Source organism: Arvicola amphibius, chromosome 5 (assembly GCF_903992535.2).
Source record: "Arvicola amphibius chromosome 5, mArvAmp1.2, whole genome shotgun sequence".
Classification (NCBI taxonomy): domain Eukaryota; kingdom Metazoa; phylum Chordata; class Mammalia; order Rodentia; family Cricetidae; genus Arvicola; species Arvicola amphibius.
The window spans coordinates 51,014,201-51,158,379 of record NC_052051.1 but is presented as its reverse complement, the minus strand read 5'-3'; the positions used below and the strand labels follow the sequence as shown (position 1 = coordinate 51,158,379).

Here is a 144,179-nt window from a genome sequence, read left to right as displayed (position 1 = left end):
GGGACGCTTCCGGTGAAAGTCTGAGCACTCTGTAATTTGTACGTGATGGCAGTCCCCAAGATCCCAGAGCCACGTCAGACAACGCCTGGCGAGGCTGCTTCTCTTCCCAGGCATGGGTTCTTTGCAGAGTTTTTTTTTCATTTAAAAAGGGTGTCCATTCCATACGGGTTTTCTCAAACCAGTAAAATGGTCTTTTGAATTGCTTTGAAACATGATTACTACAGTAGTATAGTCACCAGGCATCTCTTTATCTCAGTACTGAACCCCGCTGACTTTATGTCCCCTTTCATGTACCCTGTGGCCTGAGCAAATGGTGAAAGCAGCGGTCTAAACTACCGCATGGCACTAACTGCTTTCGGATAACTTCCGTCAGCCTGTACTTTGCTGTACTATGAGAAGAGCCAATGGGTAAAACAGTGGAAAATATTAAGATGTACAAATGTCTGACCTATTCCCACCTGGACTTGCCAACTAATTTCCACTGGGCTGTTTATAATGTAGGCAGGATTGCGACACCTTGAGTATAAAGAGCTGGGTAATGTATGGGCTCTATTCTGCTCCTTGCTGCCTGCCCTGGCTTCCTATACTTCTGAGATTACAAAATCAATAAGATAAAAGCCTCATGCCATCCTGCCCTTTCTGTGTTCTGCTTAAGGCCCAAGAGGCTGGAGGGTCCCTTTAGTCCTCTGGAGATGAGATGCTCTGCTACTTGGGAAGTGTCTCTTCTTATCCAGTCACAAGTTCAGGGAGCGAGACTGTTTCTGCTTTCTTCCAAGTCAGGAGTGTTTGACACAGTGCCTAGCGTAGAATACACTAGGACACATGCTGGTAAGCCATCCCTAGACATGAGGAGAGGCCCTCTTTGTTTTCTCGTCCCAGATCCCCCAGGCCTCTCACACCAGCTGCCAAGTCTGCCTTGACAATAAGTCGACCTCCACTGTCATCTTTCATGGCTTCCTGTCAGGCCTCTTCGCATGGGTTCCCTCAGCTCCCGCCCATTTCCCTTCTCAGGATAATCCCGCCTGTCTCTTCATGCACATAGGTAAACTCCTCTATCAGATTCCTTCCCTTCTGCATCTGCGTCTGTCCTGTCTTCTCAGTTCTTCTCAAGAAAGACATGTGCATGTTCTCTGCTGACCTGAATGGGAGCTTTTCTCCAGCAGCTTCCAGACACATGCCTTTCAGACGATCGGGATTATATTGCTTTTGGAAACTAAATTTTTTATCAGTTCTGTAAAATAGCCCCCAGTAGACAATAGCCAGTTAGTTTACCCAAGCCCCCTTCTTGTTCAATCCACATAAATTTCAATTCCTCTCCACTTTGGGGTATATTATTTCCTGGACAGTCCCCTGCCGCTGAAATTTGTGTGTCCTTCAAGAGCTTGCTCATACGTCCATTGACTAGGAAGGCCCTGTAAATCCTTCCCTTTTGACCACCTCCAGAAGAGAAAAATTAGTACAGCCCTTCCTTGCTTATGCCTCCTTAACCTTCCATAAGCAACACTTTAAAATATCTGCTCTGTTACGCTGTGAACTTCTGCACAGAACCGCACCATGTTTTCTTCATTTGATCTTATTCACACACGGGCAGGTCCGTGACGGGGAACATGGTACAAGCTCTGAGGAACAATTAATTACCCTTTAAAACATGTCTTGAGGGCCAGTAAGATCACTCAGCGCATACATGGACTTATTGCCAAGCCTGATGACCTGAGTTTGATACCTAAGCCTGTATGGCAGAAGGAAAGAGCTGGCTTTCACATTCATCTTCTGACCTCTGCACACACGATAGTACACGCAAGCCTACAAACACGCACAACACACATGCCACACACACATACCAGACACAGACACACACACATACACACACAACATACAACACAGACACCACACATACATACTACACACAGACATATACACAGACACACAAATACCACACACAGACACACACACATACACACACATACCATACACACACACCACACATACATACCATACACAGACATACACACACAGACACACATACATACCACACACACATAGACACACACACATACCACATAGACACACACACACATAGAAACACACACATACCACACATACATACCATACACACATACTACACACACACACACACACACATGTCTGGAGTTCTAGCTCATGGTTGTAGAGTGTCTATCCTCACCTATTGAGTGTATGTCTAATGGTAGAACTGAGGTGAAGGCTCATGAAACTCCTCGTCCGTGCACAGCAGAAAAGGGAAGGTGTTAAAGGAGAGCGCATGGATCCCTTGGTTTCTTCCTATAATCTTAGGCTTCCTTGAAATGAAGCTTAGCAAGTTTTGAAGGCCCATGATGATGTATTGACCTTCTCCTGGTTAAGGAATAGAAGAACCAAGGGACTCTCGGGCCTCTGTGCATGCTATCATCAGAGTTTTTGAAGCCTGCTCCCTCCATCCAAGCCCACCTCCAGTTTTAAAGAGCTGCTATTCAGTTCCCAAGTCTGGAGAATTTGTGAAAGATGTCTGCATTTTCCATCCATTCTGTTAGCTGCTCAGCATTAGCCAATGCTATTTATGGTTGCAAGAAATATTATGCAGTAGTGTATAAAGATTTTTATTTCCATTTAATTACTTTTGATAAATACATTTTCCAAACCAAATTCACAATCTTGAGGAAACAATGCCATTGTTGGCAGGATAGCTTTGAATTTAGATTATATTTTGATAATAGAATATAGGGGAAATATCTTTGTGTTTTTATTCCATTTTCAAAGAAATTGATGGTGGGGCTTCTCTTTCTAATTTAAACATTCCCCTGCAGTGTTGATAACTCAAAGCAAATCTCATTATACACAGTGCATAAGAACCAGAAAATGATGCTGAATTGAGTTGAAAAATGAAACAGTCGTTCCAGCCAGACAGGAGAGTTACACTAAGAATATGTGAAGTATTATCTATTTCGCTTATCTCTAGGCAACATGACAAAGGGCAGTTTGACATACTCAACAGAACTGTCCAAGGTAGCCTTTGTTCCGAAGGTATGTACAAAACATAGACACAAATTAAATTATACTATAATGCGTTAAGTATTTGTTCCCAGTGCCAAATATAGAAGGTGTGCGTGAACCCAGAAGCATAACTGGAAATGTCCAAGAGCTGAAAACAGAAGCAGAAAGGAAGGCATGCAGTATTTGAATAACCAGGTGGAGGACCCACAAATAAATGTGACTACGGCCACAGCTTTTAGGGAACATAGGAAATAAAGCAGTGACTGGAATACTGGATAATTCAACATGTTTGGGGTTTATATGAGGGAAACTTGGGTTGACAAGGCAAGGAACCAGGAAAGTAGAGTCCTAGAGGATATAAGCAGGCCTTTGACACCACAAGATTGCATTAGCAAGAGGAGAGGCTACAAGGGGAAGAGTGGGTTTGTTGTTGTTATTTTGGGTGTTGTTTGGTTGGTTGGTTTGGGTTTTTCAAGAAAGGGCTTCACTGTGTAGCCCTGGCTGACCTGGAACTTACTTTGTAGACCTGGTTGGCCTGGAACTCACACAGATCCTACTGCCTCTGCCTCCAGGGTGCTGGGATTAAAGGTGTGCGCCACCACTGCCAGGCAGGGGAATAGCGGTTTTGAGGCCACGGTGCTTTTAAGTTTCCAAACCTAACAGTGGGGACAGTAAACTAGAACAGAAGAGGTGTGAGAGAAGCATCTAGTAGGCCTGCAAACAGGCTGTACATGAAGGCTAGGCGTCAGAATGAACATGAATGGCAGAAGAATAAGGAACCCACTCCTCAGTAGACTAGGAAGTAAGGACATTCTGCTTCGTGGAGACCCAAGGGAGTGTAAAAATAACTGCTACTCTTCCTTGAGAGTTTGCTCTGTGCCAAACAGCATGAGGACACTAACAGCAGCAACCCCATCATGAGGACCGTGTGCCAAACACTGCTAGACACACTACCACTGGGAAGGCATAGAAGACGTCGACCGCCCTTTTGTGATATCACATACAAGGCTTCATGCAACCGTGCAGGATACATACACACGCACGCACACAGGCACATATGTGCACACACACAAGAGAATCAATGCACAGAGAGGTTAAACAAACTTGCTGACAGTTACTAGAAAGCCATGGTTTGAAACCAGGGAGCCTGGCTTTGAAGGGTGAGCTCAAAGCCAGCATCCTTACTAGTGGACATTGTATATGCCTAGCTATCTTGCCACGGGTGAGTCCAGCACCATAGAGCAGTGGGTTCCTTGGGCATCCCATTGTCTACCAGATTTTGAGTCTTAGTGATGGTGTGGTGGAGATCTCTAAGACTCTCCTGATGGCTGGCCACAGAAACTTCTAAAAGGAGGCAGTACCCACACTGTTTACTGAGGTCACTCGCAGGGAGTCTGGAGCCTGAAGGTGAAGAAAACAGTGAGGAGCATGGGGTGCTGCCTTCTGCACTGCATATCATAATAATATTTTAATTAACTTGAAATAATTATATTATGCATGCAATTTATTCTATCACCAGGTTGCACTGAAATGTTTATTGGCGATCCTGAGTACATGTATTAAGGATGCTAATAAAAACGTTTCAACTGTGTTTTATTTTCCTAATTGCTTCGGTTTTCTTTTTTTTCTGGCTCAATAAGGATAATGATGTAATATCAATAGGAAAATTTCACTTAGTTTGAGGTTCTGCTTTGTATTTTCCACTCTAGGCAGTGTGTCAATAAAGAACATACTAATTCAGCACAGCATAATAAATAGAACTGAATAATATTTGAACACATTAATAATGTAAATGGCAAAAATTAAATGACATTCAGAAATATCCCTAAATTTTTAAAGCTTCCTTAGCAGAAAGACAGGGGACCTTTTCAAATATGATTTTTATCACAAACTAAACCCCGTTAACTTCTGGTGCCAGAGGCTGGAGGCAGAGAAATCCATCATTTCCCAGGCTGCCGCCTGAAACACAGGAGGGCCACTTTTGTGTGTCATCGGGTCCTAAATGATATATGCTCCCTTAGCCTGGCAACTCTTCCTCTATACTCTGAAAATATCCCCAGTGGCTGGCTCCCACGTGAGCCACATCCCTACAATTACGCCTTGCAAAGGAGGTGAAAAAGGAACAAAGTTATTTGTGAGAGTAAAATCTGTCCCCTATCATAAGAACCCTGAGGCTAAAAATCTGCTGCATCTTTTCCTCTCTCTGAAATAATATTAAGCTCGGGCGTGTATAATTATACAGGAACCACCAGGCTGTGAAGGATGAGATTGCAATCATCTCTTCACGAACCTCAGCTGAAGTCTGACAGAAATCAACACGAGTTGAGAACACCCTCCTCCCCTTTCCCGCTCCAACATAACCCCTGTCTTCAAATGGCTGCCTACCAGCTTTCGTGCTGAGGATGCTGCCTACTTGCCTGTCACTGGACACCCGGAGTGACCTGGCAAGCTTTCCGTGGAGGAAGTCCCCTTCTACGGAGGAGGGAAGATGAAGGTAGCTTTTGCTTGTTTTCATGCACCAGGAACATCGATCTCAAAATCAGTTGAGAATCAGCCCAGGCTATGAGGCAAAGCCATCTGTGCTCTGGTTTTTGTTGTTGTTGTTTTTACAAAATAATATACATGCATTTTATGCTATGTCTTAGGATTTGATGTTATGTGTATAGACCATGATGACAAACCTGACAATATTATGATGTTCAAGTTTTAATTTTTCATGAAAAATCTTTCTGAACAATAACTTTAATAAATTGCATGAACAAAGCTAAATCTGTACTTAATTTCTGCAGAAGTTAGCTTCAGTTGACAGCTGTTCTTTTTTTAAATTTTTATTTATTTATTTATTAAAAATTTCCACCTCCTCCCATTTCCCTCCACCGTCCTCCCTCCCCCTCCCCCATCCCTCTCCAGTCCTAAGAGAAGTCAGGGTTCCCTGCCCTATGGGAAGCCCAAGGCCCTCCCCACTCCATCCAGGCCTAGGAAGGTGTGCATCCAAACACCCAAAAAGCCAGTACATGCAGTAGAATCAAAACCCAGTGCCATTATCATGGGCTTCTCAGTCAGCCTTCATTGTCAACCACATTCAGAGAATCTGGTCTGATCACATGCTCATTCAGACCCAGTCCAGCTGGCCTTGGTGAGCTCCCATTAGATCAGGCACACTGTCTCAGTGGGTGAATCAACCCCTCGTGGTCATGTTAACCCTCATAACCCAGTGTGGATAAAGCATGTTCTTCAGAAAACTTGATCCAGGTTAAAAAAAAAAAACCACTGTTAACAGAGGTTTCAAGATGGCTGAACAGAAGTGCCCAGCACTCTCCTGCTCTTCCACTAAAAAGAAAGAAAAAGGCACCAAGTGTAGAACCGCATTGTTCATTAGGGAAAAACCGAAAGCATGTAAGACCCAGCGACCTGGGACAATGCACAGTGGCTTAAACAGGCTACCCCCCCCCCCCCCGCCAGCTACTCCAATTCCAAGGCAGTAAGGAGTCTCCTTTCTGTAGGGTCTGAGTGACAGAGAGGCTGGTCACACCGCCATCCATGTGGCTTACTGCAATCCTGGCTAGTAGAAGGTCTCAGCGGCTCTCACAGGTTGGCAGCTCTACAAAAAGCCTGGGCTTTGCATGGCTGCCTGACTATGGGAAGAGACTGACATCATTGCTTCCTTCCATGGGCACTAGTCATAGCTACCAGCTGCTCTGACCTCTAAGTTTTCCTGTCACCGAGTCTGGCTTCTCAAGCAATTGTCAGTGTCTACGTAGCCAGTTCCCTGCTTTAAGTTCAATCGCTGTTAAGCACAAAACATGTTTTCCTTTTTCCTGGTTAGAGCAGGAAAACTTCGGATGCAACTTCTACCCTCAATATCCCCTTATTTTCCAAGCTACTGGCTGTGACTCTCCCCGTCACACCCTGATCAACTCTAGAAGATGAAGTGGGGTATAAAGGTTTTATATCTTGGCTAATTCTGCAACTTCGGACAGGCTTTTGGACAATCATACACATTTCTGCTCACACCTACTCATAATTCATAAGTCCACATTTAAACATCGCAACCATCAACGAAAGACACATGTTTTCTGAGCCAGCGAAAGATGAGAAGTTACAGTTTGTGAGAGTTGAGCAATTCTGACGTTAAGTTGTTCTTCCACGTAAACTCAAATTAATAGCTGTCATTTTCATATCTGCCCAATTACTGAAATGCATATGCTAATTAAATTAGCTCATCAAACCCAAGAAGGGGGGGGGGATGTGATACTCAGGAAACCAGTCTAGCACAGTCTCTTGAAATGCCTATTTAGCGTGGTAGGGCTCAATACGAGTTCTCTCCCGAGGTGTTTGTGTGGTCATATATAATAAATGGGGCTTGGGTCTTCTGAAGGAGCCACTGAACAGGACAACCATGAAATTCCTTCTCTGGACCAGGACTAGGTGTTGGCTAGGGGACAGAAGCTTGCTAGAGACATGTGGCTTCATTTCCTCAGCAGCCTCTCCACGTGGTTTGGGCTTCTCACAGCTTACAGCATTGGAGCTGACTCTAAGACAATGCCTCAAGAGACCCAAGCAGAAACTTTAAGTCCCTCATAGCTTAGACTTGACATTTTCCAATGCTACTCTCTTAGTCAAGCAGATACGAGAGTAGAGGAGACAGTTCCATCTCCCAAGGGTGAGATGAAAGGTGTGAGACACAGGCTTGAAAACTTCAGGGGTCATAGTCCATTCCTATGTAACCCTGCCTCTGACACTTTGCCTCTATAAGCCCAGCATCTCCAACTGTTACATGAGAGAATTAAACAAGATTGCTTTGACATCTCGCACCTGCTGAAAGTACTCTGTGTTTGGCTCACTGTGAACAGTGATGTCTGTATCTAGCTAGCTATAGGTCTCGAAGCCAAATCTAATGAAAGGAAAAGCTTAAATTTCTAGCAAATTTTTAACATTTTTATTATTTATTTGTTTGTTTGTTTGTTTATACTTTTTGGTTTTGCAAGACAAGATTTCTCTGTGTAGCTTTGCTGCCTATCCTGGAACTTACTCTGTAGACCAGGCTGGCCTTGAACTCACAGAGATCTACCTTCCTCTGCCTCTTGAGCGCTCGGATTAAAGGTATGCACCACCACCATCTGACTTACATTCATTTATTTTTTTAATTCACTTTACATTCCAACCAAGGTTCTCCCTCCCAGCCCACCCCCCCACCCACTCCTCCCAATACCTAAGGGCTCCCATGGGGAGTTGACATAACTTGGCACATTGATTTGGGGTCGGACCAAGCCCCTCCCCTCTGCATTAAGTCTGAGTATGGCATCCCCTCATAGGAAATGGGCTCTAACAAGCTAGCTTCTGCACCAGGGATCAATCCTAATGCCAGGGTCCCTCAGATAACTCTGGGAATCCAGTCAAAGAGAGGGAGGAGGGAAAACATGAACAGTGAGATCAAGATCATGATGGAAAAATCTATAGGCAGTTGAACCAAGCTGGGGGCAACTCATGAACTCTGGACAAAAAGCTGTGAAGCCTCCATGGGTCTGAACTAGGCCCTCTGTATGCGGGAATCAGTTGTAAAATTTCTAGCAATTCTTATGAGGTTGCTTTTAGACAGGGGTTGTAGGAAAATAGATGATTAAAGAATTTTCAAAAAGTTCATCCATGTTTGACAGCTGTTGAGCAGCAAAAAAAAGCAATATAATTCGACTAAATTAAAAGCCTCTGTAGAAGAAGTGTGAAAATGGGGAGTCTCCTTTCCCAACACGCATAGCCCGTGAACATTAATTTTCTACTGCAAATCTCAGAGCATGTGACGCATTCTCTAGCCTGGGGTTTTGCTATTTTCTTTTTATTGCAGAGGCATCACCAGCACACAGAACATAATTTTATCATAGAAAATTAGAGCTGAAGGGGACCTCAAGGTCATCTCACCCAGAGCAGTGAGAGGGGACAGAAGGGTACAGACTATATACACCCACAGTAACTATCATCCCAGATTAAATGATTTCCCGGCATCAAACAATGAGCCAGTGAGTGAGCTGTGGCAGCATAGAGAAGGACCCGACTTTCAGCACAGCCTAGCAGAGGTTCCCCAGGCTTTGACACTCAAAATGTCCTTTGTAAACATCTCTGGCTGCCATCCCCTTCTTCCACCCCTACCTAGCTCCTTCCCTCTCTCCACCTCTCCTCCCTGCTTCCCCCTTTCCTTTCCTCCTTTCTTCTGGATATTTTCTTTTTTTTTTTTTTTTTTTGGTTTTTCGAGACAGGGTTTCTCTGCAGCTCTTTTAGAGCCTGTCCTGGACCTAGCTCTTGTAGACCAGGCTGGCCTCGAACTCACAGAGATCCGCCTGCCTTTGCCTCCCGAGTGCTGGGATTAAAGGCGTGCGCCACCACCGCCCGGCCTTCTGGATATTTTCTTACTGGGTCTCAGAACTCTCCACATGGCTTCAGTTGATCTTCTCATCGATCGTATGCTCCTTCTGAGTCCAGCTGTGCACATGCTACCACTGAGGAAAATGAAGGCTTGCAAGTTAAAGATGTGACAAAACCATGGTATAGCTGGTCAACAACAAAGTGTCACAAATGCCAGTGGCAAAGGGGCTGCTAATGGTCACCTTTTTCTCTACAACCATTCTTTCATCTTTAGTTGTTGTTGGTCTTATAACAACTAAAATTTGTTCTGTATTTTCTCTGCAGGGTTTGGGCCCTTTATTTGCCTTATTTTGCACACACACACACACACACACACACACACACACACACACACTTTTGTGTGAGTGCATTATTGGTGTGTGTGTGGTACAAACATGTGTATGTATGCAGATAGAAAGCCAGAGGATAATACCCAGTGCCCTGCTCCTTCTCTCCCTGTCTTATTCCTCTGAGGTGGGTTCTCTCATTGAGTCTAGAACTAAGCAGACAGCCAGCAAGCCCTATAGATCTGGTCTCCACCTCCCACGGCACTAGGATTAGAGGTGTCGTGCCTCTAATTTTAACCCAATCATGCCCTACATTTTTAAATATTAGGTGTTTGGACTTGAACTCAGATACTAAGGCTTATATGGGAAATTATTTCCCCCCTGAGTCGTCTCTCTAGCCCTTGTGTATATATTGTTCAATATTTATACACCATATGGATAACTTAGGATACCTTTCTTAACCCATACAAGTGAGTATCGGGGCTGCTCATTCGTGTGGTCTATTTCAGATGAGTCCAGTGAGGTTGAAAGAGGTACATTTAAGGTTCTGGGGTCATGAAGTCAGTTAGTGTTAGGAAACAGAAAACACTCAAGGTATCTGACTCAATATCCCAACTGGTCATTTTTTTAAAATAACACTTATGAACTCTGGTCACCTGAAAAGGTCATCGTACCCTGTATTTGCATTTCCTGTCTCCTGAAAATTGGAGAATTTGATGCTAAAAATGTGAGTATGTCCTAGACCATATATTCACCCTCAGAGCTGGCAGACAGTTGCTGCTGCTGCTGCTGCTACTGCAAACCCCGCTGTGCCACCTTCTCTGCTGCCTTCGTGGGGGGTTGCTTAATTTGACTGACAGGAAATGAAGGCATTGGCTTGATAAATAGAAGACCCAGACCTGAGGCTGAGCTCTGCCACTTAGGGCTGAGTGACTGTGAAGGGACTAATTGTCATCTTTGGGCAATTGGGCAATGTTGTGTGTGAGTGTACATATCTACATTATATGACTGAATTAAATAATGACAAACATCATTCTGAAAAGGAGAAATAGGATAATATTTTCTGTTCGTATTTTCTGGCTAGGAAAATTCTCCTTTTGGCTTGGATTCTTTTCTTCTTCGCAGGAGGCCCTCAATTGTCCCTGGGAGAAGAGAAGAAAAGGCCTGGTTTCCCAGGATCTCCTTGGGCTGCTTGGCAGCCTTGGCCTCTTCTCCTGTTGATTCTTGGCCCCAGCAAAGAAGCAACATCTGCCACTCTGTTTGAGTTTCACAACTCCCTTGTCCGTGTCCAAACTACTTCACAACACGTATCTTTTAAAACGGTAAAACTTTAAATAAGTTTCCCCATTAGAAATTTCCCAATGTTGAGATAGCAGAAGAAAAATCGTTAGGATAACTACAGATAGTGGGTCCATAACATGCCTCAGACAGGAGATGCTTGTCCCAGTCTCGGCCTTTTGGGCCATGTGGTTATCTTGGTTTCCATAAAGGAAAAGGCGGGGTTCATGTGTCGTAAAGGATTTGCTGGCAAGGTTGTCTATATTGCCTCCTTTCTCCAAGCCATTGAGTGGCAACAGGAGCTATGAAGTAGCACAGAAACCAACCTGGCATTTTCATGACAAGGATCAGAGATCTGGGAGGCACCACGTATTTCCAGTTCACGAAACAGTCCAATCACTTGCTCATGGACCCCAATGGCATAGTTGCATCATGGCTGGATGCATATATAATCTCCATATACTACCTATGCTGCCCAGGTGTGATTACTGGGACCAGCTTCTTTCCCTAAACACATTAATAGGATCAGGTGTCATTACTGGGACCAGCTTCATTCCCTAAACACATTAATAGGATCTTACCTTTGGTGCCCTTTCCATCACCTGACACAGAAGCTTTCCATCCCATTCCTTCACATTGTTCTTCCTATTATTTAGCATGACCCCACCCCCTGGAGTGCATCACTACCCACAAATCCTGTCTCAGAAGCTATGCCTCATGTTCTCACCTGGCAACCCTCTGGTCAGTGGATCCTGTCTCTGGTGTCACGTTATACTCATTTCTTGCTGTGAACCAAAGGATGTGATAGCAATTAAATTGACAAAAACATGAGTACTTTGGGATCAATTTTTGGCTTTTCTGATAAGATATGTATACTTAAAATAGCATTGCCCTCAAAGAAGTGAGGCTAATGCCATAAATTAGAATCAGAGAGTCTGATCTTTATTGACAAGGAAAAGCCTTGCCCAAAAAGATTCCATGTAAATGGCACGTGGCATAACAGAAACTGAAAATTCTCACAAAAAGAGTTAACACTGCAAAGAACTCATATCAACTCAAAAGCAAAAGCAGAAGTTGCCTAATTTAGAAAGAGCCAAAGGACTTGAGTAGACATTTCTTCAAAGAGCACATACAAATCAAATGAGAGATGATTGACATTTCTAATCTTCAGAAAAATGCTAAGGAGAATGCACAGAGGCCTCCCCTCACCCCTGCGAGGACTGCCGCTATCACAACAGCTAATGGAAAGTGTTCTTACGTCTTGGACAAACGAAAGCCCTCCTGCACCCTTGGGAGAGTCAAGTGGAGCCACTGCTGTAAACAGTCTCAAAACTTTGAATTGGCATGCGCTGAGGAATACTGCTATTGGATGAACGGAACTCCATCCCAAGGAACTGAATTTAATATGCCAGAAACATACTTAATTCCCATGTTTATTACATCATGACTCGCAACAGCCAAGAGACGGAAGCACCTTAAATACGGCAAGTATATGGGTGAGAATGTATACACACACATTAGAATGCTATTCTGTCTTGAGAGAAGTCATTCTGTCATCTACTACCATGGAGAGGAATGCTGAGGATGCGCCTTGACATAAACGGAAGAAGCTTGAGTACAGTGATCGCGCTTCCGAGAGCTATCTAAAGGAGCCAAGCTGAGCAGGGAACTGTAGCACGGTAGCAGTGTGCTTGCATACTGCATGCAAGGTTCTGGTTTGGAGAGAATAAACAAACAGATAAATCAAACTCATAGCAGCAGAAAGTAGAATGTCAGTTGCTGGGGAGGGGATGATTGAAGAGTTGCTATCAATGGCAACAGAGTTTCAGCCATGCAAGAAGAAAGAGTTCTGGGAAACTAATTTTTTAAAAAATGCATTAAGCCGGGCGGTGGTGGCGCACGCCTTTAATCCCAGCACTTGGGAGGCAGAGGCAGGCGGATCTCTGTGAGTTCGAGGCCAGCCTGGTCTACAAGAGCTAGTTCCAGGACAGGCTCTAAAGCTACAGAGAAACCCTGTCTCGAAAAACCAAAAAAAAAAAAAAAAAAATGCATTAAAAAGGAAAATTAAATTTGCAAGCTCAGGGATGCAAGGTCAGGAGTCATTGCAAAAGAAGGGGCACAAAGATTGTTAAGAGCCAGGAGGAGTAAATATCCACAGTGACATGACATGGCATGACATGACATGACAATATAGCTGCACACATGCACAAGCTCTGAACAAGATCAAGCCAGCCAAAACCCTAGCATGAGAGGGGGAGGAGCTCATGAAGTCCCACTACTGGCTGAGAAGCTATAGGCAGCTGATGGCTGCTGAGGAAGGAAGAGTCAGCTTTCTTCCGAGATACAGGCCATGTGGGGCCTACCCGTGTTTTAGGAGATGTTTCTACATCCATGTAGACACAGGCAGCTCTAAGTGGATTCAGTGAATATTTAACTTAAGTGGGGGGGGAGAAAAAGAATATGAAATTGGGAGAGGAAGGCATTGGGAGAAATAGGGAAGAAATTGAAGTGAATTGGGTGGATTTGATCAAAATATATACATCTACGAACACTAAATCAAAATATTTTAAAAATATTGAGAGGTTGAAGAGATGGTTCATCAGTTAAGTTACTGCTCTTGTAGAAGACCCAGGTTCGACTCCTGCACCCACATGGCAGCTCACAACAATCTGCAACTCCAGTTGCAGGGGATTCAGTGCCATCTTCTAGACTCCATGGGCACCAGACACACAAGTGATAGACAGACATATACGTAGGCAAAACTCTCATATGTATAAAATGAAAGTAAATAAAGCCTTTTTGAAATGTGTGAAGAGGGTAGATCTACTGAACAAGCAGCTAAAAATAAAACAAGAAAAGGACTTAACTGAATAAATAAGTGGAGAAGCGGGTATCTCCTTCTGCCCAGTAGGTACCACTCAGCACTACATGACACCAGCCTCACCAGCTTCAGGTACTCATCCCTCCCATCCTCCTGTAGAGTGATGGGACCCAATAGGTACCACTCAGCATTACATGACATCAGCATCACCAGCTTCATATGCTCATCCCTCTCTTCCCTCCTGTAGGGTGATGGGACCCAATAGGTACCACTCATCACTATAAGACATCAGCCTCACCAGCTTCAGATGCTCATCTCTCTCTTCCCTCCTGTAGAGTGATGGGATCTCTGGGCAAGGAGCTAAAAATTAATTGTGAACATTTCTAGATGATGAGTAGTTTATTACCACAAATTATACTAGTGTTTCTCCATCCAAAGGGAATGGCATATTACGTGGTGTAGCTGATAACAAGTTTCTCAAATGTAATCAGAAATAAAAGTAATTGATCATAACAATTACTCTCAAAGAAAAACTTTTAGGCCTGGCCATTTCAAATAATACTCAGATTTCCTAAGAAGCCAAGTTTCAGCATCCATCCTACTGAATGTCACTGAAGAGGCATGATGGATGGGACACACATAGAGCCGTAAAGGATAACTCTGACTGTTTTATCCATTTAGCCACTTAATATGCCAAGAAAGACACCCTGACTCCATGAGATAATTTTGTGCTAGTTGTATTTGCCACGCACTCAACAGTCTAAGTCACAGCTTCAAAAGACAAAATTAAACACCCTAATGGTCAGGTTTCCAAGCTGTAGTTTACTCATTCTGAGCATCAGCAAGCCCCGGATGTTTCTTCTTTACCAGGGTGGCTTTGCCACAGTACACAGTAGGGCGGTAATTAGACTATAAGTCTCTCAGGCTACAAGAACAATGTGGCCCTGCGGAATGTCTTAGCTGAACTGAGAACTTGCTCATCTTTTGATGTGACTTCATTTGACCTGAGCAATACCTAGGACTCTGCCAGCCCAAGACTGCTAACGGATCCTCCACAATGCATAGGCACTGTTTATAAGGAGGAAGATAGATTTTCTTCAGCAAAAAGCAATTCGATGAATTTTGCTAATTTCCTTGTTATGAGAACACTACCAGAAACATAATAGACATATGTGTGTCTTTCTGTAACATCAGAATTTACTGAATAATAATAAATTCATAAGCTCTATCAGATTTTAGGGCAGCCATTTGCCAAGTAGTCCCAGTCTCCCACAGGAACCAACCAAGGCAAGCACAGGTTCTCTTGCTCCAAGCCTACCTACCAACACTAACACTCAGGGGTTCAAGAGTTTCCAAAGAGGACTTCCTTGGAGACAGAAATCAGAAACTGGGTGATTGGATGGCATGCCCCTGAGGCCTTTGCTGTGGCATTGTTAGATGTCCTTTTTTATGGGGTCCTGGTGAAGGAATTATACCTTGATTGACAAGCTCTCTGACCTGGTTTTCCTGCCATGATAATAATACAACCATGTACTCACATGGTTCAGATTTACTTTATATACATAGAAATAAGTTGTTTATCAGTCTGTGCCTCCTATGAGCTTCTGGACAGAAGGTGATGCTCATGTATCTAGCTCAGGGGAGGGAGTCATCCTCTGTCCTCAGAGTGAAGTCTAATGGCATTTTTAAAATGGGGTCTTTGAGGACAAAGTTTAGCCTGAAAACAAAAGCTTTATGCCCTGTGAAAGCAACTTAGGGCAAGGTACAGCCTGATCTCAATGCCCCTGAATGCAGTGAGCATGCTCTGACCTAATTCCCATGGCAGTCTGGAGAAGCAAAGAACAGGCTATGAAGCGGGATGATTAGTCTATGTTCATATTTTTGTCCTAAGACTGGCATCTAGAAGTGGTAATTTCCAGGCTACGGAGACAGAAAATAGTAATAGTCCATAAAATTCCATAATCTTTAGATTTGTACCTATTATGAAGTCCGCATGTGGAAAACATGACCCTCATCTTGAATCAACTATTTTACATGAATACAAATCGAAGTTTAGTTTTGTGTCTTGTAAATATTCTTTAAAGAAAAAAATCAGCTTTATACATTTATTTAATGTACATTGATATGGGTTATTTTTATAAACAAGCATTGTGTATCATATACACAAAACAGTTGTTTAATTATGTCCAGGCTCATTAACGATCCCTCTTCCATGGGAGTTCAGGTGGTGGGGCCATGGATGAGTGAGCTATCGGCTGTACAAAGGAAATGCACTGTGTCTTTACCCTGCTCTGACCTTGTAATCTGTAACTAATGCTTTTTTTCTTTCTATTAACATGTACTTATTGGCCTTCCAAAGTCCAATACCTAATAATAGCAAAGCCCAAGAGCTACTAAGGACCGGCAACAAAAAGGCAGAGCTCTACTGGGGAGTGGAGGTTGGTTTTTATCTTTATGTAGAGTCAACATCAGAATGGGAGACTCAAAGGTCCTCATACCTGAGCAGTTTGCGAGCAAGGAAAGCAACATGCTCCATTCCTCTCTTCCCAAAAGATGCTGATGTCCCCTAAGACCACAGCAATACTGCCTGCAGGGTGGTCTTGTGGTCATGCTCGCCTTATCTTCATGGGAACTATGGTATTTCAGGTAGTATTCCCCAGCCTGCTTTGCCATTGATAACAAAAATTTTAAAGTCAATAATGATAGTAATAACTGCTAATGTTCATTGAATACAGACTACATACTAGGTACTATTTTTAAGACTATGACAACTTTACATGTGTGGTGTGTGTTTATTTGGCATCATATTTGTCTTAGTTTCTTGTCCTGTCTGTGGTAAAATATCCTGACAGAAGCAATGGGGGGGGGGTTATTCTGACTAGTAGTGAAGGGGGTCCAACCTATCATGGCAAGGAAGCCATAATGTCGGAAATCTGAAGCAGCTGGCCACATCACATCCCAAACCAAGGAGCAGCGAGCAGTGAACACAAGTGTGTTCAGCTCCAGAATGCCTGGGGAATGGTGCCAACCACAGTGGGTCTTCGGAGCCTCATCCCTTCACCTAATTAAGATAATCCTCCTCAGTCATGCCCAGCGGCTCTTTCTCCAGGTAATTCTAGATCTCTTCTAGTGGACAGTAGAGATTAACCATCACAATATATAATCGTTTGTTCTAAAACCTGGGTTATGGTCAGCACTAAAATTCAGAGGCATGACATAGATTGCAGTTCCCTGAAAGCAGGAAGGGTTGACTGTCATGGGTTCTCTGCCATGTTCCTGTTAGGGCTCTAAGGTTAGTCACGTTCCAGGAGCTTAGTAATAATTTGTTAAATGCATAAAGGAACATTGCTTGCCTAAGCTTTCTATTTTGGCAGTTATACAATAATAATTGAAAGTTAAATATTTAGCAAATTATAAGACATGGAATTTCCCTTTAAAATTGCACACGACTTGGCAGGTTTATCACAACCATTCTCACTTTTAATTATTCAAAATCTATTAATTTTGATTAAAAAAATGAGAGGCACGCCATTCATTCATTTGCTCGCTCATGAATTGAGGTAACTCACTGTGTGACTTCTCCCGTCTAGACTCAATCAGAGGCAGGAGTCGGAGGGCAGAAACTGAGCAAAGACTGATCTGATAAACTGTTGATACACTTCCTCCACGGAAGCGGAGGGGGAGGAAGAAGAAAGCATGCGCTGACATTCAGGAGTAAATGTGGTGCTGAGAAACACGTTGCTTCAGGGTTTCGACTTCCGCGGAGGAATCCCTAAGTATGGAAGAGAATGGCTTTTCACTTTCCGGGTTCAGCTTGTGCATCTCGAAGAGGCCATTCGGTAGCATTCGGCACTCTTGAGAAGTGATGCTTTATGTAACCTTGGCGGCAACTGTCTGTGAGTTTGTAGGAATCAGAACCGGAGGCCAATGCTCTCGTGCTAACAGATCACCGAGTGGTGTAAATCAGAGGAGCGTGAGGGACAGCAAAGTAGAATGGGCCTCTCAGGAAAGGCTGCGCACGCGCACACGAGAGGCATCGCAGAATCAGGCTAGATTTTGCCTTCGGAGCTTGTTGCTTAGTTGATTGAGCAGGAAGCCTTTTAAAAGGCCGTGTAGGGATGGTTACATTGCTGAGCAGCCCACTGAACCAGTGAATGGGGGGTGGGAAGGGATTTATCTTATGGTATCCTCCACAGTTATCAAAATTGCTCCACCTGGAAATGCCTCTTCCACATTCTGGGGTGTGGGAGGGGGGCGGGTATACCATGGAAGCCGCGAGGCAAACCATGAAAGGAGAGGTAGGACTTTCTCCATCTAGACTGGTGGAAGGACCTTGAGACGGTGAGACCGGCAAAGAGTCTGGGAACAGATGCCACTCAGAGGCTCTTCGGCCGGGCACACATGGTTTCTAATAAAACCTGACAGGAAAACTGTCCCCACTAAGATGTCTCATGTCCCCACAATGGCTCTGCACTTCAAGCAGACGCCGCTCAGTACCTCTGCGAGATCTCAAGACCAGAAGGAAACTTGACTTGATTAGAAGAAGCGTATTTGAGAGACCCTGGGGGTGAGGGGAACTCCTGAAGAGGTTCCGCTGGAGGGCAGTGGGTCTGGATTTGTGGCACAGATGAGAGATAAAAATGTAACCGATACTAACTCTTAACCTGCGAGCAAATGGGAAACGGATGGCGCGCTCCTGCGGGGTGCTAAGTCATGTGATTAGGAGGACTGTAGGTCATGTGTTCAATTATTTATATTCTACCCTGCTGTCACTGGGGGTTATTTTATAAAATTATTTGCAATAGTTCACAAGTAAAATTGTGTCAGCGACTGAATTCAAAAAATGAGAAAATGCATTAAATATTTAGATATTTTAGAAGGGTCACTTAATTATGTTCAAAACTTCTGAATGTCTTTTTTTTTTTTTTTCAGTCGCTTCGTTGGTGGTTTCAATCCTAGCTGGGAAGTGTCAGGCATCTAATCATGGTTAGACCAACTTCAAATACTTCAGTAAAAGGAAAAAAAATATACTACACAGAATGAAATTCTGCAGGAAAACCCACCTTACATGTACACACACACACACACACACACAAACACACACTCACACTTTAGGACATATTCAATGCTAGTACATTTCCTCAAGTCACTAATGTCATGTGGCATCACGCAGAGTCACTGTGGAGGCATCTGGCGAGGCTCGGAGGCGGTTCCCCGGGTTATTCTCTCTTTCCCCATGCCTCCAGTTCTCCAGTCACAGGCAATACCTTTCAGGACATGACCTTATCATCCCCTCAACACGTGTGTGCATTCCTTTATGAGCAGCCAAAAGATAATCTCATCAAAATTGTTGGTGAACCAGACAAGTGACACATAAACAAGTGATTTCAAATTGAAATACTGCTAATAGTAAGAATGAAAATACCCAAAAAAGAAAGAATTAGGCACTGAGCACAGCTAGAAACGTGCCTCTTTACAGCAGCACTTTGTTCGCTTCTTGGGAAAATTTTAACCACCTGATTGGCTCGCCATCATACTTGGTACTGTGTCTATGGAGTGGCCTGTCTGTGCTACAGTACATGGACCCACTAGGGGAAGCAGTCCAATAAAGTAGCAGAATATAACTGTAAAGCCAGGTGTTGTGATAGGAGAAACTTTGCCGGTGCTGAATTGTCAGGGGATGGTTTCCCCACCCCTAAGCAGTGACATTTACATTTTGCTCTTAAAAGAGAAAATGTCTTGGAAGTAGCCAAGAGGGATACATACAGTGGAATGTTCCAGATAGAGCAGTATAGAGCACAACTTACTGAAGGAACAGAACTGTACTGTAAGCCGCATGTGGGAGGTCTCTCAAGCACTGCTAAGTGATGGAATTTTATTGTAAAAACAACGGGAATTTACTGAACAGTTTGAAGCAGGGAAGTAATAGGATGAGATAAGAGTCCCACAAAGAGGAACCTGGATACGCATGGAAACATAGAGGAGAAACCTAGGCAACACAGACCGACGCCCAGCTACAGAGCCCAAAGGGGAAGTCAGAGTTTCTGAGGCAGACATAACTGAATGTTATAAGCTATGTGGGGACAGGGAAGACTCACAGATGAAGACCAGTGTTTCTCATTTGAGTCTCTTGTCATCTGATCATAATAGTCAAGATCAGATCATTTAGGGGACAGAAGGTTAAGGGAAGCAAGCACTGATGAAAATTTAAGATGTGCAGAATTTGATATCCCTCTGGTTTGTTCAAGTATAGGTAGCCAAAATAAGACTGGGTATAAGAATCTTGAGGGCACTTGAAGGAAATCAAAACTCACTGGAAGACCTAGGTATTTAAATATATGTATGTATGCTTATGTATGTGCATATGTGTGTATACATATGTGTGTGTGGTGCAGTCAAAGTAAGGAGTGTAAATGAAGCTGAAGAATAGGGTTTGAAGATATAACGAATTTAATAGAGTCAACAATTTAATGTTGCTATTGAAGAAGTAAAGTCCAGGTGAAATAATATTGTTAGGTCTTGAATTGTCCTCCTTAGAGCTGATAGGAACAAGCATAATATCACACACTGTGTTAGATAGTACTGTATAGGTGGAGACTGCTCTTTAGTTTCCCTGCTGCCCAGACCCGAATAAGCATACAAAAATGATATCAATTACAACACTGCTTAACCAATGGCTTAGGCGTATTCCTAGTTAGCTCTTATATCTTAAATTAGCCCATTTCTATTAATCTGTGTATCGCCACAAGGCTGTTCCTTACTGGAAAGGTTCAGCATGTTTCTCTTCTTCAGCAGCTACATGGTGTCTCTCTGACTCTGTCTACTTCATATATCTCTGTTTGGATTTACCACCTGGCTTTACTCTGTTAAGTCATGGGCCAAAATAACTTTATTCATCAACCAATAAAGCAACACATATACAGAAGGACATCCCACATGAACACTGTAGAATCAGCTTTACAAAAGGGTCCAGGCAATGAAGAACCTAAAGACCAAAGTGAATCAAAGAGCTATTGAAGCAAATGCCAGTGTTCAAATATTAGAAAACCAATACCATAAAACTCAATTTATACTATTAAGTACTTATATATTCAACACACATTTCTAAGGCCATGGAAGCAAAACTTCTCTCATCATACAGATGTTTCACTGGGGTTGAGGAAGACCTGGGAAATTTGGTAGAGACAAGGACATGTTCAGACAGACAGAAAAGGGAAAAAAATCTTTAAGGTACTTTCCAACTATAGACCTATGATTCAGGGTTACATGTGTGAAAAACATCAAGAAGGCAAAATACTTCTGAGGACTTCCTGACCTATGTCACTTCTGAGTTCTCAGTGTACCATTTCGAGATGTAGCTGGCAACCCACCCAACTGTACCGAGTTTCCTGACTGAACTATCAGGGCATGGCACAATATTTGCTAAGGTCCCTAAAGCTAACAGCCCATACACTTTAGTAAGTATTCGTGAGTAGGGTTTCTGACCACAAATTACCCATATACCACAGCTCAGCAAACATATCATGTGCATATTTGGTGGGCTGATAGGACTTTCCAAAAGAGAAATAAGAGCTTTGAAGGAAGACAAAGAAAATGAATCCTGCCTGGCTATGGATCTTGGCAAAGACAGGGCAATCCAACTCTGAGTCACCATGGACAAGCCATATTGAATCATTGCGAGCATAATGCACTTTCTATTCCTTAAATGCTCACACAGGATAAGGAGAGTCCAGGAAGAAGGGGCGTGGACACAATGCCCTTCCCATGGCTCAAAGCAGAAATTAAGTTGGTTTGACATTGCTGAACTTGTCAGTGCTATCTGCTCACATTTATCTTGCTCAACAATGCTTTTGTGTCAGGAATTTTAAGACAGGTTTTAGATGTGATCATTCCTTTGAATTTCATTTTCATAGGGACAATTTGAGTCACCTTGCTTTTTAGGGACCTGCTCAGGGAAGGCTGAAATCCTGGATGCCGAAAGCATTCTTGGTCATCACATAACTGAATTCTTTTGTCAGTTGGTTTGGTCCCTTTGTGATTGAATACTGATAAAATTATGCCAACCAGGTGATGTGTCCTGAGGAAGTTTGCCATACTTGCTTAGCTGGCTGTCTTCTAAGGTAAAAGCCTTAATCTAATTTGTAGGTCTTTAGTCTTTTTTTCTTTTTTGTTTTGCTTTTCTTTTCTTTTCTTTTTTATTGATTTTTAGGTCTTTAGTCTTGAACAAACCATTAGCTTTCTCTTCAGCAAACACCGTTAATAGCATCTACCTTGAAAGATGGTTTTAAGTCTTAGATTATACATATAAGTCTTAGATTATACTAAGCTCATAGTAGGTGCTAATGGAAGCATATCAACCATCCCAGGTAGGACATGGAATCGATGAGTTTATTTAATGTAACACTGGTCAGCTGCATGGGCCCGTGCCCCCTTCTTTAGTATGCCCAGATTATTCATTTTAAAAAGTCTAAACTGTGTGCTTACCATGTACAAAGTGTTGAATATATAGGTATTTCTTTCATAGAAACTCTATCATAAAGAAAAGGAAAGCCAAGAAACAAAAGAAAACACACACACACACACACACACACACACACACACACACACTGTGCACTGTCTTTTTAAAAGAAAAACCAGAAAGGGAACTATGCATATGGAACAACAGAAGAAAACCATCATAGGCAACATTGTATATGAACTTCAGGCTAGCAAGACTGCTCTAGACCAGTATTGCTAGCAGATGGGACAAGTAAAGGCAGAAACTCTAAGACCTGAAAGAGCCTGGGTTGCTGTAGAAATACAAGGTGATTCTACCCAACTGCACATGCCTTCTGTCCCAGCTACTCTGGAAGGATCACTTGAGTTCATGAGTTTGATCCCAGACTGGGCAGTAGAGTGAGAGCCTGTCTTTAAAAAGAGGAGAAAGGAGAGGAGGTGGTGGTGAGACATAGCAAGAGTGGCTGAAACACAGAAAAGCTCTTCTACATAACTGTCAAAACAATTCAGAAGGTTCATTTTTCCCTTAGTCTGGGCTTTTGCTCAACTTTGCATATTTTTCTAAGTTATTGGTGGAGTAGCAGAAGCAGGCATGCACACACGCGTGCACTCTCATACACACCTGCCTTTGCCTTCATTCCCCTCATGGGTGGAAACATGTATTTCAGTTTTCCTTCTCCTCTGTGGACTTATCAGGATACTATACTAACTGTGATCTGACAACAAGGAAATAATCATGCTAAGACCTGATTAGATAATTTTTCTCTGCCTAAAAGTAATCGCCAAGTGCTACTTCAGCATCAAGAATTAAGTTGTGAAAATCAGGTTGTCCTGCAGCTTAAATGTTGTCACATTACTTTAAAATACATTATACTTAGAAAAACCAAAACTACATTAGGTCTGTTTCTTCGGAGCTCAGAGCATGGCAAATCCATGTAAACACAGAGAGTTCTTTGTCATCTACACTGGAAAGATGTGCAGGTTTGCTTGGGGTCCGTAGGTGTCCCTTGATGGGCTCCTGGCAACGTGTGACTGGTTTATGGTTGAACAGCAATGACCTGGGTGCTCATTCTGTTGTACCACTTCTTTGCCTCAGAATCACTGTGAAAAGCTGAGAGCCTGTGCCATTGGTTAAAAGGGACTGTTACAAAAGGCTGGTTTTCTATGATTAAACTGTGGTTTGAAACGGGAATCAAGCAGAGCCTACCCACCTTCCACCCTCCGACAGTCTCAATAATAGAAGGAACACCTGGGTTAGAGGTTGATATTCCTCTGCTCTCCTCCCACAATCAAAACAAAATTCACTTATTGAAGTCCTGTCTCCAATTCCTCAGAATATGACTTTATCTGGAGATAAAAAATTTCCCCAATGAAATATTTTTAATTATTTAAGAACCGTGTACAATGTACCCCAATCACACTCACTTCCCATTCTTCCCAGGTTCACTCTTCCATCCCAGTGGCCCCCCCACACACAAAATGGCATAATCAAGCTAATCTGAGAACATCAGCCACAGCTAAATCTGATATGGCTCTTATGTGTATCAAAGAAAGAAATCTAAACACAGAAACCCCACCCACCTGTCTAAATTAGGGTTTCTGTTGCTGTGAAAAAAACACCATGACCATAGCAACTTTTATAAGGAAAACATTTTATTGGGGGGCTCACTTACAGTTTCAGAAGTTTAGTCAATTACCATCATCATGGGGAGCACGGCTATGTGAAGGCAGACATGGTGCTGAAGCTGTAACTAAGAATCCTACATCTTGCAAGCAACAGGAAGGAGACTATGAGACCAATATGAAGCTTAAACAAAAGACGTCAAAGGCCATTTCCACAGTGACACACTTCCTCCAAAGCCACACTTACTCCAACAAAGCCACACCCCCTAATTGTGCCAGTCCACTCCCTGTGAGATTATGGGCACCAATTGCATTCAAACTACCACACCAACCCCCATACAGAGGAGACTGTGGGGTGGGGGTGGGGGAGTAGAGAGATCAGCGTCCACAAGCCAAGAAGGAAGGCGTGAAGTAGACTCCTCCCTGAGGGGCACCAGAAGGAAGCCACCTTCCAGATATTTCGTTTCTGGACTGCTGGCCTCTGTCATTGTGAAACGTAATTGTTGCTGTAAAAAGACACCTACTCTCTGCTATGTCAGCCCTACCAAATAATTACAATATGTATGACTTGAAATAGAAGGAAATATTCGCCATCTACACAATTAAAAGGGAAAGGAGTCACCTGACCCAATTCAACCCCTCCCTCCCTTACACTCACCATTAAAACCTGTAACCTCTAAAGTGGTGGTTCTCATTTCTACTTATTCATCCTTAGAATCACCTGGAATTAAAAACAAAATAAAAGTAATTAAAAACATGGACATGGTATGTGGCATTTTCCAGAGCTTTCCAAAGAACTCTGAGGCGTAGAGGGGTTTGGAATCTCTTACAACAATTTACTGCTATGATCCTTGATCCAGGGCCCCAAAATTAGCTGGGGGAGTCCTGCAACCTTGTCAAAAAGACACGTTCTCGGGCTCCATGGAAAAAGTGCTAATCAGACAATCTTAAAGAGGAATACAAGAACTAATGTCCAAACAAGTAAGTGATGTGTGCCACCCTTGAGGAAAGTTCATGGAAGGCACTGATTTTTATGCACTTTAGCCGCAATGGAACCAAGAAAGCTGTAATCCCTTTCCACCAGAAAGTATACTCTACAAAGCGGTGAATGTAACATTAGAAAGTTTACAGTCTACCCCAGTCTGATCCAGGGTAATAAGGAACTTTGGAACTCAATAGCCAAATAAGTAAATTGGAAGCAAAAACAGACCAAGAAAATCCCCACAAATATGAACAAGTGTCTACTCAGGTAGACATTTCTCAAGAGAAGATGTCCAACTGGCCACCAGAAATAAAGAAGACTGTTCTTTATCTTTAATCATCAGTGAAGTGAGACTGGAAACCCAAGTGCAAATGGCTGTTTCAAAGGCAAAAGACAACAGGTGCCAGCAGAGAGACGAGGAGAAAGGAGCCTCAGCACACAGCTGGCGGGAATATAAGCCCATGTAGGAAACAGCATGGAAATCCCACAAAAGTTAAAAATAAAACTCCCGTATGAGCTGGCAGTCTTTCTACCAAGGGCGTGTCCAAAGGAAATGAAATTAGTATGTGGAGCACACATCTGCACTTCCATATTGCTGTAGCACTGTTCACTGTGGCCAAGCTACGGCAGCGCCCATGCATTCACCAGCTGAGCAGATAAAGGCCAGGGGAATGGGTACAGTACAGAATGATGCCCCCGACTCCACCAAAAGGGATGAAGTCCTGTCGTTCATGGCACTGAGCCTGGACCTGGAGATCATTATACTTTGTGAACTAGGTCAGGCACAGAAAGACACGAATCACATGATCTCACTTCTGTCTAGAATATTGAAAAGTCAGTCTTGTGGAATAGAATAGGGGTTTCCAGAGTCTGGGAGAGCAATGTGGAGGGCAGAGGCTGATCAAAGGCTATTGAGTTACGTTCAGACATGACTAAGCAGTCTTATCTGGAGTGCTACAGATAATGACAATGTGGGTTTCAAGTGCTAAAAGAAAGGATATTGAATATTTTCATCATATAGAAATGACGGATATTTGAAGATACAGATGTGTTTATACTGTTTTGAACGTTACACCACCTGCACGCACACATGCACACACACATTCAAGTATAGAATACCTATATAAACATAGGCTTTATTCATTACTAAAAACATATTTTTAAATTTTAAAAAGAACTTGAAGGCCGGGTGTGCTGGATCATTCCTGTCACCCTAACCACAGGGGAGGCTGAAGCTGGAGAATCACAAGTTCAGGGTCAGCCTGGAGTACCAGTGAGTTCCAGATTCCAGGGTGCAAAGTGAGATAATGCCTAGAAAGTACAAAGCAAAAACAAAAGAAACCTTTACTAGTCCACATTCAAATTCCCAAGCTTTATTTAAAAAAGGAAGGAAGGAAGGAAGGAAGGAAGGAAGGAAGGAAGGAAGGAAGGAAGGAAGGAAGGCAGGCAGGCAGAGAGAGAGAGTGGGAGGGAGGGAGGGAGGGAGGGAGGAAGGAAGGAAGGAAGGAAGGAAGGAAGGAAGGAAGGAAGGAAGGAAGGCAGGCAGGCAGGCAGGCAGAGAGAGAGAGTGGGAGGGAGGGAGGGAGGGAGGGAGGGAGGGAGGGAGGGAGGGAGGGAGGGAGGAAGAGAGGGAGGATGGGAGGGAGGGAGGCAGGGAGGGAGAAGAATTCTTACCTTTCCTTCACTATGTAAGAAACTTCCCTATGACTCATTCCTGCCTTCCTAGCTAGTGCAGGACAGTCTGAGTAATACTCATACCTTCTGCCTATAGCTATCAGGCTCACAGGCCTGCAGTTGAACCCTGTGCTCACTCACCTGATACAAATGGCAGTATTTTTCTAGGCTCAAAAAGTCCAGCTCAAAAAGATCAACATGTGTCTGGCAGCGCAAGTTGTTTTTTTTTTCATCAGTCAGGTGCATGAAGAACACAGCAGCTTTTCTCCATTCAGAAACATCTTGATATACAAGCGACAAGAGAGAGAAGAGTGGCAGGGAAGGTTTGTAACATGTCTGTGTTAATTAGAGCACCTCGTGTCCTTATTAAGACAGAAATGATATAGACTGATACTGGGGTCAGAATCCTGAGCCCCAAACATGGCTGACTTTGAATAGGCATTGCTGTAGGCAAATCTAAAGGAAATATTGATAAAGATGATTTATTCATCGACTGACAGACAGCCTCGTATTTGGCATGTGCCTGCTGGGCTTAAGACCTAAGGAAGACAGACAGTCAGCTTGCCGAGCACTGGGAGGTCGGTGTTTGTTTGGTGGGCACCCTCAATTAAGTTCCTAGGCTGTGTCCAGTGAAGATCAAAGTCCTGTGGACTTAGCATGGTTTGGAATATCAATGCCAAGGCTGAAGTTGGCATTTTCAAATACAGACAGGAAAAAAAAAAGAAAGGGTAGTATGTTTTTATTTGCCTTTAAGATTCTTGCTAGAATAATAATATACAGTCTTTCTAGTTAAGCTGCATCTCAGGCTCTAACAGGCTATGGGCTAAACTGTGTAGCCAGAGTCTGGGCATCTTCAAATCCCTCACAATGTCCCAACAATGGCTTAGCTAAAACCAGCTGGGAGAGGGTTGTTGTTCTTGATTGAGCTATGCTTTGTCAACTTACTCAAGCCTCTGATGGCTTTTATCTACAAAGGAGGTGGATGTTGTACACAGGCATGAATGTGTACATACACAGAGAAATATGTATGTTTTATAAAAATCTCAAGACCTAACATCACCTGATACTTTTCCTTTTGTCAAAACTTCCAAATGATATGAAAGCAAAAGGCTATTTCTTTTTAAAAGAAAACACAAAATATATCTCAATCACCAGAGCTTGTCTAGGAAAGAAAAATGGGGAGTCACATGACTGAAAGTCCATATTGGTGTGAGATTTGAATACTTAGATGTGACAGCAAGCTGATTTATATTGGATTTTTGTATATTCTGGGCATGTAATGAGTTATTGATCTATGATAAACTTGGCCTACATTGGTAACTAATAAAACACCAGTGTATCCAGTCAGAACAGGTTCTGGTGATGTCCTATGTCAATAGGCCATGGGTAACTCTTGTGCACATTTGCAAACATCTGTTGCAAAGTGTACACACACACACACACACACACACACACACACACACACCTACAAGCATGCACCTTTGTTCACACTGCTGAATATGCACAAAAGATGTTTCCTCATCTATCTCAATACCACTAGACTTGACATTTTCAAACTCCTCTCTCCCTGGGTTTCTTGGGGAAGGCTGTTCATTTGTTCCCAGCCAACTAGACTCGAAATAACCACACAAAAATCTGTATTAATTTCAATACTGTTTGGCCAATAACTTAAGCCTATTTCTGGCTAACTCTTATATCTTAAATTAAACCATTTATGTTAATCTGTGAATTGCCACATGGCTGTGGCATACCAGCAAGGTTCCAGTGCATCTGTCTCCTGTGGGTGGCTACATGGCTTCTCTCTGACTCTGCCATCTTTCTTGCAGCATTCAGATTAGTTTTTCCCGTCTAGCTCTAGTCTGCCTTGCACAGGCTCAAAGCAGCTTCTTTATTAACCAATGATAATAAAACATAGTCACAGCATACAGAGGGGAATTCCACATTATGGATTTTTTTATTTTATTTAGGTATTACAAACCTTGCTTTAAATCCTCCCTTTCTTTAGGTATTTGGGACTTCAAATACATAAAATTACATTATTCTGTGCAAGCAATGGTTTGAAATTCTGCAACCTCTGCCCATTCCAAAGCTTGTCCAAATTCTGCAAGACTCCTGAGCAGGATGTCTTGCTCAGCTTCTCTAGGATGTCAAACCTCAGGGTTTCCTTAGGTGTAATATGCCTGAGCATCAAGCTATAGGATTTACTCCCTATGACTGCTGATCTCACAAACATTTTCACAAATAAACATGATAACAATTTGGGGGGCAGTTCTCTGTCATGGTGTCTCTACTTGGCAAAAGCATCAAGTGATGGCTCTTGAAACCACAGATAAAGAGAAAGAATTGAGAATGTAGGGAGGACCTGACATCTGCCGTGAACTTCTTAGAAGTCAAGCGCTGTGAAGAAGGACCCTTCTTCAATGGCACTGTTCTGTGGATCATTTCCATTTTGTAGAAAAGAACCTGAGGTTGCTTTGCTGAAGTTCAGGTTTCTCTCATTGCATTACATGATAGTGACAGAGCTGGTGTTCGAGCCTCTGTTCTGTGGACAGGGTGCATATCACAGATGCGGTACTTGTGACAGCATCCACCTCAGAGGTTTATTAACTGCCAAACTTAGGGTTAGAATCCGTGGGAGAATAACACATGGGAACGGCTGGGTTCATAGCCATTGTTTGCATCCTCGTTGTGACCATCACCACCACCCTTCATGTTCTACCCACGTGATGGAATTCTTGCCATCTTTTAGTAAGCTGCTATAGAATGACTAAGTAGGGACATGATATATAGTTCCTGTCCTTCTTACTGTCCCTCTTGGCAAATGCCGGGCTTTAAAGACCATTCTAGACGGTGTCAGCTGCATTTCTCTTGTCCAGAAAGTGCAAACGCAATGCAGATCTTTAAACTTATAAGTACCAAGGAACCAGGACACAAAGACCTGAGGGTTTTTTTCCACATTGCCAGAGTAGAGAGCTACAAGAAAACCACTTCTATAACCAGAGTGGTCTGACATGAACTGTGCTCGGCCATCGTCTAACTCTTCTGAAACCCCTAAGTCCTGCCTTTATCCCTCGCTGAGCTCCCACAGAAACTCCTGGGGACCCCTGGAAGACCTCGATCAGTGGCCATGGCTCTTACTTGCTTGTTACCTCATTTATTCTTCCACTATCAAAGACTGTGGCAATATTTTCCCCATTGACTTATTATTCATTGAATTCCATGCTTTAACTTATTTTAGTTTATCTCTAATTATTTTCATACAGCTATCCAATGAACTATATTTGAGAGAATTTATATCCCTGAACCCCCTTAATCTCAACAAATACAACCAAACTACACACACACACACACACACACACACACACACACATCTCTGTGTGGAAGCTGCAGTGTGATACAGTGAGTCACACACACTATACCCTTCAGTCTATACATCTTTATTTTAAGTATCCATTGCAGCGGGTCATTGGTCTGGTTTGAGGCATCTGGCGTCTGCTACACCATCAATACTGGCCCCTCCCTGGGACTCCTCGTGGATATCCAATTGTTGTCTTATGTCATGAAGATCCTGCGGCTTTGGATCTCCAGGTCCAGCCCTTTCACATGTTCTAGCAGTTCATAGATGAGGTGAATGTTGGGGTGGGCCAACTCATAGCACTGGCTCTGGGCTTGGGCTGTAGCTGGGTTGGTCAGTCTGCTAGCTTTTCCTCATCCACACCAACAGAGTAAGTGTCTCCAGCGTTGCCCTGGATAGCTCACCCACTGCCTCAGGCAGTAAGGAGTAGGGCCAGTTTTCCTGCTCTCATACCCTCAGGGCAGGCTCACCTTCACTCACCACCAAGGCCAGCTCTACTGTTTGGCCCAGTCATGGTGCAGCGCTGGTTCTCCCACCTGCTACAGGTGGCAAGGGTGGGGGAGGCATCTTTCCCTCACTCTTGCCTCCACATAGAAGATAAGGGGGGGGTCAACTTTCCTGCCCTCACTCCCTTAGAGCCAGTTCACCTGCACTCCCTGCTACCAACAGTCAGCAAAGAAGGGAAGGGTGTAGGGGACATCTCTCCTTCACCCACTCCACCATATAGCAGTTGAGGGCTTGGACCAGATCTCTCATGCATATTTGTAGGGCTACATGACCCTGTCAGCAAGGTTGGCTCTGTTGTGCTATCCAGATGAGGTATAAGACCACTCTCTTGAGTGTCATAGCAGGAGAGGGACAGGGAGAGCTTTCTCACTCTTGTGAACCTAAGACCAGCTTTCTCTGGGGAATATTCTTATGCCAAAAGTCTTAGATCCAATTCTCATAAAGTGTTTGCCTAATTCACTAAGCCCAGAGGATCATTAACTCTCTGAGTCTCAGTGGTTACATCAATAAAACAGAAGATCTGTCCGTAGATGATCCTTCGAATCCTTCAATATTGTCTGTTCTCTCAGAAGTCATTGGGTATTTAGCACACGCTTGCTGGAAACCATCCATGTTTTCATTTTTCCTCAAGATGACTATTTCCCTTTATTAAAATTGTGATGTATTGAGATCCCGTTAGGATTATATTTTTATAGTCTGTAAAATTTAATATTTGAACAGTGGTCCTGATGAAGGGGGAGTGGTCAGAAAACAGTGAAAAGCAAGCAGTTTTAGAAATTCTTCTGCTCTGGAAGAAGTCAAAAAGTGAGAGGCAGACGGTGTGAGTTTAGCTGTCTGTAAGGGATACAGTGAACAAATTCTCTAACACAGGAACCAAATCCTTTTAATGCTCTTTCCTCGTGCTGCAAAACCCTTAACAATAGAAACAAAATTCCCTTAAGACTTCTTCAAGGCATGGCTACCCAAACCTCCTAACTAGGGAAACTCTTGGGAGGGAAACAAAATTTTCTTATTATAAATGGTCCCTAAAAAAAAATGTGAGTCCACTAAGTTATAAACCTGTATTAACTTGGGACCTCATTCTAGTCTGGATTTCACCTGCCACTTTTTTCCTCATTCCACTTACTTTCCTTTGGCATGACTAACGCACAAAGAAAGGCGTAGTGTACAGGTATCTCTCTCTTGCTGTACCCGTAGCTGTTATAAAGAGTCAAGTATCTACGTTTCCCACATAAGCCTTCCTGTGGCCACAGCCATTCTGTCAATGCAACATCTCACATACCTAGTGTCAGAGTTTGCATAATATATGTCTATTTATCCCATGAGCTAGAGAGAGACCAGATCCCTAGATGGTGTGGTTTTCCTGACACTTTCAAAACTAACTACCACCCTCCGAACAGTAGCTGCGGCATTCCCTTTGTATCAGTCAGTAAACTTCCGTTTCAAATGGCTGAGAGGAAGTGGCCAAGCATAGAAGAGATAGAACATGAAGTACGGCAATCACTAAATTTCATTTGTTGTCCTAATTATCTATCCAAATTATTGAGCACTGTGTGCCTGGCCCAGTGACGATGCGAGGAAGATGCCTTTATTGGTTTTTCCAAGTATTTTTATTCAACCTTCTCTTTCATTCATCATTACTCAACGGGCACCAATATTTTATCTCAGAAACCAACCCTCTTTAAATAGTAGGACTTAGGGGAAAGACTCATAGTTATGACTGTCCTACTATGTGCCAAATACTGTGCCAAGTGTTTGCTTATACCATCTCCATTCAATACGTGAAGAAATCAAACTCATCAAATTAAATTCCCCAATCATCTATGACAGGATCAGGGTTTGAATATTGAATTTGCTGACTCCATTTCTGTCTGGACATTGTCTGTTCCTGCCTTCTCTGCTGTGGTCTTTTCTAGTTGATGGAGCAGGACCACCAAATGAAACAGAGACGCATAACACACGGACGCACCTGCCGATGCCTGTGTCTGGTGTCCTTTCCAGTAAACCGCTTCCCAAGTGACTCTAGGCTGTCAAGTGCACAAGAAAACCGAATCATTAGTGCTGGTTTTAGAAAACTAACCATGCTCTTACCGTACTGTCCTGCACTTAAACTCCTCGGCATTCATCCAAAGGTGAAAACTCACATATAGACAAAAGCTGGACGTGGAGAATTTGGCAGCTTTGTTCCCAATTGCCAGTGCTGGGAACCAACTAACATGTCCTTTAGTAAGTGAATGGCAAAATACAGAAAGAAACTTAAACGTATGAAGTTAGTGACTTGGCCAAGTCTGCGAGGCCACACACTGGATGATTCCGTCTATAAACATTCTGCAAAAGGAAAATTATGAAGACTGTGGAAAATTCCTGTTTTTTCAGTGCCTAAACTGGAGTATGAATAGATAGCATTGCTGCATGAAACACTGAGTTGTTTAAAGCTTTAGAACTGTTCTGTATGATACTCTAATGGTAGATACATTTCACCACAAATTTGTCCAAACCTATAGAATGTAGAGTACCAGCGGCCACATCCGTGTAAGTGCGATGGTGTGCCTGTTTAAAGAACAGAATAAACAGAGGGAGTTTAAGCATGGTTTCGATGTGAGTTCATTTATTACAAAGAGCAGAGTATTTTTAAATATAAACAGATTTAATTTATAATTGAAATGAAGTCATCAGCATTAATAACAATAAGAGCAAAATAGTGTTTCAAAGTTTTCGTGTATTTTAAAAGCACACATCCTATTGCAGTACTCGAAAAGAATTTTTTTGAAGTTATATGTGCATGTGTATGTGCTTGTGTGTTAGTGTATGTGAGTGTGCAATAGTGTTGAATGCATCTCTGCGCGCGTTATAATGTGAATATGTGAATGTGTTGTATTGTGTGTGAGTGTGTATGTAGTATATCTAATTACAATGTGTATATGTGTATTGTTGCATTGACTACGCTATAATATTTGTACATATAGTGTATGTGACGATAGTGTAACGTGGGTATGCGTGAGCATGCTGTAGTATTTGTGCTGTCGTGTGAATGTGACGTAGTGGTGACTGTGCTGTAGTGGATGTGTGGTGTATGGTAGTGTGGTGTGTGTGTGTATGTGTGCTGTAGTGTGTATGTGACTGTGCACCCATGGGAGGCCAGAGGAGGACATAGGCTATCTGTTCTATTGCTCTCCACCTTTACTCCTTTGAATCACAATCTCTCACTGACCCTGGCTCTAGATCAGTGGCCGCCGACCTCCAGTGACCCTTCTGTTTTCCTGCCTCCCCATTGCACTGGGTTACAGGCGTGCAAGTGACATCACTTGGCTGTTTACATGAATGCTGAGCATTTGAACTCAGGTTGCCATGCCCATGCAGGATGCTCTTACCAAATGAGTCATCTCCCGAGCTCAAGTATTCTACGTTCTAAGGCAAAATTTTAATCCAGTGTTTAAGTTTACTGTAGCCAACTCATTAACTCCAGATAACTGTAATTTATGATATGGTAGAATTTAATCCTTATGGGCTATGCATTCACTTTATAGTACTTTGGAGGTATTCTGTATAATCAATAAAAATATTTGTCAGACAGTAAATGCAATTTTGCTATTTAAATACAAAAGATTGCATTTATTTATTTGACTTTATGGCAGACGATAACTGTTATGTATATCATATATCAGCAACAGAACACATTTTGGTCAGACATACGAACTTCTGTGCATGTCAGTATTCTGGGAGGAAATGAGAAAAGATACCATTATGCTGTGATCCATTTTGTGACAGTTTCCAGACAGTCGTGCAGAGAAAAATAGTGCATGTGAAAGATGGTTTCTTCCCTTTGAATTTGCACTGACATAGAGAAAAGTGGGAAATCAATAGAATTACCTAGATAATTCCTACCAAAGAATCCACCGATGAATCCTGACATACACAAGCATGCACAACCACACTACACTCAGCTCCCTAAAATAGCCAAATCTTTAATAGAGACTAAAATAATATTTTAAATATGGTCTGTTTCTTTATCTTTTCAAGGCAAGGAGAAGTAGAAAATTTTATGTGTATGCATATATATAGTGCATATATATGCATGTCTGTGTATATATGTATTTGAATCAAATATGGGGATTATTTTAGAAAACTTTAGTAAGTTTAATAAGTTTTCCTGAAAAAAAAAATTAAGTACTGTTCAATGAAAGATAAAGAAAATCACAGTACATGAGGGAGCACAGAAAAAAAGACTTACCTCCTTATATATCATACACACACACATGAATGCACATGTACACATACACACATGAATACACACATGCATATACATGCACGCACACATTTACATGATATGCATGCATATGCGTGCATGTAAATATGTACATACATGCATGCACATATATGAATATACATGTACATACATTGATGCACATGTACATGTGCACAAACCTCATACATATATACACATATACATGCACATATATACACAAACTTCATGCACACATGAAAACACATGTACACACATTGTATACACACATGTACAGGCATATACAAACATACAACATACACATGCATTTTTGCACACGTCGTATACATACATATATGCATGTATGCACACATGAACACAACATATACACACATGCATCCTTTTTTGACATTGATTTTTAAAAATGGTTATGTATTTATATAATAATACCATCTCTTTATAGCTTATTTTTATTTCAGTATAAAGTATACTTTTTTCCATACACACAGAATTAACATACAACATTACTCTAAAAGTCTAAAAATGTATATTATCACTGTAAGTGGTGAAATTTTCTACTAACTTCATTGAATGTAAATGATAATTCATTATTTTAATTTGCATTTTGATTATTACTATAGTTAATATCTCTTTACAGGTCAGTTAGCTGAAATTGCCTATTCAACACCATTTGTCCATTTTATTATTGGCATGCTGTACTTTTCTTATTAAAGTGCTCTGACTATATTAAAAATATCAATCCTTTCACATACAAGACGATAAACTCAAGCCACTGCCTCATATAAGATTTAACAAAAAATTGATTACAGACCAACATGTAAGAGCATGTGCTCATACTGGAAACGCAGGTGTAAGGTTTCATGACCTGTGTCAGGCAATGGCTTCTTAGGTATGACATCAAAAGTGCTGCCATTGAGCCAGGTATGGTGCTGCACCCCTGTAATCTCAGCATTTTGGGGTGGAGGCAGGAGGGTCTGGAATTTAATACTAGCCTCAGCATTACAGCAAGTCTGAGGCCAACATAGTGTATATGAAATCCTGTCTAAAAAATACAGTAACAAGAAAGTGCAGATAATAACCTACAAGCTAGACAGGCAACTTCAAATGAAGAGTTTGGAGCTTCAAAGGCAGAATCAAGAAAGTACAAAGAATTGCTTCCATTGTATGGAGATCTGGACTGAGATCAAATAGAGGATGGACTTCAGATCCTGGCTTGCCCGCATCCCGGCCATTGTGCTGCAGGGCAGGTCTGCACCCTTTCCTAGTAATGATGCAAAGGCTTGTTAAGGCTGTGAGGAATCAGACAGAACAACTGAAGCAGGTAAACAGCTTGGTTTTGCTTATACAAGAAAAATCATTTTATTTATATAAATTTAAATGTTTAAATCATATGACACATAACTTTTAATTCATGAATAATTTTGAAAGGTAGTTGATGACTCAAAAACTCAAGATATTGCAACGAAAGACACACTAAAATATATGACTCCCATCTCCTGCCATACCTCCCTCAAGTTAGTCATTTAAATGGTTCTTTGTACCCATCCAACATCTCTTAATACTTTCACAAATAATTATAAATACATATTTTTATTCTTGTCTCCCTTAATTATGTAAAACAATGAACACAAGTTATGAAATGTTCTGTGTATTTGGTTTCTGAAGAAGGCAAAAAGAAAATACATAAAAAGGAAAGGAAAGGAAAAAGGAAACGAGGGAGAAAAGGAGAACAAGATGGAGTAAAGAAGCAGAAGAGGAAAGAAAAGGGGAACGTGGTAGAAAGAAACCCAGGTAATTGGAGAAGACCGTTGCAAATCTTGCAAAGATGAGGAAATGAATTCATAATATATAAAGAGCTCCAAGACTCAACAACAAAATACAAATACCCTTATCGTAAAATAGGCATTTTCAAAGAAGATATCCAAAATGTCAATAGGCACATTAAAGATGGAAAAACGCAATATCATTTTACACACAGTGTGATGATCTAATTAGACAGAGAAAGTGTTGGTACGGTTATGGCACAATTAGGGTGTCATGTATTTGAGGGTTCTTTAAAAGCCTAAGCACAAATATTATCATAGGATTCCACAGTGTGGGCTGTGGAGATGGTGAGGTGCTTGCTTACCAAGCCTGAGGTCCTGAGTTCTGTTCCCAGCATGCACATTAATAGCCAGGCATGGAAGCCCATGCCTGTAACTCCAGTGCTGGGGGCGGGACGAGACAAACAATCCTGAGAGCTTGCTGTCCAGTCAGCCTCGCCAAAACATCAAGCTCTAATTCTATGAGAGATCTTGTCTCCAAAACTAAGGTGGAGAGAAATAGGGGAAGATCACCTACTACAGTCTACACACACACACACATACCACACACATACACACATACCACACACACACATACACACATACACACATACCACACACACATACACACCACACACATATACACACACATACCACACACATACACACACACCACACATACAGACACACACATACACACACACATCACACACACACACACCACACACACACACACACACCACACACATACACACACACACACCACACACACACACACACTCCACTCATAAGTATATATCCAAGAAAACGTAAAAACATCTATCCATGCAAAAAAAAAACTTGCATACAAACATTTATAGAAACATTAATTCTAATAGACAATAAAGTAGAAATTACCCAATTGCCCAACCCTTTGTGAATGGCAATGCAAATTAAACATGGTATGTCCACTCAAAGCAATTTTATTTAAACATTAAAAAGCAAAGTATTGGCACATGCTACAATAGAAACAAACTTTGAAAGCTCTACGCAAAGTGAGAGGGGTCAGCCATAGAGAGACCACAGATTATATAGGCCAGTAGCCTTGAAATAGCCCAAGACAAAGCTGTCGAGACAGAGAGTGGGCTGGTTGCTGCCGGTAGCAAAGGGGAAGACGAGGGAGAACTGGTGGCTCTGCACACTGACTTTCTGTTTGTGATGATGAGAGCAGACTGTAGGTGGGTCGACGGCAGACACCCAGCTCTAATATACAAAACGGCACAGACTTGTCAGGTTGAAAAGTGTGAAATGGCGCTGGAGGTAGCGTTCCTTCATAGGACGCTGGCCCTGCCTGGGTGAGGCCCTGAGTCCATTCCCAGCACTGGCAAACAGCGAAGCAGGAAGTCTTTGGGAAGTGAATTGTTGCTCAGGACAGCCACTGTCGTAACCAGGGCACTGGCGCGCTAGTGCTTCCTGGGAATTGTTTCTGATTGCCACGGTAACATCTGTTTTGTGCTGTGCCTACATTTCTATTCTCTGGTGGGGGTTCAAGGTAGGATTTCTCTGTGTAGTTCTGCTTATCCTGGAACTGTCTCTGTCGATCAGGCTGACGGCAGACTCAGAAATCTGCCTGATTGCTTCCCCTGTGCTAAAGGCTAAAGACTAAAGAAGTGTACTGACTAAATTTTTATATTTTTTATAGTAAATGAAATACCTTTTTCTCTGTGATGTTTGGTATTATGTCATATTTAGAAGAACCGTTGTTACTCCAAGCCTGTAGAAACACTCACTTTCATTTTCTCATAGTATTTTTTTAAACTTTAACTAGTTGAGTCATTAGAATTTTTTTGAATGATGAAGTGTGAAATAGGATATTAGTATTTGCAAGCACACACCCCAAGCAGATAAACTGTTTATCAAACTGGTTATTCAATAATTAATTTTGCTTGTTGCTTGAATTCTAAGATAATCATAGTTTTAATTCATATCATATGCTGTTTAATAGCATCCATGCATCTATCTATCTGTGCGTTCTCTTCTCTCACCTGCTTTGAGGCTCCTCCCTCCATTGCTGTCATGCTGTTTTGATTGCGGTAGTTGTAAAGCATTTGTAATTACGGGAAGAGCCAAGAATTACTGTCTCCCCCAGAATTTTTGAAACTAGAGCTGTGGTACAGTCTGAACTTTTTCAAAGCAGCCTTTTATGTCTTCACAGAAGGGCCTCGTAGTGTAATTACAGGGACACTGAACTCTGAGACCCGGAGGTGATGGAAGGTTCTATTGAACGGATGCCTTACACAGAGAAAACATCAGGGCCTCCATGGAGTCAAGCCTTCTTTTTGTTCCTCTGAGGAAACACCACCATAGTCCTCACATTTAGATCCAAGTTTTTCCTCACGTACTGTATGCTCAAGTTTTTCCTCGCATACTGTATGCTTGATTTACTCTTTAAAAGGGGTTATTTTGTCTACTATGCATTACTACGATACTTATGTGTCTATTAGATATATAGAGAAGACAGCAGTTCCAGGGCTGGAGAGGTGGCTTAGTGGTTAAGAGCACTGACTGCTCTTGCAGAGCTCAGTCCCCAGTACCCACATCAGGCAGCTCACTACCAGTAACTCCAGCTCCAGATGGGACTTCCTCTTCTGGCGTCCCTGGGCACTTGTACTCACTCACATGTACACACACACATACACACACACACACACACACACAGTGAGAGAGAGAGAGTTAATTAAAAATAAGTTTGAAAGAAAATCAAAATTTATGAACTTTTAACAATGCTAGACCCACTTAAACCTTTCAAAACATTACAATGTTTGCTAATTTCCATAATTATATTTTGCTTTCTTTTCTTATTACATTAGCCAGCACCTCAAAAATCACATTAGATATTAGTAGCAACTGATTTCTAATAGCTGCGGTTCTGTTTCCTATTTAAAAGGAGCTGCTCTGTTTAATTTTGGAGTGAAAAAGTTATATGTGGCAAATTATCCTCCTGCTCTAGCTTTGTTTCACAGAGAGAGCCAAGATGCGTTTAAAGGTACCGTGTTAGCAGCGGTACAACTGCCTGCTTGGTACTCTGTGTTCACATTCAAGCCAGCCACTCGGTAGGCGTGTACGTGGACAAGGTTCTGAGGCCCAGTGGTAAGAACCAGGCCATGTTGACCAGAACTCACTTCTGAAAACTGGGAGGAACCTATGGGAGACAACATTAGGAGTGAATAACGAAGCGGTCAGTAGTAGTCAAGGATCACAGCAGAAGATTGGGCTGTAAGTGCTTAGCATATGGGCAGAAGGGTGGCTAGCATGGTGTATACAGTCTAACAAAAAAACCCCAAGACCTCTGACATGGCCACAGATTGAACACTGGTCTTTACGAATCTGCCGGCTTCATATAGAGTTTTATAGTTTCCATTCTCAAAACTTAGATGTTTCCACAAACTTTGTTTACATTGTTCCTAATCACAATGACCAAGGGAAGTAGCCCTGACAAGCTGGAACATGGCACGGTGAGATCTTAAAGATGTAACAAATGAATATCCAAAGCCTCTACTTTTGATGCTTACCGTAATTTAAAAAAAAAAAAAAAAAAAAAAAACAGAATTAAATAACATACGAGTGATTTTTTTAAGGCATCATGACTTACTTGACAGACAGGGTCTAAAATTCACATCTTCCTGAGTATGCTACCTAATGCTTCCCATTTCCCCCCCACACCAGGCAGTCCAGTTAATTACAGCACCTTCCCGTCTGTACTCCCTCTACAGTCCAGCCTCACCTCGGACCAGCCTGGAAGGCCTGGTACTCCTTCCTATAAGACTCTGACCAAGAGAGACATGACCAAGGACCAGAGTCTGTGCTGCTGTCACAAAAATGGCTCTGCACCCAGTTTTCCCAGCAGCTTGTAAGGGCCACTGGGTCTCAGAAGCCATCGCAGAATAGGTACACTCTGAGAATGAGGACCAAAGGCAGCTGCTCCTCCACAGTTGGGAGCAGTGGAGTCTAGGGGTCCTCTCCCTAATCTTCCATTCCTGAGCACCAGGAGGTGGGGTAGGGGTAGGGAGTGGGGGGACTTTCTGAGTAAAGGTTGCTGTGGGAGTTCTGCCTGCAGCTTAAGGAATATCAAAGGAAGAAAGGGGGAGAAGGAACTCAGGAGGCCAGATGCCAGTTTGGTCCCTGCTGCAATCAGCCAGATCCCACTGCTAACGTTGAGTCCTGAGAGCTTCCCAACATATTAAATATTCATTAAAAGCCAAACGCTGCTTTCCCAACATTTGACTAAATAATGAAAGTGTAGATTTGTCCTATCTCTGCTTTTGAGTCGCTCGGTTATACACGGCACTAAATTATAGTTCTAATGGAAGGCATTTAAGGCACAAGGAAAGGACCTCTGTAGTTTATCCCTGCCTCTCAGTTCCTCTTAATGCAACCATAAACTAAACGGATTCATAAAATGTTTACGGGAGGGCAATAAAGTGAGATTTCTAATGCAAAGGTTGCTTATATAATTAAGCATACATTCTATGATATTCTGTGTAATTTGAAGCGGTTTCTATGAAATTAACAAGTACTTATATCTATTTTATTTCTCCTCTCATTAATACCAAATAGTCAGGCAAAAAGGGGAAAAGCACAAGTTCCTGGCAATGCCAGCATTTACAAGTCAGAAATTGAAACTACAGATGTTAGTCAAGACTTACCTTTTATTTTTTTTTCCTTGGGAATGTGCCATTAAATTTAATTAGATTTCTCATTTGCTGTCCTTTCTACCCTGCTTTTCTACCCCCACACCCCACGTTAGGAGAACACTATATTAGTGGTTTGGAAGTGACCCATAGGATGCTGAAGCAGAGGAAACTCCGGTGACGTACCTGGAGTCTCAGCCACTCAGAATACCTGAAAATAAGCCTAGACAATATCACATGGCCCTGTCTCAGAAAACAAAAATAAATTAGATGGCTGTTCTTATGATTCTCTTAACTACGGTATCATAAGTTGCCTTTAAAAAGATGCTTCCAAGTTCACCTTGGCCAAGAAGTACTCATTGTATCTGTCCCCCTTTTTATCATCCAGAAGTGAGCCATTCTTTACTGTTCCATCCTAAGCTTTCAATCAAGTAAAACAGAGATCTGCATATTGCCCGAGAAAAGTCAGAGAAGCCATTGAGCCGTATTTTTTTTTTTCAGATTCCCTGAGGTCTTCGAAGCAAGTGCTAATGATCGCGGCCGAAGGTTTCTTAATTCTACATGAGCGATAATGGTTAAGCAAATTAATTGTAGCCACATATTCCTCAATTATACCATATTAGGGGACCAGAGTCCCTGAAGCCTTTCTAGACTAATGGATTTGGACAGTTTCAAAGAAAGTTTCAGAAGTTTCCAACAGCATCCTCTGTGTCGAGCGGAAAGCATGTCACGGAACTGTCGCTCAGAGACAGCAGAGAAATGCAGTGAGCAGGGGGCCACCAGGCCCGCTTTTCCGCATAGAAGCTGCGAGAAAGAGTGGGAAGGAGCCGTAGCTCTTCTCAGAGGGTGTCCGTGTGGGTGACAGAGTCCAGGTGTGTGGAGGACAACAAGCTGTGTGTCCAGGCCCTCTGAGCATTCTAAGCACCCAAGGCATAGACGTCAGATTAGTATTCCCCTGGAAGGTAGAAGTTTCCCTGATCTACTAGCTGTAATAACAATGATAATGATAATTATAGTAGTTTTTATTATCAATATCATCATCACCAGCGTTATTTCCAGTGTCTTGCTGGCTGTCTACTCACGGAGGCTACGCTAGCACTTTAAGGTCTACATCAAACAAAAGTCAGTTTCCTTCCTCTGCAAATGCATTCTACTTTCTGTGGCTAACTCGCTCATACTAATTCAACTTGTGTTATATCAGCTAGGACTAGGAGCCTTATGGGAAAGCACCTGGGCCCCCTCCCTGATGTCCAACCAAGCATTTGATGACTTCGTGTGCTGCTATTGGTCATGGCTGTGCTCCTTAGGCTCGGCGTCCACAGGGGCAGCCCATTTATGGTGGTTCTCCAGTTGTTCCTATCCTGGGTAGTCCTACATGCTTGTGTTAATTGCCATACCCAAGGTTCCACAGTCTTCCTTTATGCTGTCTACCCAGCATTTTTAGGTCTTCCTCTTTGACTTATCCCATCTACTCCTCCAAGCAGTGCTGTCTTCGGGTATCTGCCGTCATTCATTCTCATAACATTGTCGAAGTATCTCAAGTGCCGTTGCCATACCCTGTAGTTTACTTTCTTCTGTAGATGAAGATGTTTCTTATTGTCATCATTGTGCAGCCTATCTCTTCGTGTGACACCTAGAATCCTCCTGGGACATGCCATCTCAAATACATTCAGCCGCTGTTCTGAGGAGCATCTCATTGTCCAGGTTTTAGAGATGTAAAGAAGGCAGCTCAAGACAAGTGTCTCATAGACTTGTAATTTTGTTGTTGTTGTGTCTCTTGCTGATCCAACCTTTCCTAGTGCCTGGAATGCAGCCCTCGCTATCCCTATCTGGCTCGTGATGTCTGAAAACGTTCCTTTGTTTGTACTGAGGTGTCCTCTCAGACAAAGTTGACTCTTTGCTTGAGGTTCTGATTCTTTATTACAATGTTAAAATCCTTGTGTGCCCTTCCCATGTGTTGTATCTCAGTCTTCTCCATGTTTACCTTCATAACAAGGTTTTCACTGACTTCCACCACTCTATGTACCATGGCCTGCAGCTCATTTGGACTTTCAGCAAGTAGTGTTGTATCTTCAGTGAAACGCAATTATTTATTCACACACTACCTATCTGCACACCTATCTCCTCATCCTCCAGGGCTATTGCTATTATTAATTCCAGAACTATATTAAAGAATAGTGGTGAGAGAACGCATCCCTGTAACAATCCTATGATTGTCTTAACCTGATCACTTAGTTCTCCACAGACTTTGATTGATGCAAAGATATCTTTATAGACATTTTCTAATACTCTATTTTTTTTTTTTTTGGTTTTTCGAGACAGGGTTTCCCTGTAGTTTCTAGAGCCTGTCCTGGAACTAGCTCTTGTAGACCAGGCTGGCCTCGAACTCAGAGATCCGTCTGGCTCTGCCTCCCGAGTGCTGGGATTAAAGGCGTGCGCCACCACCGCCTGGCTCATTTTCTAATATTCTTACAATTTTTTTCTGGGTACCTATAGAACCTCATTGCTTCCCAAAGTCCTTTCCTCCAAATGCTATTGGATGCCTTCCTGAAGTCGATGTAACAGACATGTATGTCTTTTGAAAATTCTTCATATTTTTCTTCCAGTTGCCTCAACGTGAAGATCTGGTCAATTGTGCTCCTGTTAGCTCTGAATGCACACTGGGCCTCTGCTAGGATTTCCTCTGTTCTGCCCTTGATCCTTTGCAGGATAATGGAGGAGATCTTGTTGCTATGGCCCAACAAACTGACGCCCCTGTAACTTGAGCAGTCCAGCTTGTCCTTCTTCTGGTGTATGGGAATTATGACTGAGTGCTTCCATTCCAGGGAATCACTTCATATTCCCATCTCTCTCTGAAGAGTCTGAGAAGCGCCCAGCCCCTGAGCCTATTGTAGCCACCTCTAGCTCCTCCACCATGACGTCATCCACTCCTGGACCCTTCCAGCAAGTCGCTCTCTTGATAGCTTCCTCTATCTTGCTCCTGCCAATATTTAATATTTCCTCCTTGTCTCTTATTTTCGAGTGGCTGCTGAAGAGCATTCCAATCATTTATACCCTCAAAAGTATGTGTCTTTTAAACACCCAGGAAAACCTTCAAGGCTCAAGGGCAGTTCTTGTGTCCCCCACATGTGTTCTAGCTTTCTCAGTCACATCTCATACTACTGGCCTCCGGGATCATGCACAAGCCCCAAGTCTGCCATACCCTTCCACTTTCCCCTCCCCCACGTCCCCTATAGTAATTCCTTTGCTGAGACATGCATCCCTGATGCCTGTCTTCCGTGGACTTCACTCACTCACTCCTAGGAGCCCTCCCTGCAGTGAAGCCTTTAATGACCTTTACCATGACTCATTGTTCCCTGTATCCATCCACTGCCTTTATCCTGTACCACTGGGCTGACTGTCCACAGCCTCATGCCATGTGATCCATTTCCTGCCCAGCTAGGGTGCTCACTCTTTCACTCATTATCCCATCTCTCAAAAGTTCCAGGGTCCCTGTCCCAGCCAGCATTCTAGACTGAAATAACAACAACAACAAAAAGACTTAGTCCCCTCACCCACGAAGGTTGGTGATAAAATGTATTAATAAGGTTGTGCGGTGATATAAGTATAATAAGGAAGATCAAAGGGCAGGGAGTAGAGGAGCCCTGATAAGCTCAGAACTACATTCAGCAGTTCCGGTTTCCAGATGTGGCTCTACTCAGCTACCTGCTTCCGGGAAGCAATCCCCCAGCTAAGGCGTCCTTCGCCAAGTTTTCTATAAGACCAAAATAAAATGACTTTCTATTTGCTCCGCCAGACCTACTCAAAGTCTTTCCCTTGACTCTGCTTCTCACAGGAGGAGGAGATTGAGTCTAAGGAAGGTATCAGTGACTTCCTTGCCTTCTGGCTCCCAGTGAGGTTGAAGCAATGAAAAGCACAGTGGGGGACCAGAGAGGGTGACCCTCGATACTTCCTTCCTTCCCCTCAGCACAGGTTACCTCAGGCTGCAGAGTCCTTCTGCTGAAGGTCAGTGCTTCTTGCAGGGGCTCTGTTTGCCTCCCTGACCGCAGGTTCTGCTCATCGCTTCCCCCTCTAGTTCCTTAGATGCTGAGGGTAGAACAGCCCCCAGGGTAACTGGCCCCTGTGTTCTCCCCGCACCCCACTCTCACCTTCACAAACAGCTCCTCCTCGAATTACCCAAGTCAAGTATGCCATCTGTTCCCTGCCGGGATTCTGAATGATAAAACTGCTTTTCAAATTTTCAGTTGCTGTCTGAATGTGAGCTATTTCTCATTTATCTCGGCACAGGGCTTTACACAAAGCAGACTGCTGCTATTAATAACGAACGGCGAAATGAATGCATGCAAGAATGAATGAGTGATCCTCTTTCCTTCTAGTCATTCTGGAACCTTTAGATTTTGCGAAGACTGTGATTTTTGTCTGGGAGGGTCCCTGTTCCCCGAGTGTTGTGTAACAGTGTCTTACAAGGTTGAAATATTCCATCTTTGAATAATCATTCCTAAAAGATTCAAATATACCATTGAAGTATTCCAAGCTATTTAAACAGGAAGGTGAACAACTCAAAATAACTTCTGGAGGTCCATGAAACCAACCAGATTCTCTAGCCGCCCCCCCCCCCCCAGTACCAGAGTAAGCAATGAAAACTGCACAAAAAAGGGGGGGGGGGACTCTAAGCGCAGATCAGCTGCCTGGAAGGAGCAGAAAGCAGCAGAACTGAGCTGACAAGAGGAGGGTTAGACCTTCTGAGGCACCTGAGGACCCTCTCCAAGCTGTTGAGCTGCCTGCAGGCTGTGCAGTGTATCCCAGGTCTCCGGGTTTATGAACTGTTGCTCATGCAGGGGTGAGCCTTGGTGATACAGCTGTCTTTGAGCCATTGCTGCTCCTGTATGGAACCCCTCGCCCATGTCCTTGTACGTCACCCTAATAAAACTCATTGGCTCACCAAGTTGGACTTCGGTTATATCTGCACTTTGGTCTATCGTGGCCTCCTTATCTGAAGTGAGTAGATGGGTGTTGTGTTCCCCATTTTCTCACACAATGCCTAGAACTCACTGACTCTGGGCATTTCTGTGTTCCTGGTGGTTTCCTGTGAAAGGGTTAAGTCTAGCTGTAGTTTCTAAAGAGACCACATCCTTTCTTCCACAGGCTGCGCATTCACCTGCTATCAAAAATAGATTACTTTTTTATTTATATTTTTTACTCTTCAGCATAAAAGCTGGCAAATAAATCAAAACCAAACTGTTTCCTCACTAGGTTGGAAGGCAGAAAGATATCTTTAAGGATTAGAAGCCGAGACGGAGGCCATGCTTTCAAACAAGCTACTCTGTGGGTCCCTTGTATACCTAAAGGCCCAGCTAATACTCGAAAGGATAGCCTAGGCAAATGGTCTAACCACAACTAAAACATAGACTTCATCAGTCGGATAGTCACAGCAAGCTGAAATCATGGCTGATTAACAGTTCCCGTCAAATTAATTTATTTCCAGCAATCATAAGTTACCCTTACGTCCCAAATCTCCCACCTATATTGATGCAGAAAACAAGGCTTGTCTTTTATTCTAATATGACAGCTACCAAGGTTGATGGCTTACAAATGAGAAACAGATCCACAGGAACTGTCTTTAGAAAATACGCTTTTGAGTCAACACACTTAATAGTGTGCCTGGGTACTGAGTGGGTATTATTCATTAGAAAATAATCATGTAACTAGAGTTCTTAATTAAAACTTGTGATGAGAAATGAATCTGTTTATTTGGTAATTATGACCCAGAAATTCAGAGCGTATTGGAGTAGTTTATAAGCATAATTCCAAAGATTTTAATATAGTAAAAGCAGTCGTAAAGCTCTTAAAAGGGAATACCGAGGAAAATACGCAAATGTACACACACTTGTCGGAGACACATCCTTATGGGACAAGACCTGAAGAGTGAGCTGCTGGAGCACCTGTACCAGGTCAGCAGTCAAGCTGGGGCTTGTATGAGTCTGTTAGGAACTTTCCAGAAATCTTTCAGCCAGCTTGTTTGTTTTGCTTTGCTTTGTAACAGAAGCAGAATGTCCATGGGGTTTTCTGTAAGTCCCCCTCCCCTCCTTAGGCTTTTCTTAAAGATGTAAATTCAGACAGCTGCCGCAGAGCTAGAGAAATGAATCACTAATGTTTAAATGGAGGCTTGATTGCTGTGATCAACCTGGTGAGAAAGTTTGTCATGAAAATTTACAGGTCCGCTGCGATTTTGTTTGTTGACGAGTACCCAACGGCAGGTTCAAAGGCCATAGGTATCTGGGAGTCAAGGAAACTGTGGACAGATTACTTTATGGCACCAAAGGTTAGACATACTGTGTTTCTTCTGAGATTCTTTACAGCAGTGTCCAAAGATCCTTGTAACTGACCGGTGCAGAGAGTGCTAGTGGCCCCTCATTTGCATCACTTTGGACTCAGTGACACAAGCATCCAAGGCACAGGTTTAAATGCCTGGTGGCAAATGATCTGATCGACCTTGCCGCTGCTTCAGCATTTAACTGGACTTTGGGAATTCTGAACAAGCCTATTATTACAGCTGAACACTAATAAGGCTCACTATTGATTTTTATAGCACAGTATCAATTTCTTCCTGTTCCCCAAATGGAATGTCTTCCCTTCTTCACATTTTAGCAGTATAATTTGTAATGACTCCATATATTTGCTGTTAGTAAACTATCTATTGTACACCCTAACTGAAAAGCAAAACAGAAGAGGCAAAGCATGCATTTGGAGAGTCTTTATTTGGAAAGATATAAATTACCCAGAATCCTATTCTGTTTTGTTTATTTGTTTTGGTTTGTTTTGTGTTTTCAGCCAGTAGGTGGCTCTAGTGGCTTCTGGCAACGAATCACTTTTTGTACCTCTAAGGGCAGCCACTTTTTTCTATATAGAGAGAATCTGTTGATGTTGAAGAGCTCTGGGGAAACAATCTTGTAACCCTCACCATTAATGCAGACACTTGTAGCTTAAACGGTGAGGTTTGTTTTATTATAGATATTCATGGGTTTAAATAAGTGTTTTTCCTCATAACTCACAAATGGCTCAGAGCAGTTGTATGGGTGATAGCATGTACACACACACACACACACACACACGTATATGTGTATATATACATATATATATATATAAATTAGATAGAATGACGCATGTGCTCATCTTTCATCTGTCCCCAGAGAACCTAAATAGCATTCAAAGTTGAAGGCTGTGCATATGTCTGGTGGATAAACCATGATTTTGGAAAACCTGCATCTTTTCTTATGCTCAAACACACCAATGCCCAACAGTGGTTCCTCTGAAGGCATTAGTAAAAGTTGAGAAGTCACTGATGATTATTTCGACAAAATGCATGGTGCATTTTCTTTACCCAGAGAGAATGGCAGAAAATATTTATGCTAAGATAGAGTAGGAATCAAAATAAGTTTAAAAAGCACATTTTCTTATTCCAAATATGGGTATGGCTATGTGCTACTCTAGCATAGAACACAGCAATAGAAATGAATTATGCCAGAAAAATCTTGAAGCTTAAGATTTACCATGATAAATATTTTTCATTAAAATGAAATATCTTGGCAGAGCCACTTTCATATGCAAACTCTTGACACAGGAGGCCAGCTGTGTCTATGCAGATGCAGAGATGTGAGTCTATATTATTAATGATTTATCATGTCATGGAGAGCTTAGTTTTGAAAGCAATCCCTTGCCACAAAAGCACTTTCTATAATGTGTGAATGCAAGGAACACTGCCAGTGCATTTCAAACTGAAGTCATCGGAGAAAACGTCTCTCCCTTTGACATTTCAATACAATACCTTCATCTATGGGATTCTACATTCTACACGATGCTATTCATGAAAATCCATGCAAAACATTGTTCCTATCGATTGGATAATAGTTTGTACACTCGAATTAAAAGACATATCACATGGATAGAGGAATGGAGGTAGAAGTGAACAAAAATTTATTAACACACCCATTGGGTCCTGAGTCTCACATTTACTGTAAGTTTGGATTATGTTTCTAATCCAGTTCTGTAGTATCCCAAGATTGCACTGCCTTCATGGCATCTAGAAAGCGCTGCCTAGCGTTTACTCAGTGCCTGCTGTGCTCCTGGCAAGGGGGTTCACAAGTCACGTGTGTTATAATGTCCAGTCTACTATGGAAGCCATTTAAAGTTTTATTATCATCCTTGTTTTTCAAATAAGGAAAATAAAGCCCACTATGGTTAAATAAATTATCCAAATCACCAATTGGGAAGTAGTTGGATTGGAATCAAACTTTATAAACTCCAAAACTTCATTCTTAGCGGAGGCTGTTTAGACCTCTTTAAATAAGAGGGAGCATAGAAATCCCAGTTACAGGTATGACATTAACCAAATCACTAAAATGTCTCTCTTTCAGTTTCCTCACCTTAAAAATGGTGTTAATAATAGTACTTGCTTCGTAGAATTGCTGCATGCTACTACTTTTAAGAGCTTAGAACAGCTTGGCATATGTTAAGCATGGTATTTGTTTAATAGCAGTAATGGTTAAGGAACCGCACTATCTGATGATTGATACATTTTACTGAGACTCATACACAAAGATTTTTCTGTAGATTCTAGATAGCTATTATTCTTCAAATTCAATTGGAAATGAGTTGTTACATACCATTGAGGGGGAAAACCACACACAAAAAAGAAAATAGAAAAGCGTATTTGCTATCCCGGTAGAATCTAGCCTTCAGAGTTTGTGGGGGAGTGAAAAGAGCCAAGGGCCACTGTTCGCTCATTGACAAACATCTAACAAATACCCTCAGTGGCGCTGTGAGATCTTGGAGCACAAAGTATGGGGGGGTTATATAATTTAGTGATGGCAAGAGGACAGTTCTTTCTTATCTGGTCCAGAAGAGAGTACGAGAAGTTCGCGGGCTCCAGCGTCATACTTGCTCAACCAGTATTTACAGAGAGCGCATCCTGTGTAAGGCACCAGGCCTGCACAAGGAAGGAAGGCGAGAACCCGGCTCCATTAAGTCATGTCCAGTTGGGAAATAACCTAAACAGAACAAAAATGGACAACAGAAGACAGTCACTTAGATCCAGACAAAGGGTTTGTGGGATGCGGGAAATTTGCCACCTAAACAAGAGCTGTTCAGTGAGAAACCAGAAACAAAGCAGCATGATAGGGTACCACAGAGAACAGAAACGTCATGAGAGTTGGCTTTCTGGGGCACCATGAGTACCAGCCAATACTAGTGCTTAGAGCGTAGGGTGGGTGGGGAGAATGGGGAATTGGCAGAAGTCAACAGGGTTAAAGAGTTGAATGGTGTAGAGTCAGCAGGAAGGACGGGAATCGGATGAGCCACAGCACTGGCAGCTGCCTGAGTGGCTGGTTTGGATCTCTTTCCACTAGAGACCAAATAAAGAGTGTCGGTTTCCTCTCTGCACTCCCCAGCGGGGACAGGACAAACCCTCGAGAGTTCCCATGCCATCCTCTGGCTTCCTGGCCTCCAGCACAGCAAATCCAAGCATGACCCCGAGGTCCAGACTGATACTTAGAGTGAAAACATGTAATTCACGGTTCCCAAGGGACCATCAGTTTATTCTCCAGCACCCAGCCGACCATTATTTCTTGTTATTCCTGGATTTAAGGACTCAGTCTGGGGTAAAACTGTCACCTCTGGGTCTTTGTCCTTCTAAACCTGCCCACATGTACAGGAACTCAATCTAAGCCAGGTATAACTCACGCTTAGTAATCTCAACACTCCAGAGGCTGAAGCAGGAGGATTGCCTTAAGTTTGAGGCCAAGCTGCTCTAAACAAGGAGTTGCAGGCCAGCCTGACCCACACGGTGAGATGGGGGAGGTGGGCAGGAATCTGGAGGAATGAACGTCTGCTGCTGACATGGGACAACTCCCAAACCTGTGCCGAGGTGGCTGGTGACTCCTTCCATCACCACCCAAGTAGCCCGCTCCTCTCCCAGCTCTTTTCATCTTCATGCAGTGCCCAGTACCCTCTGCCTGCAGGGCAGAAAACAAGAAATGACCGCTGGCCAGGGAACAGCCCCAGCTTTCTGGGTCAGAAGTTGGCTAGGGGAGGGCCCTGACTGCCAAGTAACTTGCAATGATGTCAGAGCCCAGCACAACCAGAAAACACCAGCCAACCAGGCAACAAAAGACTTAACAGCAGAAAAACCACTGAGCGAGTCTCAGAAGCTGCTCTTTCCACCCCATACCCCTTTCTTGTAATAGGAGGGACGGGGGACTGGGGGTGGTTAGCTTGCATTTTAAAAGGCTGCCCTTTCTCTCCAGGCTTGCTTTTGGTTACCAAGTGTTAACCAGGATGCCTTTTTCGAGTTCCTTTTCAACTCCAGGGTATATTCTTCATAAATGTAAACACGTATGGGGGGGCTAGCAAGAAGAACCTCGGACAAGAATATGCCTCCTGCATGGCCCGACTCTCTTTCCAGGGTAATTAACTATACTCAAGGGAAAACCAAAAGTTTGGCGGAAATTTTCTCTCCTCTCCTTCCCTCCCTCTCTCCCCTCCCTCTTTTATCCACCCCCCTCCCCAAGTGGAGGCTCCATGGTTGATTCCAGCCAGTTAGAACCTTTAAGAGTGATACATGATTAGATTGCAAACGAATAAACACAGCCCGTTCTTGGATATGAACTTTGAATGAAGATCCTCTTGTTTGGGAATATATGATTCTTTTACTTCATTTATGATAGTCCATCTTAAATGTCGCCTTCAAGGACATTTTCATTTCTCCCACAACGTATTAAACGAAACACTTGCCTGTAAAACCGGCTCATTAGCCTGCAAAATTATACTGTACTGAACGGCTTTCATTCAAAGTGGAAATAAGATTTTTAGTAGGCAATTTCTGTATTTTCTAAAGATACAGCTATGTTTGATTGCTTCTTACCAGCTGTTTTGCTTAGTGATTATAAAGATAAATGGGGGAGGGGGCTTACAAGAATGAGTTCAAAAATAAATCTTAGACTAGAAAACTAAGACTGAAGTTCGGGGTACAACTGCGCCCACAGCACCGCTGGGCTGCAGCGATTTGTCCTCGGGACGTCTGGGGGCGGCTGGGAGAGTAGAGAGGGCGCCTGGAGGAAAGGAGAGGGAGGGAAGGGAGAGGCGGCTTTGCAGGCTACAGAGGCGGCGCCAGCAGGACGACCCGGCTCCAGGAGGCGCGGGAGGAGCAGCTCCTCTAAGGTGGGAGAGCCTGGGCGCGCGTCCGAGCGCGAGCAGGGACGCGGCGGCCACCAGGGTCGAGGCCGCGGCGCGCGTGGGGCTCTGGGCGGCGCTGGCCGCGGTGGGAGCTGCAGAGCGGCCAGGGAGCCGGGCTCTCGGGGAGCGACTCGGAGATGGATCGAATTACACCATTTGCAGGGCAGCGGTTTGTTTTGCTCGCGCTGGGTCCCGCCGCCGCCGCCGCCGCCGCCGCCGTTAGGGCTGGAACTGGCGAGTTTCGGGATAGATCGCAAGGCGAGACCCGAGACAGAGGGATTGCTCTTTCTGCACACTGTCTTGGTCGGCTTTTCCGTTTGGTCGTGACAAGCTTTATTTGTCAGTCTTTTAACGCAGGCTTTCCCCATGAGAGGTAAGACGGTCTCCGAAGCTCGGCTGTGGCTCTGGGTGCGTGATGGGGGTGGGACCCCAGCCCGCAGCGCAGCTGTGTGCTGGCGCGTGTGTTTGCGTGGGTGTAGTGTCGCAGCTCCACGGAGTTCATTGCTTTCCCAAGCCCCTCGGTCTCCAGTGGTGCGCGAGGCGCCTGGGGAGGTCTGGCTGACCCGTCCCAGCCGGCCGGTGGGCGGCCTGGGGGGCGGGGCGGGCGGCTCGGCCCTCCTCCTAGGCGCACCCCTAAGGGAAGAAAAGACACCCGGGGCCGCGAGGAAAAGTTTCTTCCAGGCACCGCGGGCTCGGTGCTGCCCCGCACACCGTCAGGGTTAGCCCGCCTTCCTTGCTGCGGGGCTCGCACCGCCAGCGCAACCCAGGCCTCCGGCCAGCCTCGGTCCCGAGGACACAGGGACAGCCCGGGAGCGCGGAGCCACTGGCTGTCCACGCGGGGACCGTGGGCACCCGCCCGCCAGGCTCCCAGTCACTCTCCCCCGCAACTTTGCGTGCTTTGTTCGCTGGCTGGAAATGACTCACCGAAGCGCTGTAGACAGGGTCTTAGCCAGTCGGCAAGGGCTCGACCCGGAGACGTGTTACGCTCTCAGCTTCCCATCAATTATGGATGGAAACAAATAAGGAAGAGTCAATTTTGTATGAGCCGCTTCTTCAGCGGGCCAAAGGAGTCCTGCAGCCGGGAGCAGCGGCAGGCAAGGCGAGCCCAACATCCAGGTAGGGAAACTTCCAGCTCTTGCTGCAGTGACAGTCTGTAGAAACTGAGGCAGTAGCCGCCCTGGGAGATTTGGGAGCGCTTTCAGCTCCCAGTGTCACGTCTAACTCTTAGGTTCTAAATTAAAGGCCAGAAAGGATCTGGAGGTGTGGATGCAAACTGAGTTTAGAATTTTTCTCATTAATCGGCCAGCAGGACCATTACTCGTAGAAGACTGTTTAAATCTTGCACTTGGCTTTTTTAAAATTGCCAGGGTGGGGGTCGGGGTGTTGGTGGGGGGCATTGCAGTAGGGTATGAGTTAGAGCACCAGAGGAATTGGAACGGTCAGTAGGTCAGTAACCAATTCCAGTATCCTCAGAGTGGGACAGCGTTATTACAGATATCTCCCCGAGACTATGTGTACAGTAACTGGACCCCATGTCGGCCACTCAGGCGTCTTTGCCTTAAATCAACACAGCTTCTGGTTACTTATGGGAAATCTCCTCCCAGAACTTGGAACTACTACAAATTGTAAGTCTACAGTACCAAAATATGAGTGCTTTGCCCCTTCCTTCTACTTGATTCTTGATGCCATAAAGTAGGTCCTTTTGTTTATTTCAATGCTGAGCTCCCAGGAAAAGAGTTAACATTCTTATTCAATTGGTTTAGTCTCTGCTTGCTGAATGGGAGAAATACTCCCCATTTGGAGGAAACCTTCAAGGCTTTTCTTCCTTGTATTGTAAAATCTTAGACAGCTGGAGGAAGTGTTTTCCTCTCTTTTCAGTGGTATAAAACAATAGATTCTGCTGCTTTGTTTCTTCATGGTGTTGAGTATCTACCCTAGGAAATTAACTTGTCTTCACTAGCGTTTAATGTAGTGAGTGACAGGCTCATTCTCTCCAACTAGCACGTATTACACACAAACGTTTGCCCTGGCTTAGATACATAAAAATTACAGATAAGCTCTGGGATCGGGTCTGTGTCGCCGAGAGCCTAAACATCTGCAGATAAACTACAGCTCACCCGTAATTGAGATTTGCTTTTTAGTGTGCCAGTGCTTTTGTTTAGGTCTCTGAGATGTGTGCCCAGAGACAGTTAAATACAAGATCCTAAGATTTCTCTGCTTAGCACACTCAGGAACATCAACAATCCAGTAAACATTTCTTATTGGATCCTACATAAAATTGGTACCCATCCCGTTTCTCCTTAGGCTGCTACTTAAGTACCCTTTCTGAGCAGCCTTTCTATGGTGCAGGAGAATGTGCCAGGAACACTGTGATGTCTCCATGACCAGACATCTGGTTAACTTGAGTTTGATTTAGATCTGTGGGCATTTTGCCACTCCTTTCCCCCTTTTTGATGCCCTCTAATAGCACCAGAACCATCTGGTCATGCCTCCCTTGGTTTGATGGATTTGAAAGATGGCTGTGACGTCAGCCTTAGTCCTTAGAGTGAGGGCAACTTTAAAATCCAGAGGGCTTCAGTTCACTGACTTGCTGCACAGGAAGACTGTCCAGTAAACTGATTTGGGTAAGTGGGCCTTTGCATCCAGCCTGGTGGTTTCTGTTCCTTGAAAGGCCGTGAGCAAGTCGCTTGGGTTCAGAACTTTGATTCAGAGAGGCACCCATGATGGTTGGGGACTGACTTGAGTCTGAGGGAGCTCTTCTTGCTACTCCATCATAATGAGCCATGGTAATTAGCTTAGTCATTGTTCTTGCATGTGAGTTTCACTAAGATACAAAGAGTGAGAAATGCATCTGAAATGGGGTCATTTTTCACTGTTCTGATGCGTTTTATTCAGAGCTAAGAGCTTGGCTGAATGCCTGACCAGTATTAGTGCAACAGCCATAGGAGGCAAACTCCTACCCCAACACATTGCAGGACAAAATATTGTCTTTTATTGCTATTGAGGGTCTTTAAGCATGCATAGTCTGGATTTATTTCTAGAGGAAGCAAGAAGCAAGAGGCAGGTGAGGTAAGCCAGCTTGTCTATGCTCCCTGAGTGAGTACCTGCCATTTGTTAAGGAGCTATAGCCCTGAGCCAACACCCTGTGGCCAGACATGTTTTTGTATAGGCACCTCAAGCTGCACTGCTGACTGGAAAACCAGATCTGTGGGGCAAGAAATAGAAATATATGTCTCTTTTTGTGTGTGTGTGCAAATTGCCATATTGCAAAACTTGAAAACAAGATAATCTGCACCTAATGTTCCCAGCGCAGGCCTTCCTGCCCTCAGCACTAGTGAACAGGCTGTCTGTGTGGTTTGCATCCTGGGTCTGCCACACCAGGGGGAGATGGCATTCTCTGAGGCTCATTTGAATAGAGGTTTAACAAGGAACATCTATCCAATCCAGTGTCTTGGGATGCTGTTGAGAGCAGCTGACAACTCAGTTGGGAGGAAAAGTGTCTTGATTTATTCCTGTGCCCCATGGAAGCACTAGACCCCGTGACTCCATTAAGCAGGCCGGGACACTTTTCAGTCGAAGTGGCTGTCGTTAGGCTGTTTTCCTATCAGACCTTGATGACAGGGGCAGTGTAGCTGACCACTGAGGTGGTTCTCGGTTCTCCCCAAACAGCAAAACTACTCAAACTTCTTACTTAAAAGAAGAAAACAAAACATCGAGCCCACAACATCTAAGGGCCTGCAGCTCAGCTGAGTGCAGAGTCCACATGAGGTGTTCGTACTTCCCAAACTCTTCTATCAGACTTTGTTAACTCCCCCAGATTAGCATTTTAACAACCCTGAAGTGAACTTCTGCCATTCTCTGCACTTGGACACAGTATGTAGACCATCCATCATCCTGTCCTTGGTTACAACAGGCTGCTGGCTCTATCACCATTTGGAGGTACACAGAACCCATCCAACTGTGAATAGCACAGCTGGCTACAGCTATTTTTTCTTCCACACCACTGGCAGCATTGTCTGGCTGTGGTAACTAAAGTTAACACCCAGAACAGGAAGTTTCCATCCTTTGATAACCTCTGCCAGGCCCTCATCCAGTCTTGGAAGTACACCTGCCTGCAGGCCTGCTGGCTGGTCTTTTACTCACAAGGGAGCTTGTTCCGCCCTTAGGTGGCCTATGGCCACAGCAGTGACACTTTAGACTTGATACAGTTTAGCCACAGAATTATAGAATGAGAAAGCTGCGTCCAGTCCCTGCTCATTCTACGCCTTCAGAACGTACTCTAACGGAAACGTGAAAAGGGGACTAAGAATAGCGTTAAGCCTCTGACCCAGAACCACTAGAGACAGAAAAAGATCTGTCTAGCTCCTCAGTGACCTACACACCCTGACTCCATCCCTTTACACAGACTGTGTGATGGACCTAAATATAGGCCTGTGGTCCATATATACACACGCTTTTGATCGCATTTTGTTGTTTCCAGCTCTTTATATCTGTAAGGGTAGCCATTGCTTGTTAGGGAAAGGACAACATGTATTAGGTGGGTGAATTTCTTATGAGATACAGCCAAGCTTTTAATTTGCCAGTTTGAACTTTTCTAACAAAGAGTACTTTTGGGGGAATTTGACGTGCAGAAGGGGTGGGATCATTTCATGCTTTGGTGTGAGTGAACCCAACCACAAAGTGGCAGGGAGAAGGAGGGTAACATTGATGGAAGAGGAAGAGAGCAAAAGAGGGAGCAGAAATCACAGTGCCCACAATGAACTTAGTGTGGTGATTACATTCTAGACATGCTAATAAGATCTTTATCTTGGCTGTGTGGAAGAGTCAAACACCTACAGGAGGTAGGCTCCTTTAACACAACTTGATCATCGAGAAAACAGAGTCACCCAGTAGGGAAGCCAAACCTCTAAGCATCCCAGCCCACATTTTCTCTTCACAGTACTGGACTGCTTTGATATTTCTGTCTCTTCTGAATGAAGAAGTTACATTTGGGGAAAATATTTTTATTGAGTGACTTACCCGTGTGGGTATGTTCTTGAGTTGTGTCTTTCTTGCTAACCTAAATCATAGGGTTCTAGTCTTCTCCCACATGTATTCCTGGTGGTCAGACAACTGTGACCTCTTCAGTGGTCGCAGAAGGGCACCTCACCCAGCACTGCTCTCCAGGTTGGGTTTTCTTGTCTAGGATCATTTGGCAATGAACTCTCAGAAAAGTGCTGTCTGGGTGCACTTGTCGTTTGTTTCCTGATCCTGCCAGGTGACCATCTATTATGTACCAGTGTCCCATTTCCCAGTGTCACAGTTTCAGGGTTGAAGGTCGTTGTCTGGAGCCTGACTTGTAGATTCCAGCTGGCCTCACACTGTTCTTAGTGCTTCGATGAACTTTGACCTGTGCGATCAAACCCCGCTGAGACTTTGTCTCCCGTGCAGATATAACTTCCTTGTTATTGTGCTTTTTTATTCAGAATTCCTATGTGTTCCTTTTTTATTCAGAATTCCTATTGTGCACGGTTTGTCTCCTGTGCACAATAACTTCCTTGTTATTGTGCTTTTTTATTCAGAATTCCTATGGGAGGAAAGTCTTAAAACCAGATATGCATTGCCATTGCACATGATGCTGAAATTTACGGTTTTTAGAATATATTTAAGGGAAGGAAACCTAGGTTTTAAGAGTAAGAGTTCAGTGTGTCAGTACATGTATAATAAGGCCTCAGGAGGATCTGCAACCACTTAGCCTGTTATTGGAGTCCGTATTTAGCAGTAGAGGCAAGAGTTTGTCCTGGCACCAAAGAGCTGGAGCAGAGGAAGCTCACCAAGGAAACACTTCTTTCTGTTCCTCAGTTGGACCATCAGCAGCAAACCAGGAAGCTGGGCGGCTCCACCTTGTCTCGCACCTCACTTGTTAGTACAGGAGTGCTTGGAAGAACCCAAGACTCCCTTGGGTGATTGGCTGATCGAGGAAAGATAGTTTTAGAAGCAATCGACAAAAGAAAGACAGGCCGCAGATGTAATAACGTATTCCACAGTTTCTGTTCTTGCCATTGCTGTTGCAAATGTGTTCGTTCATCTTTGACCAAGTGTCTGCTCTGCATGCAACCTAAGAAGAGCATGACAAGATTTCAGAGCTCTAGGTGAACAGCCATGGTAGAATGCGGTGTGTTTTAAGTGCCAGAGATGGTATGCCCAGCCCTGTGGAAGCTGAGAAAAGGGAGGTTATTTCTGGCGAGGGTGGTCAGGGAGGGTTTTGTGGAGCCACTGATATTTGAGCTGGTTCTTGAGCTAGGTAGGATTTGGACAGGTGGACCTTAAGAGGCAGAGAGGGAGTTGTTGAAAGAGAAGGCATTCCAGGCATAGAGTACAGTTTAGGCAGAGGCCCTGGGGTGGGGTGGGATTGGGGTCAAGGTCAGTTGTCTACTCTGAGTCCTTCCCTACTGCAGAGCTGTGTTTCAGGTGCACAGTGGCTGTTGGCTTTGCAAGTCACAGTGCTGTATTGAGTATCCCTGGGCTGCTGGCCCCACAGAGTCAGCCATCAGAATGCATGGGATCAGTCTGTGACAACTCAGATCGCTCCGCGCGAGGAGTACAAACCCCATGCCAGCTGCAGGTGGATCATGTCTGTATTCACAAACTCAGTGTTGAGGGCCCGGCAAGACCTCCCTTCACTGGGTTATTGAACAGAAGCTAACTAGGCTGCTGGTGTATCTGTCTTGGCTTTTTCTTTTTATCACAAAAAGACTTTGAACATAGACTTTAATTTTTACAACAGTTGCATGTGTATGTAAGCAAGTTGGCAGGAGAGAAGTAGGACCCTGAAAATGGGACCCATTTAGATGGCAGCTCCCTGAGGCTGTGGCCTGGTGAAAGTCAGCCAAGGAAGACACACATGTTCAGCAAATGTTGTAATAAATCGCACAGCTGATAGAATCTTCCATTGCAAGGAGTGGTTGGAGGCTAGGGCAGCGTCTTCCTAGTAGAGGAAAATGACTTGGAAAATTATGACTACGTCCTTTAGGAAGTGAATGGTCTTTTGTGGTTCTGTGCTCCCAGGACAAACTTCTGCCACCAGTGGCTCTGTTTTGTTTCCTCCCCAGCACTGTTACTTCCTTCCCCTCCCCAGAAACCTTCCTCCAAGCTAGGTGGGTGCCGGGAGTGCTTCTCAGCCATTGTTAACCCATAGGTTAACATAAATTAGAATCAACACACAGTTAAGTTTAATGGTGGATGTAATAAACTTCAGAGGGGGGCGCAGGGGAAAGACCAGCCATTCTGAAATGTAAGTATGCTTCTTAGAATACATAACGAAGGAGGAATAAGAAGAAAACAGATGCATTAGGAATGGTCAGGTCAGCTGCTTTGCCAAGCCTCACACCTACCCCAAGTTCAGCTTCACAAGGTCCACTTGTCTCTCACAGGTTAGTGCTTTACATGACAGTCTCAGTGAAGAATCGCTGCCGATTAATCATCAATCACAAATCACAAAATAGGTCCCTAGGGAGATGGCTAATCATGACCAAATCCAACATAGGAAACTTTTTAGGAATATCCCGGTGACTTAGAACAGAGAGCCTGCTAAGTCTAGTAGCTGGTCTGCTGCCTGCACGGCGGCTTGGCGTGAAGGGCACACGGCTCCCCTGTGCCTACCACAGTTGCTTCTAGACCTGATCTAAAATAAGCTGGCCCGGCTCAAAGGGGCTAATAATAACAACACTTGCTGTGTGCTTGCCGTGTGTCGTGGCATTGTGCCTAGTGCTTTAAATATGTTGTCTCCTTTAATCCTCTCCCCCCCCACCCCGCCCCGAGAATGGGAGCGAGGGGCCGGCAGATGGGAATCCTCACCATGTGTCTGACACGCAAGTAAATACGCTAAATCCCTTGATCAGCGTTTTTTAAGATGGCTACTGTTAACAAGACTTGCACTGTACAGAGGAAGGAACTGAGGCAGGGAGGGTTAAGTGTGTTCTAGTTAAACCCAATAGTGAGTGGAAGGAGTTAGGATCCATGATATGGAGTCTAGTGTGACAGAGAAACTGTGTGATCTCAAACAAGTTACTTAACCTCTCTGAGGCTTCTATAAGGAAGACTGTGCTGGTAGCACCTGTGTCTGAAGAAGGTTGTGAGACATAAATGAATTAATATTTGAAGAGCACTTATAATAGAGCTTGGCATGCAGTCATGTTTTAAATACACCTCTGTCTGTTAGGTATAAATAGATGTAGTCTGGCTCCAGAGCGTGCGCTCTTGGCCTTCATTCTGTGCTCCTTGATGCATGTGACTCTGTCTCTGCTCTTTGACTGGGGTGCGGGCTGGGACTTCAGATCCACAGCACCCTTCATCCAGTAGGCTAGGAAGGGGACAGTCACGGGCGGTATGGAGATGGACCTCAGCCCCTCCTACCTCTGTGGAAGATCTCCACCCCTGGTATCCGCTGTTTGTCGGTCATGGTGTCAGACTCTGGAGCACACAGCCAGTGGCATGGAAGGTTGGTGTGTTTTTTGTGCTGGTGGCTCCCGGGTTGGTGAAAGTTGCCGTAAACTCTTCAGGCACACTCCTGAGCCAATCCAGGTCTCAGACCCATAACCAGCCATCCTGAGACTTTAAAACTCCTCAACATCACACAGATTAAAATGCAGATTCCCAGAACCCTAACCCTCCTCCAGGCACACCAGGTAAATAATGCTGCTGTCTGTTGACCACCCTTTGAGAAAAGAGCTTGCAGTGTAGCCAGGGTACCCCTGACAGCCCTGTGTCTGCCAACGGCCTAGCATCTGGAAGAAATGCAGGCTGCCACGTCAGCACATGACTGGACAGCAAGGCTGGTGTGAAGAGGCCGCTCGGTAGGTATGACCTATTCCTGCCGGCCCAGGGCATCTCACCTAGCTTATGAAAGAGAAGAAAAAGCGATAAAATACGATCCAAGCTAAAGAGGCTTATTAAAAACAAAACAACAACAACAAAAACCCTTCTAGTGTGTAAAAAGATTTCCACAGTGAGCAGAAATCACGAAAGCAAAGGGGCCTGACTTATTTCTGCTGACTGGCCTGTATCATTTCATAAGCGGGAGCCCTGGGCCAATATTCTTAGCAACAGTTCTTGATTCAGTGATAAAACTGAGATAAGGGTAATCAAACTTCATGCTTCAGGGCACCAGGTGATTGCCTGCTGTGGTCAGAATGGAACTCTTCCCCTGGTGCTTTGCACAATTGACTAGACACATTAGACAGGTTTCTGCCATGCTCGGGAGAGTCGGGGCTGGAGGCTTGGCTGAAACTCCTGGCTGATCCCACCTGGGAAAGCGTGTGTCTGGAGCATGCCGTCCCATCACCGTGTGGCTTCCTCGATATCCATTATTCTCATCCTATGTACCTGGCGCATCTGTCGACTGATAGAAGGCACAGCTTGAGGTCAGGAGCCCACTGCACTTAGAAGCAGCTGCCTCGCCCTCCATCCGTGCTCGGCAAAGCCAGTTTCCTCATCGGATGCTGCTCTGCTGCCCTGGGAAATCGTCTTGAGCGTCGGATAAAACAGTGCATGAACACGGAAGCGCTGTTTACATGTAAGGTGCCATTACACACAGTGAAAATCACCGCTTATTATAAACAACAGTCTGTGCATTGACGCTGGGTAATATCATGGGCATAATGACTGAACATTGAGTTCTTAATCTGTGCGGAGCACTGAAAGGCTTTATTTACATTCGCTCAGGGACCTGCAGCGGTCCTTTGGGACACCGACTGGTTTGATTCCCATTATGTAGAAAACAACACTAATTCTCCCAGAAATGTCACCTGCCATAGATGGCTTGCAAACCATAACCTAAGACAGTTGGGATGCATTACTTTGTGGTCAGAAGGAGTCTGAAGTCTGAGGTGTGTGTCAGCAGGCTCGAAGCAGGGCGCGCCAGTGCCGGGAGGTCTCTTACGGCTTCCGAGGTGATGTTTAGTCCTTGCTTGTTGCCCCTTCCTCCTGTTTTGCAGTTATTCTCTGTCTCGTACTTCAGAACGGCATCTCTGGGTTGCCAGCCTCCCTCTTCCGCAGTTTTTAGGACCATCACAATTACTTTGGTCCCTACAGTTGATTCAGGATCAGTTCCCAAATTTAAGGTCTTTAGCTTACTCTTCCTCTTGCCAAGAAGGCCGGGGTATTTACAGATTGTGGGAACTCAATTGTTATTTACCAATTCTTAAGGGTGGGGACATTACTCTGCCCAGCATAGTGCAGAGCTGTGAGGACCTTGAAGCAGTAGAGTCAGAATTTCTGCCCAGTTCTGACTTGGAAGACCATGATCTCAACCACTTGCCATAAACCTCTTCAGTTGAACTGGTGGAGCAAACAGTAAAACCATGAGGCAGTGAGAATCACTGTGTTGCTCTTAGAATAGTCAATTGGGAGCTTTGAAATAGAGTCATGGGAGTGGGTGACAACCCAGACATTATCTATACTGATCTTATGTCCGCTACACATTTGCGTTTTTGTTTGTTTGTTTTCCTGAGAATAGGTATTTACTAACTGGATGGAAAGGGGCTTATGAGGCTACTTGCCTTTCTCTGGAAAAAAAAAATGGCCGAATAAAGCAGGGACAATTTGGGGACCTGGGCCATTTTGAAGCTTGAAATCTGTGGGAAAGTGTTTCCGAGGAACTGTCCACTCAGCAAGGGTAAATGGAGAAAGTGTCAGGAGTAACTGTCTTGTCACCTGCTGATTTTGGCACTGCCTCTTGGCCAACTGGATGGAGTTTCTCAAGCAAGACTGTTGTACCCATCCCTGATGACCACGACTGTCTTTGGCTTACGATGCTTGACGTCCCCGAAGGCCAGTTACTCAATCAGGAGTCTGTGTTCTGCTAGAATTTGAAGAACAGTCAAAAGATGTCAGGGCCCCTCTTCTGTCTTGTATGTAAATTCAGTTATAATTTTGAAAGCCAAAACTATATTTGAGAATGGATTAAAAGTACAGAGCTAGTAGTCTGGCAGCTAGCCTTGTCGGGCACCAGCCTGAGGCCTGGCAGAGGACCCGGCCTAATGGCCATCATTTTCTTTTTAGAACAAAGTGAATCGGAGGGCGAAATAGTACCTAGAACCTTCAGGGTTCTATAATGCTACATGTATCTCCATATTGTATCTTCCTTAGGTGTAAGAGCAAAGGCGGTAGTGATTTAACAACCGAGTCCACAACGTGCGTACGACCCAGTTGTGTGCGCTACCGTTGTGTGCGTATGGAGACCGACAACAGATAGCCTGGCTTTTCAAATTTATTATTGTCATTTACATTTTACAGCACTCTGTCTTTTTCTTTGGGGATCACTTACACTTCATTGCTGTTAATATAGTTTTTAGACTCAATTTTCAGAAATACATAGATAATATTTTCAGTTAGCAATAACTGCACCTCATTCAGCTCTCGGGAGTTGCTAGGATGCTGTAGCACAGTTTCTCGGTGTGTAATTTTCACTTTCGTCCCTGAAGAGCCATCCCCCCCTTTCAACATGTAGCAGAGAGAGGACAGAGGAGTTTCAAAGTACAGAGCCGGCCCTGGCTTATGGTCTGTGACTGTTTTAGATTGTATTGCAGAAAATTTTAGGCTGGCATCCAAAGTCAGAGAGAGAATGTCTTTATTGATTAGCAAAATCTTTTGTGAAAAAGGAGGGGGTGGTAGCCCCTCCAAAACAAATTTGTCATTTTTGATTGAATGCAGTAGTCCCCCAGCATCCATGGGGAATTCATTCCAGAACCTCCTCCAGGGGGTGCCTGAAACCTCAGCGCCTTGAATGCTATATATACCATGCGTCCCCCATATAGAGATAAATACCTGTAATAAAGGATAATGTGTAAATTAGACTCAGTAAGAGATTAACAACAATAGCTAATACCAAATGGAAGCATTGCAGTAAGTAGTACACACTAATAAACGCCATGTTAATGTGGTAGCTTTCAAAACATCTTTACTGTATTTTTGCTTTTTCCCTACACGTAGCTTAATGGCTTCTCTCAGGCACACCTCAGCTGTCTAGATCGCTGTTAGACTTTGAAGTCATTACCAAGTTAGAGAAAGGGTTTCTTGGGCTGAGCACTGTTAATATCAGCAGCCGTCCAGCTATCATTAAGACAGCTGCCACGTGGCCAGTAGGCAGTTGGCTTCCATAGTGTGGCGTCCCTGGATAGAGAGATGATTCCTAGACCAGCTGGGAAGGTGCCCTGGTTTCATTTCCTGTTGCTGTGATAAAATACCCTGAAAAAAAGCCAGTTAAGGGAGAACGGGGTCGTTTGGTTTTCAGTTCCAGGTTGTAGGACGGTCGGGGCATCAGGAACTCGCTGCAACTAGACGCATTGTATCCAGAGTCAAGAGTGAGCGGAAAGCAGTGGCTGAAGGCTGGCCTGCCAGTGCTCAGCCTTCTCCACCCTTACACAATCCAGGATCCCATTTCCAGGAAATGATGCCACCAACAATGGGCAGGATTTCCCGCCTCAATTAGCTCAGGCGAGATTATCTCTCCAGAGGTGCCCTAAGGCCAGCCTAAAGCATACAGAATCTTCTAAAACTCCCTCCCTTCCCAGGCAGGTCTAAATTGTTATCATCGACAGGGCAAGGCTGAGTGAGGTAGCTGAGACTTCCTCACGTGACTCAAGGCTATTTGACCTAAAACTGGTGGGTCATTTGTTTCTGGAATTTTCCGGCTGATATTTTCAGACCAGACTTGGTGAAAGGTGTGTGAAAGCCCAGAAAAGCGGCCCTCTGAATAGGAGAGAATTCCTATATTTCCTTTAACAAATATGCCTCTTTCCAAAGCGTGCTAACATTTAATCCAGATGCTCTCTGCGGTCTCAGCTCCCTGGACTGTCCAACTCATAGAAGAGAAGATGAGGAGGTCCAGCCCAGGTGCAAGCTTGGTGAGGACCATTGCTCAGTTCCCGCCACAGGAACTTGAAACTTGGTCGCATTTTTCCTCAAGTAATCTTACCACCTTCATGATTTTTGCCAGACTCAGAATTATGAAAAGTAACTATGCTGTTATGGAGGCATCCTTGACACTAGTGTGTGTCAGTCTAGATTCCTGAAATGGTCCATTGCTACCACACACCGGGAGGTCTGTACTCCACACAGAGCTTTTGAACAAGAGCCTCCAAAGTCAAGATAGACAGAGATGGAAACTCTGGCCTGTGTCCGGTGGGTGCTAGAAATTGAGTAGATAGTTGCTCTGAGGCTTGGCTTCCCATCCTGGAAAATGGAGAAAGTCTTCTTAAAGAGACTTAGAACCATTGAGAACCTGCATGGGAGCCATCCTTGTTGGAACCCGATGCTGCTCCAGGTGTCGGGCTTTCTGTGATGAGAATGCTGTGGACTGAAAACAGAATTGGGGTTCAAAGATGCCTCGTGTCATGATATAAAGAGTCCTCAGATGTGCTGGCTTTGAGCTCCATTCATTTTTTAGCTAAACAAACTTACAAAGGTTTAGGTGTTTTCCGTGGGCTTTCCTGGGAAAGCTCTTTTCAGGTTCCTACTCCCTGGCTTTTAGGTGAGCAGCATCTGCATCTAGCAGATCCAGAGAGGGCCAGTCTTGTCCGAATAGCTTGGCAAGTGACAGACTTCCCTTTCAAATCTGGAGTCTAAGCCAGGGTTCGACAAGAGAATGGGACTGTCGTGAGTGTCCCAGGTAGGGGAGACGGGCACACTCCTGGCAGCATGGGTTACCGAGCTCTTGCAGCTGTACCTTGTCACCGATACATGCCATGTTTCTGCTGTGTACATTACAACAGTATAGTCGTGGGTGCATCCAGACGATACAAGTTTCGTGGTTGGCAAGGAATGATTTTTTTCTTCATTATTTAAATGTTTTACACACCTGAAATAGAAATTACACTTGACTAGCCAGTTAAAAATACAGAAAGTGTTTGACACTGGAGGAAAATGCTACCAAACGTGTGCTCAGTGTAAAGCATACGTTGGCTTTCTCCACGCTTCCCTCTTTTCCCCCCAAAGCTTGTTTAAGACGAGAAACAAGGACCCCCTGCCAGATTAACTTGGAAACATCACAGTAAATATAGTCATAATTATAAAGGCGCTTTCATCTGCTGAGAGTCAGAAATGCTAACTGGGTTTTCAGAAACACCGAGACATTTCATGATCGTAAATTCACAGTTTTCTCCTGCTCCTACTTAAAAGGAAAAAAAAAAAGTCGTTAACCCCTGAAGCTCCAAGTTCAAATTTACTGTGTTTTTTAGTACCAGTGATGGGTCCTGTGTCTACCAAAGAAAGTCACTGCTCCTTAAGCTTCTTTCTCACAGAGTGGACTCCGTCACAGGAACCTAAATGCAGTTCGTCTGCATAAGCATTCTTATCCTTTGTCCATTTTTAGCCTCTTTCTTCCTGGTGCAATTAAACAATAAATCAGGTCTAAAGTACCATAAAACCTGGACGAGGAGGCCCCTCCTCTACCTATCTTTCTACAGCTGATCTGCCTTTGCATGGTGCTATAAAAATTAACAACCTAGATTTTTCAGTATCTGCGATTTCTACTTTCGGTATTGTATAGTTGCGTTTTTTTGCGCACCAAGGTGAAGCGTCACTCAGACTTTATCAAGGAAGTATTACCTCATAAAGGAGGACAGTGGCTCTGCCTCCACTCCTTTGTCAGTGCAGCCTTCAACAGTTTCTTTCCCAGATCCTGAACCCATGATCCTAAATGCTCCTAAGCTCAGAGTCAGAGCCTGCTAATGAACCTCTCGGGAGTCTCGTTTTCGCCTCTGATAAATTGGTGTCGTGATTCCGCCTAACAGGAACGGCTGCGTGAGCCGTTCCCACTGTAACTGATGGAAAGCACTCGGCTTGGGATCCAGCGAGTTGTAGGAGGTTCACCAGTGCCACTCTTGTTTTCAAATCAAAGATGTGTGGCGATACATGGAATATTCATGTAGGGAAGCCTTCAAGATCTTTGTGTATAGGTTGGCTACATGCAAACCTTATTTGGATGGCTACCTTCATAAAGAAGGAGAAATGCCAGGGACAGGTCTGATCAGAGCACGGCATTGCTGAAGCCATTCTGGACCAGTCTACCACACATACATTGTCACTTGCCTGTTAGACACAGTTCTGGCCATGCCAAACATTTACTGTGCTGCACAATATTCTATGATTATGATGCAGGTAATGGACAGAGTACTTAGAATGAGTTATGGAATCAGCTCAGCCTATCCTTGGATCTTAGTGATTTTTTTTTTTTTTTTTTAGATACCAAGACCCTTAACATTCTTGCTTATTTATTTGTTCATGCCATGATTCGTTTTAAATAAAATTCATTTCCTATCATTAAAATCTGTCTTCCTTTTTGTCTCAAAAACCAAAACGAAGTAGTGTATGCTGGAATAATTGCTAACGGGGTCAGCTGTATGGCACTTGGTCCTGCCTTGCTAAGAATACTCTGTTGTTAGCATCTTAACATTCCTAACAGACCCCTTTTCCACTGTGCCTGGGCCCTGCCAATCGCTTGACTGGCCCTGAAGCTCTGTGTTGACTGTGGAGGTTTAAGCTAGAAGGACTCACTACCCCTGGATCTGAGACCCCACTGTGACAACCGTCCAGGAAGCCCCCTAAGTTTTCCAGGACTTGGATTTTGTTGTAAATGAAGACATGATCTTCACACTTTAAAAGAGTAAGCCATAAGTGATACGCTGGCGGGTCAGAGTTCGGGTTTTGTCTGCAGCAACCATGCCCTCTGAACTAGAAATTGGGACATAGGGATTATAGGACCAAAAGAATCATTGAAATTAGGACTTCTCTTGGGACAGTTACTGTCTTTGATGTCTGGTAGAGGCCTGCACACTCTAGGTGGCTTTGCAGCTTGCAGACTGATGGGCCCTGGCATCCCTCTGCTCTTCTCACGTGGATCTGTCCTTTCCTCTCTATAGATTTTACGCTAATTTCCCCAGGGAGACTTAACGCACTCCTGTGCTGTGGCCATACTTTAAAACATAATCTATATCCAAGACCTTAAAAGTCTCATATACAAGTATCGGCATCCTTCAGAATTGTCTGGCTTCATGCCAGGACTCTGGCAGGAGTGCTAGCCAATCAAAGCAGTGCTGTGCTCATCGCGGTACCGCAGCAGTGCCAGCTCTGGGTATGTCCCCTGTCGTCTTACGTTAGCTTTCTGGGAAGGTACAAGTATAGCCCATGGGCCAAGCAAACTCTTGAGAATCTGTGTCTAGGGTCCAAGAGGAAAGTGCTACCATTGATGTGTTAGGTCTGACTGGCTCATCCATCCTGCCGGAGCTCTGTGGGCACCGCTACATGTGAAACATCTACACATATATAATAGCAGACACGGACTTCTCATCAGGTGCAGGTACCTCGGAAACTTCAGGACTTAAAGCCCGAAGAATGCCTGTTAACTTAGCTGAGGTTCCAAAAGCACTTTTAGATACACCGTCAGTGCTACCTGCAACCACCCTAATGTGTGCAGACTTTATTTTAAGACATTTATTTATTTGTATAGGTGTGTATACGTGAGTGTATGCCATGAATCTGCAGGAACTCACAGATACCAGAAGATGACATCAGATCCCCTGGAGTCGGAGTTACAGGCAGATGACTATAACTATAATATATATATATATGAGCTGCCAGATATGGGTGCTAGGAATCGAGCTTGGGTTCTTTAGTGTTCTTAACTGCTGAGTCTCAAGCCCCTTGAGTGCATTTTAGATAGATCGGGCAAGAAAAAAAAGAATATTATAATCTGAGCATCTCTGGTCACCCACCTAAACACTAGCATCAAAGCTTGCCTCTCTGGCAAATAGATGGCTGCCTTGTTTCAACAGAGAGATTGGCAGCCCTCTGCCGTCACATGCATGGCAGAAGCCTGGACAACTTAAGACATGGCCAGGAGCCTGGGATCAAAGAAATGACACTTAGTATTATGATTTTTTTTTTTATTAATTAGCTTTTACTGTGACCCCAGTTCATTGGTTTTAATGTAGATTATTTTAAGCAACTAAAAAAAATGTAGATTGAGACAGAGAAGCAGAGCACTATATACCATATCGTTGGGTCTTGTAAAAGGTATTTATTTAGACAGTCTTCAGTGTATAGCCAAAGCTGACCTGCAGTCTCAATCTTCCTGCCTTAGTCTCAGGTGGGCAGCTTATTTATCTCTTAATTTAACCATATTTGATTTAGTTGTATATTAGTAGAGAATGTCTTGACATCTGCCTGTTTCGGTATGCCGGAGGGAGGCGCTTAGCAGGGAAGGCTTAGAATAGAATGAAAATTTATATTTCCTTTCATGAGATACTTCACCAATCCTTCATGGATCGGTCTCTGTTTGGTCAGTTTTTACTTTGGGTTTGGGGGTTTTACTTTGCCATTTATTTGTTTTATTTGTTTTACGTGTGTGTGTGTGTCTGTGTGTGTGTGTGTGCGCGCGCGCGCGTTCGTGCATGTTTGAGTGCATGTGTGTGACTCTATCTGCGCATGTGCAAATGCAGATGCAGGCCTCGGGCTGAATTGCGAGTCTTCCTCAGTCACTTTCTCCTTACTCATTAAGGTGTGGTTTTACTTTTGAACCCAAAGCTCACTGCCATAGCTAGTCTATCAGGCTGGCTTGCTCTTGTAGGCGTGGAGGTTGCGTCCTTATTTGCTGTCTTCCAAATTCTAGAGTTACAGACAGGTTTCCATGCCCATCTGACACCTACATGGGTGCTAAGGATTTGGTATCTGGCCCCAGTCCAGTTCTCGTGCTTGGTCTGACAGGTGTTTTCACCATGAGCCGTTTTCCCAGCACCAGTTGGTTTGGTTTGGTATTTTGAAACATGTTCTTGCTGTGTACCTTCTTCACTGGTGCCCTGAGACTCACTTTGTAGTCTGGCTGGCTTCAGACTTGGGCTGATCCTTTTGCCTCTGCCTTGCAAGTTCTGGGATGGCATCTGAGAGCCGCCACATCCAGTTTAACAGTTGATGGTTTTCTGAGTCAATAGCTTTAAAACCTTGGTTCCATTCATAACCCCTTTCCTGAGGAGCTTTGACAGATTCCTGGGTATATGAGTGTATGCCTTGGGTATACAGTCTTATAAAATAGGTACACAGATCAAACATTTGTTGACAATGAAACATAAAGAAATTTATTTTGAAATTATTTTGTGGTTTATGTGTAATTTTACAATTTATTAAAGAAGAAAGCAACACTGCATACTAATGAGATAGAGGTGCTTGTTTATTTCTACATACAGAATTAATTCCTAGCTGAATATTTGACAGAGAATATCTTCAACATTTTTTGGAGGTGTTTAATACTTTGATCTTACAATAGTTAATGCTGAGAACACCCCTTGGCATAAACATGTGGTCCAAAATGGGAAGTTTATGTTCAGGGCTACTTCAGAAACTGTTTCAAATTCTCTTCTAGTCTCAAGCCAAAATTCATGTAAGAATTTAATTTTTTTTTTTTTTTTGGTTTTTCGAGACAGGGTTTCTCTGTGGCTTTGGAGCCTGTCCTGGAACTAGCTCTTGTAGACCAGGCTGGTCTCGAACTCACAGAGATCCTCCTGCCTCTGCCTCCCGAGTGCTGGGATTAAAGGCGTGTGCCACCATCGCCCGGCTCAAGAATTTAATTTTTTAAAGTGAAAATGCAAGTTAACAACTCGAACAGCAGTGTTTCAAGTCCAGTGTTTTTAAAGTCTAACGCAGTACAGTCTGAAGTTACGCTAGTTTGTTCTTTAAATGCTGAGGAACTCCAGCAGGGAAATACTGAAAGCAGCTGGGTTTTGGAAACTATTAGCGTTCGATAAGAGCAGAAAACCGTGTTATAGTAACAACACTGTATAACTAACATACAGTAGTCTCAGTCGGAGCCAGCGTGCTTCAACATCTTTCGGCCTGATGTTAGGCTCAGCAGCAAGAGCCAGTAGGATGTATTAAGAATAAAGGCTGTGGTGAGGTCCCATGACACAGCATGGCAGATGCTACCAGAAATACCTCAGACTCATGGCACGCTGGGTTTTCAGTTCCTTGTTGCACATTCTGAAGCCTTTTGTTGACACCACCACATCCAGTTATGTGACCCCAGATGGGGTCAGGACCTCCATTTTGAAGAGATGTGGTCTAAGGGCTATGTTTACAAGTGTTGAATGGGGTGATTGGACAACAGCCTACAGAGATGGCTGCATGCTGACCTGTTACGCTGACAAATAAAGGCAGGAAGACAGCTCAGCCTTCTCTGCTCTAATATGTGTCTTATGCTTGACAAATGGGGCTCATAGTGACCAGGTTCTGCAGTAGACTGAGTTCCAGCCGCCATCGCCTTCAAAGCAAATGGAAACAATCCAGCCATATAAGATTGTTTCTGAAAACAGGCAGTTAATGATTATTTACACATTCCAATAGACGTTATAGGCTGCAGAGAACCTGGTCACTTATCTGGGTCCTGATGTTGTAGGGCGATGGTCCCAGTGAAGAGGAAGGAGCTGGCAAAGTATCCTGTGTTCAGGCATGATCATCAGGGCTTCACCACGAGACTAGGAATTTGGAAGTGCCTGATTTTCCTTGGATATTTCCTATGTGTGATTTTACAGGGCAGGAAGTAGATCATAATATTTGAGCAACTGGTCTACCAGTAATTTCGGTTTTCAAGATTCATGTGCTTAGCTGTAGTGGGTTTTTTGTTTTGTTTTGTTTTGTTTTTTGGTGTTGTTTTTTTTTTTTTACTAGATTTTGGTGGTATAGATCTGACCACTGAGGTGCCCAGAACAGGTTTTCTTCTTCTATGTGACTATAATTTTTAACCTTAATGTAAAACTTTCCATAATCCTGGTACCAACAGTAAAACGTGATTTGATTTTTTTTTTTAATTTGCCATGGATGCTTACGACAGTCTGAATAAGGCTTATATTAAAAATGGGAAATGGAGCCTGGAGAGATGCCGCAGTAGTTTAAAGGACTTACTGCCCTAGCAGAGGACCCAGGTTTGGTTTCCAGCACCCATGCAGGCTCACAACTCCAAATCTAGGGAATCTGATACCTTCTTCTGGCTTCCAAGGGCACCAGACATATACTTGTGCATATATACATGAGAGCTAAACACTCCTACACATAAAAGCAAATGACAGCTGTCCTCATGAAGAAACACTCAGCTTGTAGGAATGGACAGTGACTCTGTTTACTTAATGGTGCATTTCCTCCTCATCGTTTCTGGTTTTTTCATACTTATGTATTTTGGTTCTTTGGAGACAGAGTCTCATGTTACAGCTCAGATTTTTCTGGAACTTACTGTGTAGCCCAGGTTAAGCCTGCCCCTGCAGCAGTCTTCCTGCCTCAGCCTTTGAGTGCTATGATTACAAGCATGAACCACCATATCAGACTTTTCTCTGCTTTTTGTTGTTAAAAATTTACAAGGTATTATTTTAAGGAGAAGTAATTTTTCATGGTTTTCTACTTCCTGCTACTACGTATCAGTTTCTATATAGCTGTGATCAGAAAATGTAAACATGTTTTGTATTTTGATTTTTCCCACTTAGCATTACATCATAAATTGAAGATTTTGATTTCAACTTTAATCTCTTTTTTTTTACTCCATGAGTCTGATGAAGTAGACCTTTATCTAAATTTTATATGTTCAAATATGCTGTTATCACTTTATTTTTGTTATCAATAAGTATCTTTCTATATTTTTTCCTTTCTACTTTAGGTTATTTGCATGTGATAAATTGTCAGAATTAAAACCAAGTTAAAGACTGGCAATTTTCATGTGAACACGTGTAGGAAGCGGGGGGTGTTACCCCTCAACAGATTAATTTTCTTCTTTTTTCTATTTGAATCTTTTCTCTTCTTTTCATTTTCCCACCATTTCCCTAGAGTATCTTAGAAGCAGGACACCATTGTAGATTACCAAGTCTGTGGCTGGCTTAGTGTTTATGCTGCTCTTTTGGTAGCATGCAGAGCACCTTCCTGTACCAAAGTCGCTAGAGCGTAGGGGTACTCTATGTAGGTACCAGCTCAACCTGTCTGTGTTCAATAAGTTATACAGGGGTTGTCTTCAGCAATGGAACCTTGGCGTCAGTTTGTGGAGAGCAACATGTGGTCGTGGCAGTAGCTTGAGTTGTTTGGGAGTTCCCATGGGACCCCTTTGGCCAACAACTCAATTAGATGTAACCCAGTCCTGGTACTGGAAGTTTCATCTGGTGGCAAGAGATAGCCAGTTGGGATTTTGTCTCCCCAATTATTTGATAATTTCATTTAGGTTGCCTTCATATAGGTATATATTTTAGGAAGTGTCTACTGTGATAGTTTTCCATACTTCCCCTCACATGGCCCCTAATTTTAGCTGTCTCTGCCCATATTCCCTCCCTTGTCTCCTCCCCATTAGATTTTGCTGTTTCAGGTCCCCATCCATCCATCCATCCATCCATCCATCCATAACAATCCCATAAGCTTTTCCTAACAAGATCTGTGCCCTTAGTTCTTTATTCTATACCTAACCTTTGTGGTTCTATGGATTGTAGCTTGAATATCAATTAACAAGCTAATATCACTTATTATGTAATAAGTGAATACATACTATATTTTGTCTTTCTGGGTCTGGGATGCACCACTCAGTGATTTTTTTTCCTACTCCATCCATTTGCTTGTGAAACTTAGGATTTCATTTTTAACTGTTGAGTAATACTCCATTCTATAAATGGTACTACATTTCTTTATCCATTTTTCTGTTGAGGCACATGTAGGTTGCTTTTCATTTCTGGCTATTATGAGTAGACTGCGGTGAACATGGTGGAGCAAATGTTTCTGTGGTGGGATGACATCTCTTTCAGGTAAATGCCCAAGAGCGGTATATCTGGATCTAGGGTTAGATTGATTCCCGTCTTCCTGAGAAGTCACTACACGATTTCTATGGTAACTCTACAAGTTTACGCTCCCACCAACAATGGAGGAATGTTCTTTTTACTCCACATCCTCACCAACATGAGCTGTCACTTATTTTATTGGTCTTAGCCATTCTGACAGGTGTAAGATGACTCTCAAAGTAGTTTTGATTAACAGTTTCCTGATGGCTGTGGATGTGAAACATTCCTTCATTTCTCAGCCACTTGAGTTTTCTATTAAGAATTATTTCTTTAGATCTGAACCCCATTTTTTTTATTGGTTTATTTGTTCTCTTGGTTCATTTTGTTATCTGGTTTCTTGAGTTCATTATTATTTTGGCTATTAGCCCTCTATCAGATGTGTAGTTGGTAAAAATCTTTTCCCATTCTGTAGACTGTGTTTGTCTGAATGACAGTGTCCTTTACTGTGCGGAAGCTTTTCAGTTTCATGAAATTCTATGTATTAATTGTTGCTTTTAGTGCCTTTTGCTAATGGAGTTCTGTTCAGAAAGTCATCTCTGTGTCAATTAGCTCAAAGCTGTTGCCACTTTCTCTTCTGTCAGGTTCACTATGTCCGGTTTCATGTTAAGGTCTTTGATCCATTTGAATTTGAGTTTTGTGTGGGGTGATAAGGATGAATCTATTTGCATTCTTCTACATGCAGCCATTCACTTTGACGAACACCATTTGTTGAAGATGCTGTCTTTTTTCCAGTGTGTGTTACACCTCAACAGATTACTTTCTAAAGTGTTTGTGCTGTTACCCTTCCATGTGCAATGTGTTCCTTTCATCCATATTATTCTTGAAGGAGAATAACTAGTAGGGTGCCGGCTCCATATCTCAGTGAGTCAAGTGCTTGCTGCACAAGCTTTAGGACCTCAGTTTGAATCCCCAGCATCCAGAGAAAGGCAGATGTGACCAATGCGTACCTGTAATTCCAGCAGTGAGAGGCAGAAATGGGAGAATCCAGAGCCCACTAGCTATCCAGCCCAGCAAGTCAGTGAACTCCAGTTTCCATGAGAGACCCCCATCTTAAAAAGGAACATGAAGAGTAATAAAAGCACTCCATGTAAAACTGGCATCCACATATGCACACACTAATGCATACACCATGCACACACAGGTTCATACACACCTAATGTCCCTCCAAGCAAAGCTACTTGACCTGCGTGAAATTTAAGCTAGTATTTACTTCTATGATTGCTAACAAGGAGCCTGGTTTTATTTTATTGAAGACACAGGAACAAGACATTTTAAGGACAGACTCCATCCTGGGTGAGACGTAGACTAGCGTGAAGGCTGATGCTGGACAATTGTCAGAGCATCTGGGCTCTGACCAAAGTCACTGTGTCCCTCAGGGTGCCCAGCGCTGACAGCTAATTTCACTCTTCTGCTGAACTGAGAGGAGCAAACAAAGGAAATGCTATTTCAGGACAGAGACAATAGTGAGACAGTCTCGGAAAGGATTTACACACACACACACACACACACACACACACACACACACACACACGCACCAAGCTCAGGATGGAGGGCATCCCCGACCAAACTACATGGGCGATCGTTCCAAGTCCTAGCATTTGAAGTTCGCACGCTTGCCAATTCTCTGTGTTTAGGTAGAGCTCAGGAGAGACTCCGCTCTGTTCCAACTAGTTTCTGAGGTAGCGTAGCTGAGGCTGGAGGAGCCAGTCTTGAGGTGATGATGACCAGGAGCCGCCCATCAGCAAGATGTTTCCTTACAGCTAAGAGCCACAACCTGTCTCTCTGTGCAGTGGATCTGGCCATGCAGGCTTCTCCTTGGCAACTTGGGTTTCCTTCCACTACTACGGTGGCTAGGTTCCCATGACAAACATTAAAATATGGGCGCCACCCCATTATTACGTCTTATGTCAGAACTGGCGCGAGCATCCCTTCAGCCAAATTCTACTCCAGTTGGCACATTCACAGAGAGGGCTCACTCAGTTTCAGAGGTGGAGAATTTGAAAACATCTGGTGATGATGTGCCTAAGGTGTCATACAGTGTTTCTAGCCCTTTGGGAAGCTGGAAATCTGGGCCATGGACTACCTGTGGCAAGGAGGGATTGTGTGTTTGCCTCTGTACCACTGATCCTTAGAGACTCGAGGAGAGGGTTTTCTGTGCATCTAAAATACCTTCTCTGCTGCAAGGACTCCAGCCCAGCCTCTCCTGAGCTGTCATTCACCCCTGCAACCTGCCATAAGAAACCAGGCTGTGTGTCCCTATGTGTCTTCTAGCAACCTATTGCCCTTCTCTGTTAAGATAGGTTGAGGGTTGGAGCCAAGCACGTGGCGTACCTCAAAAAGAATAAAGGTGTCCGCTATATGTATTGCTGTTAATCCTGGGAAAATTCTTAGCCTTGGACCGGGCTAGCAGCTGCCTTTAGAGAACCCCACCCAGCTACTGAATGGTTGATTTCAGGGTCTCTATTACTAGTTTTTCTGGCTAGTTTTTCTGTCAACTTGACACAAGGTAGAGTCCTCTGAGAGGAGGGAACCTCAATTGAGATAATGCCTCCATAGGATGAAGCTGTAGACAAGCCTGTAGGGCATTTTCTAAATTAGCGATTGCCGTAGGAGGGCTCAGCCTCCTGTAGGTGGGGTCACCCCAGGATGGTGGTCCTTGGTTCTAGGAGAAAGCAAGATGAGCAAGGTAGGAAGCAGGGTTACTCCGTGGCCTCTGCCTCCAGGCTCCTGCCTTGCTTGAGCTCCTGCCCTGTCTTCCATTGATGATGAGCAGCAATGTGGAAGTGTAAGCCACATAAAGCCTGTCCTCCCAGGTTACTTGTGGTCATGGTGTTTCATCACAGCAGTAGAAACCCTGAGACACAGCTGTTAGGAGATTGTTTGATCTGTAGTTTCTTGAGCCAGTCTTCCAGAATATGTTCCAGGGGGAGAATCTGAACCATAGAAGGCAGCGGTGAAATAACACACACGTAACAAAGGGCAGGAGACAGAAACGATCGGACGTCATACTGCTGACGGCAGTACTTGCAAATGTTGCTACGACTGGCATTTATTTGCATTATTTTAAAGATTTTTGTTGTTTGTTTGTTTATCAGGTCTGCGCCCTTTAGAACAACTGTGTATTGTAGATCCAGATGGTTTTCCTGTTGTCAGGTGTAAGGTGTTTCTCCAGTGTTACAGATACGAAGAGGTGAATTTAAAATGTTTTTATTGTATTGATTGGTTGGCTAGTTTTTGTTTTTGAGGTGCTGAGGACAGAACCCACGGCCTTGTGTGTGTAGTGCAGATACTCTACCGCTGAGCTACATTGCAGCCCTAAAGTAGTTTGGAATCAAAACTTGTTCCTTCTCTCGGTTTTATGGGGATGCTGTTTCTTGGATGTGGCAAGAAGCTGGGCCGTCATCCAGGAGAGTCTTTTTGAAAAGTCTGCTGACTAGGAGTAGGGATGGGAACTCCTGTCTCACTGGGCTTTGTTGTTGAAAATAGAAAGTTCCAGAAGTAGGCAAGCCTTGCAGAATAGCACAGGCATGCTATGTGCTTCCCAGCATGCCACCTCTGCCAAATCAGCCAAAAGAAGTTGCTAAGGAAACCTCTTAATTTGAAGGGCCTGGGAAGAGGGGGCCCTAATCCTTTGACACTCCGCTTGTCTCCAAGGAGGCTGGAGCAACTTTGCAGAGAGCGTTCAGAACTCTGTCTCCTTCAGACTGAAGGTGACTCCAGCCTTCTCAAGCCTGGTAACCACCTAAAGGTATACATAGGTGTTAGTGGGTGGTCAGAGAGAGTCCTCTGCCCAGGGCTGACACTGGACTGTGAAGGTGAAGGGAGGAGAAACAGGTGGGACTGGTGCTCTCCAGGCTTTGACAGCTGTGGCATCAGGCCTGGCTTCCAGCAGGGACCTCCACCACCCCCCACCCCCCCTTTTCTTTCATAGCTTTGATTTATTTACTTTTCTGGTAGCTACCTGTCAAGTCATCTGACTAGAGGAAGAAATATGGGCAATGTTCCTGTCTTAAAAATAATAAAACTGAGCTAAAAATAGGAAAAAAGATTTCTTTAAAGACTTAAAATTCCGTTCCCCTGTCATTTTCCTTTAATCAGTGTTAACTTTTTCTGGTCTACTAACCAAGTCCTCAGACAATGGCATCTGACAGACTTAAGGCCTGCTGCTGTGTTGTCTTGTGACTGAAGACAAGTCACCTCTTCATTTCCTCATTGGTAAATTTGAAAAAAAAAAATGGCTCCCAGTGAGTGTCACTTAGCACAGGGCCTAGAGCTCTGTTCAGAGTCAGCCCTGGCTTGCAGGGATCAATCATTGTTTCCCAATTACCAGCATCTGCATAGTATACAAAACTCCAGGATGTGACAGGAAGCAAACCAAGAACACCGTGGGAAACTCTGGTCCATCGGCGGGGCAGCCAGAGGGAATAGTAGCCTGGCAAGGCCTTGGTCCCTGAACTTGATTTGATTCTCTTCTGTGTGACAGAGCCTGCAAACTCACAGCTCAACCAGGAAGTCCGACAAGTAGCTGGAGAGCATGCTGCCGGCCATGCAAGTCCGTGGTTGTAGAGGTGCATGGAGTGCCCTCAAGAGCAGAGGGAGACATGGCCGAGCTGTGGATGGGTCTTAAGGAAGGACTGTGGTGCCGAAGAACTCTCCTGCTCTCCAGGATGTTGGAGGAGAATGCTGGGAGTTCCAGCAGGGCTGGGGACTTGCAAAGTAGCTGCTCCCTTGGATAGGGGCTTTTTCTGAGCTCAAAAGGAAGCCACACCAGCCTCCTGGGCTCTGCCAACTGTGGCTAAATAAAGTCCTCCTAATAGCACAGCCTCTTCCCCACTTGGGTAGCACCTTCACGACTTAGAAAGTATTTTTACTCGTATTTTCTCACATGTCGCTCTAAAGTCTTAGTGAGGTGGTCAGCAGAGGCACACATCCTTTTGCCACCTCAGAGAAGGTAAGACTGGGAGCTTGGGGGCTCCCAGGAAGCCCCGACGCGTGCAGGAAGTTCCTCGCTGCATGGGGTTGTCTTTATTCACGGATGCCCTGTTTCTTTCTGGGACAGCAGAGAGACACCGCACTGTGAAAGGGTGTCACAGATGCGCTGAGGCAGCTTTGAGGGCATGAGAGTTACGGTTAGAATACCTCAAAAGCACCCCTACCCGTGTTAAACATGGCCTCTGTGCTTTTAGTGCCACTCATCTGAAGGCTGGCTAGGGCCTTCACCATGACCAATCAGGGACCGCAGCCCTGCCTCCCACCCACTTTGGAAAGGCCACAGGAAGTCACTCATAGGCCAGCCCAAGGCCCTCTTGTCTCCCCACCCCATCCCTGGTCTGCTGGAACTCTTTGCTTGCAACCTCACTTTGTCCCTGTGAAGCTTAGATAAAGGGTCCCACACTCTTGCCTCCCTGGCTTTGTAATCCTTTCTTTTCATCAGGGAGCTGTAAATCCGTTAGGGTAGGAGGTGTAAAGGAAAGCAATCCACTTTTCCCTACTAAGGTAATTAGGCTAATTTCCTCTCCATGATTTTCCTATTGTTCGGGCTCTTTGCACATCTATAGCCACATTGTGTTCAGGCATGCCCCACCACCCCACCCCACCCACCCACCCACCCATTCACCCACCCACCCGTGGGACATTTCCAGTGGCTAGAAAAGAATTTGAAACTGTAGGCTTTAGGCTTTATGGGGAATCAACCAGAGCCTGCCCCTGGAACGTTGTAAGTATCTGTGTGTATTCCAGGAATTGCAGAATCAGGAACAGCCCAGTGGTCAGACCCATACCATCAGAAAGGGTGGCTCTCAAGTGATGGGCATAATTTAATGTTACAGTGTTTCTGTTCATAACTGGTAACCGTTGGCGATGTTGACACTTAACTGTTTTCTAGGGGAGACGACCTGTTAGGATGAGTACCTATCGCAAGGGGACTTAATAGATTGGCACACAGGATACGGTCTGGGTATAGTCCAGTAATGGCTGTCTTCATGTTGGAGAGACTGGGAGCCCAGTAACTTTTCCACTTATGAAGTGGCTACCTGAGCAGTTGCTGAAGACCTAAGCATTCCTGGGAAGCCAGTGGTCTTGGTTCTTCATTAGAAGCCCCACAAAACTGGATTATAATCATGGTAAAGGAGCAGAGACAGTGGCCACAACAGGGCAGATGAGCTCACCAGTGTCATGTTAAGTCAGGGTGAGCTACCCCTGGAAATGGTGCTGGTATCTACTGTGGGCCCCACCACTTCGCATCACCCGGTCAAGGAAATACTTTACAGCTACGGGGAGCAGCTTAGCTCTCAGTTGCTTCGGGGTCCAGTCAAGTCGACTACCAAGGTTAACTGTCTCACTCTCATAATGGGGAAGTGCCCTTTGAAAGCTTGCCACCTTCTTCTTTTCTTCTTAAGGGGCAAGGTTGGCCACAGTGCACTTAACCAAGCGTTCTCTCAGGAATTTGTTTCTAGACATAGATGGCACAGCTTGCAGCACCCGAATCAACAGCCACTCCGTGGTAAAGAATAAGTAGCATGGCACAGGGGGTTGAACTTTCAGGAATTCTCTGTAAGAAGGAAGAGGAAAGGGCTCCAGGTCGCGAGAAGGTTTACGCAAGGGCAGAAGGCTGAAGGCCGCACTTGTTGGCTGAACTGAGTCTTCCCTTGTCCAGTAGACAGGGTTTTAAGAGAGGCCTCATCCATTGCTTCTCTCTGCTTCTTCTTGGGCACCATAACTGTAAGGCTTTGTTGGTGACATCGTGGAAGCTACCGTCGTCTACACAAGACTGTTCTGAGGCTCTCTGAGACTAGCTCTTGAGGTAAGAGGGAGAGCAGTGGGCCTGAGGACAGATGATCCGGAAGCCTCTGAGAAGCTATATGCCCTCAAGTGGTTCTTTAACCCCTGGTCTGTACCGCAAAGACTCATCCCTATTTTAGCAAGAGGTCATGGAAACAGATGCCAGTTACCAGACACAGTTGTGGGTTTTAAAGATAAAGCAGAGAACAGCACAGATACGAGTTCTCTGCCCAGGCCCCTGACATGAAGTTCTCCAGAGATCCGGTGTGTGCCTAAACCTTTAGGAGTTCTAAGAGCCAGAGTAGGTAAGAAATATTTACTTTGGAAACTAAGATGCTATGTAAGTGGGGAAACAAAGCACGTTGCTTATTCTCTGAGCTAAGCTGGATACTACTGGAGAGTTGGGCGCCCCTCTTTCAGGCCAGGAGTAATTTATCAACTCTATCAACTGTGAAGCTGGGTACAACAGGGAGGGCCTTAGAAGCCTGGGTGGAGCTCCGGAGTGTGTGTGATCTAAGCTTCCGGTGTGCGTTATCGTTAATTAGAAAAGAAAGTGGGGCTCTGTGAGAGACCTGCAGCTCCTCACCCCTGGGCCAGGAGATACCTAAAGTCCATGAGTCCTGTGGCCACCTGGTTGTAGGGGAACAAATGTGTCCTTTCCTGTCCATCTGAGACCCCGTCGGAGTGTCAGGCCTACTTTCTCAAGTCCCAGTGGAGACTCATTTGCCCTGCAAATTCCATTTGTGGTTTGGCTTGGAAGATCACAGGCAGAGATTGCAGAGGAGAACCCCGCTGTCTCTATGTGGAGAGCAAGCCCATGCACTTTGTATCCTAGGCAACGCTGATGCTATAGTAGAAATTTACAAGTATGAATTGGAAATCATTTGGTTAAAGAGCCCCTTTCAACCCAGGCACCAAATTCACAAACATAGAATCTGATGAGTTAGAAGCAGTACTCAGATCAGCTGTGGTCTGGCCCCAGCACTGACTGTACAGATGAGGAAACGGAAGCTGGAGGAGGGGAAGCTGGAGGAGGGCTCCGCTTTCCTCTGGCCTCTAGGCTCCTTAAAGGCATTCAGAGGAAAACCCAGATCTTTTTTTTTTTCCTAACCTCCTCTAACCTCCAGGTGTGTTTGGTAATGAAGGCAAGATTAACACCCTCTGGGGTGTCTCAGAAAAGGGAGGAAGAGTACATGGAGAGAAAATGCTTGAAGACTGGTTGTCTCCAGTCTCAGAACTCCACACCAGTCCTCAAGGTCGCCGCTTTAGCCTTGAACAGGCTTCCCGACACTCACCCTGAATAAAAACATTAAGGTGCTTCCCTGTGCCAGGAACTCGACACGTTCTTTAGAAGGCTGATCCCTCCTCGGTAATCCTAAAAGGCAGCTACTGCCCCCTCCATCCCCATTTACAGGGCAACTGAAGTACAAAGGTCAGGTAGCTGGGTGGATAGCAAAGCTAAACTGCTGGGCAGCCCCCTACTCATTAGCCCGTACCCCACTGCTCAGTAGTGGGTGGAGTAAGTAGACAGGGGCAGCAGAAGAGTGGCTTCTGCTCACACTTTTGTCCTGTGTTTAGTACCGATCAGCAGCGGAGGTCCTAAGACTCTGTGCGGATTTACCTAGACTCCAGTTCTGCCTCTGTGGCTCCAAACCTTTCCAAAGTGCATCATCAGAGAATTGCAGTAGAGCCGTGGTCCACACCTTTGTAGGCCCTCCTGGGAATCCCGCTTGGCAATGAAATCCTCCAGTCCTGGTTTCTTGACTGGCTTCAATTTTGGCACCGGACTAGTGGGCTGGGCCTAACTCTCTAGGAACTTCCATCCATATAACAAAAATTTGTCTGTCAAAAAAGTAATTGTTTGGGTGGGTGGGGAACAAGCAAATTGGTACCTCACTGGAAGTTGCAACAGTAGTCCAGGGTCCTGCCTCTTATCCCTCTACTTGTGAACAATTCAGAACCTTGTGGACAGCTAAGGATGCATTTCAGTGATCTTCTGTCTATCAGGGTAGAAGTCCTCTGTATTTATCACTTGCTATTACACATACATACTTGTCTCCGTGTGTACATGCAGAAGACAGATACAAGGTGCTGAACACTGGGTAACAGGCCTACAGTTCTTGACTTTAAATGCTCCTTCATTTGATCTTAAATACCACTTTTCTTTCTCTGGCTGGTTTGAATTTTAACCCTTCTATAAACCTGTCAACAATTTCAAAACAGGACACCATTTGAAAACCTGTACGTGGTTCACTGAGCCCTGTGCATGAAGACAGGAACCCCTCGCAGGCTGCACTCACGGTGATAAACAGCCTCTGTGCAATGCTGCTGCTGCTGCACCCAGCCTCTGTGCTCTTGCAGCTTCTGTGCCTTCATTTCCCGGCTTAATCTCTCCCCTTGCCAGACAGAATAGCAGTAACCTTTCTTCTTGGCCTCCCCTTGCCTGAGCATTATCCATGGTCTCAGAAATAATATTTCACCCTGAATAATATTGCAAGCTAAGGCTACAGAGTGGTCGCATCTGACATGTCGGTAGACTAGGAGCACACATTCTTTACTTCTGTTATCCTGACCCCGTGGGCAGCACTCAGGCACACACCCAGGCCCCATTATCGCAAGCAGAATGTCACACACAGAATGTCACACACAGGCCATATGGCAGCCAGAGCAAGTCATCTGGTGGAGTAAGCTGGTGTTCCAAAGACAAGCTGAGGCCTTTGGCATGGAGTCTTCCCAGGAGCCTGGGTCCTTCTTGTGTCTAGAGCAGTTACTTTTTCTAGAGGCCAAAGAAAGAGAGCAGCCTGCCTGAGACCTGGAGTGAAGAACGGATAATGACGGATGACCTTGCTGCTAATGTCTCTGCTAACTCGTTAGCCTTGGAAACCATTCTGTCCTCTGGGTAAAAATAACAATACCAAAGGAAGACGGTTGTTGTTCCTTCCTGCCACAGTAGTCTACTGCTATGCACTTTCTTTCTTTCTTTTTGATTGCAAAAGGTTCCTGTTTATATTCCCACAGAGCGGGTCCTCATCTTGATCTCTTCAGATAGTTTGCCATTGTCCCAGATAGTGCATTCTTCTGCCTGAGATCCGGCCTCTTCTTGACTTCTCATCAGTTGCTTGTGTTAGTTTCACCCTAAATGAGGACTGTTGCTAGAACAATTTAGCTTTAAGAAAAATGTTACCCTCTCCGAGTTGAGGGCCGACAGGCAAAAACTTGTGGGCAAGTTTTGACTGGAATTATCTGCCCCAGAGCAGTGGTTCTGATTACAGGACACATTGTGCAATCTCTATTCAGGTTGACTTAGAATCTGGCAAAGGCGGGTTAGGTCCTGTTCTCTGTCCCTTCCTGCTCAATTTGTTTTCACTTCAGTTCCTCTTGGAATTATTTATAGAATTACCGAAGCTTTCCCGGTTCCAATAGTAGTGCTCATTGATTTAAGAACATCCGGACACATAATGAAAACCTGTTGCTCGTCACAAAACTTCTTCAACTTGCCAGCACTTCTCATGCACATAAAACAAACTGAAAATAATCAGAATTGGATCAAGTTTTAGGAAACATAGATTTTTAAAACAAGTCATTAATCATGGACCAAACAGGGTCTGTGCCTCAGCTCCTGCCTTCTCCTCCTTGTGTGGTACCCACTGCCTCCTTTCTCTCTTCTGTCAAAAGTTAGCCCTATGGAAAGAAAGCATGAGTGTGTACATACTGATTTATTTAACCTTGTACTTTAGGACAGCTTACTTTAGAATAGGAAAATGGCCATCTACCAAAGCAAAGAACTTCCCAGTGCAGCGACTCAAACCTACGCCAGCTAGGAGACAGGCTGATTTTCTGTGACGTTTGCTGGGTCATGGAATCAAATCAAGTAGGCGTCTTTGACAGACTTGTGCATCCATAGCGTCTCTCGAGAACCACTCTTCTCCGTTTCAGGAAAGCTACAAAGTGAGCAGAAATGGAATATGGGGTGGGGGTGACCGGGAAATGGAATAACTTAGTTCTTTGTCCTGGGTTCCTCTGGTACCGCGGACTAGTTTTCTACCAACAGGCAGATGTGAAAATCAGCAGCTGTTGCCATCTGTCCTACAGCCTTTTGATTTCACAGCCTGAGGCTTATGACCTGAGGGCTCATGTAGATTGCATACATTAGCCATGAAAGACCATCCACTGTATCAGCCTTCATCCTAACACTTAAGCCGGCCATGTGCTGCCTTTCTCCCTTAACTGTTAAATATTTGCAGGCAACCTCCTTGAGGCCAGGCTCTGTGCCTGATGCTGGGATGGAAGAGAATGATTTGTCATTCAGCCATCCCATCTCTCTTGGAGAGACTGGTTGCCAAAATCTATTAATGAAATGTTGTCATCCAAATTGAATAGAGACGTGTACAGTGATGAGTTCTGTAGAAGGGTTTGCATGGTGTCAGCGACATGTCCAGAGCCACATGACTAGAAAATAATGCTGAGTAGATTTGAATCCAGGCACTGTGAGCAGTAAGCCTGCACCTGCAGGGGTTTTTCCAGACAGTGAAGTCCTAGTGAGGACTCTTGGGTTCAGTTTTCAGAGTCTAGAAAACTGAATCACATCTGGCAGAGAGTTGGGCAGCTGGATCTGGGCTAGGAACAAGGTCTGTGTTGAACACGAGGGTCTGTGATTCGGGGAGCGGGCGACAGTGAAGAAGGCAGATATGAGGCACATGACTCTCTAAAGACTCTGAGTAAGACCTGAAGAACCCGGTCCGAGGAACCTGGCCTGTTGAGATGAGCTGGAAGTGGTTGCTGATCTGTGGCACCTGGAGCATTCTCGATCAGCCCGTCCAAAGAGATGGAGTATCAGGAACCACAGGAGTGCCCAGCAAACATGTGCAGCGTTGTTACACGCCTTGATAAACCAGGACTTAGAATGAGGATTGCTTGCTTTCGACTTGCTTATGGGTGGGCAGGATCTAAGCTAGACCGAAGTAGGTTAAAAGTGAGAAAGTAGAGACCATGGGTTCAGATGGCTCATCAATTAGTCTGGCTAGGAAAGGTGGTAGGGAGAAGGGAATGGTGCAAACAGGATTTGTTTCTGATCAGACTTGCTTGGGATGCTTTTATGATGAGGGAGAGGAGCCCAGTGGGGCTTGGGGTTGCACCATGTTAATATTGCTCCAAGAAGGTAGCTGAAAGGGAATTCAGAGCCTTACCTATGTCCCTCAGAAGAAGATCATGGCCCCTTCAAGAAATAAAGGTTCATAGGCATTTTGATAGAACACATGAAGAAACTCAGGCCAGCGGAGTGAAACAACTCGTGTATGACAGACAGCAGTTTGTGGACCCAGGTCTACAGTGACCTGGTCCCTGGTCTCTCTCTTCCCTCCATGTCACTGACACTGATAGGAGACTTTCTGACATGTTCCTCATGTGCTGAGCAAGCACATCCTCCCTGATTCTCCTGGTCTGCAGGGCTGCACGATACAAAACTTAAATCAGACAGCTACGTTGTCATTTCCTCAGTATTTATCACAGAGCAGAGTTTTAGGAGGTTAATTGTAGCCTGTCATTAACACTATTAACACAGCCATGCTGGACACCTCTTCCTTCTAACTGTCTTCATCCCCAGAGAAATAAGGGTCTCGGAGTCAAGGACTTTCAGCTGCCGCCTTCTCGCTTCCTAGGAGGATGCATTCATTCCTACCTGGAACCTGTTTAAAGGCCAGGGTGTAGGCTCACAGGAGAGATGTCTTCAATGAAAGAGCAGCTCTTCTCCAAGACACCTCATCAGGCAGGATCCTTGGAAGCCTGGATGTGAGGAGACACCCAGACTGTAGGACCCAGATGACTCTCTTCCAACACTACTTAAGGGTCTATCTGGAGTCTTCATACAACCACTGGTGGCTTATGACCCCGAAATCATGCCGCCTACCCTTCTGATTACGTACTATTGTAAGTGACTGATTAAAGTCCAAACTCCTACATAGAGCACACTTCTCTATAGAATCCAGACAAATGAATGTGGAATAAATCTCTCTTCCATAACTGGGCTTCAGTTTCTGTTCCATATCGTCGTAGGTTCCAAGGAATAGCAAGTAACTTGCTTCTCTTTGCTTTCTTTCAGTTTTCCCAAACCCATTGTTCCTTTCCTATCCTGGCTTACAAGGCTGTCAGGCAGTAAACCTAGAATTTCTATAACTCTGGGGGCCATCATTCTGATCATCTCTGGACTCCAGAGTGGATGGCATTCTTCAGTTCCAAATCATCCCCCCTCTCTTTAGTCCACAGCGTTCGCAGAGAAATCAATGCTGTTGAGAATGGAGCCCCAGATGCCTGTCCTCCTGGAGTCTGCTACCTTCTGTTGCTGTTTAATAGTCTGATATAAATCTAAATTAAATTGGAGTCCAAAAAGCTCCTGATGCCCTCAGAGAGTCTGCAGTTCCAGAAGTTGCCTCCAGAGTTGATAACCTAGCCAGATAGCCCTCTGGGACAGGAGAATCTTTTGGGAGCTCTAAAATCTTGTGATTAAGGAGGCCAAGAGCAGAAATCAAGAACCTGTATCCACATTGGTCAGGGTGCTGTGTGTGTGTAACAACACTCAACACTCAGCGCAGACAGGAGGGCTGGTGGAAGGAAGTTTGTAACCTAAGCTATTTAGCAGGTCCAATACCATTCAGGGATACATAGCAAGACTCTATCTCGAAAAAGGGGAAGAAATGAGGAGTTAAAGGTAAATGGGTCAAAGAGGGAGAGAAGAAGGTCCCGAGCAGAGGGTAAGTAGGAGAATTCCTTATTGGTGCCGGTGGCACATACAATCTTTCAATGCCCAGCACCATGTCACGGTGGCAGAAACCCCATTTAGGAGGGATAGAGGCTTAAAATGAAGGATGAGAACAGCCCAGAAGGCCACATTCACAGCACCGGGGCTTTAATAGGAAGGTTTTGGAGGGTTCTGCAGTCACATGCCAAGGCTTACATCTTGAAAAGATAATTCTTGTTGCATCTAGAAAATGAATGGGGGAGCCAGGATGGTGGTGGGCACACGCCTGCAGTTCTAGGGCTTCAGAGGCTGAAGCAGGAGGACCCCCAAGTTTGAAGCCAACTTGGTGAGACTCTGTCTGAAGAGGAAAAAATTAAAAAGGAGACAAACAGGAGGCTGAAAAATTGGTCAGAAGGAAGTGTCAGAAGACAGGAAACAGAAAGGTGGTGGTTTGACATGCTGGGAGGAGCCAAGTGTGGTGTTTCAAGTCTCCAGTCACAGCAGGAGGAGGCTGTGCAAGAAGAATTCAAGAGTTCTAGGCCAGTCTGGGCTTGAACTTCCAGACAACCTGGGCTGTAGAGTAAGACCTCGTCTCAGTTGAAGTGGGCACTGTGATAAACAGACAGATGTGACTAAAGGACCCTGGGCAGAGTGTGGCCCAGCGCTGTAAATATCTGTGGTATTCGGTGTCCTCACAGAGAGGCCTCATTTAGAAAGAATAAGAACTCAGGATGTAGATGACTGGGGAGGAGGGGAGGAAATGGTGAGAGCGAGAATAAACAGCTAAAGCCTCCATGAATGGACGGGGAGAGAGAGGAAGTAGCTGCAGGACCTGGGCGATGGGAGTGTTTGTTCTTTTGCTGAGATGAGGGTTGAGACAATTACGAACACAACAGTATTCAATCAGTTATCAATTAAAAGTCATCTTATATAAGAGACGGGGAGAGAATAGAGAGAGAAGGGACGTGGGAGAATGTGGTCTTTCTGTTCAAGAAAAGACTAAAGGTGAAGGGTCCGGGGGTGGGGGGGAGTTTAGTGGATAAAGTTTTGCACTGACCTGAATTCGGATCTCCAGCACCTGTGGCGACGCTGGGCATGACGGCAGATGTCTCCAGTCGCAGTGCTGGTGTCTGTGGGTGGTGGTGAGGTGCTGCAGGCTAACCATCACCAGCAAATGAGCTCCAGGTTCAGTAAGAGACCCTGGAGATCAAGGAAGATACACAGGACTAGCCTCTGGCCTCATGCAGATTGGCACACTCCACTTGGATACATACATGCCCAGATGAAAGCTTACAGTATGTGCCTGTGTGCACACACACCCGCCACATGAAGGCTTCAGAAGCTGGTTAAAGAGCACAGGGAAGAGTCAGTGTGTCTTGGAATGAGGCAATGTACTGAAGATGCTCCTTTGTCAGACTTGGTTATTTTCCTGAGGGTAGAAAGCAGGGTTATGTGGACTGTCAATTGTAACTAGAAACTTTTAAGTTTGTTTTTTTTTTAAAGTCAAGTTTAGAAAACAGACCAGGATCTCTTTGGAGTCTCAAACTGCCATCAGTGGTCAAGAGCTCTGTTCCTTGTGACTGAATCAAAGCAAATGTTCCGTGCTGTGGGGTAGATATGGAGATTAATCGCCATTTGTCCAGGATAGGGCCCCTGTAAGAAGGTTTCTGAAGGCAGGGGAGTCTGCAGCATCTATAGACATATTCGAGAAACGTATGACCTTTAATTATAGTGTCTGAGAGGAATGTTGAGACTGGAGAGAAAAGACCAGTTAGTGGGCTAAAGGTTCCGATGAGAAGAAGGAACAGCGAGAATGGAATTGGGGAAGCAAGCAGGCTGCGAAGGCAGAGGGTTAGGATCCAGCTGAGCCAAGCTTGACTTTTGATTTCCTAGTTTCTGAGGAGGAATCACAGAGTGGACTCATGAGTGAGGGAACCACTAAAATCGTTGGAAAGCTCTAGAAAAACAGATGTTATCAGATACACTGGAAGGGAAGGAGGACGTGAGCCTTGGCAAGCAAAGCCAAGGCTCAAGGGCCAGAAGAGTCATCAGGAAGCCAGAAAAAGCAGTTCAGCGTCTTAGGTCCTAGATCCTGGGTGGGAAGACTCCATGGTGCTGAAGTGCTCCCCATTGAGCCCTAGTGATTGGGTCACAGGTAGGATGGGGACTTTCTTTCTTGGATGTCAGAGGGCTTTCAGAAGGCCACAGACTAGGGACTAACTTCTTTATCTGGGAGTCATGGATTTCAAATCTGATCTCTGCATTTTAAATATAAAAAGGGATTGCTTTGACCCTCCCCTCCCCCCCCAAACTCTTGTGCCTAAAACCTCCTTTTGAGTTTGGATCTGCTTACAGAAAATTTCTTAAGGTTTGTTTGTATAAACCATTTTTGTGTTTTTTAAAAAGAAAAAAAAAACTGCCTCCAATGCTCACAGAATTCTATGCTGGAAATTTATTTTCTTTCAACATTTTTAAAAATCTCATTCTATGGTCTACCGCCTTCCATCATTTCTGTTGACAAGTCAGCTGTCAGGACCATCTTGTTCTTTTGAAGGTAATACATCTCTTTTAGCTTTTAATGGTTTTTTTAAAGTTGTCTTTGTTTTTAGTATCTACAGTATACTATGTCTAAGTATGATTTTTCTTTCTATTTAGAAGTTCTTAGAGTTTTTATTAATGGATAGCTAGAGTCTTTTGTCAATTTCAGAAAAATATTATCATTACTTTGGTAAATATTCCTTCTCTTATTTTTCTGTCTAAACATTATGTGTTTTTTTGTTTTTACTTTTCTGATTTTGCTTTTTCCAGTGTTTTAGCTATCCATATTTCTTTTTTTGTTTTTTGAAACAGGTTTCTCTGTAGCTTTGAAGCCTGTCCTGGAACTCATTCTGTAGACCAGGCTGGCCTCGAACTCACAGAGATCCGCCTGCCTCTGCTTCCTGAGTGCTGGGATTAAAGGCGTGCGCCACCACCGCCTGGCACTCTCCATATTTCTGTCTGATAACTTCTTGCAACTTATTTTCCAGTTCATTCATATTCTCTTCAGTGACCGCCAACTCTTTACTAAACACAGTTATTAAGACTTTTTAGTTGCATGTAGATTTTGCTGTAAGATTTCCACTTAATTCTGCTCTGTGGATTCTGGTTCTTTGGTGAAATTCCCTTTGTAACCTTTATCCTTCAGTAAAATCTGCACAGGTCTGCTTTGTTTGTTTGTTTGTTTGTTTAAGACAGACTCTCACACATTGCTCTGGCTAGTTTGCAACTCTCTAAGTAGACCAGACTAACCTCAAATCAGAGATCCAAGCGGTGGGATTAAAGAGGGGTACCACCACATTCACATACACCATGGGGTACCGCCACGCTTACATACAGCATTGTTCCTTGAACATGCGCTTGATAACTCTAATGTATCGTTTATCTGGAGACCTAGTTTTTGTTACTTCATCTCCGCATAGGGTTGGAATGTCTAGCAATGGGTGGTTAATACTGAACTGTGTGAATAGTTGTCTCTGGGTGGCTGGGTGATGCTGTTTTTCTCACAAGTAGTGTTACCTATTGTGTGGCAAATGTTTTCCTGGGGAGATAAAACAAACATCTCTTCTCCCCCCAGATAGGGAACCCACAATAGACCACCAAAGTCCAACTTGGTGAACCAATGTATTTTGCTGTGGTTACTTACAGGAATATGGGTAAGGGACTGGTTACTTACAGGAACATAAATAGCTCAAAGACAGCTGTAGCAACAAAACCCACCCCAGCATGGGTGACAGCCTACAAAAGCTGGGAACCTGGAACACCCTTCACAGCCTGCAAGCAGCTCAAGGGGCCCGAGAGTGTCTTTCCCAGGTGCCTCAGTTGACCTAAAGCTCTTCCAGGCAGCTGTTCTTGTTCTGGAGTCTTCTTTGTGCTTCCCCCTCTCAGTCTTCCTTGCAGCTGCTTCCTGCTTCCTCCTGCTGGGAGGGCCTAGTAAGTCTGGTCAGTTTTAGGGTGTTCTGGAAGCTATTCTACTGTTGTTGTTCACCTCCCTGCTTAGGGAGTTCCCCTGCAGGATAGGGTGGTTTAACCGTGGTGAAGACTAGCTCAGGATCACCTTCTTTTTTCTTGAAAGCAGGTAGAGTGGGAGAACTCTACAGTCGTCGGTCTGCAGGTTAGGTTGCTGAAGGCTGGGTTGGATGGATTGAAGCTTTGCTCTCCCACTTCTCTTCTTTCTTATGGTGCAGCTTTTTTGGGCCATAAATGATGGCCTTTTGGTGTGTGTGTGTGTATGTGTGTGTGTGTGTGTATTACCCTTCAGACTGCCCAAAATACTGGTTTTCTTTCTAGTTGTGGTCTCATTTGTATAGACTTTAACAATTATGTATCCCATAGGGTAAAATCAACTGTGGCTCTGGAGCTCCATCTTGAACCCATGTTCTCATGTGGATACAGCCCCCCAGGTATCCTGGCAGCTTAGCATTCCTTCTAAGGCTCTTTATTATTATTATTATTATTATTATTATTATTATTATTATTATTATTTTGGCTCAGTGGCAATGTAATGCCAAAATATGACAAAATATGCCTATCTGTGTATCACTGCTCTCTGACTAGACAGAGTCTCCCCACTGAAGGTGCTCTCTCTGTAAGCTTACTATGGGGGACATAGTACTTCCTCCTCAGTGGAAGTGTCTGCATTTATGGAACTAGACCTTGTCCCGCAGGAAAACGCCATCATTGTGATGATGGCAACACATTGGGTTTTTGCAAATGGTTCTACCTAACAGGAGAAGGGGATTTGCCTTCACGTCTTTCTTGCTTAATGAGATGAACCAGTAAATCATAATATTTACTAAAAAGCTACTAGAACTTTGCTGTTAATCAGGTGGTGTTAGATGGATTATTTCACTGGTATTTGTATACCTCTATGTATAGCATCAACAGTAAAATTGTATTTTTTTTAAAGAGCTTGCTTTGTGGGCAGGAAGCCATTGGTGGAGGACTTGATTCTTTAAGGATTAGGCTGACTGCGGCAGGGTATGGGGAGAAGTGCTCTGAGTGTCAGCTGAGGTGCTACAGGAAGTGACTGCACAGCCATAGCTAGGGGCGATCTATGAGTCAGCATGACCTGGCTTAAGATCTTGAAGATGAGGGCCACTTCCTGTGTGGGGAAATTCAGATGCTGCCTGGCTGATCTGAGTTATGACAGAAAGCCTCACACAACTTTCTGTTTCTATACACACGTCTTTCCACATTTCTTTGGGAGCAGTTGAGCGTTGGAGATCATTTTTTATGATTCTGGGCAGAAAGAGCCAAGTGACTTTCCATCCAGAAGATACAGCTTGGGACTGGAGCCTCAGCCAGACTTGGTGCTTAGAGATGCATTAGTCTTTTTAGGCTGCTAGAATTGTCTGGGATCTTGACGAACAGAAAGCATAAGGGACAAGACCCGGAGAGGCTGCTCCAGAAGATGTGGCAAGGGGAATAAGGCTTTGTTGTCACAGCCGAAAGTGTGTGAGGCAGAAATACTAGGATATGTTAATGCAGTCATGGGTTCGGCTTGGTAAAATTCTCAAGAGAAGGTTTGCTGATAAGTGGGTATGAGCTGTAAAATCTATTCTCAACATAGTCCTTGGCGTTTTTTTTTTTTTTTTTTTTTAAATAGCCTTTTATTTGTAAGAGAAATTGGACTAATTGACATTAGTGTTTAGCACGGCTTTTCACTAGACCGTGTCCAGACTCGGGAGACCAACCTGGCCTCACACAGTGTTAACATGCTAACATACAGTAGATTCTACTGTACGACAGGCAGACATTTGCTCATCTGTCCTGGAGCTAGCTCTTTTTTTTTTTTTTTTTTTTTTTTTTTTTTTTTTTTTTTTTTTTTGGTTTTTCGAGACAGGGTTTCTCTGTGGCTTTGGAGCCTGTCCTGGAACTAGCTCTTGTAGACCAGGCTGGTCTCGAACTCACAGAGATCCGCCTGCCTCTGCCTCCCGAGTGCTGGGATTAAAGGCGTGCGCCACCACCGCCCAGCTGGAGCTAGCTCTTGTAGACCAGGCTGGCCTTGAACCCACAGAGATCCACCTGTCTCTGCCCCCCGAGTGCTGGGATTAAAGGTGTACACCACCACCTCCCAGCCTGCTATTCCTGTATTTTATAGAGAAGGAGACCAGTTCTCCTAGAGATCGTCTGGGGTCAGTTAGTCAGCACTGGCAGAGTTCCATCCAGTCGCAAGCTCGATTCATTTCCGTTCACCCACATTTTTTTTTTGCGAAGCATTTTTATTTATTAACTCACTTCTGGACTCACTATCTACTAACAGAGATTTTATTAAAGCATTATTCTCGCCATATAAAACTAGGCCTGCTTTTAAAATTACAGTTTTACTCATCTATATTTGACTTTTACTTTTGTTCCAATTAAATAGTGTGTGCTGTGCATATTCACAGTTTTTAATTGATTGCATGATTGTATTCTCCAGAATCTGAGACGGCTTTTATAATTTGTCCCACGGTTCTTAGGTGTACAGGAGGAGGCCTTTTGTGATCACTGAGTTTCGTGACAGCTTTGGTTGTGAGAAGATAGCACTGATGAAAAAGCACCATCTTTAGAATCCCAGAGAGGTGCCTCTCCCATTGGCCCAGAAAACACAATTCATTTTATCAATGAGTTGCTAACACACACAGATCTTTTAACTCTGTTCTGTTTTCATGGTTTTATTGGGGTGTTGATCTACAGTAACTGTACATATTTAATGTGTGATTTAATATCTGTGAAACATAACTTCAGTAGAAATGAGGAATATAGCCATTCCTCTCCCAATGCCATCTGTTTGAAGGAAAAACATCCATTTCTCTCTCTGCAGTTTGGAGCAGAGAGTCCGGTCAGGGACTCAGCTGACTGCTCTGGACTCCAGCCTTGCCCCCGAGGCTCCATGAAAGTCAGACTGAATCCAGCCTTTTGCCAGTCTTTAGTTTTCCCATCTAACAAAGGAGGGTGTCAGGACTGATAGTCCCTAAGGCCCCCTACAGCTCAAATCCCAATAAAGCTTAGAGGACTGTGGACTTAGGACGTTGGTTTGCTCCTGAATAGTTTTAAGGTAGAATGTCGGTGTCCCTAGAGGCTGGGTACCAGCCGGCCTGCTCTGTCACCTCCTGCTTTACCAATTGGTTTTCACAAAATTGTCTTATTTCTTTTCAATCCCTTTCACCCTAATGCAAGGTCACTGATTTCCTTTTGCAAGCCAGTCTTCAAAACACCTGTTTGAGAATACAGAACTGTGGCTTGGGCGGTGATGTGAGAAGCCAGAGGCTGAGGCCAAGGTCATCAGCTCTGGCTTCTCAAGGCAGCTTGGGCCTTTCCTGGGAGGAAGAGACGTGTTGTACCTATGTGTTTCAGAAATAGGGTAAGGGATACAGATTGGAGTTTAATTAAAATTCTGATCCCTACTTTACCCGCTTCCTCGCCAAGTCAGCAGCCAGCACTTCTGTTTGTAGATCTGGTGATTTTGCCACTACGACACAGAGTTGCCTCCAAAATCCTGGCAAGTGAACCCAAAGCATCAATATGTTCACCAGGTGCTAGCTGGGCACTGCCTTCTGTCTGTTTTAGCAGATACCTGTCTGCCGCTGCCAGGTATCTTAGTAGACAGGGAGCTATGGGAAGAGGTGGGCAAAAAAATAGAATCGTCTACAGAGAAGGTAATTTCCCCACCGCATAATGGTCTTCCATGATGCTTTTGTCTTCCAGGTAGCTAGGTGGGATTTCTGAGGAGCGGCCCTCAGATCTCTTCTTGGCCAACCATGAGTTTCTTTCTGCTATGGTTCTGCGTGCTGTTCCTTCTGGCCTCCAGGTTACGGGCGGTCAGCTTCCCTGAAGACGACGAGCCCCTTAACACTGTGGATTATCACTGTAAGTCGTCCAAAGCCGTCTCATCGTTTACAAAGGAAACCTTAAGTTTGTCTTCTTCTGTGTATATCCATTTTCAGCACCAGAGACAGATTTTAATATGTCTTTACAATGTTTTGCACAATAAATCATCTGCATTTTTTTCCTCGACCGTGCAGAAAAGGAGTCAGTTCTGTTGGGCGCTGTCCTGCAGCAGCCCACATGTAGAAATTGTGTGTTTTCAGTAAAAAAGAAAAAGACCATTTACTGACATTCTCCATCTTTTACTAATTTATATTCAAGACCTTAAGAGAGGAATTTAGTTAAAACCCTTCCTACAAGTACTATATACAGTTAATCAATGCTGTCTATCGATTCTTCAACTCTGTAATCCTGACTGATGGTTTAGCCCATTTTTACTTGCAGATTCAAGGCAATATCCGGTTTTCAGAGGACGCCCTTCAGGCAACGAATCGCAGCATAGGCTGGACTTTCAGCTGATGTTGAAAATTCGAGACACACTTTATATTGCTGGCAGGTAATTTTCCTTTCGTTGGTTTATTAGATTAAAATTCTTTTCTCTTGTGGTGCTTGCATTAATGTGTCTAGTTCATGAAAAACTAATATGTGATTGTGATCAAGAATTGCAAGTAGCCAAAAATACTGTCCATGAAGAGCATGCTGGGTAGCAGGCACAGAATAACAGAACACAGAGCCACAGCCCTCTGTGACACGTCCAGACATCACACGTCATTCTTTTGTCCTAAAGCAGCAGGGGAAAATTCATCCTTTATTCTTTTCTAACTTAGAATTATTCGAGCAAATATCAGAAATAGGGCCACGCTAAAGCCCCGTCAGTTTGCCCAAGTCTGGAAGCAAGGGCCTCCTTTGGTCCTTGACTGCAGCGATTTCACAAAAGCAGCTCGTTAATGAAACAGTACTCTTTGGTGACTTCGTTGAAGTCACAGAAAAGCCTGGTGATCTTTAAAGAGCAGTAATGGCAGCTCTGTAAAGATGAAATAAGCTTAGCATCTACGCATTCACGTGATATGACTTACTGCCTTGTTTCCAACAGAGATCAAGTCTATACAGTGAACTTAAATGAAATCCCCAAAACAGAGGTCATACCAAGCAAGGTGAGCCACTAGCGACAGAGGGCAAATGTATTCACACACCCTCTGAGCTTCAGTCACGCCCCCTCCAAAAGCGCAGCCTTTTAAAACTGAACTTTGATTTTACTTGGTTAATCTAGAAGCTGACGTGGAGGTCCAGACAACAGGATCGAGAAAACTGCGCTATGAAAGGCAAGCATAAAGTGAGTGTGGCAGCCGGGTGCCTGCTACGTTGTCCCCCTCTTTGTGGGCTTGCCATGATAACATCAGCACAGGAGATGTCTCATAACCATGTACTTGTTCTTCCCTTAGGATGAGTGCCACAACTTCATCAAAGTCTTTGTTCCAAGAAACGATGAGATGGTTTTTGTCTGTGGTACCAATGCTTTCAACCCGATGTGTAGATACTATAGGGTAAGTATGTTTTAGATAATGAATATTTTTCCCCATCAACTATATTATCCTTCACTAGTTGGCTATTAGAGTTGAACCTTCTGTGCTCTAACCCAGTGATTTGTTTTATCTCTCATGTTATAAGAGAATGCAAAGCAGAACCCCTCAAATAGAATTTCAGTATAAATAAAGCAATATTGCCTTCAAATAAGTACATTGAACAGATGTGACACCAGCTATTTTTTTTTTTCCTCTTGCAGTTGAATACCTTAGAGTATGATGGGGAAGAAATTAGCGGCCTGGCACGATGCCCATTTGATGCTAGACAAACCAATGTTGCCCTTTTTGCTGGTAAGAAGCTGTGGTGTACAGAATATCAATGATTAATGACATTGAAGGTACAGAAGAATTTAAAGGAAGGAAAAAGCTGAGACTTTGGATGGATACTTTGACATAAGCATTTCAGCGGTTAAAGCCAGTTGAGCAAATTGTCAGGAAGAATACATTTAAAAAAAAAAAAAGAGTATCTCAGTGACTGGGATATAAGCCTTCTTGCACGTGGCTCTGTCATTAACTAAGCTGCTGACCCTGAATACATTGCTTAATTTTTGGTGAGTAGATCCTTCATCTGTAAAATTAGGTAATATCGTAGGACAGCCAATTAGAGGGCGAGGGTGAGCCCAGGTGTAGATTATTGCACGGATAATGGTGACAGGTGAAACAGTGCAGAAGGTAACCATGCTGACATACCGTAGGTAATTATGGTTATTTGACCAAATTATAACTTTGGTTTCAGATGGGAAGCTGTATTCTGCCACAGTGGCTGACTTCCTGGCCAGTGATGCTGTCATTTACAGAAGCATGGGGGATGGATCTGCCCTTCGCACAATAAAATATGATTCCAAATGGATCAAAGGTACCCATGAGGAGCAATGCCGTTGGGTTGCTGGGGATGGTCTGATGGCCAAGGCCATCAGGAAGCTCAGGGCAGGACCTTGGATTGCTCATCTAGAATAAGCACATGGTGTTTTGTTTATGAATGGGGCATTGACAGGGAATGATCAGACCAGTTGACATGCCAGGGAGGACGTTCATCCAGGCCGGTATGCAAGTGGCTGAAGCAAAATCCAACAGCTAAAGAGAGACCTTGTCTTCCGGTATCAGTTTGTCTGACTCCAAATGCACACAATACTACCCTTCCTTGCCCGTTCACCCATCTTGGAACGATAGTAGTGAGAACCAATGAGTTCAGACTTCTGGAGTCATTTTGTTCTTCTGAGTCTGAAAATTGTTTTTTTTTTTTAAAATCTCAATATGAGGTTTCCTTCCCTAAATAGGTTAATGAACAAATCTGTTGAAACAAAGACCTTTGCTGTAGTTCAGTTCCCCGTAGGCCGTGTTTTACAGTCCATTAGCCGACTTTAAAGACATGGCCCCTGAAGCTTGAACACACCCATGTTGGGACTCCGAGGAATCATTGTTCCAAGGGCAGTTATGCAGCATACCTGGCCACTGGGGGGTCTTACACTAACTGAATCATCCCTTAAGAATGGTTTGTTTTCAATTTTCTTCCAGAACCACACTTTCTTCATGCCATCGAATATGGAAACTATGTCTATTTCTTCTTCCGAGAAATCGCTGTGGAACACAATAACTTGGGCAAGGCAAGTATCTGCGCTCGATGTGCTGTAGCGTGGACTTGAACCACGTGGAATCGCACCCACCTTGGCAGAGTGCTGGGTGCTCCCCTGTCCTGTTTCAGAGAGCTTGCTTCAGTGCATGTGAGGCCGAGTAAGGGAACAGCTGCCGGCTGGGAAACACCTCCCAATGCCCAGAGTGGGAACAGCTGCCTCCTCGGGCTTTCAAAAGCATCCACGTTTATATTTCTATCACCACGGAAAGTGGGGGCTTCTTTTTTCACTCTCTAGAGAGCCATTGATGGTCTCATTGTTTCCCATGTCAAAGGCAGAGTGGAGAAGGGGAACCCCCCCCCCCCCGCCCCGCTCAATTTAGAGTATCTCTGTATAAGTACAGGTACTCCTTGAGTCTCTCCTGGGACCACATTCTGTGACTTCACATTTTAATATGAGAAGCAATAGGAAAAGTTAGAGGCGGAAGTTCAGACATGGTGCTCATTCTGCCAGGAAGATAGCTAGCTCATGTCTGGGGGAGCGTGTTTGGCAGTGTGGGGAAAACTCTCCACTGCTTGCTTCCTGTGTGGAAGCAGTGAGGGGGCAGCTAGTTTTGAGCCAGACATTGAGTTTGTTTGTTTGGTTTTGTTTTTGTCCCTCCCTCAAGTAGCAGCATTTTGCGGCTGCTCCTCTTCCACGCTCATAACCTCATCCATCGCTTGGCTTTTGTCTCCCGGCAGGCTGTGTATTCCCGCGTGGCTCGCATTTGTAAGAACGACATGGGTGGCTCACAGCGGGTCCTGGAGAAACACTGGACTTCCTTCCTGAAGGCTCGGCTTAACTGCTCTGTCCCCGGAGATTCCTTTTTCTATTTCGACGTCCTGCAGTCCATCACAGACATAATACAAATCAATGGTGTCCCCACCGTGATTGGGGTCTTCACCACGCAGCTCAACAGGTGGGAATGAGCAGAGCCCTGCTGCTCCCAGAGGTGCTCTGTGCTCCTTGTCGGACCCTGGCATGGCCCCCATTGCCAGCCTCTTCCTCACGGTTTTCTCGTTTTTTTCAGCATTCCCGGCTCTGCAGTCTGTGCCTTTAGCATGGACGACATTGAGAAAGTGTTCAAAGGGCGATTCAAAGAACAGAAAACCCCCGACTCTGTTTGGACGGCAGTTCCTGAAGACAAAGTACCAAAACCAAGGTAAAGAAAAGAGTCGAAAGGTTTTTGTATTGAACAAAACCACTGTGAACCTTGGAACCGTCTGTCTGTCCGTCCTCCCTCCCAGCAGGATGATCCTCTGAGGCAGCCCCCAGAAAGTCAGTAAATGGTGTCCCGTTACACCCTGTGCCTGTGGATGTGAAGGGCCCGTGGAATTCTGGGACATTATATTGCTCCTCTGGCTTTGCTGTCATTCGTTCCTCTCTTGAACTCTTTCCCACGGAATGTGTGCTCACTCCTTAAGTACAATTATGTGAGAGAGAATGAGGATCGCTGTTTTCATTTCAGGCCTGGCTGTTGTGCCAAACACGGCCTCGCGGAAGCTTACAAAACCTCCATCGACTTCCCAGATGAGACCCTGTCTTTCATCAAATCCCATCCCTTGATGGACTCTGCTGTTCCACCCATTGCTGATGAGCCCTGGTTCACAAAGACACGGGTCAGGTGAGACCGTGGGTAGTCTACTTCCACCGCACAGCCCGGTCCCTGCCCAGCCCCGGTCTGATTTGCCTCTCTCCTCTGCTAGGTACAGGTTGACGGCCATCGAAGTGGACCGTGCAGCAGGGCCCTACCAGAACTACACAGTCATCTTCGTTGGCTCTGAAGCTGGTGTGGTGCTTAAAGTATTGGCGAAGACCAGTCCTTTCTCTTTGAATGACAGTGTATTGCTTGAAGAGATTGAAGCGTACAACCAGGCCAAGTAAGTACGTTTGAGGAGAAATCTCTTCAGCTCTGCTCAAAAAAGGCTTCGTATGTATCTCCTCTGGGCATTTCCTTTCAGACTTCTAAATTAGTGGTGCTTTTTACAGGTTCTGTTTGGGTTTTATTTCTTCTTTTATTATCTATCTCCCCCTTGAAATACCTTTCAGGCTTGTTTGTTTTTGTAAGCCCACTAGGGCAAGGAGAGTGAACAGCTGATGAGCTTAAAAATAAGTCAGCCCTTCTTTCTCACCGGTGAAAAATGAGAACATTTTAGCACCATCTTACCTCGCAGATCTATTTCAGGAGGCCGCATGTGGTACAGTTGGTTGTAAGCATGCGCACAGAGGATAGACTTAAGCGTTTAAGCATTTTGTTCTAACCAGGGAGCTGAGATTATTTGGACAATTAAAACACAGAAGAAGTAAGCGAGAGGAATAGAGCACGTGAGACGGACACCCAGAGGACTTAAACACGTTAGAATAGCATCCTTCTCTTTCTCTAGCGTCCAGCATACCCTTTACAGCAGCAACTGCCATCCAACCCTTTTAAAGGCCCTTTGTTCAGCTTGAAATGGAACCAGCTATGCAAAAGCATAGAGCTGTATCCCACAATTCCTTGGCTTGCTTAGTCGCCAAATCACAGACACACCTCACGTACGGTTGGCGTGGGTGTGACTTCAGGGTGAATCTTCAAACCGTACCCACAAAACAGGTGCGGCGCTGAGAGCGAGGAGGACAGGAAGGTCGTCTCGTTGCAGCTGGACAAAGATCACCATGCTTTATACGTGGCCTTCTCCAGCTGTGTTGTGCGCATCCCCCTCAGCCGCTGTGAGCGCTATGGAGCCTGTAAAAAGTAAGCTTGTGCTTCCCCATGCCCTCTGGCTCTTGCAGTGGCATCTTCTGTTCTGATTAAGAAAATCCACGTCACAGCTTGTTTGGTTTCTCTACAGGTCCTGCATTGCCTCACGGGACCCGTACTGTGGCTGGTTAAGCCAGGGCGTTTGTGAGAGAGTGACCATAGGAATGCTGTAAGTACCCTGGACCACCTAAGCACCTTCTCCCAGGGTATCAACACCTGCAAAAAAAAAAAAAAATTAAGTTTCCAGATACACTGCTTTTCATTTTCTTTATTTCTTTTTCTGGTATGGGGAAAGTTTTAAAAAAGAAAACCTAAAATTTGAAAGGGAAACGGGATTTAGACACAGCAACCCTTGAGGGCACTGGGTTCTGGGGAAGAACGTTCCACACTCTCCAGACGTCCTAGATAAACTAACAAGTAGTTCCTTTGGCAAGTTTGTTGAATCGTCAGTGTGTTCTCTTTGCTTACCGTCACTAACCAGTCTGTGTTCTCGGCTCTGTCCTGGTTGTCCCTTGTGCCCCTATGAAGGCTGTTAACTGAGGACTTCTTTGCTTTCCATAACCACAGCGCCGGAGGATATGAGCAGGACGTGGAGTACGGCAACACGGCCCACCTAGGGGACTGCCACGGTAAGACAGACGCCTCCCTGCCCTCCTACGGTTGCACGCCAACTTTATTTTACAACCAGCCTTGATAATGACTCGGGACACAAACCACCTAGCATTTAACGTAAACTTCACAAAAGCTGAGCTGTTTGGTCATGGGGGTCCATTAGAAAAGATTCTGAATTTTTCTTTTTCTTCCCCATTTGAACTTCTGTTAAAAAGCAATCTAGAGAAAGGTAGTCTAACCAGTAGACTTTTAATTTGTGGTCTTTTCTTTTGACTTTTCCCTATGACTTGGAATTCATAAACTTTTTGCTTTCTTTCGGTTGCTTCTCACTGATTACTTGTTCCTTTGATCCCTTTAGAAAGTTTGCCTACTTCAACTACACCAGATTACCAAATATTTGGCGGTCCAACATCTGGTTAGTTTTTTTTAATTTTTTTGAATTAACAATCTTTTCTTTCCTTCGGTTCAGCATTTTCAGCCCCTCTCCCCCTCCTCCTTTTGCGCAGTTTGGCAGCCCTTCATTTTTCCGCTTTGACTCATAAACCCTCTGAAGGTCCTGAAAGATGTTCTCTTACTCAGCCCTCCACCCATGTGTAGCATGTTAATGATTCATCATTGACCAAGGCACATCCTTAAGGAAAGTCAAGTGGGCTGGCATGTACTGCATTTCAACTGCACGCCGGCCGCCCAGCTTCCTTCTCTCTCAACCCCTTGCCTTGTGAATGCTCCCTCTGGCCATCTATGTTCCATGGATGACAGAACCGCATAATTTCCCCCTTCTCTCCCCACCTTTCATGAGACCAAGGAATGAACAATACACATTTTGCGAAAATGTGTATTTCTAAGTTTTAAAGATCTTTTTTGAATGTTTGGTGGCAACCCCAGGAATCTCTGAATGTGGTGATCTCAGTGGTGTGAGAGAAGCTTCAGGTGAATGAAGCTGGATTTTGATGTGTGACGATATACAGTGGGGTCTCCGTGCACATCTGTCTGTGTTTGCTTAGAAGTCTCTACCTGTGACTCTTGGATCAGTCTCTACTACCGTGTCTAAAAGCATATGCTTGTATATTCATGGAAATCTGCTAGGTTAAAGCTGGTAATAGATCCAGAGAGGTTCAGCTGCTCCTTGGTCTACACTGCTTCTAGGGTTCACATCAGTTTTATCCCTCAGGGGAAGAGAAAAGGATGACCCATCTCTAGGATCTCAGCATCCCTAGTCAGTGTATAAATGCCATTGCCTGTGCATGAGTTCCTGCTAACTCTTTGGAAGAAACTCCCCAGGCATGTCAGAGAGCACAGCAAGGTTTGTGTGCACTGTGGATGGAGTCTCTTTGTGCAGTGAGAAATCTCCAAATGGACAAGAGGCCCTGGAGAAGCAGAATGGCCTCATACGCAGAACTGGTTTATCAGGTCCATAATCAGCTGTTTACTTGGACTTGACCAGGTATTTCCTATAATTCCATTATAGCTTCTCCAGGGAAGGGTAAAAAACCCCAGCCGTTCACAAAAGTCCTCTGTACAATACATATTACAAATAAATCAAATGAACCCCAAGATCTGGAGGGAAGTAGGATCATCCCGAGCTGGGGCTCACGTTACGTTTCCACGAGGAGACCTCAGTAGGAATGTTCTCATATCTTTTGAAATCTGCATAGTCTGTCTTCCTTGTCAGTTTTTAGTTTTTACACTTCTCTTACATGAAAAGGATTTGGAATAGTCCCCCTGGTGTTCTTTTTAACCCAGTTCTAGGGCAGGATTTCTCAGACTTTAAAGTGCAACCAAGCAATCAGAAAACTCTTCCGACGCTAGCCGTGTTAATGGACTTCTATGTTTGCCACCACAGACATGGAGGTATCTTCATCTTCTGTTGCCACTGTGGCAAGTAGCCCAGAAATTACATCTAAAGTGGTTGATACCTGGAGACCTAAACTGACGAGCTCCCGGAAATTTGTAGCTCAAGATGACCCATACACTTCTGATTTTACTGATACTATATCAGGTATCCCAAGGGGTAAGGCCTGGCCAGGCATCTCTTCTCCAACTGCATGGAAACCTGACTCCTCACCCGGCTCTCAGAGGTGAAGCTCCGTAGAACTAGAGGTGCCTTCCTCTAGGTTCTCCGGCCACAGTGACTTGGCTGTCCTGTGGTTAAGTCTGAGTGCATTCCTACCCGAGACATAGATCCTGAAACAGCCACTCAGACATTCTAATCTGCGCCAGTTTCAGCCTGGAGACACTGAGAGCCTGCTGAATATCAGAGAATTTTGAGGGTCACCCTCACAATATCAAAAAAAAAAAAAAAAAAAAACTCAGATGACAAATATCCTGTTACCAAAATTCTATCTAGGAGGCTTTCTCTGCCCCTTGCTTGGCTTCAGCTGGACCTGTGATGTGGAAAGGCTCCGTGGAGTGGCATGTCACTCAGATGCCACAAGCCATAAAGCGTGACATAGTGCTTGTCCATAATTACTACTCTCAGCACATACTCGATGAAGTTTAAAAGCTGCCTGATCAATTTGCTTATTAGATTTCCTCCTCTAGGGAAAAGAAGTCTCTCCCTTTGTGCATTCGCTGTGGTATCAGGTTTCCAGTCAGTTCTTACGGCATTACCTTGTCATTTATGATTTACTTCTGTTGATTTTTTTTGTTTCTTTTTTATATTTTCATTGCAAACAATTTTATACTCACGATTTCTGTTTTGATTTCTTCAGTAATACCATTTCTTTCTTCCTTTCTCTCCTGGTCTTTCACAATGCCATGAAATTCCATAACTTTGACAGCTGATTTAAACCAACTAATATTAAAGGCCTTAGTAGTACTCTCTTAACACCAGAGAACCGTCCCACTTGCTCTGACTCAGTTACTCTGGGATCGTTGCATGGATAACACAGAATCGACTTGAATACCTCTCAATCTAACCCTTCTTTAATCGATCCTTAGATGTCTGTGGTTGCATTAAAATCTCCAATGGTTACCAACTAACTCACTCTTCACTCCCTAGGTCTAATTTAAGTATTCCTCAAATACCTCCAGATAATTTAACGATATTCTGAAACTAATACATAGACGATTTTCTCACACTTCCCGGCTTTCTTACATAGTAGCTACTTCGTGAATATTTCATCCCAAGATGAAATTTCAAAGTAGATCCGTGAAGACGAATGCGCCAGTGTACATTGTACTTAACCCTGACCAAGGACCTGCTTTTAGTTTGTGGCCAGTTACGCTTTAGTTCTGGTTAACACAACTGTATTAGCTTAGCTCTTTTACCTATCGTGACATGTGTTTTTGCTAATTCAGACATTGCCTTAACTCCAGCTGCAACTCTTTAGTCCTGATTTAGAAATTAGGGGAGAAGCGTAAGGTAAATGTTTTCTGGCATACTCTAACTCCTTTCTTTAGATAGAAACTCTTAAAATTCCTAACAACTGCTTAAAGGAGATTGGGGAAAAGGAGGGGAACATATATGCCAAATGGAAGATAAGAGTTATGTTGACTTTCGCAGCAAGCATATATGTTTCTGGAGATTGTAGTGTGATTTAAGGGGGAAGGGAAATACATGAGAAATGTAGGGATCTGTTGATCCTATCAGCTAGGCCTGTAGGGCATTTGAAGATAGGATTGGTTCAGTGTAAGCACTTTTATATTTATTATTGTTTTGAAAGCACCTCATTCAAAGTCTTCCCGTATCTGTTGCAGGTGTACGGTGGGAAGTCCAATCTGGAGACTCCAACCAGATGGTCCATATGAACGTGCTCATCACCTGTGTGTTTGCCGCTTTCGTCCTGGGTGCGTTCATTGCTGGCGTGGCTGTCTACTGCTACCGCGACATGTTTGTTCGCAAGAACAGAAAGATCCATAAAGACGCCGAATCGGCCCAGTCATGCACAGACTCCAGTGGAAGCTTTGCCAAGCTGAACGGCCTCTTTGACAGTCCCGTCAAGGAATACCAACAGAACATTGATTCTCCTAAACTCTATAGCAACCTGCTGACCAGTCGGAAGGAGCTGCCACCCAACGCAGATACGAAATCTATGGTCATGGAGCATCGAGGCCAGCCTCCAGAGCTGGCTGCTCTCCCCACACCCGAGTCCACACCTGTGCTCCACCAGAAGACCCTGCAGGCCATGAAGAGCCACTCTGACAAGGCCCATGGCCACGGTGCTTCGAGGAGAGAACACCCCCAGTGTTTTCCTTCCAGTCCTCCACCCCACTCCCCGTTAAGCCACGGGCACATCCCCAGTGCTATTGTTCTTCCAAACGCCACTCATGACTACAACACGTCATTTTCAAACTCTAATGCTCACAAAGCCGAAAAGAAGCTTCAGAACCTCGACCACCCTCTTACAAAGTCCAGTAAGAGGGAGCACCGGCGTTCTGTGGATTCCAGAAACACCCTTAACGACCTCCTGAAGCATCTGAATGACCCAAACAGTAATCCCAAAGCCATCATGGGAGAGATCCATATGGCGCATCAAACCCTCATGCTGGACCCCGTAGGACCTATGTCTGAGGTCCCACCCAAGGTCCCTAACCGGGAGGCATCTCTGTACTCTCCTCCTTCAACACTCCCCAGAAATAGTCCAACCAAGAGAGTCGATGTCCCTACCACTCCCGGGGTCCCAATGACATCTCTGGAAAGACAAAGGGGTTATCATAAAAATTCCTCCCAGAGGCACTCTATATCAGCTGTGCCTAAAAACTTAAACTCACCAAATGGTGTTTTGTTATCCAGACAGCCGAGTATGAACCGTGGAGGGTATATGCCCACTCCCACGGGGGCGAAGGTGGACTACATTCAGGGGACACCCGTGAGTGTCCATCTTCAGCCTTCCCTCTCTAGACAGAGCAGCTACACCAGTAATGGCACCCTACCCAGGACGGGACTAAAGAGGACACCATCCTTAAAACCTGATGTGCCACCAAAGCCTTCCTTTGTTCCTCAAACCACATCGGTCAGACCACTGAACAAATACACTTACTAGGCCTCAAGTGTGCTATTCCTGTGTGGCTTTATCCTGTCCCTGTTGTTGAGGTCGCTGTGAGGGTACCTTAAGACGAGATACCTGCTTGTATTTTAAGAGAAACAAGTAGCCAAAGAAACTCTGTAACTTTGGTAACATCAGAACTTGCCACATGTAGCTACTGCATCCTGGCTTCTGTGTACTTGCCTGAAGCAAAGGGAGGTACTGGTCATTCCATTTCTCTTGTTTGAGGCTAAAGGGGTGTGTAGCCTGGAAGGGCTCCCTTCGCCAGTAGAAAGAGCTGATACAGTACTCAGAAGACTGAACAAATACTTGAAAATGGGTTCAATTTAGACTGCCATTATGTGTGGTCTTCCCATTAAATGTGAACATTTTAATATGTATGCATTCACCTTGCCTCTTGCACAAATGTCAAAATGAAAAGATGGGAATGTCTCAAAACAAAATGAGCTTGTAGATTACCAAGCAGTTTGCTAAAAAAGAAAAAAAAATCAATCTTTGACCCAAACTGTAGCATTTTTTTTTCATGTGTGGCACTGGTTTTTTTTATTTGTTGCCACCAACAAAACTGTGTGAGAGGTGTGTGTATGTGAAAGAGAGAGCGTGTGTGTGAGAGAGAAAGAGAGAGAAAGAGAGAGAGAGAGAGAAAGAGAGAGAGAGAGAGAGAGAGAGAGAGAGAGAGAGAGAGAGAGAGAAGAGATCTGTACCCAATTAGGATTTATTTAGGTGCCCATTTCGTCTTTTGTACTATGGAGTTGTTTACACTAAGCATGACTGAAGACAGCTAACTTCCTCCCCACACCAGTCCGTTGTGTTCAGCTCCGAGAAAGGAAGTTGAGGCTCCTTTGACTATCAAGCAATTAGCTTAACCTATGTGGTACCCAATGTCAGACCATGTAAGAGTTCTAAATAATTTTGTGCTGCTATTCATCAAAACTTCTCTTCCAGCCTTGCCAGCTTAAGAAGTTAGAGTTATTAAGATGTTCCCTTGATGTATCTACCAGTATTCAGTAGTAACGTTTACCCGTCCACTGTGAATCAAAGCTACCTAACCCTGGCCACACTCCTAAGTGTTTCTTTTGATTGTATTATTTTATTTTCCACATAGCAAAAAATTTTCTTCTGTTCACTCTTCCTTCCCCCAAGACAAAAAAGGAGAAAACCAAAACAGAGGACGAAAGAAAGAGACAGAAAAAGAATTGCAGTGGGCTCACCAGGGAGGGTGTGAAAACCCACACTGATACCGCCCTGTCCTCTGTGCTGTGTTCTGAGGATGTTCTCCTCAGTCATGCAGGCAATGACAGTAAACTGTAAATACCACATGTGAGTTTACCCAGATCTGTGCATTTTGTGCCTTATTCACGAGAGTGGTAGGAGTCCTGCAGTATGTCGAGTGTTTCCACTATTAGCGCATCATTTCCCGTGTGCCAGTTGTAAATGTTTCTCAGCCAGCGCCCGACGACTTCTTACAAAGTCAGAAAGCAACCTCGAGCAATTTGTTGTTGAACTCTCCCCGCCCTCCCCCCCCCCCGCTCCCCTCCCCCACCAGAATCAGAAGCAGCACCCGCCCTTGCCATGATAAACATTCCACCCCTGCTCTTCTGGAAATGTGAAGTCAGATGAGGGTTCCCAGGGAACGTGGCACCTGCAGAAACCATGTCTAACGTCATCTCTACGTAGCTTGACAGAGCCCACTGAAGGCTGATGGTGTGTACTGACGACTTTGGCTAACTCACTGCACATCGCCCGGTCATTTACCCAACCTAGTCAGGAATTACCACAGCTGAGAAAGGCTCCTGACCCAGTCAGGTAGAGTTCAACTGCTCTCTTGGGACAGTGACGATGACATGTATTACTTGGGGGGGGAGGAACGGGTGCAGAACGCCAGATCATTTTTATACAGATGTAGAATACTGATGGAGTTGGTCTTTTCCTTCAAGAACATTCTTTTCTAGAGAGAGGGAAAAAAAAACAATGATTCCTTAAAAGCTGAAACACCTGTTCTCAAACTACTTCAGTTTTGCAACTAAAATATTACAGTTTAATCAATTAAACCAACCAACAATAAGCACTACACAGTCTGCCACCAACGATGTGTTTGCAGTTACCTTACAAATATTAATCCCAGCGTGGTAACTCTGTGTGACCCCGCTAACATTTTGTAACATTGTGCTGCCTTAGAGTGTACTGTGAGTTCTATCAGTATTTATGTTGAGATTTCTAACATGGAGTTTAGTCTCTATTCTGTTAATTTAATTTTTAAATGCTTTATCCATTTGTGCAAAGGTAAACACAGATTGTATCTTTTTTAATGGTACGGCATAAAAAAAAATAACCCTAAAGTGAAGTGGCTCTATACTCTTATATAGAGTACTTTAACATGTATAGATATCTTGTAAACTTGTATTGTGGATGTGTAAATAATATGTACTTTGGGTTTTTAACACCGCATGTAAAGTCAAAATAAAATATCCAAGTCATTACACCCGGCCTTTTGACATTTAAGAGGTTTATACGTCATTTTTTATGTTAGTCATGCTATATTTATTTCAAAGTCTAGTAACGTTCTTATCAGAAATATTTGTTACCTTTTTACATTATGCTCCCATTTTTCCCCTTGGAAGACTTGTTAAAGGCTGGAGCCTGAAATTAGACAAGTAGTTCAGAAAATCCCATGGCTGATGGTCCTGCATGCAGAGCCAGATGCTGATCTTGTGCCTTGATCTAGTTCAAAGAGCATTTTAGAACTTATACTCTTTGGGATGGGGAATGGCTAGGTGGGTACAGTGCTTGGTGTGCAATCATCAGGACCAGAGTTTAAACCTCCAGCACCTTGAACAGTAGCACTTCCTAACACCGGTACTCCTAACACATGGGAGACAGAGACAGGAGAGTCCCCCAAATAGGCCTGCTAGTCTAGTATAAGCTGAGATGAACAAAAGACCCTGTCTCAAGCATGGTGGAAGATGGACCGTTTATACCCATGTTTATGCTCTGATCTGTACACATGCACCATGGCATGCATGCACCAATACACAAACATGCACACAAATACACACACATACATATAACACACAGAAATATCACAGAAAGAATTCATGATTTATATTATCACATGAAAATGTAAACATACTTTTAGTTCAGAATCATAACTGGTGAACCGTTCTTGCTGTTGGTGCATGGAAGGCCTCCACACATTGTATAATAAGAGATGAATTCCCCAAATATGAAAGTATAAGGGTAAAAGTCGGATTCTGTGGCGTTTCTCTTAGCAGATAACTCGCTGGGACCAGCTGGCACTTGGTCCTTATGGATGGACACAAAGCCATCTCTGATGCAGTGAAGATTGTACCCAGCCTCTGCCTGTTGGGGTTCAGCAGCTTCTCAAAGCCTACCTGCAGCTTTTCTAAGGCCTTTGTCAGAAGACCTCAGCAGCATCTTAGGCAGAGCAGCCGACACTGCCATATCCCATCTAGGGTCTCACCCCTTTTATGGTATCCTTTAACCAGGGGTTAGGGACATCTGGACCCGAGTGTCCGTCCAGTGGTCTGAGCCCCTTTTCACTTCCTGCATCGCATGCAGCCGTTCAGAGAGATGGGGAATCATCATGGAAATTGGGGCGAAGGCTGTGTGTGTCTCAGTCAAGTGCTTGCCTAGTGTGCAGGATAGTTTAGTGTCCATTCTCAGAAATGATACACAGAGTGTGGTGACATGCCTGCAACATTGGTTCTTGGGAGGTTTAAGCAGGACGATCAGGGTTTAAGACTATCTTTAAGGTCAAGGCTAGCCTAGGCCAAGTAAGTCTCAAAATAAATAAATAAATAAATAAATAAATAAATAAATAAATAAATAAATAAATAAAATGAGCCCCCCTTTTATTTTGGTTTTGGACTTGTTTATTTGTTTGAGGAATTCTTTCAACCTAAGTTGGTGACAAATGTGTCTATTCATCTTTGTAGGCAGCCGTTCTGCCGCTGCACATGGCATTCTGAAAGCCCCCGTCCAGCACTGAGAGTGAGCCAGGAAAGCATTGTGTTTCTGAAAAGGACCTGCAAGCATCAGTTTGCAGCTGCTTTTTGGCAAACTGGTGGAGAGATGAAGGTGCGTGGTTGATCGGCAGTTATGATTCACCAGACAAGCTTTAATATATATAATTCAGTTTTAATAAAGGAAAGGAAAGGGAACTTACAGATCCAAGGTTCCAGCGAGGAGCGCAGGAAAACAAAGAGCAGGCGGTGTTGTTGGCCTAATGCTCGCCCTGCATTACTTCCCTGACTGCGCGTTTTTATGACCTTGCTGCTTCTTATATTATGGACAGCAATTTCTCTAGGTCCCTTGGGTTTTTCTTTCTTTCAGAAAGGGCATCTTTTTTTCTCCTCTTTTCATAGGTGTTCCTATCTGGTGTTTTGTTTTGTTTTGTTTTGTTTGTTTTCATGGGCATCCTTGATGGTTTAATGCAGGCTGTGCCTCAGAAAAGCAAGCTGCACTTTCCTCTTTAGGGGATGTATAGTACCCTCAAACCACATCTATGATTCCTCGAGGAGGATGCTCAGGTTCTACTGGGGAGCAGGACAGCAGAGGAATTTGAGGATTTTCAGAGAATCTGTTTTTAAGCTACAGAGTAAAGGCACAAACACGGCCAAGTACCCAAGACAGAACACCCACGCTCCTCTCCCAGCAGCTCACTGACTTAGAGTACTCTAGGGAATAGCAGCGGTGGAGCCTGACAGAACGCTGGAAATGCTGACCCAGGCTCAGAAGAGTGAGAGAGAGCCTCTCTCAAGTCAGACAGGGACATGGTGGCCTAAATACTGCTCAGGCACCAGAGGGACTTCCTTTCTGACATCTGAGAGGGCCCAACTTGCCATTCGCCCCTTCATCCTCCTTAGAGTGTGGCAAGGGACACGGTTTCCAGACAGCTCTCCAATCGTGGCTGAAGAGCTATGGGTCTGACTGACTTTTAATGCTTGACTGAGTAGGCTACTCCACCTCTCTCAACTTAAGCTATCTCATTTTTGAGCAGAGGCTGTTTGGTATTTGTTTCTCTGACAGTTCTATGGTCTCTGTCAGCTCGGTAATTCTGTTCCTTACTTTATGAATGCCGGGCTTAAATATTACTCATTCCAGAGCTTGGTGTGTAGGCCATTTATGGATGTGTGGGGCCTTTTCCCTGTTAGATGAGCAATATATGTGAGATTAGCAATAAAATACAGCATGATAAACAATGCTCTTTAAACGACTTCACTTGGATCTATATTTGATGTTTACTCTTTTTGCATATAGAACACATTAAACACTTAAATCTCTGTCAGTGTTTCAGTCTTTATCAAATAGTTTCAATACCATCAACAACAAGGAATGAACCTCTAGTAATACCAATCTAACTCATAGCGGAGTCATGTAGCAGACGAAGGGAGGGGGCAGATAATGTCCTAGACTTTTAGGCCCTGAGTGAGTCAACTAGAATCACATACAAAAGAAAATGGCATATTTCTAGCCCCTGTCTTTTGACATAATTCTTTTTTAAATTAGATATTGATTATAGAGTGATTAATCTCCAGAACACATTCAGACTCTTTATTCTGGCTTTGGATAGTAAAGGGAAATATAAAATACAGCGCCGTCATATGTATACATTATTTCCTGGGGCTTTGGATCCCTGTCCAGTTAATCCTCAACAGTTTCTCAGGAGTAAGATTTAGTATTCCCATTTTCAATGTATAACCATTAAATTTAGTGGGGCTCCGACAGCTGTGGAGGTATAAAGGATAGTCAGTTCACAAATCCGGACTCATTCACATATGCTCATGCCCAGAGCACAAGCTCCCACCTTCCGGATCAGGTTGAAAAGGGTCTACGGGCCTGGAAGGTTGCTCCCTGTCTAGTACTTCACGCAGAGAGGAGAAGCCACAGAGGTAGAACGGTCACCGTGTTCAGGGTTCCATGCCAGCCTGCCACTGAGAAGTGAGACAGTCATTGAACCCACTCACATGCTTGACCACTGTAATAAACATTCCACATCAAGCACTATGGGTTGAGTTGGCTTTGGGTCGGTGGAACACGAGCAAAGAGCAAAGAGGATTTACACCATGAAGCATTACAGGGTCTCTGGAGGTGGGAGTATTGATTTCATATTCGGAAAGTGTTTGTTTGCTTGGTTGGTTGGTTGGTTGGTTGGTTGGTTGGTTGGTTTTTCATACTGAACTGAATTTGCATATTGGTAATTGAAAATGGTTTTCTGTTCATTTGGACTGACGAGCCTTTCTGGGAGGCAAGAAACAGATATGGTGACTGCCCAAGAATCACACTCTCAGTTAGGTGGCAAGGCCTGGCCAGAGTGTTGGACCTTCTAATGCTAATAAGCATTGGAGAAGCATATGCCCCAGAGTGGGAGAGGAAAGACAAAAGCATACAGCATCTTAGCATTTACAAATCAGTTTCCCAAATAAGAGGATTATCATCTTTGTCAGCCTCTCTCTGAAGCGCTAACCATGGGACAGCTTGAGGAAGCTGGAAAGAGAATGTGGTGCTCCTGGGATGTTCCAGCAAATTGACAACTGTCGAGTATTACCTAGCATTTGGGCATAGTGAGGCCCTGAAGCCCATGACATCTCAGGTTGAGAGACCTGGCTTTCACTGGGTCCAGTAAACTGGGCTTTGGTTGGTCAGTATGTACAGGGAAGGTCCATACAACTAAGATGGCAAATGAATTGACAGCAGCTTCTTCCAGCAGCACAGATTAAGACTACTTTTGAGTTATCCCATCATAGTTCTAGGATGTAGTAAGTGCTTATTTCTGATTATTTATTGAGTTCAGCTCTAAAGAGACCACAATGTTTGCTTAACTTAGATGAGCATGGATTACAATGAATGAAAATGGGAGAATACCAAAACCAAAGAATGCAATAGAATTCAAATTGATTTTATATGTCATGTGTGTGTTTCTAGAAAGAATCATGCAAAAATACTAAAACTGGTTATAATCATTAAAATGGAAATACTTTTTAAAAAGTGCTTCTCTCAAATATATATGTAACTGGACATTTCTCTCCTACCCGCCAGTTCCTGAATACCTCTCGGAAGCATAATATTTAATTGCAAACTGTTCTATTAGCTCAGGCTTATTATTAACCAGCTCTTACAATTTAAATTAACCCATTTCTATTATTCTATATTTTACCATGAGACTAGTAGTTTGTTAACTCACCTCTTTCTTCCCTGGGGGATCCTGGCATCTCCTGACTCTGCCTTATTTCTCCCTGTACTCAGTTTGACTTTCCCACCTAGCTATATTCTGCTCTGCCATAGGCTAAAGTAGCTCTATTCATCAACTGATAAAGCAGCACATATCCACGGCATATAGCAGGTCATCCCACATCATATGTGTTTTTAATTTTTTGTAAGTTCTTATTCTAAGTTTGCTTTATAAAAAAAACACATTCTGGAGAAATCTGACTTTGCCTAGTTAATTGGTCTCAAGAAAGGGATGAATTTTCTGTCCACCAAAAATAAATTTCCTGAAGATTGGATGTGGTAACGAGGGAGAGGACAGAGCAGTGCTCAGGCTCAATGCCATCTGGTTGCTAAAGCATCTAAACAGAGCATCTCTGTCAACTGCAGATGTGCGGACTCTGAATACATGAATGTACCAAAACGCAGAAAAAGATTTTGTGAGCTGGGCACTGGCTCACTTTTGTAACCTGTAATCCCAACCCAGGAGAGGCAGGAGGATCACTGCAGTTCAATATAGGCCTACAAAGTAAGTCCCAGGATGGCCATCCAGACTGTCTCTAAAAATAAGAAAGTGGGAAAGTACTCTGGGAGATCTGAGGGGTTTCTTCACAAAGGAAGAAGAAGCTGTGCAGGCCTCATCCATCTCCCAGTCCGGAAGGGCTATGATTTAGAGTTCTCTGTTCCCCTTTGTCTTTTCTTCCCTGATTCAAGGCAGCTGAAGGACAGCAGGTAGCTTTGAAGACAATGAGGTGATTATGGTAATGAGAACTTGAGAAAATACAAAGTAATTAGCAGCTTAATCCTCTCAGCATGCCAGTTGAGGATGTCAGAAGAGCCCCGCCCCTTTCCCAAATTTCCTGAGGTTTCTCCCTCCTTCCTACTTTTAAAGATGCAATTTCCTACACTTTGTAAGACCTCCCCAGAAAGACGATATCTTTCTCCTCCTCCTCTCCCTCCTTTCCCTCCTGCAGAGATATTTCTGGGATTCTTAGTTTATATAGCCAGCAAGGAATTTGAATTTTAGGGACAAGGTCTGTCATATTCTTTCTCTCCTCTCTCTTTATCCCTCCTTCTCTCTCCCCCCTCTCTCTCCACACACACACACACACACACACACACACACACACACATGTATTCTAAACTATCAGCAAAAAGGAAAAACTAGACAAGTTCTCTTTGTTTTAATGAATGTCTTTGCAAATAAGTTATCTTTTCCTAATGCACATACATAGGTGCTCTCTCTCTCCATATATATATATATATATATATGTATGTATGTATGTATGTATATAATATATGTGGAGATATATATATCATACACACACACACACACACATATCAAAGACATACAAAGTCTTCCAGCCCTTGTCAGCTTTATACAGTTGCTAAACTAACTCGGAAGATCCTTATGTCTACAGTTTCTATGAATGAAAAGAATAATGTCTTTCTTATTCCACCATTTATCAAAACCTTTCTTCCATCTGAGAGCACCCTCAGTAAGAGAGTGCTTACAGTGGATGGACTAATAGAAACAGACAGTGTAAAAGTCTCCCATGTCTGCTGTGTAGCTAGCTATCTGTATATTCGTTTATATTATTTTAATGATTTTTCAAACCTGGTTAGATATTAAAATCACTTGGGAAACTTCTAAAAATGCCACTGTCTGGACCAGATCCCAGAACAAATAAATAAAATAAATCATTATCTCTACTCCGCACCCAGACGTTAGTAATTTGAAGTGTTCTTCACAAGACTCTGATGAACGAGTAGTTTAGATGGGAAAATCCTAAGTGCTTTGGCCAAAGGGTATGTGAAGGTGTGAAAATCACTACCAGCCACTCACAAGGTAGATGTAAACCCACAATCTTCTTCAAACTGAGTTTTTCATATCTTACCTGGCTATAAAAATCATGCAATTTTGATGTCACTTTGAAGACTGTTGAAGCCCAGAGCATTCTCTTTTCCAGAAGGATGTTAGCAGAGAGAAACTGGAGTACCTTCCCTTGCATGGTTACCATTAAGGATCTGGATGCTCCTCATGACTCTGTTCTTTATGGAAATGACAAATAATAGAGCAGGCGGCTGTGTACTGGTCTCATGGGGACACACTGTCTTCTGAAACTCTACCCTGCATTAGCCTATGGCGGGTGGGTAAGGTGCATTTATGCCCACAAGTGAGCAGTTAGAATGAAGACAGCGGCACCTGCATTTGAGTTTCAAAACCTTTTATTCTCGGTAAAAGTTTCCGTTGTTGATTTTGAAACAAAACAAAAACTCAGACATGCAACAAATATATTGCTGCAACAATCTATCTTCTATACAACCATCGAAATGGGCTTTCTAAATCAGCCTTAATCATGAAATCACCCTCTGATTGCTTAAAAAAATCTTTCAGTTCTTTCCACAGCAAAACCAGTAAGTAATCACAAAACCCAGCTTCTTGGGTCTTGCATGCTAGGCCCTTCCCAACCCGGCCTCAGTGATGAGAGCTCATTTCTCTCACAGGTGTCTGTAAATCATGCTTACAAAACAGGATTGTCTGTTTAATGAAAACCTTCATTTCATCAAGCATATGTGTATCAGAGGCCTTTTATAGACCATATACAGTATACTAGCAACTGGAAACTTGAAAAAGATTAACACAAGTCTCTCACTATAAGAGCCCAAGGGGGAGCACCAGCAGTCCTATGGGAGCACTTGCAATCTGGGATTAGAGCATAATGGTACAGATTATTTTAAGAAAATGGTGGGCAAGTTGAAAATGAAGAAAATCTCTAGCCTTGATAGGAAATGGAGAAGCAGGAGAGTCCAGCTGACCAAAGAGACTGAAGCTCAGGAAAAGTGGCAGGAAGTGTTGTAAGCATCTAGAGGACACACGTATCACATGTTGTCGTGTCTGTACTGTTAGCCATGGTGTGGAGAAAGGGCTCCTTTCCATGTGGACATATCCCACAACTGCGCTGTCAACTGGGTACCCTGTACCAGCCTATAGTTCTCTCGGGGACTCGAATCTGAGAGCCGAGCTCTCCTCTTTGTCCTAGTATAGTAATGGAGACTGTTCTCATGATTGATGAAAATATAACACAGCATGGGGAAGAACGGCCATAGTATTACTTCTCCTTGTAGGGGAGCTAGGGCCTGTGGGAGAGAAGAGCACACTCCCTGGGAACTGGAGTGCATTGAATGGAGACACTCCTGCCAACCCAATGGTTCGTTCGTCACATGGGCCTATGTTGGGTGTCTACTGCTGAGCCTGTGAGAACACCTACCAAAGCCGGTGAGAGGACACCAAACTTAAGTTGTCCACTTTACCTGAGATTCCACGGTGAGGAAAGCAACAAAATTAAAGACCCGGCTGGGCACACATCTCCCTGTAAAGCACTTGCCTGACACGTGAGGTCAGGATCTCAGCCCACAAACTAGAAAGAACAAGTGAACAATGAAATGCTTGCAGGAAAAGCCAAGGCGGGTTTTGTAGTTTCTCTTAACACTGGGTCATCCTGGAAATGGAGTTTTTTTTGGCAAAAGCCTGGACTCTGGAACCTCTAAGAACCTAGGCTCAGCCACTGTGCCACAGTGCGCCAATGAAGGAAGCCAGGGATGGTGAAGAACAGAGAAAGGTGACTTCTTCAATGTGGCTGCATTGGGAAGAGAAGCAGAGAAGGAGTCCAGTCAGATACTAACAGGACATTGACCCTGAGAGATGGCTCAGCAGTTAAGGCTGGACTCACAACCAAACATCAAGAGGTTTATGATTAAATAGAGGAAGAACTAAGGGTGGGGCATGGGCAAGAGGTTGTAATTTAGTTATGCCAATCAAGGTATGTTCTTTGTTTGGTCATTGTCTCCATTTTGGCTCTGTGAGGTGGTTCAAGAAGCCTTTATTGTTGGCACAGCTTAAGGGAGTCAGCCTGATTCTCAGAAGATAGTAATTCTCCACCAGGTGTGGTGTCTCCATTCTGCCTAATAAGTCCTCTTCTGGGAGCCCTGGAGGTCTGGTCTGTAAGGCTCTGCTTCTGCAGGGTCCCAAGGTGACTGAAGGAAAGAATAAGGACGATGGTTTACCCTTGTGCCTTCTACTGAATGAAGGTGGGAAATGTTGGGTTTTCATTTTGCTTTTAGTTACCTTGTGAACCCAAGTGAGGAGTCCATACTTTTTTTTTTAAATCAGCTTCTAAGTGCCTGTTTCCATTTCCTCGAGAAGAAAGAAAGGCCTCTGGGCTAGGAAACTGCATGGCATCTAGACAGCACTGCATCCTATAGACGATGAGAAAGCACCTGCCTAAGGTGCAAGCAAGCTGCACACATTACTCGGGAGATGAGTCGATTCTTCACACACACACACACACACACACACACACTGGTAATGTTAGACTCATACCCCAGTCTGTTAACGACAAAGAACAAAGTCTGCCTCGAGACAGATTATAGCTCATGCGAGGTCATGCTCTCTGCTGTTGGTGCTTAGGAAAGGAGAGCAAGAAGCAAGAGAACTGAGTTATATTTTAAGGGATAGTTTTTGCTACAAGATTTTTTCCCCCAATTATTTCCCACCCTGACAAATGAACCCCAGTTAGGTCTGAGGGAGAGATTGGGAAGTAAAGGTTGAGCATGGTTTTCTACAGAACTCCAACCGTTCCCTTGTGATCTTTCTCCCAAATGTTCTCCTAAAAGAACATAAGGTGAGAAATAGAGACAGAGAGAAGATCACAGAAAGAGGGAGAGACAGGCATAGCGTAGATAGACGAGACTGGCCGATGGATGCATTTTGGGCAGATTCTTCGAAAGAGCAGTGTTTCAATCTCTTTCGGGTATTGAGGCTTCAGAATGAACTTGCTGTGTTGGGCACATGCAGCAGGGATTTTCCATTCTAAGAGGCTGGCTTGTCACTCTGTCCAGTTTTTGTTCCCTCTATTGCTATGTCCTCACCCGGTCGTTACCATGTCTCTTGTTAAGCCTCAAGGTAAATGGCAACCTTCAACAGCAGTTGCTTCCATCCACCATGAAGGGAAGACTCCAAGGTTCTCTTCCTCTGTTTTGATCATTTTAGTTATAAAACAAGCTGGCTATAGACTAGAAGCAGAATGTGTTATCTGTATATACATGGGCAGGCCATAAAAATCATAAGACTCAAAGAAAAAGACAGAAGACAAAGGTTCATATAATAACTTGGTGACCGAAAAGCAATAGTTGCTTGGGACTTCCAGAGTCAAGGGAGGGTGAACCAAATCAGGGAAATTCAAGTGGAAATCAGCTTGGAATCAAAGGCAGTCTTATGATGCCCTCCCTCTGCTCAGCTTTCTCCACCACCATGTACCATGCAGAAGCCTTTTGAGGTCTAACTCGCCATTGCTCTGTGCTCTTGGCAGGCCAAAGCTTCTCTACACCTTGCATGCAGTTTTATAAATTCTCTATTATAATTGATTTAGACTTCCACAATAAGGACCTGGGACCATAGAGAGACCTCTCAGAAGAAGACAGAGAAAATGAAGGATCAGGAAAGGAAACAAGAGATGGAGGGAGAGAGAGGAAGGGGGAGAAGAAGGGAAAGAGGGAGACAGAACAGAGGAGAGGTAACAGTGAAACTCCTCAGGGTAACAGCTGCAAGACGAGCTGCTTGGAAGCCCTGGGAAAGGAACTAAGACTGTACAAAAGCAAACAGCAAAGCCTAATGAATAAACTCTCAATTGAGTTTAATGCTAGAGTCTCCTGGCAGCTCACAAAGCAATATGAGCACTTCAGAGATCAATCATATGACACACCTTAAAGAAACGAGAAAATAAAAAGTCATAATTTAAGAAATAAGTGACAGATAAACATTTAAAGCCAAGCAATCCACTCTTCCCTTTTCAAAATAATATTCCATGTACCTGACTAAACTTATTGCTTTTAATTGCAGTATATACAGACAGAATTGTTTCAATTTAAAAATGTGTGTAATCATTTTATACAACTAAGTACCACTGTGTGTGTGTGTGTGTGTGTGTGTGTGTGTGTGTACACAAGATTACATACTGGTATAGGAGACTATATACAGGAGAAAAAATACCAGAGAAGAATGTCCTGCTCTACTCCTGTCTACTTTGTTGCCCTGAGAGAGGGTCTCTTGTTGAACCTGGATCTAGTTCAGTGCTCCTCTTGTTTCTGTCCCTTTCCCCACGGCACTGGTTACAGTTGCACATGGGGATCATGCCCAGTTTTTCCCATGGTTGCTGCAGGTGTGAGCTCATGCAGGTGTGAACAACTCACGCAGGTGTGAACTCAGCTGGTGGCTGCATAGCAGACACTTTTCCATGCTGAATCATCTCCTCGGTGGTTTCAGTAATTCTCTCCCTCTCCCCCCTCCCTTTCTCTCTGATGGACTTGACCCTTCGTTCCAAATGATCGCAGGAGCCTATATGCCGAGCAATCTCATACTTAAAGGATAGGATGAAGTTAAACTCTGTTTCTCCACTGTATGTTCTTTACTTCCCAATTTGAACTTCCTGAGGTCATCGTGGTGAGGTCTTTCCTGGGAGTTCTCTACAAATAGTGGGCTGCCCATCCTTAGCTGTGAGTTCTTGAGGCAAAGAACCTAGCAAGGCACTTGGCACATTCATGAATCTCAAACACTATTGGGAGGAACAGGTTGGGCGAATTTGGGATTTTTCACAAGAGCAAATGATTCTATTATGTGGTTTTGTTAAATAGAAAAGTAACTCTGGACTCTTTCTGCATCTTTTTTCCTTCCTTCCTTCCTTCCTTCCTTCCTTCCTTCCTTCCTTGGAAATTCTTCTGGAATTCCAAGAAGAAGAAATGCTCAGTGTTGAGATAAAACAGTGGTCAAAACCAAAACCTTCCCAGCCCCAGGTGACTCCTTACAGCCTATCAACTGTATCAGTGTTTTGATGACTCTTAGGTCATTTCTTTATATCTAAAATCCCTGTACATTCTATATTAAGAATCCCTAAAATCATAGATATTTCCTCTGCCCTTGAATCAATTTCATTTGTGTTGGGGCAAATAAGTTTTCTATTTCTTCTTTAAGAGAATAAATCCAGATGCATAGTCCAGCCCAGCCCAGTGTAGAGTGAGAGAGAGTCTCTTTGTTCCTGCTCCCATAACACACCTCCTGCCCTAGATGAGAGAGCGTTCCAGTTGAGCTGCCACATGCTGCCCAGCCTACTCTAGACCATTGTTCCACAAGCAGTTCGGTCTGACACCATCCTAGAAGAACCAGCCCAATGAACTGATTATTTATTTGTATCTAAAATCCTTGTAAATTCTATATTCGGAATCTTTAAAAATCACAGAAATTTCACCTGTTCTTGAATCAATTCAAGCCAAGAACCTAACTCCAGGTGCTCAGATCTCATGGGAAGAACACAAGAAGCATGAAAAATGAAGATACTGAATTCTCACTAAAATACAGTAACCTAAACAGAATGACTTAGATGACATTGAAGACACTGAATTCAAATGGCCATGGCAAACATATTTAAAGATTTCACAGACACCCAACTGAGCTGAGAGAGAACAGGAAAAAGTTGATTGAAGCTTGAGAGAAAAACAAACAGCTGAATGAAATAAGAAAGTGAATTCAGGACATGAAAAATGAATTCAATAAAGAAATAGAAATATTGAAGAAAGCTGAAGTTGAATGAAGCTGGAAAAGGAAAATTCAGTTAGCCAAATACAACATTCAGTGGGCAGCTCTGCTGGCAGAATGTACCATGTGGAAGTCAGAGGAGCAGGACTGAAAGATGAGAGAGAGGAACTGGGTCATATGCTCAAAGAGAACAATCATTTTTAAATGTGTAAGTTAAACACGTAGGATCTTTTTGGTTCCAATGGAAACTGAAATATATAAACTATAACAATGCAAGAGAAGAATTCCAGGACAAAGACATAGTAATTGTTTTTCAATAAAATCATAAGTGAAACCCCCCCCCCCCAAATCTCACGAAAGAGATTTGTTCTATAAGGCATCAAATAGACAGGACCATAAAAGAAATGCCTCATGGCACAAAGTTAAAAGACAAAAACCAAAAAACATAGAAAGGATGCTGAAATAGGCAAGAGGGAAGGTCCAAGTCATACATAAAGGCAGGCCCATTATAATAATGACTGACTACTAGATAGGAACTTTTAAAGCTGAGGGCCTAGAAACATGTGTTCCAAACTCCAAAACATTGTAGCTATCAATGACAATATTATACCCACAAGGCTATACTTTATAAATCAAGAGGAAATAAAACCATTCCAAGATAAGCAAATGAACAAAAACGAGACTAAGTCACACACGATGGGCCTTGATGAAAACACCATGCCACATAGTCACAGGACTTGGAGAAATCTAGTTAGTACTGAACTAGAAATCTCCTTCCTGATGGCCATTGTTCATATTCCAAAAGGTGTCAGACAGGCTGAGAAGATGGATAGATAGATAGATAGATAGATAGATAGATAGATAGATAGATGATGGATAGAAGGATAGACAGATAGATGATAGATAGATAGATAGATAGATAGATAGATAGATAGATAGATAGATAGATAGATGATAGATAGGTAGGTAGGTAGATAGATAGATAGATAGATAGATAGATAGATAGATAGATAGATAGTTCTTCCTCAGCTGTGAACCACACTACACACTAACAACCTGTCTGGTAAGTCACGTCCATTTGTGTAATAGTGGCGTGAATGTCTTGGGACATCATCAGCAGTGATCTGAGTGGATTTAAGGCTAGCTCAAAAGGAGGGAGCTCATGTCTAGTATTATAAGCCAGGCCAAGAATCCATGTCTAGAGAGGTCATAGACCCTGGAAGAGTTCCTAGCATTATCTTTCTGCTAAATTGATATAGTGTCTATCTTGTAAATGCGTATTTCGTTAAAACACAGATTAGCCCAGCTCACACGCCTCATTAAAGAAGGTTCTTTTGGCAGCGAATGGACACTAACACAGAAAACCACAGATGATCAAAGTGCAAAGAATGACTGACCGTAGAGTGCCCCTCCTGCTAGGACATCTTTATCACTTCTTCTTCCTGCAGGACTCAGGGAATACTGAGGAGGAGGAAGTGCAAAGACCGTTAAGAGACAGAGGTCAGGAAGGACAATTGAACAACAGTATCTTCTGGACTCATGAACTCAGAAGCTGCGCTCATGAACTCTCTACAGCTGTGGGTGCTGCATAAGACAAGCAAAGCATCAGTCCAGTCACTGTTCCAGCAGGGATGGTGGAGCTCTTCCTTCCGAGGCCACAGGCAGTTGATGGGGGAAAGTCAGCTTTCGTCCAGACTGGGAAACTTTGTGGGTTGCTCATGCTACAGTTAACCATCTTGTAACTGTGTACATGTGGGTAGCTGTAACTAGGCTCAGTACATTATATGTATTTTCATATGTATATACTTGTATGTGTATATTTGTAGATAGATAGATGATAGATAGATAGATAGATAGATAGATAGATAGATAGATAGATAGATAGATAGATAGAGCATGAAAGTGGGAGACAAGTATGACTTGGGAACCCCAAAGTTGGAGGTGGGACAAGGACCAGATTTGATATGAATAAAATGCATTTATGTATGAAGAGGAAATTCCTTTTTAAAGTCATTTAAACAAATTTAAAAAAAAATGTCTGACCCTTAAACACGTTCTACAGAAGACAAAAGACCCTGGGAGAAATACTTCAGACTGAAGGCAAACATACCTAAGAGGCTACAGGGAAAAATGAGCAAAACCAGGGCAGCTAATCAAAAGATGTCTACGGGAATGCCACACAGTCATCCAAGTAGCCAGAATTAATACACAGCTTTCTATATTAACTCTGAATATTAATGATTTCAGTTCTCCAATAACAAAACACAGAGTAACAGATTGGAGTAGAACACAGGAGCCATCTTTTTTGCTGCCTTCAAGAAATACACACACACACACACACACACACACACACACACACACATACTGGACAAAATATCATCTTTAACAAATGATATTCAAAAACCTAGATATCAACATGCAGAAATAATAAAACTAATTATTATATCTCAGCCTACACAGTTACCTACAGAACATTACCCAAACACTAAAAAAATGGAATTTTCTATTTTAGACCACATTTTAGGATGCAGATAAACCCTTAACAAATGTAGAAAAATTAAAGTAACATCCTTAATTCTATCTGACCAAAAGGGAATAAAGTTGGCCATCTGCGCCAACAGAAACAATGGAGGACACTGGCGTGTGGAGACCAACAGAACACTACTGAAAAAGAACTGGGTCAATAAAGACATCCTGAATAAAATAAAAACAAAATTTCTAGAATTGAATGGAAATGAAAATACTCAAATCTATCAAACACAATGAAGGCAGTTATAAGAGGAAATTTGTAATGCTGAATACTTACATCAAAAACAAAACAACAAGCATAAAAATGAGAAATCCCTACAGACAACTTAAGCATGCACCTTTAACTCCTTGGAAAAACAAGAACAAAACAAACTAAAAAGTGATAGACAGGGAAAGATCCATAAGATCAAGGCAGAATTTAATGAAACAACCATAAGAGCAAAAATATATAGAATCAGTGAAAACAAAGAGTTGGCTCTTTGAAAAGATAAGTAAGATTGGCAAACTCTTGGATCAGTTAACCAAAAGAAGATAAGAGAGCGCCCAAATCGATACGATTAGAGATGAAAAGAAAGGCACTACAACAGATACCAATGAAAATGCAAAAATATACATTCTACTAGGTTGAAAAGTGTAAGGAAAGGGCTGGATTTATAGGTGTGTATGGCCTATTAAAATTAAACCAAAATAACATAAGTAATTTTTAAATGAACCTGTAACCATCAATGAGACTAAAACCATAATAAACACTCCTAACTTAAGACAAAGTCCCAAAAGAAAACAACAAAAAGCAAACTAGCAAACAAACAACAACCCAGGACAAGGCAGAGAGATGCACTGCAGAATTCTACTAGGTCTTCAAAGAAGAAATCACATCCATTGTATTTAAATTATCCTACAAAACAGAATGGGAGTTAATGCTATGAAACTCATTTTCCAAAGACACTGTTATCTCATACAAAGCCTACAAAGGTAGACAAGTCTGGTACCGGGAGTAATGGGAACAAAAGCCCCAGTGCCAAAGGAGGGATACTTCCACAGGAAAGATGGTCCATGTGTCCTCCTGCCATTGCTCTGAGTTCCTCACCAGGACCAGAGGATAAAGCCCTCTTACTGGGGTCGTCACACATCTTGGAGGCATGTTATGGAGGAATCTAGCTGGGACTGGGATGGAAGCTCCTCATGGCTACCAATCATAGTATCAAATGTGTTCTGTCTGCAGTTGTTGTGGGTGTGGGGGCTGCAGCATGCATGGTTGTAGCCAGCTGGGAACGCCAGCACTGTAATGCTAACCTACCAGGTGTGATGAGTTCATTGGTGCAGTAACAACATAACCATTATGGGAGTAAACAACCTCTTATTGATTAAATTTGAGAGGCCTTCTCTATAAGAAGTAATACATGCTTAATCCTGATAACCCCATCCAACCCCACAACTGAAAAATCTTAGACCCTAGAGGGGATCCTAATAGTGTTGCTTAGCTAATTGACATAGCAACAAACCACTTTCTAGATGTTTCTTTATTTGCCTTTTAATGCATGCGTCTAAGTGTTTGGCCTGTGTGTGTGCCAGTATACCATATGAATACGTGGTGTTTACAGAGGTCAAAAGAAAGCGTTGGATCCCCTGGCATTGGAATTATTAGACAGTGATGAACTGCCATATTGGTACTGGGTATCAAACCTGGGTTTGCTGGAAGAGCAGTAAATGTTCCTAAACAACTAAGTGTCCAGGTTTACACCCATAGACATTCACACCTTCGACTTTAATCAGAGAAGCATTCCTGAACAGAGGTGAAAGTGGTGACCCAAGGAAATAACTGAGAATCAAGGAAAGCTAAGCATTCATCCTGACAAAGGCAGTGACTCCAACCCCTTAAAGTTCAAGGTACAATGAGAAGAGGAGGCAGAAAGAACATAAGAATTGAAAGATAGGGAGAAGGCTGCTAAATGCCAGCTTTTAAGTACTACAGGTCATGGCAAATGGCAACCGGTGATTCATAGCAGCGGTGTCTCCAGGCAGTGGGCCTGGTAAGCCAGGCTCCCTAACTGTCAGCCTCAGATGAGGAAGGGCTGCACTGGGCCCTACATTTCACTGCTGATATTTTGGTAACTAACTCTCTGGGAGAGGGAAAAGCATAGCATTTTGTTGTATGTCCACATATTATGTTGCGATACCACTAGACTTTGCTTATTAGTTCCTAACCTAGGATGACACAGTATGTCCTGTTTAAGTAAGTAGGACACTAACCAAACAATATCTAATGAACATTGGAAAGACATTCGTGAGGGAGAAACAGGGCTGGCAGAGGGGAGAAGGACATAAAAGGTACTAGGAAGAGGAACCAGAATGCATTGCATTCAAACAAGAAACTATGGAGATCAAATTTGCTAATGAAGGGAAATAATTGGCACAATGAGATTTATTTATTTATTTTTTTTTTATTTTTTTTTTGGTTTTTCGAGACAGGGTTTCTCTGTAGCTTTGGAGCCTGTCCTGGAACTAGCTCTTGTAGACCAGGCTGGTCTCGAACTCACAGAGATCCGCCTGCCTCTGCCTCCCGAGTGCTGGGATTAAAGGCGTGCGCCACGGCCGCCCGGCACAATGAGATGTTTTAAGATGCTTCTTGGCAGTGAAGGAGTTTAATTATGCAATTGTATATCCAGACAAAATTATAAAAAGGAAGAATATGATATAAAAGCTACAGATTTGTGAGTAGTATATAGCACATTTAGTTTATGCAGTTTTGTTTTCTAGGTGTTGTTTTTAAGCCATGTAGTCCCATTTAGATCAACATACACAAGTGCACCTGACTTCCAGAATCCCAAGTTCATGTAGACCAGGTTGTGCCCAGTCTCTTGGCGAACCTGATGTAGGAGGATCAAGGGTCTGAGGATAGCCTGATCTACATGAGTTTGAGCTAGCAAGACTGTCTTCTTTTGACCAAACAAAACACAGCAGTGTCCTGCAGACCTGGGCATCAGAGATTTGCATTGGTTCCCACTTTGTTGTGTGAGTTTGAGCCCCAACTTCCCGAGGAACCAGAAATGTCATCATGTAGACACTATTGGTCATTCCAAATATTTGCTCTTGTGAACGATTTTTTACTCTGTGGTACATTCAGAGGGAGAGAAACACCACCCCGTGGTTGAATCATGATCCCTACCATTTATTAACATATAAACTACTTGAATTTTCTGTCCTGAAAAGATAGAATATACTCAGTTTCTAAATCTCTTCAGTTAGGATAATAATGTATAACCATTTCAGGGGTTGTTGTAGAGACTGAGCAGGAAAATGTATGTAGGGTGGTGGTGTTCTTTATCACGCAGCCTGGAGTAGCAAGGTCGAATCAGGGCTTATCTTTCATGACATACAAATCACAGAAACACAGATGCCTTTAAAATTTTTCATAGGCTTTCAGCATGTGACTGTCTGCCACAGGAAGCTGCTTCTTTCTGGGTAACAAACCAGGCTCAATCCAGGAGAATGACTCCTCCAAGTGAAGCCTCTTCTTTGGGATAGGAGTCTGAAATAAGCATTTCAATTAGATTCATTAAGACAGTTATTACTTGATAATTGAATAGCACCAGATTGCAGAGGAACACTTACTGAGGTCTAATAAGTATGTAGGAGAGAGATCTTCTCCTTCCGTAATTCCATCAGCTGTAAACCAGTGTAATTGGAGTCTTACTGACACATTCAGATAGAAGGGAATGTCGAGGCATATAATTGACACTTAGGAAGAAACCTGCATTTCGTTAAGGTGCTGCCATTTGCATACTTATTAAGTGTCTATTTAAGCTGTTAAATAATCGAGACGAGTGGACAGTAGTGGGTCAAGTGGGTAAGCAAAAATTAAATTCTTAAACAGTTTATAAATCAGGGGAAGACACATTCAAAAACATGAAATATTACTTCACTGTATCCATAACTTTGAATTGATACAAGTAACAATCAAAACTGCCAATGAAAGAGCTTGAGTCACTGAAATGATTCTGTCAAAGACAATTGATTCATTTGTTTGTAACCATCACTTGAGCAACTACTAGTCACACAGACCGAACATGCTGCTTGCCATTAGTTTAATAATGATGATGAGATAGTGTTACTAAAAGCCCTAAAGCTGGTTTCAGAATCAAAGCATGCAGGAAGAGCAAAAACAGAAAAATAAGATCCGTACTTGGTCTTGGGCAAGACAGAGTCCCCTTTGGAATTTTAATTTAGCCCAGCAGTACAATTACACATCTGCACCTCTGAAGCCAGATGCAAACTCCAGAGGCAGAGATATATTTTATTATCCTCAGTTCAGAAATTCCTAGATTCTACACATACAGGAAGAAAATTTTAAGGGCTTAAAAATCTTAGGTAACCTTTTGTAATGAAAATACTTCTTTCCTTTAATGGCATTATATTAATCAGCAATGAGAATTTGGATAATTTGTCTTTTGTAGACACTGACAGTAAGAAAAGAATTCTATGTATCTGTCTGTCTGTCTGCCTGCCTGCATGTCTGTCTATCTGTCTGTCTGTCTATGAATTTGCTTATCTAATGGGTGAAGGTTAGGGAAGTATCTAACATAGACTGGAGTGAAACCTTTATTTAGGATTTCTGGTCTCTATCTTTATCAGAGAAAGAATACATAAAGGAAGCAGAGTAAATGATCAGAAGGAAGTTTATTACAGGGCACAGGCATACTCTTGAGGGGTAAATGCACTTCTTACAGCATGACAGAGTGTTGGGTGTCCAGTTTCATAGGCAAACTTCAACAGAGAAGAGTATTGCCCATGAGTTAAAGTAGGATGGCTGAGGGATTCCAGGAATGGGTCAGGGCTTTCCCAGGATAACATTCATTCCTTTTTACCTACCCTTCGAGTGTGCCAGAGAGGCAGATGCATGATGGGAAAAGATAGTTTCTGCAAGTGTAGTAGGAGGCTGCTTGTTTGTTCCCGGCTACTCAGCCCGGAAATAGTCACACAGAAACCATATTATTTGCAATACTGTTTGGCCAATAGCTTAAGCATATTTCTGGCCTACTCATAAATTAACTCATCTCCATTAATCTGTGTATCATCATGAGGCTGTGGCTTACTGGGTAAAGTTCTGGCGTCTGTCTCTAGTGGAACTACATGACTTCTCTCTGACTCTGCCTTCTTTCTCCCAGTATTCAGTTTGGTTTTCCCTGTCTACCTCTCTCTATTCTGCCCTGTGCAGGCTTAAGACAGTTTCTTTATTTATTAATCAATAGAAGCAACACATAGACTGAAGGACCTCCCACACCATTTTCCCTTTTTCTGTTTAAATAAAAAGGAATCAGTGAAGTTGGGATCCACATTAGGCACCAGATGAAGATGGATGCTAAAAAGAAATCCCACACTAGCTCAGGATTGAGTATAATAAAGGGTTTTTTATTTAGGGGTAGACTCACAGATCACAGTCCTCTGCTCAGATGGGGAACAGCAACCGAATCCACTTTATATAGGCAGTTTATAGTATATGAGGTCATGCCCAAGTAGGCAGGTAACTTAAAGGCTACTGGCCAAAGGATTTCGTACAGCACCCAGGTAATGACAAGGGAAGGCCATTGTAAAGAAAAGGACAGATTGCCATTCTATCAGTATGCCATGTTTTTGATGGTTTTAGTGAAACAAAGTTGTTGTGGGATAATGTTCTTGTGTGCTATAAAGATTTGTCACTCATATTGGTTTAATAAGAAGTTGATTGGCCAGTAGCCAAACAGAAAGTATAGGCAGGGTGATCAGACTAAGAGAATTCTGGGGAAAGGAAAGGCTCAGTCTGCAGTCACCAGCCAGACGGAGAGGAAGCAAGATGAGAACACCTCACTGAATAAGGTGCCAAGCCACGTGGCTAAACATAGATAAAAATTATGGGTTAATTTAAGTTGTAAGAGCTAGTTAATAATAAGCCTGAACAATAGGCCAAACAGTTTATAATTAATATAAATCTCTGTATGTTTTATTTTTTTGTTCCACAGTAGTTGTTCTTTTTAAATTTTTTTTGTTGTTTTATACAGTTTATAATTAATATAAATCTCTGTATGTTTTGTTGGGACCGAATGACTGAGGAACTGGGCATGACAGAAACTTCTGTTTGCACAAAATCCAGCCATTGAAATTTGCTCATTTTTCCTATGCCTACCAAGACTAGTGTGTGTGTGTGTGTGTGTGTGTGTGTGTGTGTGGTGCTTTGAGTATAAGAACCTATTCAAATCTAACCCTAAAAATCCCCAGAGAAGAAAACTAAGTTGTGCTGCACATGTATGGTTGTTGCTAATGGTTCAGTCTGTATTTAGAACACAAATTCATAAGGTATCTTGCCTTCTAATAAAAAGCGTTTTTGAAATACTGCTTTTGTTACAAAAGTCCCTACGAAGCAAAAATAAAAATCACTACTTTGCCTTCTTTCATGCTCACACCCAAAAGCAGGACTAGATAGCATCTAAGATTGACAGAATGCTAATGAGTAAACTTGGGCAGAATATGTACAAATCTGTAGATGTTTTTATTGTTGCCACATTTTTCTCTAATTTTCTCCCTGCTTGCTTTCCAGCTCCCTGCTTGTGCTGAGGAGGACAGAGCAGAGGAGAAAACGCCTTCGCCGCTACTCTGACATCATTTTGACTTTCCTCTCAAGGCCCTGGTCATGCCAGTCCTGTGCTTATAAATTGAACTGCATATCTCGGAGGCCAACCTCCGCCTTCCCCCTCTTTGTCAGCGATACCATTGTCTCCCTAGTCCTTCACACTCGCTATCACAGGCCTCCATCTGACACCCCCTTTCTCCTGTCACCGAGAAGTGGATGCCACTAAGCCTCATCCCCTTTCTGCTGTGGCATCTCTAAAGCACCACCTTGACTCCCGCCTCTAAATCGTTCCCCCATGCTTTTATCCCTGTGAAGACATAAATTGGCCTGATGTGACAACCAGGGAGATTTATCTTGAATCTGAGCGACTCTCTTGGCTGTGAAACACTGGGAAACTCCTATAATCTACCATGTGGTGGTTTTAAGAATGCCAAACGGTCAGCCGTGGAAACATACATACATGGAACCTTATACAGACAGAACGAGTTGTATTTAGGAATATGTATGGATATGCACGAACATGTATGCATGCGATAGCAATTAGTGAAAAATGGGGCCATAAATTTGAAGGAAAGCAGGAAGGACTGTATGGGAGGTTTTGGAAGTAGGGAAGGGAAGGGAGAAATGATGTAATTATGCAACTTCTATCTTTTTTTAAGAGAAAAATGTACAAAAAAAAAAAGAGGAAAGACTGACTCACCCTTGGCTGCAAGCATCTGACCTTTTCTGGCACTTGGCTTTACCTGACAGGCGGTCTCATCTTTTGAATTGCTCTTCAGCTCCCGCCAGGACCCATGCCCCCTCCCCACTCCTGTTCAGCTTACAGCTGCCTTTTGAATTTTCCCCTCAACCAAGTAAGTGAATTTCTGCACTACCGATAACATATGTCTACAAAACAAAAACAAAACAAAGGAAAAAAACAATAAAACCACAAGCTTTTTTTCTTTTACTCTCACACCGCAATCAACACAAAGGACTCCGTAGCCTCAAAAGGTGTGAGGATCCTTCCCTTCCGGAAAGCAATCTGCTCTGCAGCAGAACTGGGGTATCCTCTGCTGCATTCCGTCTGGACTGAGGGTTTGGTGACCCTAACTGTCCACACTGCAGGCCTAGGCACACGTCTGGGGCTAACTGCTGGTCAATCAGATTAAGGCTCTGTAGCCCCAAGTTTGATGAATTTGCAGGAGTGGCCTACAGAGCAACACCCTGCTTATGGCTCTCAACTCTCTGTAAAGGATATCCGGGAAACTGGCAGGTGATGAGGGGGGCAGCCAGGGTAAAGTATCAGGTTTTGAGCACAGGTGCTATAGCCATGTCCTCAGGGGACCCCAGCGGCAGATGTGTCTCACCTGGCTTCTGGTAAAAGCTGGTTTTCTTGGAGCTAGAAGGTCCTGTCCTGCATTTTATGGAGGTTTTAAGAATATTAGATGCCGAAGAACATTCTCTGAGGAAAGTGGACAAAGCTTGTTTGCCTCCAGCTTTCTTCTTCACCTCTCTGTATGGCATTCCTTCCCTCAGGGTATGGACAGGAAGTTTCTGGAATGCCGGGTCACAAGATCTGCCTAGAATTGTTGTAAGATCTGCCTGTCTAGGGCAGATTACAAAATTTATTTATGGCCAGTTCAGAGGCAGACGGGAGGGGAGATTAGAATTGGTTAACCTCCCTTGCAAAAGAGAAGTTCTGTCCCATAGCATGCCTCAGGGCACAGGGCCCCAACCCTCCACTACACATGATATCACAAGCCTTTTTAAGCAGCCTTCTAATGGCCATTTTGGTGATACTGCCATTCATTAAGCACTTACTACAGGACAGACACTGTCATAATCCCACTGTATTGTAGTCTCTTGCTAATCCCATGGCAGCTGTACAAGGAAGTTACCGTCATTTCCCTGTTTAGGGGGATGGAGAAATAAGGCCTGGTTTAAACCCCTTGCCTAAGGTCACGTGAGAATGAAAGGCAAAGACGACTCCCAGAGGTTGGGTCTTTCCTGTCACCTTGTCAGATTCAGAGATTCAGCTCCTGTCACGACGCCTGTGCACAAGGACCTCTGCCTGCTGAGTCCTTTTGCCAGCCTTTTAAAAACGATTTTCAAACATTATCAAGATTTTATGAGGAAAATTGTTCCAGCCGCTGATGAGATACTGCCCCCTCACTGCTGAAACAGTGAACCCTTGCGGATGAAGTCAGTCAAGGTGCTCCCTTTCCTTGGCAGTGTAGGGCATATGACACCGGGCACGTGCCCTACGGACCTGAGCCTTGCCATCTTCACTTGGAACGCGGGGGCAGATGTGCTGTTTCTGTTGCTGATTGAAACCTAAAAATGGTACTCCAAATGCTCCTTGTGTCCTTTCAACAACCATGAGAAGCAATCTCAGGATACATCCGCAGCCGAGAAGGCAGAGGGGAAATGCTACAAACTGGTAGAACTAATTGGAAGCCCACCCAGCCACTGGAGTGCTGGACTTCCTGTTGTCTAGACCAGTGAACCTCCTTTGTTACTTAAGCCCATCTTACTTTGGGATATTTCTTTTATGTGTGTGTATGTGTGTGTGCGCGTGTGCGCGCGCACGTGCGCGCGAGCGTGCGTACAGGCATGTGTGCAAATAAAGATGCACATATGTCTGTGTGCATGTGGAGGTCAAAGGGCATCCCCCTCAGGTGACATTCTTCAGAAGTTATTTACTTTGTTTTCTAAGACAGGGTCTCTCACAGGGACTCTTGTGCTCACCTGTTAGGCTAGGCTGGCTGTCCAACAACCCTCCAGCATCCTCTGCCTCTGCCTCCAAAGCACTAGAATTGCAAGCAAGCGTCATTACACATACCCTGCCGTGGGGGTTTTGGGGGTCAAGCTCAGGTCTTCGTACCTGCACTGGGAAGTACATGGCTCACAGCTATCTCCCCAGCTCCTTGACCTGGCAGATTTTGAACAGCCCTGTCCCTAGGACTCTCCAGGTTAGCACCTGTTGTCTTGACATAATTATTACAAGTTCCTCATGTCCCTTACTATCCTACTTTGGAGAATAAAGTACATAGTTACCATAATTTTCCTATAACTTGAAAAACGTCCTGACTAACCCATTCATTTCTTCCTTGGTCTAACTTGGTTTCTTCTTGAGCTTTTTAGTAAATATCCTTCAACTTGAAATGAAGGAACCAGAAAAGATAAGACCTCCTAATAATTGCAATGAGGTAACTTTGACACATCAAATTCATAAATGCATCTTGCTTTTGCTCAGCTAAGTAAAGTTCTTTTGGTGCCTGGATCGAATAAAAACGCCATTTGGGGATGTCAGATTCCCTAGTAAAATTCTGCTCGCCGTGAGCCGCACTGAAACTCAGCTGATTACTGTTCAGACATCAATGCCATGCATCTAGAAGCATCTCCCCCACATTCATTTTGTCAGCAGGTGAAGATTACGCTGTTTCTTGCTGCTTAATAAACAGCCAAATGTATCCGTTAGAATAGAAACAACCACGCGTGGCTGAGCACCGTGTTGATGCCCTCAGCACAGTACATGCATGCCCGCCCTGGGATCCAGGCTGAGAAGGTGTTCTTGGCATCCCACTCAGAGCGTGTGCTGTGTGCTGGGTTAACTACAGGTCCTAGCAAGTGATGCTAATTTTAGCTGGGCCAAAGAAAGAGAAAATGAGGAGAAAATGGCGCGAAGGGGGCCTAATAATTGGGAACTGTGCATCTGTATCTTGAAAGGCAGCATGGCGTTGAGAGCAGGAGTACTGGGGAAGAGAAGCAGAATGAGTGAGAGAAAAGACAGGGAAGATTAAAGAGAGCCAAGTATGTCGTTACACAAATTCTCGCTGCCCGTGGGCTTCCCTGCCCAGGTCTTAAAAGAACAATTTCGTAAAGATGCACTTGCTTTCTCCAGCAGAATCCTCATCTCCCTACCTAGCTTCAACTTTAAAATCACAGCCCCAGCAACCAGGAAAGTTCAGGTAACAGAGTGCCCGGGATCAGCCGAGGACAGGTCTATTATTTTGAGTTGGCAGCTGCATATGCTACGAGAGCCTGAAACTCGTCTCCAAGCCCAGTTGCTCCCATGGGAAGCACGTGTCCAAGGTCCTAGATGTCTGAATCTAAGGGAAAAACACCAACTGAAGTTATCCAGGTAAAGATGAATAGAAAACATCACTCACCAATATTAACCAGACACAGTCTCTACATCTTAAGGAACATCAAAGCATTTAGAATTGGTACTCAGAACAGAAGCTTTGAGACTTCACACTGAATTTGTATGCTTTCAGTAGCAAACCTACTTTATGGACTTATTCACCACCCAAAACAAAAAGGCTCATGACAGAACTAGAACTAAAAACAATTAGCCTTATTCATTTTTAATTTATTACTTATTGTTAATATAGCCTTAACTTTTATTTGCAAGTTTTTTTTTAAAAAATAAAATTTATAGAAAATACAAAAGAATAGGCCAAGATCTTGAAAAGCAACATAAGCTGCAGAGGCTTTTATAAGAGTTGTCCTTGCCCAGGGCTCCAGGAGTGACTTCCTCTATAAGACACATTCTAAAGCCTGGCAGCCTGAGAAACAACCATCATCAATCTATAGGTCAAGAATTGTGTTCCCTTTCTATGGGTCAATAGTTGAGTGTGGATTGAATGGGGTCTCTTGGGGGTAATGCAGATGGTGACCGGGCTGGACGGAAGGTGGCAAATCATCGGAGGCAACGCAGATTCATTCATTTCCCCACGACAAAGTATCTAGCAAAGGTGGTAGCTTAATGAAGAAGGAACTTATCTGGGCTCTCAGCTTCCTGACGGGAAAGAATGGTGCTGTTCTGGGCAGCGGGAGAGACATGTCCATGATGGTGGGAATGTCATGTGGCTTGCTCACATGTTAGAGCAATGTTTCTCAACCCTGTGGGGGTTGAATGATCTTTTCCACAGGAATCATCTCTAAGACCCTTAGAAAACACAGATATTTACATTATGATTCATAACAGAAGTAAAGCTACAGGTATGAAGTAGCAATGAAAATAATTTCATAGTTGGGGGTCACCACAACATGAGGAACTGTATTAAAGGATCACAGCAATAGGAAGGTTGAGACTCACTACATTAGTTGATCAGAAAACAGTTTGAACCAGAGGGGAAATGCCCCCAAACATGGAAGTTCTGCCAGGTAGGCACTATGTCTGCCAGGTAAGTCCCATGCTCAAAAGGCTCCACAATCTTCCAAAACAGCGTCAATCCATTGAGACTAGTGTTGAAACATACTACACTTCACTTTTAAACCACAGTAGCGGAGATGGCCAGAGGCTGCTCTCAGCAAGGCTCACTTCCCTTCCTGGCATTCATAGCTAGGGAATATCTGGATGTCTTCTATGACACAGCTAGTTCTGCTGAAGGCCAGACTCAAATGTGGCAAAGATCACTTCCATATTGAGTTGCTCACACTCCCCAGCCAGCCCATATTCACAACAAGCATGCCTAAAAGCCTACTGCCACCTCCAATCTGCCCACATCCAGGTCCCTTAACAACGGAGAAGGGAGTAAGTGTGCATACATAAAGATCCGATCTCTGAAATCTTAAGGGCTGTCCCTGTACCGGGACTGGGGGATTCCCCACTTTGAAGCTGGAAATGTAATCATTTCCTCTTTCGCCTCTTACCGGTGTTACCACAAGCACATCTGAAGCGATGCTTTGGATCTTGCTCAGGTGAAGGCAATGCCTGTTTTTGTAATGAGGTAAATGGATAGCCAATGGCTCTCACACTGGCTCACACTTAGCACATGATGAGGAGAAGCCGGATCGCTAACTGCAGAGGCCCAAGCAGAGTTTCCACAGGAAATCCTGCCTTTCATCTCAAGCACCCCAGCCCCACCCTCCTCTTCCCACTTGCAAGAGTGGTCACAGGGTAGCTCCTCTAGCAGCCAGGCCCAGACAGCTTTCCTGATTTATTGGCCCTGAGAACAGCTGGTTTTCAGCTCATGAAGAATTTAGGCACCAGTTATACGGAGAAGGTCCACATCCTAAAATCAGAGTCCTCGCTCCATAGAAACTTCAGATGGCTTTACAAGGTCTCCATAAAATGCAGGACACAAGACTGGAAGGCAAAAGAGGTATGAGACCAATTACCGAGCGAGGTGTGGAGTGGGGTGCTCAACTAAACACAATCCATGGAGATTGGGCATTAAAAATCTGAGCCAATGAGGTGGTTCAGCAGGTAAAAGCTCTTGCCATCAAGCCTGATGGCTTCAATTTGGTCCCCGGAAACCACACAGTAAAGAGAGAGACAGAACTGATTGCCACAAGCTGTCTTCTGATTCTTGAGTGTATGCAGTGCCATGCACACTTGCGCACACACACAATACTGATGCTTAGCAACAGTAGTAATGATGATGATGATGATAATAATAATAATTTTAATAAATCTTTATTTAAAATTATCCTTGCTCATTGACTAGAGTCTGCCATGAGCGCATTCAGTAGCTACAACTTCTGTTTACTGAGGTGTAGAAAGAATTAAACTAGCCCCTTCTGCAGTGCAGGACTCAGCAAGGGAAAGGTGAACCCAAGCGGGGGGCACTGTAAGGTGGATCTCCTTTCGCCAGCTCCTCATAGGGTTTGTTTAAGGCCATGAGGGGAGTGGGAGCACACAGTCCTCCAGGTAGGAGGGTTTTGGAGCCGTCCCAGGGGCATCTCCGAAACAGTCCCGCTTCTTACTACTCATGGCTGAGAAGCCTCCGAGTTCTTTTCTCCCCTGGGTGGTAAGTTTTTAAATCGTAAGCATGAAACTCAAAAGGAATGAAAATTTGTAGCTGTCTCTTGCTAGTGCCCTCTTTTGGCTTATTTCTCAGAAATATGAATGCTGTATTTCACTGCGATTGGTGCTGTCCTGAAGGCAGACTCCCTGAAGGTTCCCCTTTCAAAGGAAGCTCATTTTCAGTTTCGGCTTGGATTGCGATGTAGCTCACTGGTCCCTAGAATGGGGGAAATGGCTGTTAGTGTTTATAGTGAATTCCAGTGTGCACAGTAATGCTGTGGGTGTTCACTGATTTTCCTTTCTTGAAATTGGATAAGGTACCTGCCGGCTGTGTCAGTTGTAGCACATGGATTCAGTACGAAGGAGGAAGGGAGTGGTCAAGTTCGTAGGAGGCATTAGTTTCTTTGTGAGAAGATGTAAGAGACCCACATAGCATTTTCAAGAATGTCACTGAGACAAGATATTGAGGGGGAGAGCAGAGAGCTATATTTTTATTATATCTTTATTTAAATAATTTTGTTCATTTATTTTACATAGTTTCCCCTCCGTCCTCTCCTCCCATTCCCTCCCCCTTTCCCATCTCCCTCCCCTAACAATTCCCTAACCAAATGTAATGGCTGAGGGTAACACAGCCAGCCCTAATTGTGTTTGGCAAAGATAAAGGCACAGTGGAGCTTGTACACAGTCACAGTCATATAAATAGGCTCACTTCTTCTGTACTCGGCCTATCCCACAGGTTCCAAAGCAAAGCTACAAACTTTAGAAGCAATTTCATGTCCCCCCCCTCCTCCTCCTCCTCCCCCTCTTCTTTTTCTTTTGATAGATGTTTCACTCCTGGGCATTTATGGATAAGAAATGAAGCAACTTCTTAGTAGTTCTGTTCATCAGAGCCATGAACAATAAAGAATATCAGTGATCGAATACATAAATAACTGTAGTAGAACTGTTCAATAAGATGCTCTTCGTCAATAAAATGAGATGATGGGCTACTGAATTAGCAGTTTGAATGCACCTTGCCAGAGTGCTAAGTGAAAAAGACTAAGCATTTAAAGGACAGATACTGAACGGCTCCCTTTATGTAAACTCCGGCAAACACATGAAAAATGTCATACAGTAAAAGCATATTAGTTCTCCTGGGAATATGGAGGATGTGAAGGACAGCACAGGAGACCCTTTACCAAGCAATACATCCCTTGATTCTGGTGACAGCTTTTCAGCTGTATGCAGCTATCATATGTAACGAATTTTCTCTCCAAATATGTGAAACTCATCATATGCTTGTTTCCTCTCAATAAAGCTGTTAATTTAAATATCTGACTGGCATGTGGGCATAAATGTCTGAAGCTCAGGAAAGAGATTTCTTTTTTTTTTGTCTAAGACAGGGAGTCTAATATTTTAAATATTCTCAGAGTCATAGATAGGAATGAGCATAAATGAGAGGAAAAGAAGAGAATGTTGAGAATGTCATAGGAAGACTGATGTAGAGAGCTAGAGGTAAAGACAGAACTTGGGAAGACGGGAGGCAAAACACTGTGCACAGAAGCAGTCTGTGCATTTTGAAGTAGTCCATCTTTATGTTTCGTGCTTTGGTGTTCGGGCAACCCATGGTATGGTCTTGGATTAAGTTCTCTGAGTTAGGATGCAGACTTCCTGCGTGTTGTCCGCTTCGGTGCTGAACAGACCAATCTACCTGAACAGGACATTAGTCTGATTGTGGCGGAAACACACTCCATTGAAAGGTGAAGCCAGGAAGGAAATGTTTCCCTCTTTGTGGATGTGTGTGTGTGTGGGAGTCAAAGGTTTATTGGTTCACCCCATCCCCTCTTTTTCACAAGACTCTGTTGCCTTGTGCTCAGTAGGAGGTGCTCTTTGAGTGCACCCCAACTACAGTGCCATGCTAGGCAGAGTCTTCTTCACAGCTGCTCCTGTCAGGCCTACCAAGTTAGGTTCGCTCCAAGTGTGGGCCAAGTATGGGTCCATCGATTTGATGGGCCCAACCTCCACAGCTAGTTTTGACATTCCCTTTATCACAAAGAGTAATTAACTTGGAGATAAATGAACACAGAAGGAAGGCTAACACTTGTCATCTCATGTCACAATTCTCTTCAGTTTAAGGGAAAAAGTAAACCAATATTAAAAGTAGTTACTCTCTAGAGTTTATAGTCCAATGGTGATATGCCCAGGAACAGAAAGCAAAGCAAGGCAAAACCTCAGAAAGTGTTGTGGTTTAAATGTGAACAGTCTCTGTAGGCTCACACTTGTTTCCCTTGGTGGAATCGCTTGAAAGATTCAGAGGGGTGGCCTTATTTGAGGAAATGTGTCATTTGGGGTAAGCTTTGAGGTTTCAAAAGCTGGTATGGTTTTCACTTAGCTCTCTCCACTTCATGGTTCCATCCCAGATGTAAACTCTCAGCTACGGCTCCAGCGCCATGCCTTTGTGTCTGAGGCCATGCTCCCATCATGATGGTCATGAGCTATAGGTAGCCCCAAAGAAGCTCTTTCTTCTATAAGTTGCCTTGGTCTTAGTGTCTTATCATAGCAACAGGAAAGGAACTAAGACAGATAGGCACTGTGTAGGGTGACAAGCCTAGACAGCAGCAGTACAAGAACATTAGACTAGCGTGAGAACTTGCTTCAGACAGTGTGCTTGGAATTGACCTCACTCTGAACAAAACCTTGAGCAGAGAAAGGTTACCATGCTGCTCCTATAGGAAGAGAGCCCTAGAGAATCAGCCAGAAGAGGCAGCGGGGATGTATACGAGGAGGTGATCCCATGAGCTCGAAGAGTAGAGAGACGGGGGTGGGGGGGGGGAGAAAGGGAAGAGGCCAAGATAAGGGCAAAGGTCAACGGCAACAGTATCCTGCTTAGGTGTTCCCTAAATGGCCAGTTGGTGATTTCAATGGGGAGGTTTATAGTTCTACTCCAGAAAATGATTTTGAACATCTGACCCTGTTTTGACACAATAAAGCTGGTAGCAGGGAAACCAAGTCTGGGAACTGGCAGCCTAGCATAAGGGAGCAGGTGAGTGGGGTAGACAGGGTAAGAGAGAGCTTCCCTGAGGAGCCTTCTCACTGTTGGACTGCCCGTGAGCATGAGGGAAAGGGAGACCTCAGTAACACCGACCTGGGGTTTCAGCTTGTACAATCACAGGGTGGGAATACCTTACATTTAGCTGGGGTAATTTTGCAGGCGAGGAACAGATGAGGGCATGGGATGCCTACGGGTTTGGCTTTCGATGAGCTAAATCGCTCGTTGAACACGAGACTTGAAGTACCTCTAGCTGCTTTTCCTCTTTGTATCTAGGGCCAAAGGGACACTCAGAAAACAGGTTCGCTGCCTGCATTGATATCCAGGCAACAGAGGCTCCGCTGGCCTCAGCTGAAATGCCAGGAGTCACAGCCAGAAGCTAAGCTAAGTAGCTGGCATAGGAAAGCTGACACGGCCAGTGCCCGGGCAGGCAGATCATTGGGAAATGGCCAGGGTAAAGAGGGAGAGGCAGTGAATCTGTATGTACCAAAAAGAAACAGGTACCTGGTTATCAAAATAAATAGAGAAGATTTATTTTTTTCGAGACAGAGTTTCTCTGTGGCTTTGGAGCCTGTCCTGGAACTAGCTCTTGTAGACCAAGGGGCTTGTAGACCAGGCTGGCCTCAAACTCACAGAGATCCATCTGCCTCTGCCTCCCGAGTGCTGGGATTAAAGGCGTGCGCCACCACCGCCCGGCTGAGAAGATATTTATAAATAAGCTGACATCCCCTAAAACAAGGTTCTCTCTCTCCTCCTCTCCCTCCTCTCCTCTGTGTGTGTGGCAGGGCAGGAGGGGTCTGTTGAGGAGACAAAACCAGACATAGTTCTTGGCTACCAAAGCATGTCTATAGACCATCAGTGGTTGTATTAACATGAATGTCTTAGCAACTACAGATGTATGGAAGAGGTATGGGGGCTGGGTGATGCTGGCCTATGATTTGGGAAGTAAGCCTTGAGCTCAGAGCCTGAATTTCTCCATGGTGACATTGCCCTTGTCCTTAGAGGTGAACCTGGTTCTAGAACACTTGGTCACATTAGAGCAAGGTATGCTGTTTGTTTCTAATCCAGAGTCTCACAACTCAAACAATATGATTAGGTGTTCTCAGGAAATCCATGTCATTCTTGGGACAGGGAACTTTGAAGCCAAAGACAGAAGAAGAAGAGGTGTGCATACGTACGTGCCTCTGTGTGTGTGTGTGGGGGGGAGTAAATATTGGGGAGTTTGTTAGCAGTCATTTAAAAGCTTTCCTGGGGATGGGGAGTTAGTTCAGCAGGTAAAAACACTGGTTGTTCTTGCAGAGAGTACCTAGGTTCGATTCCCAGCACCTACATGCAACCAAGTCCCAGGGGAACTGATACTCTCTTCTGACCTCTGAGGGCACCAACCAGGTCCATGGTACACAGAAATACATTCTGGGGAGATGCCAGCGGGGGAGGCATCTCAGACGGAGAAACCCACTTTAAATGGGAAGCCTAGTAAGAAATGTCTCCGTGCTTCAGTGTTGGGTTTCGTGGTCTCTTTCGGAGAAAACCAGGGGACTGCTTAGTCTCTCCAGCTGCTGTAAGCGTCTTCTCTAACTGCTTTCTTGCTTTCCAAGCTACAGCCCGTAATTTAGAAGAAACAATACAGATCAAGCCTCACTGCGGTCTGCAAGTCATAAACTAAAAGTAAGTAAACTTGATTATACTAATGTCAATCACTGCAGGTGGCAACACCGGGACTTGGCGGTACCTTTACATCAGAACTGTGCAGTGTGGTTTTATACCTCGCCCCTAAGCTTTGGTTACCATGCTTCCCTGCTCTTCCACACGTATGTTAGACGCTATGGCTTCTTAAGTTTTAGTAAGTGACATACTGATTTGTCTGGCAAAATGTTCCATAAGGCAAATTTTGATTGAGTGTTCTTAAAGACCTAGGTCACAAAAAACCCCACACTTATACTGCAGCAGGGCTTCCTCCTAGACCTCGAGTTAAGCACAAACCACACCCAAACACCTGTTTTTATAGAGAGATCCTTATTAAGCGGGGAAGAAAAAAATCAAAATGGCTGCTTTCTGACTCAGGCAGAAAAACAACCGCAAATGACCTTGCGAGTGTAATTTTTAAGAAGAGAAAAAGGGGAGGTCTGTGTTAGAAGAGGCTAGGATGTCACGATAAAGGAGATGGGAATGAGCGAGAAGGGGCAGGGGACAAGGGAAAGGGGACAGAGGACAAGGGAGAGGGGACAGGAGATAAGGGAGAGGGGGCAGGGCTATTTGTCCTGGAGGGACAAAGGACTGCCTCTGGATAGACAGGAGACAGATGTGGCACGTAGGCATTTTAAAAAGGTAAAAGGGGCCGGGCGGTGGTGGCGCACGCCTTTAATCCCAGCACTTGGGAGGCAGAGGCAGGCGGATCTCTGTGAGTTCGAGACCAGCCTGGTCTACAAGAGCTAGCTCCAGGTCAGGCTCTAAAGCTGCAGAGAAACCCTGTCTCGAAAAACCAAAAAAAAAAAAAAAAAAAAAAAAAAAAAAAAAAAAAGGTAAAAGGGGAAGCCTCATGTTAGGGTGAGGTGTTTAATTTTGATTGGGCCTGTTAATTAGGTGAGCCAAAGGGGGTTTTTGATGGCTGGACTTCAATACTTTAATACCTTGGTAGTCAGCCTCAGGAGGAGGAAGTGGTCAAAGAAGGAAATAGACCTTGGTGGTTAGTAATCTAATGTTTTGTTTTGCTTTGTTTGTTTGTTTTCAAGGCAGAGGGAATGGGTGGAAGGGCAAAGGCTGCTAGAGCCCAGTGCTCAGAGTGGGCTAACGTCCCTTCAGGAGTTTCTCTTCTAGCTTCAAGAGACATTTAAAAGCCTTCTTGGACTAGCGAGTTAGCTCAGTGGTTAGGAACACTAGTTGTTCCTGCATATAGGACTAGATTCAATTCCCAGCACCCACAGGACAGCTCACAACCATATGCAACTCCAGCACCAGAGACTCTGACACCCTCTTATGATCTCTGAGGGTACCAGGCAGACACAAATACATGTAGGCATAGCTACCACACACATAAAACAATAAAAGCATTCTCGGGTCTATGGCATCCTTCAACCTCCTTCCAAAAAGCAGTTTTGCTCACTCTTAGAGGCACTGCCCAATGAAACGTTGACCTTCACAGGTTTGGGGGGCCCAGCCCTGGCCAGGAGCACATGTTGGGAAGATTAAGCAGCTGCGTTTTCATGGTGAGGGTGGGGGGGAGGCGCACACGGGTATCAGTTGGTTTATCCCGATGAAGAAAAGGTAAGGGATGGAAAGAGAAGGGTTGACTAGTGCCTGTGGTGAGCTTCCTTCAGCAGGACTCTATATGCAGTAATTCTCAACCTTCCCAATGCTAGAACATTTTA

The 144,179-nt window shown here is 43.9% G+C and overlaps 1 protein-coding gene across 5 annotated transcripts; it reads left to right on the top strand.

The window, feature by feature from the left end:
• The first annotated feature begins 52,318 nt into the window (after window positions 1-52,318).
• On the top strand, window positions 52,319-107,668 carry Sema6d (semaphorin 6D). 5 transcript variants are annotated; one of them, XM_038330957.1, is made up of 19 exons: window positions 52,319-52,357; window positions 95,441-95,602; window positions 96,005-96,116; window positions 96,654-96,714; window positions 96,831-96,893; window positions 97,003-97,104; window positions 97,344-97,434; window positions 97,880-97,999; window positions 98,659-98,747; window positions 99,455-99,672; window positions 99,784-99,915; window positions 100,222-100,377; window positions 100,460-100,633; window positions 101,347-101,487; window positions 101,585-101,662; window positions 102,061-102,122; window positions 102,464-102,520; window positions 103,949-104,116; window positions 105,805-107,668. In XM_038330957.1, the coding sequence occupies exons 2-19, from the start codon at window positions 95,494-95,496 to the stop codon at window positions 107,088-107,090; spliced, it is 3,219 nt and encodes a 1,072-aa protein (XP_038186885.1). In that variant the 5' UTR covers window positions 52,319-52,357; window positions 95,441-95,493; the 3' UTR covers window positions 107,091-107,668. The 5 variants fall into 5 exon arrangements, with proteins under 5 accessions (XP_038186885.1, XP_038186886.1, XP_038186884.1 ...); XM_038330958.1 differs by lacking the exon at window positions 52,319-52,357 and adding an exon at window positions 53,056-53,488 and having other exon boundaries at window positions 103,949-104,104; XM_038330956.1 differs by lacking the exon at window positions 52,319-52,357 and adding an exon at window positions 53,056-53,488.
• The last annotated feature ends 36,511 nt before the right edge of the window (window positions 107,669-144,179 follow it).

Coding starts and splice junctions, on each gene's coding strand:
- Sema6d (XM_038330957.1), top strand. CDS start 95,494: ATGAGTTTCTTTCTGCTATGGTTCTGCGTGCTGTTCCTTCTGGCCTCC. Junction 97,435..97,879: donor CAATGTTGCCCTTTTTGCTG/GTAAGAAGCTGT, acceptor CTTTGGTTTCAG/ATGGGAAGCTGTATTCTGCC. Junction 100,634..101,346: donor GAAGCGTACAACCAGGCCAA/GTAAGTACGTTT, acceptor CCCACAAAACAG/GTGCGGCGCTGAGAGCGAGG.